We start from the raw sequence: 117,160 nt of genomic DNA on the forward strand, positions 1-117,160 counted from the left end.
AGAATTAACATCTATGGAGATTCAAAGTTGGTCGTCAACCAAGTGATGGATCTGTACGAAGTGAGGAAAGCAGAGTTAATCCCGTACAACAACTACGCAAAGATACTCATACAATGGTTGGGGGACGTCACGATTGAACATGTACCAAGGAAAGAGAACAAGCAAGCTGACGCCTTAGCCGCATTGGCTTCAACTATTGCTCATCCTACAGCTCGAGTACTGTTAGGAACATCATGTAATAGGTTTTGATGATACCAACTGTTAAGTAAGAATCCCCAAGTCTCGATACATAGGCAAAACAATGTAAGTTCGATAAGTAAACTAAGAGCGAAAATACAACCGGGTAATTTGAGCTCAACTCGGGAAATATTTAAGCTTAAGGTAAACTTGTTTGAACAACTTAGAAGTTTTCGTGTTGTAAGCAAACAGATAGATCAGAAGCAGGCACGAGACAACTCTGGAGGAATAAGGGTCTACGAGACATCAACTAAGTCTCGAGACACAAGCCAAGTTCGAGAGGTACGGACCTCTCGATATACCTATCGAGTTCGAGACGTAAAGAATATTCGAGAGATAGACCTCTCGATACATGGGATTGAAACATCAAGTGGTCGAGACATCTTTTATGGTCTCGATAAACCGGCACTTCTCCAAGAGGCTGAATGTTAGTCAACATGTGCAGATAAAATACTCTAAGTTTGGAGAAGAAGAATATCATGGAGATAAAATATTGAAAAGGTGCTGAGCGGGAGGTTTCAAAATGGACGGAAGTGGATGACACGTCAGACCTCCACCACAAACGGTCAAGAAGTGCACCAATCCTGAAGTGGTCAGATTCCCCAAACAAGGAATGATGGGAACACAAAAAGAGTAACTTTATCCAAAAGAAGCAAGTGAAGCATGAACTCAAGAAAGTGGAATATGGAATATTCACTACAAAACAAAAGGCTCAAGTTACAAGACCACTACTCCATGAAAGATGCTGAAATTGTGCAAAGACCCATGTTCGGCATGGGAGACCAATTTCAAACGGAATAGTTTTCCCTCCAACGGAACTATTCTTCTACTCTCATATATAAGGACGTAAAGACACAGAAGAAAAAAAAAAGGGGTTTTTTGAAAGAGGTCAAGAGGTTAACAAGAGGTGTCTGATAAAAACGTTCCAGTGCAAAGTGCTTAACTTGGAATATCATCCTGATATTCAATACAGCGAGAGAACACATCTTAGTGTTCGAAGAGAGTTACAAAGCTAAACTGTCATACATCCAGAAGGTGACCAAAGCTGCTCTACATCAAAGTTGATTCAACGATAGCTTGTGGTCAGATTGGAGATTGTTACATTCAACTGTGACTATCAACAACGTCTTGCTTTGGATTAAGCAAGGGAGGTGGAGTATCCTGGCTGCTGTCCGAGCGAAAGAAACCTGAGGCTTGACGCGGGCTTGGTGATCAAAGGTCAAGTGCTCGAGAGACCATCTTTGGAGACAACAGCATGAGGCTAGGGGTCTTGAAGTGAGTATTGAAGTAAGCTGCTAGCCATCCATATACATAATGGATGGGGAAGGGGGTGCCGATTTGACCAGGAGAGAAAGACTCTGAAATCGAATTTAACCCATAGTAGATGCTGGCAAGGACTGGAGGTGCGAGGCATGCCTTAATCCCTCTCGCCATTTTGCACGCCATATTAAAAGTCTCCTTAATCCCTCTCGCCATTTTGCACGCCATATTAAAAGTCTCAGTAATCCCTCTCGCCATTTTGCACGCCATATTAAAAGTCTCAGGGCGAATAGTTGCCGTTGGGTCACCCGGTAGTGCGAACGTACAGAGCCAACACGCCAGAAATGCTGCTAAGTAGACTTCCTGTTCAAGATTTGGGGGGAGAAATGCTGCTAAGTAGACTTCCTGTTCAAGATTTGGGGGGATGTTTAGTTCGACGAAGGGTGCTTTACTCACATTCGACCATCTGTTTAGTTCGACGAAGGGTGCTTTACTCACATTCGACCATCTAGGAGCAGTTTCAAGGATCCCGCTTGGGTTGTGAGTAGCCTTTGGTCGAGATTTTCTTATTCTCTTTTCGAGGTGGAGGAGCTGGATATCTTCGGGTTTTCCTGCACCAGAAGTCGATCCATCGGGATGCTTGAATAAAATTGGTGTGATTTTCTTGTTGAGTCAAATGGAAAAACGCCTCGAATAAGTGCGCACAGCATGTGTATGAACCCTTGTTCAAGTCCAAGGCGTTTGGGATGCGCTCATCGTAGATATCCCCAAGCAGTGGCAACCCTCCAAGCATGTACAAATCTCGCAGCGATATGGACATCTCGCCAGAGGACGTAATTAATGTGTTGGTTCGTGGGCACCACGCTTCGCAAAAAGCTTGGACAATGTCAACGTTGCGGTCATATGTGAATAATGACGCGAACACGGCATCATATATCATGCCTTCCCTTAGAGGTTTTCTGAAGAGGTTAAGTACATCTTCAGCCCATTCCCAGTATCCTGGAGTGTAAATGAATTCGCCTCTAAAATCGATGTCGTTACCCCACTTGACCTCATCGTCAATTATGCGATTCCCTAGCGTGGGAAGGATGTCCGTGGAAGGTTTGTGCTTCAATCCCGGTTGCAAAGTCCACACTTTGGACGGTGGAATGTCGTACTCAGGAGTCCAGTTGCGTTCGTGATATGACACCGTGAGCTTTGGCGGTGAAGGGGATGCAAGGGGTTGATTGACGGCCAATGTGACTTTGTGGTCGCTCTTGGTGCTTGATATCACCAATTTCCTTTGTCCTTCGAACCATTGGTCTTGAAATTGCACCATCTTTGAGCCGCGTTGAGATTATGCCAAAATTGAGAAAAATTACTGCAAAAAAATAATGATGATAATGATTAAGGTTATCATTATTATTTTCATCATTATTAACAAAGTTGTTATTATTATTATTATTATTATTATTATTATTATCATGATCTAAGATATAATATAATAATAATAATTAACTTTGTTGTTAGAGTTATGAAAATTAAGAGAGCAAAACACAAAAGATTAAAAGAAAAGAAAAAACGTGAAAACAAGATGAAAAAAAAAATATACAAAAGAAATTAAAAAAACGCAACAGAAAGAAAAAAAAAAAGAAAACAAAAAGAAACAAAAGAAAAAGAAACGAAAGGTTGAAAAGAAAAAGAAAAGAAAAAAAACACAAAAATGAAAATGGATGAAAAAAACGAAGCATAAAAACATAATACACAAATGTATATATGATATTAGATATGCATGTATCTTTGGTCAGTGGTTTAGACGTGTGTACGTGGCTATCTATGTCAAGTCTCCATCAAACTTAAAGTATGTCCCAATTTGCAAGAGAAAGGGATACATGCGGAGGACAGGAGGCCACGTATCCAAATTGCTTTAGCTCATTTCCTCTAAAAAGTAAAAGCAGGAGTCCAGTCTTTTATCATAGAGCGCAGCTCTGATCAGCAGCAGCGATGACACTCTCGGAGCAATAAATTTTCGTTGAGTTTGGGAAACTTGGCGATGGTAACAGCGACACGGATACAAGCAAAGCAATATTATTATGGAGACTTCATACGGGAGACCCAACAGCATCGACTTCCAGCAAGGCCAATGAAGCAATGTAAACAACAGTTGGTGGTCGAACGACGATTTCTGCGGCCTCCAACGATTTCCCATTGCTCTTCCCTAATTTGTCCACTCCGATGGAAACCCACTCTCTGGCAGTATCATAGATATTGCACTCTGGTGGTTGTTCCATGGAGTGGTGAGCTTCTCGGTCGTCGGCGGCCTCTGGACTCAACAATGGCGATTCGCAATCATCGATTTCTGCCACTCCGATGGAAACCCACTCTCTGGCAGTATCATAGATATTGCACTCTGGCGGTTGTTCCATGGAGTGGTGAGCTTCTCGGTCGTCGGCGGCCTCTGGACTCAACACCGGCGATTCGCAATCATCGATTTCTGCGAAGAACTCTGGCAAGGGTTTCTCCTTCAACGAAGGTAATTCGCCAGCCATCTTGTTCTCGGATTCGTGCACTGTAGGTGGGAACCCACCCGCCGGCGGTACCGTTGGCACCACGCTCCGGTGGTTGTCCCACGATACGGGCAGTTACTCTTCTAAGTTGTATGGTTTTTTTTTTTTTCTGAATCCTCTCCTTGTTCTTACGGATGAGATACATATGGGGGAGACGAAAATAAAAAAATCGCAAGTAATTTACCTGATTGAGAAGCAGATCGCCAATGCCCTTTCTTGTTCTTTCTCGATTCTTTGTTTCGTCGATTGCTGTGGGTTTGGAGGTATTGAAGCGGTATTTATAGTGTACTGTCAGGAAGTGTTGGAGTTGGACTACACTCCTAATTGCTGAAATCACGTATGAGATACGCAGGAGCCTTAATTCCTTTATGTCATCCCACTGTTAGTGTTGAAGAAGAATTTAAATGTCACTAGACCCTAATTTCGTTTGGGGTTAGTTTAGCTCCAGTATGACTCAACTTGATCCAATGATTTTGGGCTCACAGAATGTCCAAGCACATAATTGGGCTTATAGAATTAAAAGCTACCATGCCAATTTAATCTTTTGGTTTTGGGTTCGTGAAATATCAAGTATACATTGGGCTCAAGGAGTTTAGATGCACAATAACAAACTTAAAATACTATCTGTTAAAAAAGGGGGCTATTTGTTAAGTTTCGAGACTTCCTCGCTCCAAGTACATCAAGCAGCATGTCTCGACGAGTCTCGAGGGGGCAATTTGTAGACACAGAAAATTTGAACTCAAAAATGGACCGATTAAATTATTGGGCCTAATGTTGAGATTGATTATTGGATCAATTTAATTAATTGGGTCATGATGATTAAATTGATTTAATTAGCCCAATTAAAATTGATGTTGGGTCATTGAATTAATTGATTAATGGGCCAAGCCCGATTCATATTTGAATTTAATAATAATTATAATTATAATTTAAATATAATTTTATTTTATTTGAATTTAATAATTATAATTAATTTGAATTTGAATTAGATGATAGAGTTTTGAACCTGGACTTGATTATGGCGATGTTCATTCCCTTAATTAATTAATTAATTAGGGAGTTTGTTGAGGGAAGTTGGTTGCACACTCCACTATAAATAGAGCCCCTCATTTCACATTTAAGACACACCTTGAAGATTGAAGACTTGAGAGCTTTTGAAGGCATTGAAGGCATTCTGAAGCAGTTAAAGACTTGAAGTACTTTGACGGTTCCAGTTGAATATCACGCCCTTGAATCCCGGAAGGCCACGCCGTTTGAATCCCGGAAAGCTACGCCATTTGAATCCCGGAAGCTACGTCAGTTGAATCCCGGAGGCTACGCTATTTGAATCCCGGAGGCTACGCCACTTGAAACCCGGAGGCACTTCAGTAGAACACGTCAGTGAAGAATCAGAGGACTATACAGAGATTTTGTACCTGCAACTTGAATTACACACACACTGTAACCCGATATTGTGAATATATACAATTTCGAATTTTTTGTGTTTACAGGGACATCGTCCTAGATTTAAGAATTCTCCTATCTTCTTCTGGTGCTCTTTTCTCCCTCAATAGCTTTCTTTTCTGGAGGTCTCCACCCTCGAAAATGGAAAACAACAGCAAGACAAAAACAACCAAAAAATAATTCCTAACACTAGACCGGAGCTCTGCACTGCCGTCGCGGTGGCGGAAGGGGAAAGCTTCCAGATTTTGAGAGGCCTGGAAGGGAGCTTAGTGGCCGGTGACACTTTTTGCTACGATGCATCGGTAATGGAAGTCGGAGAAACAGCGTCGACGGAGACAGTAACGTCTATTGTGGTTCGGTTTTGGGGTGAGATTCCTCTGTCATGGCTGATGCTAAGGAATCGACGGAATATACACTAAAGCATTAAAACACAATTGGTATTTCCTATACATAATAATGCACCGCCCCATAAATGATGCAAAGCTGCTTTTGAAATTAATGTTGGAGTAATAATTATTGCACCGCCCAACATTGATTGCAGAGACGCCAATGCAAACTTCAAGCTAAGGCTGTCAACCACGAGACAATCGGTCTCTGTTCAATGAACGGTCGTGAGATGCCAGAGACCAACCCAGTTCCATGCAAGTTACCACCGGAGAGTACATTCTGCCCAGCCAGACGCCAGAAAACAACTTCGGTAAATGGTGGGGCGGAGTTCATATTGTCATTCGCGGCGGCGTGCTGGTCGTTGAGCGAGTGGCGGAAGAAATGGTGGGGTGGAGACGTGGAGTTAATATTTCCTTTTCATATATGAAATTTAATGTTTTCAATATATATATATATATATATATATATATATATATATATATATATATATATATATATATATAATTATATATATATGAAATTTAATTATATTAATATTTTAGCATAATAATTGAAAAAAAAAAAACTCAAACATGGGGTTGAAATATACAATTTTTTAATTATTTATCTATTAAATTTTTAGAGTACTGATTTTATTAAATTGTAGTAATTATTCATCTTAAATATCAATTATAATTTTTATTGAAAATATCTATATTCATGATTTTATCATACCAAATCAATATAATTATAAAATAAAAAAAATTTCAAGTGAATACATATGAAATTTAATGACATTAATAGTTTTTAATTGCTTAGCCTATAATTTGGATAAAACTCAAATCTAATAAGCTCTGTTAAATATAAAAACAACTTCCTTCATTATTTATGAATTATAGAGCTAAGTCAATAAAGTATATACTTTGTATATGATCTATGATGTTTTTAATAATTTATAATTTTAAATACTTTGTATTAAACTTTTAATAAAATTGCAAAAAAAAAAAATTAATTAAACATTCATATTTAATTTACTTCAAAATGAATTTACATTTTCTTAGTGTCTCCACGATTTTCAATTTTTCATCGGTATCTCAAAAACGATTGACTCTGTTACAATGTAACCCACCCCCTCCTATGTGGGAGTGCAATCGGGTGCCACTAGACCACAAGATCTTTGACCGGACATAATAACAACATAATTATACTTTTAAAAATATTAAATATTACATTGAATAGATATACTGAACTTTTAATAAAACTAAATCTACTTAGTATCCTAACATTAAAATAATACTTCTAAAATTATGTAAATCTACTTAGCTTCGCACGGGAAAAATACTAGTTAGTATACTAAATAGATAGTAGATATGACAGGTGTATTATGTTTCGTGTCGCCATATCACCACGCCACCCAGTATCATTTGTGTGGTCAGGTTAATGTCTTAATGATGCCGAATGTGATTGTAAACTGATATGTTTTATAAGTTAAGTATTTGGGTTTTAAGACCAAAAGCAAATGTCGTTGTAGTATAGTGGTGAGTATTCCCGCCTGTCACGCGGGTGACCCGGGTTCGATCCTTGTCAACGGCGATCTTTTGTCTTATTTTGTTTCGAAGTTGTTTAGGATGAACGAAAATATACAGAAAGAAGGAAAATCCGATTTGTCTTATTTTGTTTCGAAGTTGTTTAGGATGAACGAAAATATACAGAAAGAAGGAAAATCCGACCTGCCGGATTCGAACCAGCGACCTAAGGATTACAGCACCAACTACAGTCCTCCGCTCTACCAACTGAGCTAAGGTCGGATACATATTTGAAGCTCGAACTGGTTTTTATGTATAGCAGTATCAAGTTTTAATGTGGCACGTGATTGAGTCAATTCGGCACTTGCACATATAGAATACATCAATAAGATATGCCAGAGGGATAAACCTCATTTCTTTACCATCAACTGTGAATACAACTTTCCTATGAAGTAAATGGACAACTCTATTCGCAAACTATTTAGCATTCACTTCTAATGACTAGTGAGAGAGAAAAAGCTCAAAGTTCAATATTCAGATCACAAGAGGCTTGTGCTGCTGATTAGTGAAGATCAAGATTCTCAAAGCCATGATCTTAGTTGGAGAAAGAAGAAACTTTTTCTTCAAACTTTGTAATCTCTACTTGGTAGAAGTAGAAAGAGGCGGAGTATACTGTGTTTGTCAAAAAACCTAGTGAAGTTCAAGGCCAACTTGGTGTTCAATGCTTGGACGTCCTTGTTATACATACTAAGGGATAGTGCAATCATCCTTAGGAGTTTCAAGGAGAAGAGTGGAGTAGGTTGCGTTAGTCGAACCACTATAAAATCTCTCTCTCTCTCCTTTATTTACTACTCGCATTGCATATCTTCAACGATCAAACCTAACTAATTTTACAAGGACAAATTACGTGTAAAATGTTTAAAGGGCTAACTTATATTTTCATTATGCATACTCTTGAGTAGTTAAATTTATCTTCCGGTTACTAGTGGGATCGGCGTGAAGGCCCTTTCAAAATAGAAGGTGAACCCAAAATTGGATTGCATGCTTGGTTAAATGGTGTGAAAAGGTTTTCCCGATGCTTAAACTTGATCATTATGGATTTTTGATTCCCGGTTGCTAGGCTTGATGTAGCTCCAATCAATTGTGATTTCCTATTTTAGACTTGAGAAGTATGAATAGGTAAGGTGATATAGGCAAAGTGTTTGTAAAAATGACTTCACGTCTCTTGGTTGCCTAAAAGCACTCCAAAGCTAGAGAGTTCCTAGTAGACCAACCGTGAAAGGTAATAGCAAGTCACCTAGGAATAACTAACCACACAAGCTAATTCTCCTATGCATTAGATACACAATGAGGCATCATGATTACTCACAATTCATTCCCTAGCTTTGTTCGATTTATTTCATATTTGTTCTTTGATTTGTTCAAAACTACAACTACAATTCTTTTATTGGTTGAATGTTCGTGATGAGGCGAATGAGGAAGCCGCAAGGCATTCCATAGACTAAGAGTTAAACGATACTTCCAATTTGACCTCCTTTGAGAATGATAACACTCGGGGGTAATGATGAACTAGATTGCAGTGGTGTGATGGAAGTGTAAAAATTTCCCGAGTGTCGTTCTCGAGAGGATGGCAAATTGAAAAGAACAAGCACCTTACTTAAGCACAAAGGCAATTGAAGCAAGGAGAGAAAGAATTCATGAGTAAGCCAAAGGCAATTGTAAGACACGATTCAAAGATTACAAGTAAAAGAACGGATTGGATTGCTGCTACCCCGATTCTTGCACTCATTTATCTATGATTTGGATTGAATTGACATTAGGATACCTAGGGAGGCTAAAGGCACATTATCGCTCTGTCTTCTAGCTAGCTCCTCATCCACTCTTGGGCCCGAGTCGCAATCCCGAACCTACTCAAATCCTTCTAAACATACCAATTGATAGAACTCTTGCAAGTGTTAGCACATTAGAGCATATATATCACGAATTGCTTCAGAAAAAGGCATTAAGTAACACAAAACATCCCCCGAATAATAGACCCTTTTCCTTAGGTATCTTTGACACCTATCAAGTAACGCCAACAAATCTTTTGATAACACTCTGCACACGCAAAGCCGAGTATCAACACGGTTTCAAATCACAATTACACACCATCGACCATCCAATTATCCAAGCACACTGGATATACATATATAAATGTCAGGTCACCCTATTTTCTTCGGGTGACTTCGTTTCGGAAGGAAGCGGTCCAATGTTGGTCGAGGCCACCTCGGCCACAATCGGCCGAGGCGGGGCCTCTGCCACGTTTGGCCGAGGCGGTGCCTTGGCCACGGCTGGCTAAGGCTTAAAAAATAAATAATTTTTATTATTAAAACAAAAAACAAAAAACAAAACTTATTCGTCTCGCTTCTCTACGCCTGAAGCATATGATACTCGATAAATGACAAATTTGCACTATCATTAATCCTTAGTTGACTCTACTACGCTCTCAACTTGGAGCGCGGGGGGCTGGTGACAGGATAATTGGGGAAGCACTCAAACCGGAACCACTAGAGGCAAAGCAAGCTGTCACGAGGAAGTCAAACAATCACATAACAGTGCATTACTCCGACACATTGAAGAGAGGAATTACTCAGTACCTCCCCATCATTACTCCTCCCACCATTATTACCCGAGTCCGTTACACTCACAAGAAGAAGAGTCGTTGCACCTTCAGTATAAAGAATGAACCTTGTAATGGAGATGGGGGTCTCTAATTTTCTTACACACAAACACTATTATACTCAACTATTGTACTTTACTTATCAATATTATCCGGTAACCATTTTTACCGTCACATATAATGGGAATAAAGGTTTTAAAAATACAAAAAATTAAAAAAATCACGGTAATTGATCCTAATATAATAACATCCAAACACCAATATAAACAAAAAAAAAATCTAAACAAAAAACTAAAAACACTAATCCAACCTTAAAAATCATATTACCAATAAGAGACAATAATCTTGTGGTCTAGTAACTTGAAGTGACTTTCCCAAATGAGTGGTCATGAGTTTGAGTCTTGGTGGGCGCGGTAATAGAAGCAATAGTACAATATGGAATGATACTTGTTTTTAATAAATTTGTAACCAAACACTAACTATGATTTTAACTCTCATTCCTGATATGCAAACCATGAACCAAACACACCCTAACTATACTACTTGGCCAAGCCTGAATTGCATTAAAACATCTAAAATGCATATAATACACTACAAAATTTTAAAAATTCCGTTGAAATATCTAATGACGCATTCGCTAAAAGTAGAATAACATATTCAACCCAGCCATTTTTTTAATAGTCAATACTTTATTACAAATCCACAACCGTTGCAGTAGTGGGTTTATTTCACGCCAACAGGCCACAAGCGATTAAGCAAATTCATAATTATCAATGGAACATAACAGAACTGAACTGAAGTGCACAAAACTATGAGGAACATATATATATATATAGCCCTCTAGCTACGAGGCTTCTTCTGGAGCATTTTGTTTTGAAAGAGGATGACGAGGGGCATATTATGCCACTTTTGGAGATTTGTTCGAGTACAAGCAACTCAGCTTCCATGTCACTGCCATTCACAGAAACCATAATCAAGTAATTAATAAAAATGTTTTTTAAAAAAAAAAGTAATTAATAAAAATGTTTGGCAGCGGTCCATGAACGGGCAAATCCAACACCAAGTGGCTAAGAAATTGTTGGACAGAATCACAGACATTTGTAGGGCTAAGTTCATCACCAAGACTCTAAAAAATGTGACAATATCAAGAAATAAAGTTGTGCCTATAATTTTTTGTGTACTGGTAAGCGTTTGATCTAACTATTAGTATCAAAGTCAAGTCACTAAAACTGCACAGTTATGACCGACAATTCCAGCACCCGATGGCTAGGAAGAATTGAAGGGAATTGTTGAGGGAGGTCGATGAAAGGTCAAGTCCAACACCAGGTGGCTAAGGGATTGAAAGGCCAACACGTGCACCTTGCTTCTTTAGAATGTGATAAAGCTAGGGAAACATTTATTTTTGGGTTCGGTCAAAAATTATTTATATGAGAAACTTACTCATAGCCTGTGTGACTCTTCTCCCATCTGGGGTCACGAATCTTGTAGGCCTCACGATTTTGGCGGCTCCACAAGCATATCCTCCGCCACTCCCCGGCGCTTCAAAGGTGAAATTCTTGGGCAGCCTCATTGTTTTATTGGTGGTTCCGGCTTCCCCAACAGAGAGTTGGAATTCACTCACGGCGGCTCTAGATCCCCACGAGCTAAGCACCCCTCCTTTGCAGCAATTTGCTACCTGTTGGTTGTAGGGAGTACCGGGCAGCAAGTCCACAACTTCCGGAGCCCTCCGACAGGAATGTGGGATGTTTCCTTTGAATCTGGAACAATCTCCTTGCTCTGTTGTTTGAGCTCCCATCATGCTCCATATCACCTCGTACTTTGCCCATCTCCATCCCAATGTCCAACCTGGTTCTCGGATCTTCCTCAACCTCTGATAGTTATATATGGTCACAACGGCCTGTCAAATTTCACAATTGCAATGTTAGTTAGGCGCCTAGGGTGCCTAGCGCCAAGATGGGCCAGTAATAATATTAAGAAAAGCACAACAGTGTACACTCAAAAAAATATAAAACATTCGGTTGAGTTGGGCGCCGAGTTAGCTGACTCAAGCGCTTAGGGCGCCTAGTCGGGGGCTGAGTTTGGCCGACTCAAACGTCAAGTTATCCCACTTGGGCACATAACTAGACTGCCTAGTGGGCCGACAAATTGGCTGGCCAACTAATGCCTGCCTAAGAGTAAGATCCCATTAGCCTAGGGGTGCCTAGCGCCGGCCGGCGCCTAGGCAGATTTTACAACAGTGATTGAAATACAAGATGATGAGCTAACAAACATGAGGATGAAAACAAATCTTTAGATTTATTTGAAAAAATTGAAAATATGTTTAACTAAAAGATTAAACTGATGGGATATACTTAAGTTGACAGAAAAAATGTAGATGAGCTTACAACGTAGCCATCAGGTGTCCAGGAGATGACATCCCAGTTTATGGTGATGTTTCCACCATGGTTAAGATCATGACTGGCAGCATCTGGGAGAGATGCAAAAATGGAAAAATGTCAAAAGGGAAATAAAATTGGAAGTACACAAAGAAGATGATAGTGCATTGCACATTACAGTAGAAATAAAGTAATTACAATTACCAGCAGATGAGAAGCTGAAGCAGCAAATGAAGAAGGCCAACACTAGTAATAGTAGTATAGACCTGGAAAAGCCCATCTCCAAAATTAGAAGAAGGAATTGAAATACAGTACTCCATTATTGGCAAATGGAGACACATTCTTTAAAGACTTGATCAAGTTGACTTAGAACACGAAGCTGTCATGTTTGAATTTATGAGATTGTAGAATTCCAGGTCCCAGGCATGTGCTGTAATTTTAGAATTGGGCAAATATTAATTTTTTTTTTTGAAAAAGGGCAAATATTAATTTAATTAATCATTATTGCGGCATTATTATATTTAGTTATATATATTTTTTAATTTATAAAATATTACATTCTTAATTTTCATTTGTTTGCGACAATTAATCTTACATTTAAAATTTTAATTAAAATGTAATTTATGAGATTGTAGAATTTCAAGTCCCGGCGTGAGCTGTAATTTTAGAATTTCTGTTATTGTTGCTCGTTCGGACTTAATTAATTCACTAGTATAGTATGCAGTATTTGGGAGAAGAGATCAAGCTAAAGTTCGAACAAACTTCGGTAGCGGCAGTGTGAGGATTATAATAAGTAGTGGAAAGTCAAACATGAGGGCGGACATGGTTGACGTGACGAAGATGCAAGAAAGCAAGATATCCGGCCAGCAAGGGTTAACATTAGTTTAATTAAGAATGCACCTTCAGACTTTTTGGTTTATTTCTGCCACCCTTTCTTGGTTGTCTTTGTTGTTTGAGGAATAAGCTTCTTTTCTTTTGTTTTTTTTTTCATTGTCTTTTAGTCTTCTTTTTCCCAACTAGAATTTTGTGGATTTTTGTCCATCAAAAGTTTATGAGAATCCGTCTTATTTTTTCTCAATTTAAAAAATACTCCATCGGTTCCATTTTATGTATTTGGTTCGATTAACGAGGTTTGACTGAAATTATTTTTAGTTTAATTTTTCATAATATCAAGTTTAGTATTAATATACAAAATTCATATATTTAGAAACTATATTAAAAGTATTATTAAACACAAAAAGTCAAATTTAAAATTAAGTAAAAAAAACTACTAAATAAAATAAACAAAGAATAAAGAATTGGTTTGACCAATAAATATTAATTAGGACACATAAAATGAGACATAGGGAGTAAAATTTTGTCTACTTTCTATCCACCAAAATTTGATTCTATTCACTTTGAATGAACTGAAATAGGAATGAACATGCATATTGTTGGATATGGGGGGTTGAGCTCAGAAAAGGGTTGATGGGTAGCGCGTAATTATTAAAAATAATAATTACAATAATTTTAATATATAATTTGACATTATGACATCATATTCAAGGAAAACTTAGAAGTAACTTGTAAAAAAATGTTATTTGCACAATTTTTAAGTTTTTAATAGTCCAATTGCACACGTTTTATATTCGATAGTTCAATTACACAATGTGTAAAAGTTCAATGGTCTATTTGACACTTTTTCCTATATTTCTTTTCTTTGAGTAGCCCTAACAGCACCCGAGTGGGGTCGTTATCTCTTCTGATTGGTCAAACCTTGAAAGTTGGTGTTTAGTGGTGATGAAAGTAGAATATCGTCCTCAAGGACATGCTATAAGAAGAGTTTAGTAGAGAGGGGTTAAACCCAAGTGCATTGAGTGTTTGAAAGCTAACTCAAAGGAAACAAAAGGATTGCATAGTTGACAAATAAATGAAAGAGCAAGTATATAATAAAAGCAGTGACTAACGAAGAGGGAGTTGGATTAAACAATCTTTGCATATATGCTCTTGGTGTTTTAGGTCTAAGCTATGTAATGCCCAACGACAAACTTGTGGAAATGGTATAAATGCCAACGCCACTACTCTCGTGGCTAATTGGACTATCAAACTAATCCAAAGTTCCATTCTCATGGTAACTAGGCTAGATGAGGCAATTAAACAACACTTTGTGTGCTCATTTCTTCCAACCCCCTTTTCTCAAATGTGAGATGGAAATGCGAGATGTGAGGCTATGGTGAGACCCTATTCTCATAGGAGAAACACTGAATCCTTCCACCTCTTGCATAACTAGGCCCTAATTAAACAAGAGTCTATGCAATTCGTCAATATCACAATCAAATTCAACATCAATGCATTACACAACTTAGTTTTCAGAACCTCAATTAACATAGCATCCATACAATGAAAGTCAATCCAAATACCTAGAGATGTTTAACTACTCATGATTGAATTGTAAATCAAAGAAACAATTGAAGTAATAAACATTGAAATCAAGTCACAATTAAATAACGTTACAAAAACTGAAATTGAAGAACTTAGCTTGATGAGTAGAATTGAAAGACAAATTTGAAATTTGATGTTTACTTGCAAATACAAAGTGAAATCTTCCTCTAGATCACCCAAATGTTAATGGATTACAATGTAGAAAATGTTTGGGAGAGTTTCTATGGAGAAAAATCTAGACAGAAGTAAAAACTAGAAGAAGAAAGAAAATAACCGCCAGTTGCTATATATATATATATATATATATATATATATGGTTTGTATATGGTTTGAAAATCGTGCCAAATCGTAGTTCACTAGACGAAGAGTCACGATGTGAGTCCCACCGTGAGTCTCAGTGATCAGATTTTGATCATTGAAAGTCACGTTGACACTCACAGTGTGAGTGCCAACGTAAGGCTCAGGGATCAGAGTTTGATTAGCACAATTAAGCTAGCACTCACACCGAGTCTCCTGATCAGAGACCCAGTCGCGAACTCACACTAGCACTCACGGTGTGAGTGCCAATGTGAGCTCCTCAAGGCACCTTCACGCTACCATTTTGCTCCTTCGTTCCCCCGTGCCTTCGGGTCCTTGCCTCGTTCCTTAATGCCTCGCTTTCTCCCAAGATTAACCTCATTTAATGCTTGTTTGTACCATCACTCGGTCTTTTCTTCCTTCAATAAATAAAAAAAAACACACCAAATTAAACATTGTTCCACCATCTTTTACCTAACATTTGAGCAAAAACAAGCATATAGGAAGCATAAATACAAGTCATTCATGGCTTATCAAACCCGCATATAGGAAGCATATATATATAAGTCATTCGTGGCTTATCAAAACCTCACTTTGCGGGAGTCTTCATTTTCTCTAATTGACAAAATCTCACTTCATAGGAGTTTTCATCACCTCTAATCAGTTGAATCTCACTTTGCGCACAAGAAAGTCTTCCATCTCCTCTAAAACCAACTAAAACACTAATGAATTTCAATGGAACCAATAAAATCTTGTTAAAACTTATTGAAAATGTTAATTTTTTCTAAAAATCTTATAAGAATTTTCAAGAAAATAGCTTGCCTTTTATTTGTGTTCTGAGAATGGAAAGATGTGTTCCATCTCACTAAAAAGCTTACTTAAGCTGACATTTGGTAATTGAACTACACATTATCCAAAAAGATTTAGTGCCGTAGAGAATTGTAAAATAAAAATTAAGGGGCCATATTAGTTTATTATCATGGTAACAGCCAAAAAGATATCATTGTTATACACAAATACAATTAGGCTGAGAAAGAAAAGCAAGGATGATTGTTTGACCATTTCACAACATTGCAGCAAGCCTACATGACACTGCAATAAACTGTTTAGGTTGAAAATTTCCACAAAACAAGCATGCTGAAATGGGGATGTTCTGAAGCAATGAAGATAGTACACTCCAGAGCACTTAATCCTCAAGAATTACACCCCTTTGAAGGATCATCTTCTTGACTGTCAGAGTTACCCAAGACCAAGACTAAGCAAAGAGTATCTGCAATGGCAATCACTACTTTTTCTCTTCTGCTTTCCGTGGCTGAAGATATAAGCATTTAAAAAAAAAAAAAAAAAAAAAANTTTAAAAAAAAAAAAAAAAAAAAAAGAAGGTATTAGTGCTATGAAAGCATTGAAAATTTTAACATGTTATCTGTAATGGACAGAAAATTTGTGTAATGCATGAATGCATGATATAACATCCTTGAAACACCCAGTGGATTGCTTTAGATTCATTCATAAGGTCACAACTAGCCACCTCATGGTTCTTTCGAAGTCCATTTTAATATCTGAGGAACCAAGTGTATTCATCAATTATATTGCTAAATGAAAGATCAGATATCAAGATAGATGCAATTCAAGATCAGATATCAAGATAGATGCAATTCTACTCAAACGGGAAAATTGCTTGCATATGTAAGTATGTTCAGTGTAATCCATGCAGGCCGTGTATGATGGTGTGATGGATTACCATAATTGATTATCCAAACCACACAGGAAAAAAAAAAAAAAGAAACCTTGTGATGAAAAAGTACGGTTTTTAATGAAGTATTGGAGATTTTGCAGAACACATTTTATAATCCTAAGGAATTAGATCAAGAAACCAGCATGAGTAACTGAACAAGCAACAAAAACCAAAAATGGAAGCCAAGCTCAAAAAACATGCAACCTGCAAAATAAAAGCTTCCAGAACTTTACATTGTTTACAACTTAAATCCTCATCAGACTTCAAAACACTTTCATGTGTCTTATCAATTTATCAACATGCAGGTCTAATATGGACATATATAAACAAAGGACCAGTTACAAGTAGAAAAACACAGTAGACAAAGGGGATTAGTCTACCAGGAGCCCTTAACCTTACAATAATAGGCTATACCATTAAATGTGCCATGATAGCTATGGCTTAAGTATATAGTTACTTCAACAAAGAATGATACTTCTTATACTTTTGCAGACCATGAAGCAGACCTCTGAACTGTCAAGAGTTCTAACTCTATATTGAATGATCTTTGACAAAACGATGATAAACTGATATACATCCACTAATTTTTTTTTGTAAATTTGTAATAAAGGAGCAATATTTGCCTTAGTCACTACGCATACTACCTATTCGACGATTTGCCTCGTTCAAAAACAAGCAGCAGTCCAGTCCCGTTAAAAGCAATAGAATAGAAAATAAATAAAAACAATAGAAAGGAGTAAAAGCAAAGAGAAAATAACCTTGATTCCAAGGAATGGTTGGTTGAGCTCTTCTACAGGAATAACAACGGGCCACTTCTCGCCAGCTTCACGGAACATCTGCTCTGTCTCGAGATACTGCCCCTTCTCGAGAATCATGGTGCGGATGTTTTGGGCGGGGGTAGAAGTGGCATCATACGTTTGCTCGATGCCGTTGACGAAGGTGACAGTGATCTGTGGCAGGTGGTCATCGGTGCGGCGCTTCACCTGGATTTGACAAGCCGGGTTGGACTCCTTTGCCTTTGGGGCGTTGCATTGGGCTAAGAACTCCATACATGACGCGATGCGCGGGTCGATCGCATTGAACTCAATTTTCACCTTTGATAGAAATTTCAACATTTCTTTTTGCCGCCTTCTCTTTGCTCTCTCTCTCTCCTCAAGACTGGGAGGAACACTGTCGGATTTTATTTGAGGGGGGCAAAGAAATGAAGTTAAGGCTCGGTTTGAGAAGCAGAAAAATGACTTCAACTGGAAAATGAGTTATTTTTCGAAAAATAGTTTCATTTTCAGTGTTTGGATGTATTAAAGAAAACTGTCATTGTGTGTTTGGTTCATTTTCTAGAAAATGGATAGAATTGTATAATTAAACATTGTAATTGTTTTATTTAAAATATAAAAAATTATAATAGTTATTAAAATAATGGTATTTAATAAAAAATAGAATTTATAAAAAAATAAAAATAATTAAAAAGGAATGTAGCAAAGGTTTTCGGCGGTTTCCCCACCTACTTGGTCCATGGTCCTTGGTCCATGGTCATGGGTGATATGACTTGGTTTTGGTCGAAAACATACGAAACAACTATTCTGGCGATTCCGTAAAATGACTTACGGAAAAAAATTCCGTAAGTCATTTTCTGGAAAAATGAACTGATTTTCCTTGGTCAACGGAAAACATTTTCTGTTGACCACATTTTCCGGATGTTGCCAAACACAGAAAACTCGGAAAATATTTTCCAGAAGTCATTTTACGGGTTACCAAACACACCCTAAGATCGTTTTAAAAATGTCTGTGACAAAATATCAAACACCAATAAGATTAGCAGTCACAGTCTTTAATTAATAGAGAAAAAAAATTAGTAGTCTGTCAGACTCTAAAATTAGCACTAATACACAGATTAGAGACAATATACTGATTACAGGGAAAATATGTCAATATACACAGTAACACCACCCCATTGTTCATACACCATCAAGCTGGCTTTTAGGACTTCTCAAAGAGAGCATTCATCACGCCACTCTGAGTGAGAAAGGTCATGATTTACTGTTGTTGGCATTATGCAATTGAGTGTATAGTTGTATACAACAAGCTTTGAAGTAAAAAATGCCAAGTAGGGATGAAAATAGGCCTGGGCGGCTGGGCATGCTATAGAACCGGATGATGCCAGGCCGCGGCCACCGCCGCACCACGCACCTTCCGGAGTCCGGACACAGCCACAAGCTGCAGGCAGCAGCAGTCGCCTGATGCCAGGCCGTAGCCACCACCGCACCACGCACCCTGTAGCAACCGGCCCACCGCCGCACCCCGCAGCCACAGCCTCCACTCACGCACTCACACTCACGATAGTTTACATATATATACCACTAACCGTACAATAACTAGGGAGTCAGAGTGAATAATACCTGTTGTTGTTGTCGCCGTCGCCAGACTACCAGAGATTCAGACTGACGCCGCCTCGCTGTCCCGCGTCCCTGCGTCAGACTGCTGCGACTTGCGTTGGTGACTCGGTGCGTTGAAGTGAATTTTGGAATTTAGGGGCTAGGGTTTACGTGTATATTTAGGGAGCGTTTGGTTCACGAAATCTTGTATTACTCAGGTATAATCACGAAGGTAATGTCAGATTTTAAGAACATAAGATTACCTTATGTGTTACCAAGACCTTGTAGTCTAGTTGCACTCGCATATGGAAGGGATGGATTCTGATCTAGCCTCACTGCATTACCTTGTTTGGTTTACGGTTATATGGATCAATTTACTATAATGTCCTCAATATATAAATAAATATCTATATATATACTAGTATTTTGTACGCGCGAAAATTTATGCACAATATTAACATTAATAAATACAAATAATTAAAATTTATAATTCGAATTGTATATACACAAATAATATATGCATTTTATACACACATATATATATGATTTACCATTAATAGAAATTTAATTAAAATATAATCAACCATTAAATTAATTTCAAAAAATCATTAAATTAATTATATAATGATTGAGTTAAAAAGTAACGGTATTATAATGGTGTAAGGATAGTTTTGTATAACAAGAATGTAGTAGGGACAATTTTGTCTAAAAAGTAATAACATTGAAGTGTACAACATTTAAAGCAAAATGTATACATTTATTAGCATACAAAAAGAGGGACATAAATCAAGGATATAACATTGATTGAGACTTATTATGTTTTTAGATATTTTATATATATATATATATATATATATATATATATATATATATATATATATATTTATTTATTTATTTATTTATTTATTTATTTATATGTATGAATGTATATCAATGCTTAAATATTAAAAATATATTTATATTTATTTTCAAAAAAAAAATATACACATGTATATTTGATTATATAAACATATATTAATTATTATTATTATTATTATTATTATTATTATTATTATTATTAGTTAACAATGACAAAGTTGGAATGATTTAAGGTAATTTAAGATTATATTACCTAAGAAAATGGGGTAATCATATTACCTTGAAACATTACTGTCACATCAGCTTTGAGATAATATAACATTATCAGGTAATCTCATAACTTGAACCAAAAAAGGTAATATAGCATTACCATATTCAAATTACTTAGTTAATCTCAGATGACTCGAAGTCTCGAACCAAACACCCTCTTAGGAATTTATTTTAATATAACTAGTTTTTTCTATGCGCAATGCGCTAAAAAATATACCCAATAATTTATATGAAATCAAATTTATTTATTATTAGTACTTTCACCCGTGCGTTGAACATAATAGATTTGTTATAATAATTTAAGAATATTTGGATTGATATACAATTATATAAATTAAAACAACAAATATTATATAGTGTAATTGATGAAATTGGTTGGATTGATTGTGTTTTCTAGTTTATCCTGATACACACCCAAAATCAGGCAAATCAGAATACATAAGGAAAGGCTTAAGGAAAGGCTTAACGCAAGGGATTTGACAAGAATAAAATCAAAGGCAGAATCATATCAACAATATCTCCTTTTCCATAATTATTTATTTCCTAGCACTATAAATTAGAACCTCTAGATGAGAGTAAATCATCCAATCTTTATCCTTAGTCTTCAAGCTTTAGAAGCTGGGCAAGAGCCTAAAACTCTTGTGGGGCAAGAGCCTAAAACTCTTGTTGGGGAAAGTCTTCTGACTTCCTGTTTCTCTTCTCTTTTTTTTTTTTTTTAATTTCCAGTCAATAAAATTGCGTCCTTGTTCTTATCTCTAACAAATTGGTCCGACCTACCACTGAATGACGACCACAAGGATAGAGAATCAAATGGAGACGTTAGAGAAGAACCAGGAGACATTACAAACGAACCAAGAGGTGATCCGTGCTGAATTAGCCACTTTGAACGATCAAATGGCTAAGATTTCTGACCTCCTCGCTCTCTCCCTCCAAAGCAAAGGGCACGGCGATGCCAGTGCATCATCAATAGCAGTCCCAACAGAAGATTCCACTCCCCCATCCGTTCCAAGAGTGGATTCCAATCCGCCATCAGAACGCCGGTCTCAACCAGACAACACTATATTTCCTACAAGTAGTATGGAACTTCCTACCTTTGATGGTGTAGACCCGATTGGATGGTTGGCCAGAGTTGAGCAATACTTCGCCATACATCACACCCGGGAGGATCTGAAGGTTCCGATAGCCTTTATCAGTATGCAAGGACCGGCTCTACATTGGCTCCGGTGGCTACAACAACAAAATCCTACTCTAACATGGTCTCAGTTTACTCGGGACATGTTAGAAGAGTTTGGTGAAGACCTACCTGGTCCACTGTTTGAGCAGCTTGCGGCTCTTCGCCAGATGGGAACGGTTGATGACTATATCGCTAGGTTTCGTACTCGGATTGCCCAAACCACGGGACTTGCGACTCACATTCAGCTAGGACTGTTTCTGAATGGCTTGAAGCCTGCCATTCGGGTGCGGCTCCGACCGAATGATGTGACAGACCTCCGAACAACGATGCGTGTCGCTCGCGCTACAGAACGAGAAATTGAATTTCTCTCCACAGGCCGGCTCCTTGGACGCAATCTGCAAGAAGAAAATGCAGCGCTCCAAATAATTCCTTCACATAATGGGTCTACTTGGTCTAACGGGCCTGGGAAGAATTACCAAACCGATTCTTTTTCAAAAATTTCACAGCCCAAACCCATTCCAACCCAGTCTCAATTCTCTGGTAGCAATCAAACATCTTCCTTCTCTTCCCAAACACAATCTGCATTTCCTGCTACCCAGTCTTCAGTACGCAATTCCGGCACGTCAACGTCACGAGCTCTGGCACGACATTATTCTAACAAAGAGTACCTGGACATGCGCGCCAAAGGACTTTGTTTCCGTTGTCAGCAACTGTACAATCCACTTCATGTGTGCCCGAATAAATCCTTGCAAACTCTAATTGCAGTAGAGGATGACGAGGATGAAACAAGCTACGAGCCTGGTGTAATTGACCAAATCGACACCGGACAACATAAGGCAGTCTTTCCACTCTAGCCTTGGGGACAAGGCTGTTTCTTTGGTGGGTGGCAATGATACACACCCAAAATCAGGCAAATCAGAATACATAAGGAAAGACTTAACGCAAGGGATTTGACAAGAATAAAATCAAAAGCAGAATCATATCAACAATATCTCCTTTTCCATAATTATTTATTTCCTAGCACTATAAATTAGAACCTCTAGATGAGAGTAAATCATCCAATCTTTATCCTTAGTCTTTAAGCTTTAGAAGCTGGGCAAGAGCCTAAAACTCTTGTGGGGCAAGAGCCTAAAACTCTTGTTTGGGAAAGTCTTGTGACTTCCTGTTTCTCTTCTCTTTTTTTTTTTTTTTTTAATTTCCAGTCAATAAAATTGCGTCCTTGTTCTTATCTCTAACATATCCTTGCTTGAATTCGAGCAAATAATTGTCCAATTACCCGTGCATTGTTTGGATAAAAAATTTTATTATATATTTACATAATATAATTAAAGATGAAATTATAAACAATTTTTTTTTGAACAAAATTATAAACAATTCTAATATTTGAAAGTGTGCATTTATTTGATTATAAGTTTAGTGCAAAAGTATAACTCAATTAATTCAATAACATATGACTCGTTTGTCTACAAGTATCCTAAAAAAATATGTGACGATTATAGCTTCTGTCTCCTAGTTCTCTGAATTTGTTATTGATTATTTGTGTCATGTTGCTCCCTTTCTTGACCCCTTGGAGCAGTTGAGGATCAATGCTATTACTCAAGGTAACAGTATTGAAACTCCAAAAGCTTTATTTAGATATTCTGCACCTAAAAAGATATACTTTTTCTGCAGTCTTTCATTAATTAGTTGTTTATTCATTGCATTCAAATATTTTTACTCGCCTTTGGTTGATATGTGATAAGCACTATTTTTATATTTAATTTAGATTAATTTTTATAATAAATTAATTTTATTTATTTAACATTATATTTATTTTACACTTTATTTTTATGTTTTGCAATTATATAATAATTATTTAATAATTAAGGTTAATGACTATTTTAACTAAAATTATATTACCATTATTAAATAAGAGTTGGGCTAGTGGAATTAAAGTGGGCTTATTCCTTTCTTTATTCTAATTTGTTTAATTTGGCCCAAACTTAAGCTTTTTGCTTTATGAATCGGCATGGTTGAAAAAATCGCTAGGCCCTCCCAAGGTGCTAGGGGAGCGCCTAGTGCTTAGGACGCCTAGCCGGAGATTAATCGGCGCCTAGGCGTCCGTGTATTTTTTATTTTATTTTTTATTTTTTTAAAATTTGTTTAAGTATTTTTAATTTTTTAAAGACTAATAATTATAAATCATATAATACTTTAATAGTTAATAGTAAAATATTAAATATTAACTTAAAAAACATCTAAAGTTTGTACAATTTAGAATTATTTTGCTCAAAATGATGTTGTTTTGAGTGAAATAACCCATTAAAAAAAGAACAATAGTTAATCGACCAACTAGAAGGCCTAGTCGGTGCCTAGTCGGTTTAGTCGACGCCTAGGCGGTCAACGCCTAAGCGGCCTAGGCGGTGCTTTGGCGGCCTAGGCGGTGCTTTGGCAGCTTAGGCGGAGCTTAGGCGGCCTAGACGGTCGCCTAGCCGGCCAGCCGCCTAGACCACTATTTATTGTGATACGCTAGGCGGTCAACCAGCGCCTAGCGCCTAGGCGGGGATTAATCAGCGCCTAGACGTGATTTTTGCAACACTGTGAATCGGCAGCCCAAACCTAGAATTAACTTTATTATGCTCTTAGTTTTATTTGCTTTTGTTTTTAGTACGTAGAATAACAACAAATCTTGCGCCAACTCCACGACTGCAGCGACGAATTCGGACAGATGCTGCGACGTGCGAAGGCTTCAACGGAAACTTAGTCCACGATCCGCAAACTTCTTCCGTGAATTGCTGCCAACAAATATTTCATCCGCAACCTATGCCTCTCTTTAGAGTATAAATAGTGTGATTTGTAATGTCTGGACACACCCCTCATCATTAGCTAGTTATTTTCTTGTCTTTGCTTTGTCACGTTCCAACACATAAATACATATATACATTTTGTTTTTCTCTTTTATGAGATTAATATAAATGTATATTGTAAACACTCGTACGATGTACTGTTGAGTTCTTATTTTTCCAATTCGAGGATTATTGAAGTTTGATTCTACAAGACCAGTAAGCTTTATTTAGCTTAAATTATTCTTTGCACTTTATTATCTATGTATCTTCTGTTATATTCATATATATGAATTATTGCTTGATTAATTGTTGCAATAGGGCCCATTGTTCAATTGTCAAGTCATTAAATTGCTAGTTAGAACCTTGAATCCGTAATTGTTTAAGTGTTCTGATGTTGGTAGCAAATAGCACAATTTGATTATAACTGACTTTCAGTTTGTGTTATGAAGATATATAGTCTAGCTTAAATGAACCGAGCTTATGAGTTTGTTGGCTAGGATTGGTAGTCTTTCTAATTCGATCATGTTGTTAGTAAATTAAATCCTAAGAGCTTGTTTAGGGTTGTTTATTAGCTAGGGAAGTAATCAAAGAGCTTGTTTTGATTACTGATGAAGTAAGGAAAGACAGGTTGTTAGAACTTGTTAATAACCATAACCAATCTAGTAAAGAGTAAAGTTAGTTTGGCTTGCATATCAATATATGTCTTGTTAGAATTGAACTGATATTATGCTTTGGGTTGGATACTAGTTGTCATTGACGTTTATTTGATATTTGATTTTATTTATTATTATCTATTTTATTGTTACTATTCAAGTTTCTATACCCATTTCATTATTTATTAAATCCATTGCTAAAAATAAGTCTAACCAATCTCTGTGGATACGACCTTACTCATCGCTATTACAGTTCATAAGTGTAAGTATTTATTATTTGTTGGTTTCGACACCCACCAAATTTTTGGCGCCGTTGCCGGGGATTGGTGTCAATTAGATTTATTTTTATGCCACGTTCTTCTCGTACAGGTCAATTGCAATACGATCCCGAGATTGACAAGACTGCAAAAAAGTTAAGGAAGGAGACTAGAGTGCGTAAAAACAAAGTGGTTTCTTCAACATCTGTTCAATCAACTACCACAACTGAATCAATTGCATCTTGTTTTGATTCTGAAAAAGAGCAAACAATGGCCAAAAATCAAGTAGTGGCTGAAGAACAAAGAACTTTAAGGGAGCTTTCTACACCGAATTTGAATCAACAACCTCTTTGTATTCAACATCCTGCCTTAGAGGTTTGTTTTGAATTAAGGTCAGGTTTGATTCAACTACTCCCAACATTTCGTGGTCTTGAAAATGAAGATCCACATAAGCACCTAAAGGAGTTCCACGTGGTGTGTTCGAGCTTCAAACCGCAAAGAGTGACGGAAGATCAAATCAAACTACGTGCTTTCCCATTCTCATTAGTCGATCGAGCAAAGGACTGGTTATTTTACATTCCTTCAGGCTCAATAAACACATGGGATGAAATGGTAAGATTATTTCTTGAAAAGTTTTTCCCAACATCACGAGCTGCCAGCATTAGAAGGGAAATATGTGGCATCAAGCAAAGAGACACAGAGACTCTCCACGAGTACTGGGAACGCTTCAAGCAACTGTGTGCAAGTTGCCCACAACATGGAGTTTCTGAACAGCTCCTCATTCAATACTTTTATGAGGGACTGCTTCCCATAGAAAGAAAGATGATGGATGCAGCTAGTGGAGGTGCTATAGTGAACAAAACTCCTCGTGAAGCTAGAGATTTGATATCCATAATGGCTGCCAATTCACAACAATTTGGATGCAGACAGGACATACCTTCTAGAAGAGTGAATGAGGTGAACATTTCTTCCCTCGAGAATAAAGTATCTCACTTAACCACTCTTGTTCAACAGTTAGCACTAGGAGATACACATCAGGTTAAAGCTTGTGGGATATGTGCTGCTACTAGACACCAAACAAACATGTGTCCGACACTTCAATATGATTATTGTGAGCAAGCTAATGCAATTGGAGGGTTTCCAGGCCAACCACAACGAAATTAGGCTAAAGTGTCATCTAGCACCATGAACTATATCCAATTATTCATGCCGCACCCTAAACTTTAATATCGTATATATCGAGCCGCAAACCAAAATAAAAAATTCACCTAGAACTTTTAGCAGGTTTCCAAGTCTTCCTGCTGACATGGCGCAGGATTTCAAGTGATATGGCATTTACTTTAACCATGTAAGCATTTACATATTAAAAATATTAAAAAAAAACACAAAAAATACAAACAAAAAAAATTAGCATTTCTATAAATTTGGAAAATTGCAAAAAATACTACACAATAAATTAGCCAAAAAAATATAAATTCTGAAAAAAAAAATTGAAACATTGGAATTGCAAAATTGAAAAGTATACATTATGAAAATAAAGAGAATAAAATTATGGTTATTTTAATATAATAATTTTGTTTTTTTTAATTAAATTTTAAATATGTAAACGCTTACATGGACACCATATGGTAAGGGGAAATGCCACATCAGACGCCATGTCAGCAAGAAGACCTGGAAACCTGCTAAAAGTTCTAGGTGAACTTTTTATTTTGGTTTGCGGCTCGATATATACGATATGAAAGTTCATGGTGCGGCATGAATAATTGGATATAGTTCATGGTGCTAGATGACACTTTAGCCACGAAATTATGATCCCTATTCAAATACATATAACCCAGGATGGAGGGATCATCCAAATTTCAGCTACAAGCCACGTCCACAAATTCCACAATTTCAACCTAGACAACCCATTCAAGAACAACATTCATCTTCACAACAACCATCTTCTAATTCAAGTATGTCATTGGAAGATATCGTTAAGTCACTTGCCACTAACACACAACAATTTCAACAACAAACACAACAATTTCAGCAAGAAACAAGAACAAGTATTCAACACTTAGAAAGTCAGATGAGCCAGCTAGCATCTACCGTAAGTAGATTGGAGTCTCAAGGTAAGTTGCCCTCACAAACTGTTGTAAACCCAAAGCAAAATGTGAGTGCAATTACCATGAGAAGTGGAAAAGAGCTGCCAAAACATACTCAAGTGAGAAAAACACCCAACCAAGATGAGGAAACTGAAAAAGAGGTCCATCAACCTCAAAATGATCATAAGCCTGACAAAGAACATCCAAAGTCTTGGGTAATTCCTACTCCTTTTCCTAGTAGGTTCGCCAAATCCAAGAACGCTGAAGACGAAAAAGAAATACTTGAGACATTTCGAAAGGTTGAGGTAAATATTCCTTTACTTGATGCTATTAAACAAATCCCTCAATATGCTAAGTTTCTCAAGGAGTTGTGCACAAACAAAAGAAAATTGAAAGGCAATGAAATGGTAAGCATGGGGGAAAATGTTTCAGCTATTTTACAAAAAAAATTGCCTCCTAAATGCAAAGATCCTGGTATGTTTACTATCCCTTGCAAAATTGGAAATGTTAATGTTGACAGCGCAATGCTAGATCTTGGAGCTTCAATTAATGTCATGCCTCTATCTGTTTATTCATCTTTGAATGTTGGCTCCTTAAAAGAAACTAGTGTAATTGTTCAACTTGCTGATAGATCGAATGTTTATCCTGTGGGGGTTTTAGAAAATGTTTTAGTACAAGTTGATGGATTGATTTTTCCTGCTGATTTTTATGTGTTAGATATGGAAGAAGACAATTCTCCCAATTCCTCATTGATCTTATTAGGGAGGCCATTTTTGAAAACATCTAAAACTAAAATTGATGTGCATGATGGTATATTGACAATGGAGTTTGATGGTGACATTGTTAAATTTGATATATTTAATACTACCATGAAACATCTGAATGGCATGTCATCTATTTTTGTTGTGGATATTTTATTGCAAGAAGATAATTGTCATTTGATTGCTGGTGATAAACCGAATGTTGCGTTGAATAGAAATCCTAACTTTGAGGATGTGTTAGGAAGAAAATGGCGTCTAGCTAAAGACGTTAAAGAAAGACGCTACTTGGGAGGCAACCCAAAGGGAGTTTATTCTACTCTTTCATTTATTTGTTTTGCATTTTTATTAATTTTTCTCTTATCTTTACATTCTATTTAACATTGGGGACAATGTTGAGAATAAGTGTGGGGAGGGGATATGATTATTTTCTTCTCTTCAAAATGAAAAAAAAAATCTTTCTTTTTCTACTAATATTTTTTCAAAAAAATAATATTTTTACGAAAATTCATAACATAATTGAATAATTGATCTTGCATATTATGAATATTTAATTAGTGTTTTGTTTGATATGGTGGTGGCTAAACTAACCAAGCATGAACCTGTGAGATATTTGAGCCTTTGACTAACACTTCAGTCCGATTATTTTCCTGTGTGATATCTTCCATAGACTTGTCTCTCTAGAACTTGCCTTGATTCTCTTTAAAGCTAAGTTGATTCATGCATGATTTTTAATATGATTAAGGCTATCTTTGATTTTTAGCCTCACTAGCCAAATAGCCTGTTCATACCCTAATTATTTTCCTTTGTCAGCCACTTTGAGCCTGTCAACCGTATTTTTGTTCATATTGAACCACACATTATAATAAGCCTCATACCTGAAATTAATTTCCTTAACCTTGCCTAGAGGACTAGGGGAGCTTTGATTGGGTAAATGATAAGGATTGAGTGTGTGGAAAGATGTTGGCAAAGTGTTTATATGAGTGAGAATAATGCAAGTGTCATTGGAGTTCTAAAAGATTTTTGGTTGGTATTTTCAAAAGAAAAAAAAAAGTAGATAATGGGAAATGAGTTGATGTAGTTGTTTCCATTTGAGGTTGTTCCTAAACTAAAGAGGGTGAAATGTATGATGGAAAGTGTCTCTCTTCTTCTACCAAAAAAAAAAAAAAAAAAACGAAAAATAGCAGTACAAAAAAAAAAAGAGAAAAAAGAGAAAATGAAATTATCATTTTGGTTGTTATTAGTATGTCTCATGTTGAATAAAGTATGAATAGTTTATGGTCTTATGGGATGTGATAGTTTATTTGGTTGGAGTTGAACTATCAAAATAACAAGAGAGATTGGGTTCGTTTGATCTTTATGTTTGAGTTAGTTCATTCAATCATGCTTCTCTAGTTTTGAAGGCCTTTTGAACTACTTTTCCAAATAATTCCTATCCTTTTGTCCTAAGCCCCATTACAACCCTGGAGAAAGTCCTTATGATTTAGTCATGCATGTTATCTTGTAGTGGAGAATGAGAAGATATGCAAGCCTATGGTAGAGCATTTCTATAGGAATTGATTTGAGTGAAATTTACAAACCCTTCAAACACTTTTGAGTGATGAGTGATATACCCGTGAGGGCTTAGTTATTTAGTTCACTCCATTTTTCAAATAAATTGCTAGCTGAGCATTTATAATGCGTTTGAGACCAATGTTCATGAAGTGTTATGAGTTTTTATATATTTATGTTTTCTTAACTAATGTTTTTGCTTGAGGACAAGCAAATGATTAGTGTGGGGAATTTTGATAAGCACTATTTTTATATTCAATTTAGATTAATTTTTATAATAAATTAATTTTATTTATTTAACATTATATTTATTTTACACTTTATTTTTATGTTTTGCAATAATATAATAATTATTTAATAATTAAGGTTAATGACTATTTTAACTAAAATTATATTACCATTATTAAATAAGAGTTGGGCTAGTGGAATTAAAGTGGGCTTATTCCTTTCTTTATTCTAATTTGTTTAATTTGGCCCAAACTTAAGCTTTTTGTTTTATGAATCGGCAGCCCAAACCTAGAATTAACTTTATTGGCAAATTATACCGTGCACCACGGTACACATAGCAATGTGCACTACGTACGTAAACGACGTCGTTTTGAGCATTGTAAACTAATCGTTCCTTTTTTTTTTTTTAAATCACATTTCCCGTTTTGGTCGGTCTCTGTATTTATGTTAATATTCTGTGTATTCAAGGTAATCGTTCTGTGTATTTCAGACAATCATTATGTGTATTCTAAGCAACCGTTCTGTGTATTCATGTTAGTAACACATGTTGTGATGTGTTTGTGCATTCGAATGTTTATGAGGATGAATTCTGTGTATTTTGTGTCAATATTCTGTGTATTCATGTTATTAACACAGGTTGTGATGTGTTTGTGCATTCGAATGTTAGGAGGATCAGTTATGTGTATTTTGTGTCAATATTCTGTGTATTCTAGGCAAATATTATGTGTATTCTAGGCAAACATTCTGTGTATTTTAGATAATGATTATGTGTATTTTAGATAATGAATTCCCTGGAGTCATTCGCGTCGGCGTCCGCGTCCACTAACATCGAAACGACGTCGTTTCGGACCAGGGTCCACGGTGCTATGTGCACCGTGGTCCACGATATAACGATTGAACTTTATTATGCTCTTAGTTTTATTTGCTTTTGTTTTTAGTACGTAGAATAACAACAAATCTTGCGCCAACTCCACGACTGCAGCGACGAATTCGGACAGATGCTGCGACGTGCGAAGGCTTCAACGGCAACTTAGTCCACGATCCGCAAACTTCGTCCGTGAATTGCTGCCAACAAATATTTCATCCGCAACCTATGCCTCTCTTTAGAGTATAAATAGTGTGATTTGTAATGTCTGGACACACCCCTCATCATTAGCTATGTTATTTTCTTGTCTTTGTTTTGTCACGTTCCAACACAAAAATACATATATACATTTTGTTTTTCTCTTTTATGAGATTAATATAAATGTATATTGTAAACACTCGTACGATGTACTGCTGAGTTCTTATTTTTCCAATTCGAGGATTATTGAAGTTTGATTCTACAAGACCAGTAAGCTTTATTTAGCCTAAATTATTCTTTGCACTTTATTATCTATGTATCTTCTGTTATATTCATATATATGAATTATTGCTTGATTAATTGTTGCAATAGGGCCCATTGTTCAATTGTCAAATCATTAAATTGCTAGTTAGAACCTTGAATCCGTAATTGTTTAAGTGTTCTGATGTTGGTAGCAAATAGCACAATTTGATTATAACTGATTTTCAGTTTGTGTTATGAAGATATATAGTCTAGCTTAAATGAACCGAGCTTATGAGTTTGTTGGCTAGGATTGGTAGTCTTTCTAATTCGATAATGCTGTTAGTAAATTAAATCCTAAGAGCTTATTTAGGATGTTTATTAGCTAGGGAAGTAAATCAAAGAGCTTGTTTTGATTACCGACGAAGTAAGGAAAGACAGGTTGTTAGAGCTTGTTAATAACCATAACCAATCTAGTAAAGAGTAAAGTTAGTTTGGCTTGCATATCAATATATGTCTTGTTAGAATTGAACTGATATTATGCCTTGGGTTGGATACTAGTTGCCATTGACGTTTATTTGATATTTATTTGATATTTGATTTTATTTATTATTATCTATTTTATTGTTACTATTCAAGTTTCTATTCCCATTTCATTATTTATTAAATCCATTGCTAAAAATAAGTCTAACCAATCTCTGTGGATACGACCTTACTCATCGCTATTACAGTTCATAAGAGTAAGTATTTATTATTTGTTGGTTTCGACACCCACCAATAGGTTATGGTGTTTCCATCAACTTGTGGAGCTTGTGCTGCAAGGTGTGAATGTCGAATGTTTGTTGTCCATCTTTCCAATCATAGGGGCATGTAAGTAACATAATTACATGTCCCATGCTTGATTTCCTTTATGGCATTTGCTGTTTTGTTGGAAAACTGGTGATAACAATGTTTATCATGTTGTTTCTAATCTTTCAGGTTCGTGGTTTGGAGTTTAATGTATTTACTTCAAATCTCCTTGCTTTCGGTGTTGATGAAGGCAAGCAAAATTTTCATATGGGATATTGCAAATACAGTAGAACGTACCCATTATCCTCCTTTGAATGTATATAGCAACTTTAGATGTATGTAAAAAAAATAGTTTGCAAGCCTTTGTGGTAACAACTTTTATTAGAACCATGATTATATCACCCCCTGCTTCCAACATTCTGAGGACCAAAACAACTAAAAGAAAATTAAATTTAGAAAAAAAAAATATTTTTGAAACAAAGCATTCAATTGTGCTTTAGAAATCTTTGCTAACTTATCTCCTGAACTGCTATAAATCTTTGCTAGAGGGAATCAAGTTTTCTTTTCAACTATTAAAAAAAATCAATTTAACAAGAGTTTGTTACCGAAATGGTCCCTCGACTATTGCAAAATTACCAATTTGGTTTTCGACAATTTTTCTTGCTCAATTAAGTCATCGACTTTGAAAAATTTAACCAGTTTGGTCCTCCGTTTATTTTGGTGTTAAACGTTCGTTAAATCGGGACTAAATTGGTAACTTTGCTATAGTCAAGGGACGATTTCGATAATTAATTTTTGGCTGAAATGGTCCCTTGACTATAGTGAAATTATCAATTTGGTCCCGATTTAACGGATATCAAACGGTAAAATAAATGGAGGACCAAAATGGTTAAATTTTTCAAAGTTGATGACTTAATTGTGCAAGAAAATTTGTCGAGAACCAAATTGGTAATTTCGCAATAGTCGATGGACCATTTCGGTAATAAATTCATTTAACAATGTCAAGCTTAGGAGGCAAACATAATAAACCATTTATTAAGTCTGAATGACATAATACAAAGACAAATAGAGTCACAGTGTAAAAGTTAAACAAGCTACTACACTCAAATGGCAACATTGGCATTTTGTCCTAATCAACAAAACAAAATATTGCCAACAAAATCGTCTCTTCACCTGCAGATTTATAACACAGAAATAGGTATGAAAAACCAAGTAGAGTGACGAAATAAACTCTTTGTTAGGGTATATGAGCTAAAAACAATGCTAAAGTTTAAAGCCTAACAGAATAAACTATCTGTTAAGCATTTAGTTCAGTTAAACAAAGAAAAACATAAACACAAATATATATTGTTTGTGGTCAATCAAAAACCAATCAACCAAGGTTATCATATATTTGGTTCGATAAGCCGAGGTGGAGAAAATTACGTAGGCGGATGGATGAGCTCCAGCAAAGGATAGAAATGTGAGATGGGTCGCTGGAACCCCGAAAGGTGTTGACCACCCCATTCACGGAAGAAATCATGGTCGAGCCCTTGCCTAGGGATTTTTCGCTTTCCAACCATCAAGCCCTACACGGGATCAGCTGACCCCCGAGCTCATCTCAACAGGTATCGAGCTACTATCATGATAACGGGGCCAAGCAATGTCGTCATGTGTCGGGGTTTCTTCGCAACCCTCGATGGCCAAGCTTAAGATTGCTTCGCATCTTTACCCGAGGGGTCCGTCTCCACCTTTGCTGACCTCTCAAAGAAGTTCATGTCATATTTTGTGGGCAGCATCCCGAAGAAGAAGCAATTCGCCAACTTGTGCAAATTGAATCAGTGGAGCTCAGAGACCTTAACCAAGTATCTAGCCAGATGAAAGAAGGAAGTGCAGTCGGTCGCAAATTTTGATGATAAGTCGGCCATACCAGTCTTCACTAACAATGTCCAGTCTGGACCATTCCACCGTGACCTCGTTCAATATCCCCCCCCCCTCAAAACTTATGCTGCATTGATGGATCGCGCAGCGAGGTTCGCCGAGGCAGAAGAGGTGGAGAGGAAGAAGGAGGATGAGGCCGGCGAGACAAAGCACTTCAAGAGGATTGCCATGCGCCGAGATTAGCGACCCTGGCTGGCTCTGTTACGTTGCTTGACTCCATTGACACAACCAGTAAGCACCATCTTAAACCATGCCGAAGCCATGGGCATCGTGGAGTTCCCGGGTGAATGCATAAAGATATCACCCAAAGCATATCCAAACAAGTAGTGCCGATTCCACAGGCAATCGGGGCATGACACCGATGAGTGCATGGTCCTCAAGTGGTAGATAGAAAAACTCATCCAAAGGGGCTACCTTGGTCAATTTGTCAGGAGACCCGCGCAAGTGAAAAGACCAAGCAACTTGTGGAAGAAGAAGGGTAGATGACGCAAGAGGGATCTCGATCAGCTCACTGAAGAGGAAGAGAAAGAGCTAGATGACCTCGACCCCCACCTCTTCGACATCAAGCGCGGTCCAAGATCGTTGCAACCACCCACCTCCTTTCGGTGGGAGGTTAGGGCCGAAAAAGGGTATACAAACACTCCTCTATGTCTCATTAAGACACATCTTGTCCTAAGAACACACTTTGTTTTGTTATTACATAAGTTTCTCCTTGTAATAGCATTATATTGACTTTAATACAAGAATTATCTCCGTGGTTATCCATATTGTCTTATTATTACACATTTCTTGTTTAATTCTAACCTTGTCTAATCCTTTAACATAATCGGGTTTACTAACTCGAGTCACCCCGGGTTAATTAAATCGATCACTTGGCAATACTTAAGAGGCACTATGGGACATGGTATTGTATTTGAGAGTCAACAAAGTGAGCATGTATTTATGGTATATGTCGATTCTGATTATGTTGGTGATATGGATAACATACATTTTACAACGAGGTATGTCTTTACTCTTTTGTTGTGGTCTTAGTTATTGGAGGTCATCAATTTAGTCTGTTGTAGGCACATTGGTTTGGTAAAATCTTGCATTCTTTTCTTTCTACAATTGTTATTGCTTCTTGTTCTTGTTAATCTCAATAGACAATGAATTAAAAATTAATTTTTTTTGTGTGATGTGAGCGGGGTCAAGATTTATATCATTTGGCTCTGCCTGTCCTAACTTATATTTAATTAGGCATTTATAAATCTAAGAACTCTAAACTATAAAGAAATTGAATTTAAAAAAAAAGTATTTTTTAAACAAATTTTTGTGTGGGTAGGGTTAGGGGTGGAAATAGGCTAGGCCGAGCTTTAGAAAATTAGGCCTGGGCCTACTATAGAAATCGAAAGCTTGAGCCTGGACTTGAGCCTGTATGTAGGCTTTTTTTTAGGCTCAAGCCTGAAACTACAGTTGGCCTGGCCTGGCTTAAAGCCTTTTTAAAAGCCTATTTAATATATAGGCCTTTAAAAAGGCTTCAAAATAGATCCTGAATAGGCTTTGCGCCTATTTAAATCATTTGGCTCTGCCTATTGAGTAAAATTTGTACCCAATTGGCGCCACTTAGAGGGGGGAGAGAAGGAGAATTGAGCGTACAATTGGTATCCGAAAAATGTCTTTAGCTTAAAAATCTCATCGACCTTTTATGCCAAAATGAGTATTTTTCCTTGATAATCAAACACTGAAAAATTCAGTAATTCACATTTGGATCATTTTACGAGTTTCCAAATCAATTTTACTTAATTAAATATATATTTTCAAAAAATTTAAAATTCCTATAACTCCTTTAATTTCTATTAATATTAATATTTTTATTTTATTTAATTAAACATTTGGAATCAAATTTATGATCCAGAAGCCATTTTCCTGCTTTATTTTATTTAATTCATGACACATTTTTCAAAAAACATTTTCCAGCAGTAATTTTCCTGCTTTCCAAACACACCCTAAATCCCTTTAATCACATACATCCAACCTATTAATTTTATTGGCCAAGATTTGTGCTAACATTCTCATTTTAGATGTGTCCTCATGTGAACAAGAGTTACACACACATAATTATTTAATACTCTATTAAATATTAAATATATAGCTAAATAGGTTATACTTCTTCTCCCAAAATAGGTCATACTTGTAGGCTTGAAGGTTAGTCCTATGGCAAATTATTGTGTGGGCTATGATGCTCCACATAGTTCTGTGGACCATGAATGTAATATACATTTTAATATACTAAAAGTACACTATTTGTGTATTGAGGCTTTGTTTGGCAGAGCTTATTTAGGAGCTTATAGCTTATTTTAAGCTACTAATAAACTATAAGCTCTGTTTGGTAATGTTCATAAAATAAGCTAGTAGCTTCCTAACTTTTTTTCCATCTTTAACCTTATTATTTTAAAGAAATGACATCATTTACCATTCCCAATTAAAACTTTTTTAGCTAAACCTTTTTGACTTTTTCTTTTCAATATGTTTGGTTGTAATTTCAATTTGACATTTGTGTTTGAAAATTGAATTTTGTATGAACTAATCTTATGAATTATAAACATTTTGTTTTACTTTATATGTTTTCAAATATATGTCCTTACTTTATATTTTATTAAAATATATTGATTTCACTATTTTATATTTTAATATAGAGTAAATATCCAAAATGGTCCCTCGACTATAGCATAATTCACAAATTGGTCCTCGACTATTAATTGAGCCCAATTAAATCCTCAACTATTCAATTTTTACCTAATTTAGTCCTCCGTCAATTCATCAGTCTAAAACATGTTAACTCTAAGGTCATATGCGTAATTTCACCATGTCAACCTCCAAAATCACCCACTGCCTCACTGTTCTCCCACTCTGACTGCTTCGCTGCTCCTCTTCTCTTCTTCACTATTGCCTCCGTCCTCTCATACTTCACCTCCCACCCTCCCAGTGCACCAAAAACTTCCCCGTGACCCTGCATTTGGCCGGTGTATAACACACCCCCACCGCAGGTGTAGTAAATACCCTCGCAGAGATTGGTGATTTCAACGGGGAAGCTCGGGTCCTGGCCGGCATACCACACGTTCACCAGCGGGTTCGTCGAGAGCTCAACAATCTTGTCAGCGATCACACTTATCATCCCGTCAACCTGATGTTTCCGTTAGGGGATTTTAGGGGTTTCAGATTCGGAATGTAGTCGGGTATGGAGAAAAGTATGTGCAGATTCCTAGGCATAATTTAGCGGAGTTTCTTACCTTGGCGTACGACAGCGTGTAGTCGACGATGGACGGGAAGGTGAAGTAATGGGAGCCGCAAACGGATAGCGTGCCTCCTTGACGATAAGGCACCGCGACAATAGATTTAATCGCAGATTGGACCTTAGCTTAGTGAGGGACTTGCAGTGGGAGTAAAACCCGTCGTTCTTCTCAGTGTCGAGGATCACATTCTGGGAAATATTGGCGTCGATCTGAGCTCTGTTTTCCACAACCATGGTTCTCTCTAGCGGCGGCGATGGCTGCCTTAGCTGACCAGGCGATCACTGTTCTCCCTGGCGGCGATGGAGTCAAAAATGCAAAGGGAGATAATAGACAATAGAAAGATGACGTATCAGGTCTTAATGTCAATGAAATTACGGATATGACCTTAGAGTTAACAGGTTTTAGACGGATGAATTGACGAATGACTAAATTAGGTAAAAATTGAATAGTTGAGGGTTTAATTGGGCTCAATCAATAGTCGAGGACCAATTTGTGAATTATGCTATAGTCGAGGGACCATTTTGGGTATTTACTCTTTAATATATAAACAAACCTATTTAAATTTAAAACTATTTAAATTGTATGAAGATGTCTTTTTTAGTCTTTTTACATTTATCAGCTTATCAAAAAACTAATTTTACCAAACATTTCTAAGCATAACAACTAGCTTAATAGATTTTCAGATTTCAACTTCATGCTTATAACTTTTCAGTTTTCAGCTACTTTTCAGCTTTCAGCTACCTTTTCAGCTAGGTTTGCCAAACATAGCCTGAATGTACATTATTTAATAATATTTAAAAATCATGTACTTTTAGAAAATATACTTTATGTATACAAATAATGTATTTTTTTTAAGGAAAGAAGGAAAAGTACTTTTAGTATATTAAAAATGTACTTTTTATTTATGCTCCACACAAATATTTGGTCCATGGTCCATGGAATAATGATTGTAGGCAAATTATTGTGTGGACCATGGTCCACATAGTGCTGTGTAGACAATAACAAAAAGTACATTTTTAATATACTAAATGTACATTATTTTTGTACTGGATGTACATTATTTTTAATATACTAAATGTACATTATTTTTGTACTGAATGTACATTATACAATATAATGTACATTCAGTACACAAATAATGTACATCCTCTGATTACAATGTACATTATATTTTGAAAATCAATACATTTTTAATATACTAAAAGTACATTATTTTATACTGAATATATATTATTTGATAATATGGTTCACACAATAATGATTTATGATTGTATGTCTAGGCCTATTCAGATAAAAAGGCTTTAAAATTGGCTTAAGCCTAGCATTTTTACTAAATAAGTAAAACTATGCTAGGCCCAAATCAAACTAGACCTTTACAAAGGGACCTGCCCTATTTTCATCCCTATTCAACGCTGACAACACACATCACCTTTGAGGAGTGACACTAAGGCCTTCCTCAATAGTTAAACTTGGGTGTATTTTTGATGAGTTTTTGTAAGTGTATTATGAAAGAGAAAATGAAGTGGAGGAAAAAAAAATAAAAGGAAAAAACAAAACAAAAAACTAAAAAAAAAATAAAAAAAAAATAAAGGAATTACGGTGAAGTGCAATTCTTTCTGACAGGGGACCCACCATTCTCTGCCAAAAACTCCAATTAGCAGGAGAAAAGAACACCATAAAACAACCAATTCCCATTTGTTAAAATCCCAGGCTCAAGTTTTGAGGATTGAAAAATCTCAACAAAACTTGCTAATGGGGTTGGCCTAATTAAAATGTTATCAACCCATTAATTGTTTATTATCAACTTTTTGTACTAAATTCGTTAAACTATACATGTTTTTGGTTGTATGGCACAATTGCATTGTTGATACAAGTAGAGAAGCATATTTGACCCTTGTCTTTAAAAAACATAAATCAAGTGAAGCCCACTATTTTTTTTTCCTTTAAGAATAGGAATGTAGTATTAGAGAATGGAAAATAAAGGAGGAAAAATGAAAAATGAAATTCATTTTGCAAACTAAACAGCTAAATATCCAGTTCAGTAAATTGTGTTTGTACGAAGAAGCATCACAACAAATTGCACACACAACCAAGAATAAAACCTCATTCTTGATGAGCTTGAATCTGTATATTGAAGCCAAAAGAACCTTAAATATAGAACCATGGAAAATATTAAGCTCTGTCGTTAACAAGGGAGGTGGATATTTCCAGAGACATTAAATCAAGCACTGAATGAATCTCACCTAAATGTGGATGCGAAACATCTCCTGAAACAAATTCATTAACTTCCCCATCAACCTCAATTGCACTGATTCCTGGTGTTTTCTTGAGACCTTTATCACCTATCATTGTTCTGATCCTACGAGCATCACTGGATTGATGTGTAGCGAGATATATGTTGGATAACTGAACATAAGCACAACCTTTTTCAGCTTCATTCCCGTCCTCTAACAACAAAAGCTCCCTCACAGCAAGTTCGGCAAGGGTAACATTATTATGAACCCGACAACCACTCAACAGTGCCCCCCACACAGAGGCAAGCGGTTTCATAGGCATCATCCTAATAAATTTAATGGCCTCGTCTAGTTTACCTGCCTTGCAAAGTAAGTCCACCACGCAGCTGAAGTGTTCGTGTTGAGGAACGACACTGTATAGGGGTTCCATCCTATCCAACAAAAGTCGGCCTTCTTTTTGAAGCCCCGAATGTGTACAAGCTACTAAGACTCCGAGAAGGACAATGCTATCGGGCTTAAGTCCATCTTCCACTTGCATTCTGTCCAGACATTCAATTGCTTTCTTGGCAAAGCCATGTATCCCAAACCCTCGAATCATTGCTGCCCATGAATGCTTAGTCCTTTTAGGCATGGCCTCAAACACTTCCACAGCTGTGTGAATACACCCACACTTAGCATACATATCAACAAGGGCAGTCCCAACGAATGCGTCGGACTCTAGCCAGTTTTTCTGCTTCTTGATGTACTCGTGGATCCATTTCCCTTGATCAAGAGCCCCTATATTAGCACAAGCTGCAAGTCCCGAAGTCACACAAAACTCATCAGGCTCAACTCCATGCACAAACATCCCTTGTAATACACTCAGCGCCTTAGAGGCCAAACCATTTCTAATGTATCCACTAATAAGAACATTAGCTTGAAAAACATCTATGCTAGCAATTTCGTCAAACACTTGCTGAGCATCATCTAAAACCTTACATCCTGCATAAAACCTTATCAACGCGGTCTGCACGTGAGGATCAGAGAAAGACAGAGAATTTTTTACTACCAAACTGTGTATTTGCTTACCCTCAGGCACTAGAAAGCCATTTGAACAAGCAATGAGAACAAACGGAAAGGTATAGTTATCAGGCGAGAGAGGCTCATTATTGCGTACCAATAGGTTGAAGTAGTGCAAGGTCAAATGGGGTTGCAAGCTATCAGAGTAGGCCCTGATGAGTGTGTTGTAGATAAACAAATTGGGCATTTGGGTTTGGGTGAAGAGCTGAGAGGCATAGGAAAGGTCACGAAAATTAGACAGGGCACAAAAGTCCAGGAGTTTGCTAACGGCATAGGTGTTGCGGTGGAGACCACATGTGATGAAAATGGCGTGAACAACTTTGAATTGGTGCATGTTCCCGCACCGCTGTGCAAGTGACATGCACCAGTTCCATACCCTGAAGCTCTGGCTCATCACCTCGTGGCGGAGTTTGATCAAGCGAGTCATATGCATGCTTATCTAGTGTCCACATCTATATATACACATAAAAACAAAATAGTTTGTCAAAAATAGAAAGTGCTATTTTCCTGACAAAAAATAAAGCAATCATAAGCAGATTCAAGCCATGCTTCAGCTTTCATCAAGATGAAGTCACACATACCCTTCCTTCAATGGATGCTTGAGTTCCAATGCTGACCAAAGCACATTAAGTTGCCTGTGCAGAATTGATGCTTAGAGTAAGATTCTCATTCCTTTCCTCAGGCTTGAGTTTTTTCTTCATATTTATTGGTTCTTCATCAATTGTTCCAAGTATAGTAAGCGTTTTAAATTCCCTGCATCAAGTAAAGGGAAAAAAGTAGTGATATTAAATTACAAATTTTGATTAAACAAAGGGAGTAACAAAAAATTAAGAATACACTGAGGATCACAAAATAAGAACTCCATCATTGGCAACCTCAAATAGATTATATGTACTTTATTAGTTCAACTTGAGTAAAAAAAAGAATTTCTTATTTTCAAATTTCAATATATATTATAATGTTTGAGTTTTGATTATACATTTATAGTTTGCATTAAAAAACCATGATATCTTTTGTTTAAAATTAAAATTAAAATTTAAAAAAATAATAATAATAATAATAAAATTCTAGCACTAATACTTATTTGATTGCAGCAAGACAATACTTGAATGTTCATTGCAAAATCTCTCTCTCTCTCTCTCTATATATATATATAAATACACACATACATACATACACACACATGTAGATGTATAGAGTGCAAACTAATTGCTTATGTTGATAATTGATATCTATTCAATATTATGGGCAATAGGTATAAATGCTTCTTGGGCTGCCAATAAATAATTACAAAAACAGCTAAATTTTGCCTTCAACTCCCAAGGTTCTGTTATTGGAAGAGGCAGCTGTTTAAAAAATTTGTTGGGCAGAGCAGAAAATTAATATTTTTGGGTTGCCAAGCTATACTTTCCACAACTTTAATTAGAAATTTCAGAAACAGTCCATTTTCTAGAAACCTGCTAAAGCACTATAAATTACATGAGAAGATTTGTGACTGCTAACTTTGACTTCAATGGCTTCCTCAAGCAAATCCATCATCACAGGTGGGTTCTATGGCTCATGATATAGGATTGGTTCCTGACGGTCAAAGGTCGTAGGATATCTAGTTCTAAATACACATCAGTTTCAATTTCTTTTAACTACAAAAGTGGCCTTCCTTTACTTTGTCTATAATTCTAAATGTGTTGGATTGGTTCCTAGCATGTCAAAGGTAGTCTATTCAAGGTTTTAAAAGGCGAATGCGTGCCTTGAGGCATTTTGTAATTTGAGGCGAGGCGTAAGCCTCGAGGCATATTGAGACGTAAGCCTCAACTTTTACACAGAATATATTAATAAGCTGTAACCAGTATTCATAAGTCTAAAGCAAAGAAGCACATAACAATCCAATATTAAAGTTTCAAGAAAACACACCACATAACACCAAACATAATATAAGTCTAAAGTAAACAAACACATAACAATTCAATATTAAAGTCATAAACAATCAAACATATCATAAATCACAATGAAACTTCATCTGAAAAATCATTGTAGTCTATAGGCTCATCATCCTTATTTCCACTTCCACCATCATAATCAATATCTTCCCATTCATCTTCATCAATTAGCATCAACTTTTCATTCCCCTTACTTGACCCTTTTGCACTAGCACTAGCCTTCTTGCTTGAGGATGAAATTGGTTGAGTTTGAGTTGCTTGTGATGGCTCTCCCTCAAAAACATCAACATTAAAGTCATCTACACATAGATGGGGAGCATCTTCATCATTTTCACCCACAAGCCCTTCATCATCCGACGGCAACTCATCAATCAACAAGCTATCTTCATCATTTCTTAAGGATTTCAACTTCAAGCGTCTATCCTTCAACTTCTTGTTGTATAGAATATAAACCAAAGCATTCATCCTTGTAGTGGTCAAACGATTTCTTCTTTTGGTGTGCACTTGATTGAATGAACTCCAATTGCGCTCACATCCTGATGAAGAACAAGTGAGGCCTAGCACTTTAACAGCAAACTTTTGAAGCTCGGGAGTCTCATCTCCATATTGAGTCCACCATTTAACTAAAAAAATAATAATATTAACTATTAAGTATTTGAATTGACTATAATTAATTAACATTCATATTTAACTATTTAAGTAAGGATTTAAACTTTAACTTACCAGGAGTTCTTTTGTAGACAGTGTTCTTAGCTTGAGCTAACCCAAAAAATCCTTCTCGACTGTGGAAAGCACTACATTGTAGGTCAGCTTTCTCCATGTCATCTCGATTGGGTATGAGCTTGTCTAGACAATGGAATAAGCCAAGCTTGATCTCTGGATGTGTAGAAAAATCAGGAGAATAATGGCAGCGGGGATTTAGATAGTAGGCAGCTGCATGCAAATGTCGGTGCATCTGAAAATTCCATTTTTCATCAATGATCTCCCATATCTCCTTGTAATCTTTTTCTTCTCCACCCAAGTTTTTTGCTATCTTTTCTTTGGCTTCATCCATAGCATTATAAAGAAAACCCATAGCAGGCTCTTTGCCTCCATCTACTAGCCTCAACACTTTAACCAATGGTCTTGTGGTCTTGATAGCATAAATCAAACTAGGCCAAAAGTTGTTATCCTTCAAAATTATTTTTCTAACTTCCTTCCCATCAGCTTTGCTTGCATAATTACTCTTTGTCCACTTTTCAGAAGTGACCATAGCTTCCAATGATTGCCTCAACTGATAAATGCTTTGCAACGTCAAATATGCAGTGGCAAATCTAGTGGCAGCCGGCCTAATAAGCTCTCTATTCGTGAATTGTCTCATCAAGCTCAAGACCCAAGAGTGATTATAAATGTAATTGCTCACTTTCTTTGCCTTGATCAAAGCATTTTTGTGTTGTGGCAATTCTCCAATCTTCTCTAGCATTAGATCAAGACAATGTGCAGCACATGGAGTCCAATATAAATGCTTTCTTTTCTCCATAAGCATTAACCCCGCTGCTCGATAGTTGCTTGTATTATCAGTTATCACTTGAACCACAAGTTCTTCTCCAACTTCCTCAACAACTTCATCAAGCAACCGAAACAACAATTTAGCATCCTTAACATGTTCAGAAGCATCAACACATTTTAGAAAAACTGTGCCACTAGAATTATTAACAAGGAAATTAATTAGACTCCTATGTCTAACATCTTGCCAACCATCAGACATGATTGAAACTCCAGTTAATGACCAATGTACTCTTAATGTCATTAACTAATTCTTCGGTTGTCTTTAATTCTTCCTTCAAAATCCACGTCTTAAGATCATACATGCTAGGAGGCTTAAATCCCCGACCATATGCACCAACTGACCGAAGCATGTTAACAAACGAAGGACTCCTTGCCACATTGAAAGGTATTGCATTTTCATAGAAAAACCTCCCAATATCTAAACAAACTTGTTGGTGTAGTTCTTTTGCATTTTGAGGTTTAAGCCTTGACAACCCTCCTTTGATAACTTTTTGACAAATATTACATGTGACACATTTGTAAGGCTTCCTTTCTCCACCTTCATGAATTAATTCAACACAATGATTCCAAGCCGGATCTCTTCTTGCACCCATATTCACTCCAAGATTTCCTACACCACTCCTTGCACTACTCTTCTTTGAACGATTTACCATTGTTATAAACAATCAACCTACAAATAATTAATACTAATTTAATATTCAAACAATTAAAAAAATGAATATTGAAAAAAATCAATTAATCAAAGTGTGGCAGTGTTGGCAGTGTAGCACAATGCCACAATATATATTATACACACACACAATTAAACAGATGAATATCATCTGTAGACTGTAATAGGCTAACAACAACATCATCATCATCATAATAATAATAATAAGGGTTAGTCATTGCCTACGTCAGTGACATTGTCACTTGGCAGTGTGGTGGCACACTGCCACACTATATATATACACACACAATAAACACTATATATCTATATAGTTAATCTGTACAAGGCTACAAGCTAACAACATACACACACACACACACAAAAGAAAAAAAAAAACAATAAGTAAAAAACAACAACTGAACAACGCATTACGTGGAAGGCTTGAAGTCGCCAGAGAGTCCAGGTCGTCGGAGGTTGCAGGTCGCCGGAGGGTGGAGGTTGCCGGTGGGTGGAGGTCGCCGAAGTCGGACTTGCTGATTTCGTTGGTTTTGCAGAGACGCAGAGACGCACAGAAGATTGAGAAGAGTGAAGGCTAGTTTGGCTTATTCTTTTTAATTTTTTTTAGACTACTATTTTGAATCAAATTAGGGTTGAGTATTGAGTATATTTTCTATTGGGATTGGGTCATTTTTATTAGGCTTTAAAAAAATTTTGGACTATGAAAAGGGTTTGGGCTATAGCCTGATCGCCTCAAAATTGCGCCTCAAACACGCCCTGAGGCGTACGCCTTAGGGCCAAGTTCGTGCACCTCGGCCTAAGGCGATCCTCAAAGCAAACTTAGTTTTTACCAAAACAAACAGGTTACTTTTGCACAAATTTGACAAGCAGAAAAGAGCATTAAGATGATGGAATCAATAATAAAAGCAATGACCCTAGTTTGTCATTCTCTCAACCTAAAGCTTCTGTTTATGTTCTAGGCAAATGCTATAATTTAATTATAAAACTGTATCTGACAATATGATTTATCTAAATTACATTTTGACAAAGTCGAGACAGAGAAAGCAGAGTTTTGTATAACTTTATTGCATTTAGAACTTTGTCTATAATTCTAAATACACCTTATGATTCTGGAAGAACTGTGCAACAGGTAAATACTGTGTTCCTCTATTTCTTTCTAAGCATTTCTATGGATGCACTCATTGATTAACTTTATTTAAATAGGAGTTGCTAGATGAAATTCTTGGAGAGTAACAAACATGAAGAAGCTGGATAGATTAATTCGTTCGCAGTTGGCCCCCTATCTCATGAGAGCCACCTCAATACTCAACTTCCTCCTCGCACCACTCAGTTGTTGTACCTTTCTACATAATCCGCTCAATTCAGATTGTCATCCATCATCCAAACTTAAAATAAAGCCGATCTATAGCGTTAAATTCCACTAAATACAGCACTAAAAGCTAGGAGCTTGCAAGCCTAAACAGTGCTTTCCACGTAGTACTGTCAATGCAAGCTAGCACGGCCCACCGCGGAGGCCTAATGTCTTGCGTGCTTTTGCAGGCCGGCCTGCAAGGCCCTCAGAGTAGGGTTCAGGTGAGCCTAACCTGCCCCAAGCGGGTTGGCAGGCCCTGCACTCCTGCAGGCCAGCCCTCGGTCTTTTTGTTTTTTTTTTTACAACTAAATAAACTAATAAGTACTCACTAGACAGTAGACAATTTATTTAACAGTACGCAATTTGCCGTAGAAATCAACATTCAACAACATAATCAACACCAAAATTACACAAACCTCACAAAAATCTTTACTGCAAATTTCAAACAATTAAGAATTAACAATAAAAAGATTAAAACTGTAATTCATAATAAAATAATTATAATTCAAAGTTCAAACAATTAAGAATTAACAATAAAAAAAATCAAAACTGTAATTCATAATTAAATAAATGGAAGGGACGAAGGGTTATGCGGCTTACTTGAGGATAAGAGGATGTCGGACTGTCGGAGAGGCGGAGAGGAGTCAGCGACGTCGCGCCGAGCTGAAGTCGCGACGGAGTGAACGGACGGAGTTGCGGTGCTGCTGCTTGCTGGAGTATGGACGCTGGTCCGCTGGTCGATGCAAGTCTTCGTCTCTTTGACGCTGGTCGACTTCAAAAGTTCAAATCAGAGGAGAATCAGGAGATGATGGCTGCGGGCTGCGGGCTGCGGGCTGCGTGAATTAAAGTTTAGGGTTAAGACAAAAGACTTTGGGGCTTGGGGCTTGGCAATTGTTATGCTATGGATCCATCTTTCGGGTCCAAGTTTACGATCATAATTCCATGTTCATAATCTCATTACTCATAACTGTTTACAATTTCATAATTTTACAATTTTATAGCTTTACATTCACAATTTCATAGTCCTATAGTGACACCCGGTGTCCCGGAAAACACTCTCACATGAATGATGGGAGTGGGTTCGAGTCTCAATGGAGTCAACTGTTGACTGCGTAGTACTCAAAAAAAAAAGTATCAAAACTATATATTCAACAGTATAACACAATTTTTGAATATTGAGTAATGTAATTTTGTATTGATGGGTAAATACGCATAAAAGACTGATCCGTATAGCTGGTTTGTCAAGAAGTCACCCGATCGGTCCGTCATAGCCATCAACCCGACCAAAATAAATCACTTGTGATCAACCATAACGCTCATGCCGACAGGCCTGGTGACAAAATGCTCTTGGATTACCCTTGGAATCGCCCCGACAGAAAGCCACCCGACCAGTCTACCGTAGGATGACCAGTCGGTCAAAAGAGTAACGCAACTTGCAAGCCGAAAAACCTAACTTATACAACAAGTAAGGCAATCCAACTTGCGCCTGCAGGGCGGTGATTGACAACTTGCGTAGGGCTGGGCAACACGGTTCTGGTTACCCGAATCGAACCGAACCAAACCGAAAAACCGATCGGTTTATGTTTTAGAAGAACCGAATGGTTCGGTTAAAAACCGAACCGAACTGAAAAAGAACGATTTTTTAATTAAATATAAATATATATTATATATAATTAATAATATATATATATATATATATATATATATATATATATATATATATATATATATATATATATATATATTATTTCTAAACTAGAATGAATTTGGAATTCAATTCCAAATTCATTTCCAATTTACTAAACTGGATTCCAGTTACTGGAATGAAATTTCAGTTTTTATTTTTTATTTTTAAATTTGTTTGAATTGTTAATTTGTTATGTTCGTATTTAATATTTGGATATTAGACTTTGGATTTGGATGATGTGATGTTTTATGCATAGTTATTACAACACCCCGTTACGTAGCGGTGCCCCCAGACCGCCTTGTCGCCTAGAAAATGTTAAAATTCGGGGGTCGTAAACCGAACCGAACTAAATCCGAACCGAAACCGAACCGCTTCAAACTGAACTGAAACCGAACCGTACTCTAATGTTAAACCGAATGGTTAACTTTTTTTAAAATCGAAACTGAAACCGAAACCAAAAAAAAACCGAAATGCCCACCCCTAAACTTGCGGCTCTACAACCTCGACCAGTCAACGTACGTATAGCCTGCAGAGTGACCGCCTGACCAAGCCAACAAGAAGACACCACGTCAAGCCACTTGCAACTGGTGCATTAAATGCGTAGACTGACTTGATTAGTATACATAGGAGGGTCTCCCACTCACTTCTCAGATCCATCTGATTATAACAACTACTCACTAATTGTAATCTCCACCTTGCAACATCAATCTACATCGCGGTCTACACCCTGTGTAACTGTTCAATTACAACCTGCGCTTCGTAATAGCAACATGCTCACCCCGCAATTACAACCTGCACTATTCTAGCAACCTGCTTGTAACCACTTGCCACTTGGAATACCACTCAGCCTCGGACTGCCCGGTCGCCCTACGGTAAACCGACTGGCTGACCTACGAGCGCTCTCCCACTTGTTCACAAACATATATATTCATAGTGTAACCGTAACCCCCGGTTCCATTTACGCTATCATTGGCGCCATCTGTGGGGACCCGAGCGAGACACTATGTCTGTCCCGTTATTTTTTCACCTTGCTTGTTCAAGATGGCAACCAACAAGAGGAGTCGGAGCCAAGGCTACGTGCAGAGGGAAGGCTCAACCCGTCAGGTTGGACATCACCCCGACAATATGGCCAAGATGCTCCTCGATGATGATCTACGTTAACAGTTTGACCGGTCGAGAGGCTTGATGAATGAACTCACCTCCAACCACGCAAGGCAAGACACACAACCTACCTAACTAGTCGGTCAGAATCCTGACCAGCTGGCTGTACACACAAATTTCCACCCTGCCATTCCGATGCCAATAAATGGTGCAGCCAACCCGAATCTTCATATGTCAATGGCGTACGCTATGCTACACCCGACGAGTCAGATGGTGCCCCCAACACCTAGAGCGCTTGGGGGAAACCCCATTCAAGGTACACCACCGCAGGGATTTGCTCAGTTGTACCAACCGTGGCCTGGGACTCCTTGGTACTATGTCGTGGCACCAACCCCCTGGTGATGGTAACCCCACAAATTCTTGTTGTAGAACAGTAACAACCGGTAACCCAACCTTCCCAAAGACTCTGGCGAACAAGTAGTAAAGCAGTAGGTTTATTTTATTTTGAAATTATTTCATTTATATTTCGAAAAACACTTAATATTTTCCAATTTTATTTTGGATAAATTATATATATATATATATATATATATATATATATATATATATATGTGTGTGTGTGTGTGTGTGTGTGTGTGTGTGTGTGTGTGTATACATATATGAAACCAAATATATATGTACATACTTGACGAATGGCAAAGCATAGATATATGAATGCACTCAACAGAATAATAATATTCAAATTACATTCATAATCAAATCAATCAACTAGGTAGAGATTATATGCCAAAGACCATGTGGTCTAGTGGCACCCGGTTTACACTCCCACATGGAAGGTAGTGGGTTCGAACCTCAGTGGAGACGACTGACTCTTTGTACTTCATTAGGTTGAAAAAGTAGTTATGCTTTGTGCTTCATTAGGTTGAAAATTGTAACAGAGTCAGTGGAGACTGTTGACTCTTTGTGCCATCATTAGATTGAAAAAGTAGTTATGAATAGATACTACATTGTAACAGAGTCAGTGGAAGAAAATGTGAAGAACGTAGCCATCATTATAGGCTAAGTACTTTCGTTTCAAACCACAACATAATGACCATAAATTGTCTATTAAACTTGCACCACTTAATAGTGCCATAATGGAAAATGTTATTCAGTTTCATTTTATACATACTGTAGTTTTATTTCAACACAACTAAAGTATTATTTCAATTCAATTACAGTTTCATTTGATAATATAAACACAATATGTGACACAGTTTCTTTTTTATGAACACACAAAAAATACGGGATTTGTTAAAATATAACGCTAACGCTTCATTACTTAAAGAAACAACGTTGTTTTTGGACCATGGTTCACAAAGCTCTGTGGACCATGATCCACGGTATAACAACCATTCTCATTGTGGGCGGGTGCAAACTGACCCGTGGGCTTCGCCCCACTTTGATCGCCCTAGTTGCACATAAAAGGGCATGGTGCCCTATTTTGCTACATTTAACATCACTACTACACAGACGGCTTTTTACGTCGGCTAAATAGACCCTTTAACGTCGGCTAAAAGCCGACGTTATAAGTGTACACATACAACGTCGGCTAAAAGTTAGCCGACGTTGTAAGGTACACATATAACGTCGGCTACATGTTAACCGACGTTGTAAGGTACACATACAACGTCGGCTATTTACAAATATCCGACGTTGTAGGTAACTTAAAAACAAATAAAATACCCTACAACGTCGGCTATTTACAAATAGCCGACGTTGTAGGTAACTTAAAAACAAAAGAAATACCCTACAACGTCGGCTATTTACAAATAGCCGACGTTGTAGGTAATTTGAAAACTTCTAAAATACCCTACAACGTCGGCTCTTTACAAATAGCCGACGTTGTAGGTAACTTAAAAACAAATAAAATACCCTACAACGTCGGTTCTTTATAAATAGCCGACGTTGTAGGTAACTTAAAAACAAATAAAATACTCTACAACGTCGGCTATTTACAAATAGTCGACGTTGTAGGTAATTTGAAAACTACTAAAATACCCTACAACGTCGGCTCATTACAACTAGCCGACGTTGTAGGTAATTTGAAAACTACTAAAATACCCTACAACGTCGGCTCTTTACAAATAGCTGACGTTGTAGGTAATTTGAAAACTACTAAAATACCCTACAACGTCGGCTCTTTACAAATAGCCGACGTTGTAGGGTAATTTTTTTTTTAAATATTCATTTTATTTTTCTATATACACCCAAAACCTGCTCAAATATATATAGCTATCACAATCACATTCAAAACCTGTACAATTTATATTTATAATATCAAAATTAATAAAAGCAATAAATCTCACAATTGATAATAATTAATAATACAAGTTAATTAAAAATTATCTATATTAATTAATACAAGCCATAATCTTCTCCCAAACTTTGTACCAAAAGCAATAAAAGCAATACATACATCTCACATTACTATTCACTGTTGGAAATCGTGAAATTTCCGACCACCCAAAAGTGGTCGGAAATACCCTAAACTATCTTTGAACTTTTAAGTTGACAAATCTAGCACAACTAAATGAACCATACAAGTTGAGAAAATATCACTCCGTTGTAGTCATCTCCATGGGCACTACTTTCTATCATCTGCAGAAAAAACAGCAATTTTCAAAGAAAGCAAAGTTGGGAAATGACAAAGTACTGCACTAAGAATAATGTAATAAAATCCACAGTGCACTACTACAGAAATGGTCTATTACGACACAGCATAGACGGTGGTTATTTAAATAACCGTCGTCTAATATATTTTGGGTCTACTACGTCACATATAGACATCGGTCTTTCTTAAAACCGCCGTCTATTATTTACAACGTCACTTAATAGACGGCGGTTTTTAAATAACCGCCGTCTAATATATACCACATCACTTAATAGACGATGGTTGTTAAATAACCGCCGTCTAATATATACCACGTCACTTAATAGACGACGGTTTTTAAGTAACCGTCGTCTAATATATACCATGTCACAGAATAGACGACGATTTGTAAATAACCGTCGTCTAATACGTACTTAATACACAGCGGTTATTTATACAACCGCCGTATATATATATATATATTTTAATTTATTTTTCTATTTTTATAAAATATTTTTAAAGAATAAAATATATTTTTCAATCCTAAATATTTTAACCCAAATACTTTCAAAAACAAATAATTCTTGCTTCAAATTTCAAATAAATTATTTTATACCTTCTAATATTATTATTCAAAATCATTTCTCTAAACTCCTCTTTTATTTAGATTTTTTAATAAAACTATATATGTAATTTAATTTCCTACAAAAAATTTTCGTCAAATAAGAGTATAATTAAATATTTTAAAATTTTTATTTTAAATGATTTGGTACGATATATTTATATATTTATTGATGGTTTTAAAATTCCTATTTCGGGAATAAATTTATTTATCAAATTTTTTACCCAAAAATTTATCTGAGACAAACCTGTGATCATTATATAATTGTTTTGAGCCTAAGTTTGAACCCAAACTAAACCTAAGCCCAAATAATTCATAAATAGTTCTTTTCAAGCCTAATTATTTTGAGCCCTAAACTCCTTGCTCTCTCCCGTCACTCTACTTCTCGCCCCTCTCTTCTCTCGCGCCGGCGACCAAACAGCATCACAGCTCACACGGAGGTAGCAGAACCGGCGGTGGACAGCAGGCGACGGTGGTGGCGCTTTGGACCTCCGTCTCTCTTCCTTTCTCCCTCTCGACATATAGATCAGCAGCAGGCATGACAGTAGGCGACGACGGTGGCTGGGCAGAGCAACGACGACCTCTGGTTTCTCTCCCTCTGTCTGCTATTTTAGGTGATGGGCAGCAACGGCGGCATGGTGATGGGTGGTTCTGGCAAGGCTGTGGCGGTACGTGGTGGCCGACGGTGTGGTCGGGCGGCAGTTTGGTTATAACAGAGAAGGAGGTGGATTATTTGAGGATTAAGCACATTAAGAGGTAATTAAGGATTAATGACTTATTAAATTTATTAAGTGTGGTGTTTATAGTTAATGTTGAATGAATTAGGTAATGAATATTGCTATTGATGGATTTATGGATTTATCGTCAGAGATGCTCATGAAATTACGGTTTTAATGATGAGGATGATGTGGTTGTGATCATGTTGATAGTGGTTGGTGTTAATGGGGCTATTAGATTATGATGATGGATTAATTAATGAATAGATGACTAAGATTATGGGGAAGAAGATAATATGAGTGTGTTGTTGATCACTAAGATGTTAGAATATGATAATTTGGGTGGCTCAAATTTGCTTGGACCATTTTTCCGTTTTTGTCGAGCGCTTGTACGCATTCCTACACTATGTTCCGTGTTCATCTCTCCACCATCAAATGCCGTTTTTGTCTCCTATTTTGATTGTATAAATAGGTATAGGCATTTGCTTTGTAATTTGCATCAATACAATTCATTATCAATTTAATTTGAATTCATTTCCTTTCTTTTGTCAGCTTCACGTACGTATATATATATATTTCCTTGTTATTCTCTATTAAGAGATTAATATATATATATATATATATTATAATTTCCCAATTTAGCAATTTCCTTATTTGTCATTATTATATTGTCCCTATTATTTAACTTCTATAATTCTCAATTTTCGATTATTCGCTTCCGCATTATTCCGCTATATTCCTAACAAGTGGTATCAGAGCGGTTTAATTGAGAATTATTTTCAAAGATGTCGACTGTTACCAAGTTCGATATCGAGAAGTTCGACGGGAAAATTAGCTTTTCTATCTGGAAGGTTCAGATGGAAGCCGTTCTAACCCAGAACGGTTTGAAAAAAACGCTAGCTGGGAAGAAGAAGAAACCAGCTACAATGACAGATGAAGATTGGGAAGATTTGGATGACAAGGCACGTTCAACCATTCAGTTGTGCCTGTCTAAATCGGTTCTACGTGAGGTGATAGGTGAGACGACTACGTCAGGTTTATGGTCCGAGCTGGATTCGCGCTACATGGACAAATCTCTGGCGAACAAGCTGCGCCTGAAGGAGCGGCTGTACACAATCCGTATGACGGAAGGTACTTCAATTCAGTCTCATTTGGATGAATTCAATTCTATTTTATTGGACTTGGAAAATATTGATGTCATAATTGACGATGAGGATCGTGCTATTTTATTGCTTGTTTCTCTCCCTACATCATACAAGCATTTCAAAGAAATTATGCTGTATGGTAATTCTCTTGGAGCCCTAACTTTCGACAGTGTTAAGTCGAACCTATTGTCTAAAGAAAAATTTGACTTAGAAACTAAGTCTGAGGACAAAGGTGAAGGCTTGACTGTTAGGGGTCGTTCAGTTGAAACGGAGAGTAGCAATAAAAAATCTAGATCCAAGTCCAAAGGGCGTAAGTCCAACAAATCCTGTAAGTACTACAAGAAGCATGGTCATGATGTGACTGAATGCTTCAAACTGAAGAACAAGCAAGAGAGAGAGAAGAAGTCCGCTGAAGCTAGTGTTGTTGAAAGTGATTCAGAAGGCGATGTGATGTTATCTGTTAGCTCCGGTGACAAACGAAGCGAAACTGAGTGGATTCTGGACTCTGGTTGTACATTTCACATGTGTCCACACAAAGACTGGTTCATCTCTCTGGAACTAGTTGATGGTGGAGTTGTCTTGTTGGGTAATGATACCCAATGCAAGGTTAGTGGAATTGGAAGTGTTCATATCAAAACTCATGATAACGTTATCAGGACTCTTACCAATGTTCGGTATATTCCTGATTTGAAACGCAATCTGATTTCATTAGGCACCTTGGAATCTCTGGGGTGCAAGTACACAGCTGAAGGTGGAATTCTGAAAGTTATTAAAGGCTCTCTTGTTCTTATGAAAGCTTCTCGTTCTGGAAGCTTGTACGTGTTGCATGGCAGTACAGTGACAGGTTCAGTTGCGGTATCCTCATCGGTGTCTGATGCTGATTTCACTCAATTATGGCATATGCGTCTGGGGCATATGAGTGAGAAAGGCATGCATATCCTGAGCAAGAAAGGCCTCCTCGGTTCAGGTACGGGTAAATTACAATTTTGTGAGCATTGTGTTTTTGGGAAACAAAAGAAGGTTAGTTTCTCTACTGCTACACACCGTACCAAAGATGTATTGGAATATATACATTTTGATTTATGGGGACCGACTAAAGTCCAGTCTATGGGAGGCTGTAGATATTTTATGTCTATTATTGATGACTTTTCTCGTAAAGTCTGGGTCTATTTCCTGAAACATAAAAATCAGGCATTTTCTATTTTCAAAAAGTGGAAAATTCTCGTTGAGACTCAGATAGGGAAAAAGGTCAAGAAGCTCAGGACAGACAATGGCTTGGAGTTCTGTGAGAGAGATTTCACTGAGTTCTGTGCAGCACAAGGAATTGCCAAGCACAAGACCTTGCCTGGAAAACCCCAGCAGAATGGTGTTGCCGAACGTATGAACAGGACTCTGTTAGAGAGAGCTCGTTGTATGCTCTCTAATGTTGGGTTATGGAAACGGCGTGATTTTTGGGCCGAGGCCGTTTCTACTGCATCCTATTTGGTAAATAGGTCTCCACATTCATCCCTCGATTTCAAAATTCCAGAAGAAGTTTGGTTATGTAATCCTGTTGACTACTCTATGTTACGAGTTTTTGGATGTCCTGCTTATGCTCATTCTAGTACGGGTAAATTAAACCCTAGAGCTGTCAAATGCATTTTTCTTGGTTATGCCTCTGAGTCAAAAGGGTATCGTCTATGGTCTCCTGATTCTCATAAGATCATTTTAAGTCGAGATATCACTTTTGATGAAAATGCACTACGTTCTTCTGGAAAGGATCGTGTTATTCCCAGTACAGGTGATACGCAGAGTACTGGTGAGAAGGTGGAGTTTGAGTTCAGGCCTATGAATAGTATTACTACCACTGATGGTAATACTAAAGATGATGCATCTACTAGCACCGCGCCTCTCGTTCAGCCACAGCGAGAGCACTCTATTGCCCAAGACCGGCCTAGGAGGACAATTAAAAAACCTGCTAGATATGCTAGTGATGATGAAACCCACTTGGTTGCTTATGCTCTTTCAGTTGCACAGGAGTTTGATGGTGATCCATCTTGTTATTCTGAGGCTCTTTCCTGTGTCAACTCGTGCAAGTGGTTGGTTGCTTACCAAGCCTCTTCCAATTGTTAAGTTCAAACAATGTTTGAATTTAGTTAGCTGTTCCAGCTGTTAATTCTCACAGTGAGATTGTTAGAATATGATAATTTGGGTGGCTCAAATTTGCTTCGACCATTTCTCCGTTTTTGTCGAGCGCCTGTATGCATTCCTACACTATGTTCCGTGTTCATCTCTCCACCATGAAATGCCGTTTTTGTCTCCTATTTTGATTGTATAAATAGGTATAGGCATTTGCTTTGTAATTTGCATCAATACAATTCATTATCAATTTAATTTGAATTCATTTCCTTTCTTTTGTCAGCTTCACGTACGTATATATATATATATTTCCTTGTTATTCTCTATTAAGAGATTAATATATATATATATATATATTTTATAATTTCCCAATTTAGCAATTTCCTTATTTGTCATTATTATATTGTCCCTATTATTTAACTTCTATAATTCTCAATTTTTGATTATTCGCTTCCGCATTATTCCGCTATATTCCTAACATAAGAGAATTGGCGGACGTGTATTCATCTTGTATGACTCATACAGGAGACTAATTCGTTTTGCAGATGATCTTGTTATCACTTCGATGGCCATCCTTGGTGCATTGTTCAGCATACAACCATTTGGGTGAAGTAAAGTTGGCTTCACATTTGCTCCGGCTCGTGCTATCTGATTCTTTAGTTTTCGATTAGAAACAATGTTTGCTGATTTAGTATGTAAATAAGATTTCTTTCAAACTTATGTATATGGAATATTGAATGTTTTTAATTTGATTAATTTTAATTATGTGTTCAAAGTTATATGTGTTGAATTGTTGATAAAGTTTGGAGCTATTGTGCACCCTTTAATTGAATGTTTAAGCGCATGTAAGGAAAATTGTAATTTTAATAAATTAATGATATTTTTAAGATTTAAAAAAATTAATACTTTAAAAAAATATATACATATATTTTTATTCTTAATAAATACTTACGACGGAAGTTATTACTCGAAACTGTCGTATACAGTACACTTTAGATGGCGGTCATTATTTGGAACCGCCTTATAAAGTATATATGTAATGTGTAAATTTGTTTTATACGGCAATTATTACTTCGAGCCGCCGTCTAAAGTACACTTTAAAGAGCTGTGATTATTCAGAACCGTCTTATAAAGTAAATATGTAATGCGTAAATTTGTTATAGACGGCGGTTATTACTCGGAATCGCCGTATAAAGTACATTGTACACGACGGTTATTATTCAGAACCGCCTTATAAAGTATATATGTAATGCGTGAATTTGTTATAGATGGCGTGTATGTTTATGATTATATGGCGGTTATTAACCNTATGTAATGCGTGAATTTGTTATAGATGGCGTGTATGTTTATGATTATATGGCGGTTATTAACCGCCGTATATAGGTAATATACACGGTGGTTCTAAAGAACCGCCGTAAAATGTAATTATTTACCAAGGCGGCCACCTACACGGCGCTTCAAAAACCGCCGTGTATGTGTAAAAATAACCGCCGTGGTAGCTATGTTTTGTAGTAGTGGTGCCATCTGAGCCCCATAGCAAGGAAGAGGAGAGTAAATTAAGAAGACATCAAATAAATGAGCAAAAATTACAGAAACATGCAAAAGAAATGAAAGGCCAAATATGATGAAATCATGAAAATAATCAGTTGTCAGTCGAGACAAACCATTTCAAATCCAATCAAGCAAGGTAGACCTATACACCAAGGATCCAGAGAAAAACACTTACTAATGAAAATATCGTGTGACTACGGCTACTAAACAGATTAAAATTATTTGAACCAACATGACGATGCTCTGCAATTATAAGAAAGTAGCAATGTTAAAAACAAGAAGCTGCAAGTCAACATTATTTTAAAAATAGCTAATATATCAAGTAATACCTTCCCCAGCAGCAATAAATGACAGTGCATGACCTGGAGACAAAACAACTTCCTCCTTTATACCTTCAACATAAGTGCCCTATATATATATGGAAATCACAACGAATAAAACATTAAAAATAGAAGCGTTAGGCTCCCATATAGTGAATCTCAAAGCTGTACCAACATAAGAAATCAATCACAACTTCATTCCATCATCATTTACTAAGGAATTTAAAATGTGTGTGTATCACAGAAATGGAATTCAAATCTCAAACTCTTTAAAAATATATAGGCAAAGGAATGAAAAGAAGATTGAAATAAAATACTGGAAAATGCTCCAAAAAGAAATACAATAGGTTACAGCAAAAACCTGTGCATCTTCTCTAACACGCAAATTATGGCCAGTGGGGTCAAGCAAGTCATTGATCACCTAATACAATGACACCGACGATCAGATGCAACCATTAAAATACATGTGTGGAATATTATGTAGTAAATCACAAGAAATCCTGTTTTAGTCTTCAGGCATACATGAGAAGTTTCCAGCGACCTCATAAACAGACTAAATTGCTTTATATGCTAAAAGTTTTAAAAGCTATTACAGATCATATATGACAAACAAGTATGTACATATATAAATATGGAGGATAAATGACACCTGTATTTTTTGTTTTAAAACCAAAATATTATAAAATGGAGAAAGTAATTCCAGCTATCATAAACTGACCTCATTGTAGATCTCAAGATAGGAAACTCGAAGCAAAAACTCAAGTCCAGGAGTCTGAAGGCAAATTATTTTCACTCAGTTAAGGAAAAGAAAAACAAAACAAATTAAACTCAACTTGAAACAACATCATTTTGTATCCACAATTATCAGGGTATATTGCAACGGGAATTTGTGGTTAAACTCAACCTGGCAGCGTCGGCGTCTTCGCAGGAAGAGCGGTGGCAGCGTCGGCACAGGAACTCAGATTTCATTATTTCAATATTTTATATCTGTGGTTTACTAGTCTGTAGCTTAGGTATTATGACATCATGCAATTGTTTAATACAACAACTATCAAGAGCTGAAGAGGTCGACACCAGCATATGATTTAATTTAAAAAAAAAAACTAAATCGGGCGCCTAGGCGCTGAAAATCGACGCCTAGGTGCCCTAGGAGGGGCGCCTAACGTTTTTTTTTTTTTTCAAAATTGGGTGCAATATGTTTTGTAAGGTTCATCTTAACAAACCTACTATTTGCTTGTGCAACACAAACCATATATAATAACCAGTTTGGAACATAGCATTATATGGATCAAACAAAATAGCTAGTGTGTCCAAGTAGCCAACCACAAACCATATATAGGTTTCTTACATAAAATATGCCAAAATCTTTTGCATGTCAAAGATATCAGCGGATATGTTCAACATTTTTCTAATGTTTCATCGTAGAAGAAGCACTAAATGTTGCTAGCATGTTTATCACAAAAATCATATTAGGCCTTACGCGATTATAGAACTATTGGTCCTACCATAGTGGTTGAGGGTTGTTGTTGATGGACTCTAATGGAACAGAGGTTTGGTCCACAGACGCTAATGGGAATCCTGCCTTGGGTTTGAATTTGACGGAGAATGAAAACCTTGCCATTTTTGGCAAAAGTAATGAAACCATTTAGCAGTCTTTTGATCATCCTACAGACACCTTACTACCTGGCCAACTAATGCCTGGACAGACGCTCAATGCCAGCATATCTAAATCAAACTTTGAAGAAGGTTCGTATTCAGTCAAAGTTGATGATAACTATTTTGCTTCTACTTATTTTCGGTCTTCTATCTACTGGTATGAGTATGCTAGGGGAGAAAATCTTTCGGAATATTTGCAAACCGATGAATTCCTCAAGTTTGAGCCTGATGGGTATTTGAGAACGTACGGATGGTTATCAACAAATGAGCCTTATCGTTTGGGGGCTATTTCTGATGTTTTTGCAGCTTCATTTGGTTTTTTTGCATACCCATTGACTTGCGGAAGATACGGTGTTTGTGATGATGAGGATGATCATTCTTGTAATTGTCCTCCTCAACTCAGCTTTTTCACGCAAATAAACAGTAGTGATCCAAAGCAAGGATGTTCTTTAATTACTCCCATTTCGTGTGAACATTCCCAACTCCATATTCTACTGAAGATGAAGGATACTACTAATATTGGTCAATATTTATTCACTGGCTTTAGGTTGTACACGGCTTTAGAAAGTTGTAAAAAACCATGCTTAAGGAACTGCTCCTGCAAAGCAGCTCATTTTAATAGTAATGATTCACTAGGAATCTGTTTATTGCTGAATGAAGTTCACTCCCTTGTGACCACGACAAGCTACACTAATGCTGTTTATCTAAAGGTTCAAAATTCGTCCACCCTACATATGCATAGCCATCCATGGATTCTGCAGAGGCATGCCAAGACAACTTTGGGGATTACTGGTGCTTTTATAGCTGTTGTCTTAACAATCATTGCTATTTATTTATCCTTGGTTAGAAACAAAAAAGTTCAGCTCAAAGATGAGGAGGAGGAGTTTTTGGATGGTCTGCCAGGGTTGCCTACTCGATTCTCTTATGAAAACTTGAGTGTTATGACTGAAAATTTCAGCAGGAAACTAGGTGAAGGAGGATTTGGTTATGTTTTTGAAGGTGCACTATTTCAGGGCACTAAAATTGCAGTTAAGCGCCTCAAGGAAGTTGATCAAATAAAGAGTTCATTCCTGGCTAAAGTGGCAACACTAGGAAATATCCACCATGTCAATCTACTAAAATTAATTGGATTTTGTGCTGCAAAATCAAAGAGGCTTCTGGTCTATGAACACATGTCCAATGACTCTTTGGATAAATGGATTTTTAATGGGAAGCAGCAGCAACAACAGGAACATGGTCTCACTTGGCAAAGAAAGTTGCCAAAGGGTTAGCATATCTTCACGAAGATTGCAACCATAAGATCTATCACTTGGACATCAAACCTCAGAACATCTTCTTATATCAAAATTTAAACGCAAAAGTGGCAGACTTTGGTTTGTCAAAGCTGGTAGCAAAAGACCAGAGCAAAGTTTTCACCACACCGAGAGGAACTCCAGGCTACATAGCCCCAGAATGCACGAGCTTGATTATAACGAAGAAAGTAGATGTGTACAGCTTTGGGATCGTGATGTTAGAAATTGTTTATGGACGGAAGAATGTGGATTGGGATCAGGCCGAGGAAGAAGTACACTTGCTGAGCGTGTTCAAGAGAAAAGTAGAAGAAGATAAAGTTGGCGAGATGTTTGATATGTACAACAAAAATATTGAAGTGCAGAAAGAAGAAGGAATAGAAATGATGAGGATTGCTGGTTGGTGCTTACAGAGTGAATATACAAAGAAGTCGTCCATGTCAGAGGTGGTGAAGGCATTACAAGGTTTGGCAACTGTTGATAATAACTTAAACTTGGATTACAATTTCATTAATCAGGAGAGGGAAGCAGCTCCTGATGCTACCAACAATACATTATTAATTCCATCAATTTTATCTGGGCCAAGGTGAATTGTCTGCTTAATCCATTATTCTGTCACAACATAATCAAGCAAAGTAGATAGTGGGTATCAATTTCCTGTTAATGTTTTTTCTACAATTTACACCTTTTTGGTTTGTATAATTATACTTGTGTATGATGGACCTAAGTCAAACTGATGCAATTTTGCAAGATACTAGTTATGTATTTGGTTATACTGATATGTGTCAGTTCATGGTAGGTTTTAGGAGGCACACAAAATTTACCCAAAACGACCACAAAATTAAGTTAAATGTTAACGAGAGAAATTCGTAGTCACTATTCTAAGGGTATGCATCGAGTAAAACTCACTTCTATGTAATACCTCAAAAACTACACAAGAGAAGTAAACCACGCTAGAGCATTGGGAGAAGAAGAAAAAAGACTTGTAGACTTGACTATCATACATGCACAAAGTCAATGCGTAAGTTTCCTTGGAAGAAGCTAAAGTTTGAAATTTGAATTAATTGTTATCTGCAGATTTGGGAAAAAAATGACACCATTATTAAAAAAAAAATCCTTCCATAAAACTACCCTATTATATTAAGGGATGAATATTATGTAGTGATTTTAGAAAAATAACATTAAATTTTTTTATTTATTTTTTAAAAAAAATCATACCATACACAGCTAAGTTAATTCATTTTAGAATAAGAAGAGTATAAAAATATTACACATATTATTATACATGACTCGTCTCGTTTTAATAAAGATTAACTCATCAAGTTATTTAATCCTAACAAATACTCCCTCTGTCACATTTTACCTGTCTTACTTTCCTTTTTAGTTTGTCCCAAAATGTTGTCCTCTTTTCAAAATTGAACATCATCATCATTCTACTTTACCAATTTACCCTTATGACTTTTGTTTTCTTTTATTGCTTTTATTTCCAAAAGTGAAAAAGTTGGGGGCATAATTGGAAAGCACATCACATTTACTTTAATTTCTTAAAAAGTGTGCAAAAAGCAAATGAGACATCCAATTCGGGACGGAGGGAGTAGTAGAAAAGTAAAGAAGGCAAGATGCAATGTGCTTATGCTCATGAGAATGAAACTATTCTTTTATTTATCCATTGTACATGGATTAGATGCTGGTGAATTGTTGGACAAGGCTGGTAAAGAGGTCATGTCTGGGTGGTTGGAGGGTTGTTGGGCGGAGACCGATAGAGTCCATAAGGGTTAAGTCCAGCACTCAACTTGTCTTGAACAATGTGATGTGGTCTATAAGTAAGGCTGTCAAAATGGGCCAAAGCCCGCGGGCTGGCCCGCACCCACCCTGCGGTGGGACGGGGTTAGGGTCATGAAAAAATAGGCACTCGAAAATGCGGGTCTAATGGGGCGGGCCAAAATTGACCCACGGCTCGCGGGCTAAGTAAAAAAAATGTAAAAACAAATTTTATATATATATATATATATATATATATATATATATATATATATATATACTAGTATTTTGTTAGCGCAATGCCCGAAAACTTATGCCCAATATTAAAATATTAATAAATAAAAATAATTAAAATGTATAATTCAAATTATATATACAGAAATAATATATGTTTTTTATACACACATATATGATTTACCATTCATAAAAATTTAATTAAAATATAATAAACCATTAAATAGAAATTAATAATTTAAATAAATTGACAATTAAATAATAGGAAAAAGATATGATAGATATAGGTGTAGGGTAATAATGATGGAGTTAAAACTAACGGTGTTATAACGGTGTAAGGGTAGTTTTGTATAACAAGAATGTAGTAGGGGCAATTTTGTCTAATAACATTGAAGTGTACAACATTTAAAGTAAAATGTACACATTTATTAGCATCCAAAAAGAGGGACATAAATCAAGGATATAACCTTGATTGAGACTTATTATGTGTTTAGATATATATATATATATATATATATATATATATATATATATATATATATATATATATATATATATATATATATATATATTAAATACTCCTAATCCTAAACTTAATCCACCCAACCTATTTAATAATCTTTAAAAATGAAATATTGTTTTGTGGCTTGCAAATTCACCATATTTTTTAAATATATATATTATTTTATATATATATATATATATATATATATATATATATTCACAGTTTGTGAATATATATATTCACACACTGTGAATGTATATATTAAAAAAAAAAGATGAAAAAGCCCGCGGGGCCCGCGAACCAACGCGGGGCGGGTTAAGGTTACACAAATTCTGGCCCGCGGGCTTAACGGGCCGACCCGCAAAAGCCCGCCAGAAATTTGGCCCGCGGTGGGGCAGGCCTAATGGAACGGGTCATCCCGCTTTGACAGTACTATCTATAAGTAAGGAAATAAGTTATGCCTTCTCTACTAGCTATAGCTTTTAGCGTGAGTGATAAGCACTTGATCCTAACAATTAGAATCAGAATCAGGTCATAAAAACATTTTAATTTTTATACCATTTCTTTCTTTCTCAATCCCAATAATTCAATTCCTCCTTAACAAACAACGTAATTATTTGAATTCATACTTTATTCTCACATTATTATTGTTTTCCCTCCTAATTCATTCCTTCCAAGCCCGTTATTTGTCAACGAGAGTGTTTTTTGGTTACCAGTACAGTGTACGTGTGGGGACGAGTATAGTGTATACCAATTACATTCCAATATTTATTCCACTTGCAAGGTACCAGTGGACCCCATCTCTAACGAATTTCAGTAAACTTACCCATGCCTAATTGGTGTATGATACTCAAGTAGTCAAGTCTACCAAGTCTTCTTCTGGTAGAGATACATTTCTGCACTGATTGGACAACAGGATTGCTTTATTTGTTGTTATAATTGACAAGCAAATTTTGTAAATTTGACAACTTGGATTTAACAGAATTGTTAATATAGTATTAGTATTAAGTATATAACTTTTACTCCGTATTATTATTGTTTCTTATTGTTGTTAATCTCAACACACACTACATCCCGTCATCGTATACCACACTTTTGCTTGCAACTCTTCCATCTGGTATAACCGATAGACTAAGTTGTCACTTAGACGAGGTTTGGTAATTTAGGGATCAAACTATAATATTTTCTTTTGCTACTTTCCTCCTATTTTTTTGTGGTTAACCGAGCTTCATTCTCCTTTGATTAAAGAATAATGGTTTCTCATTTCACTCCATCATCATGTACCACACTTTTGGTTGCAGCCCTCTTACTTATCCTTTGCTCACATCAATCTGTCGTTATATGCGGCGGGCAACTTGCAAAGTATACTATTTCCAATTCTTCTAGTGTTAATAGCCACTCATATACAGTAGATTCTCCAGACGGAGTTCAATTATCAACAGTTATCCTGCTCAGTCAAAGCAACCATAATCTGTGATGACTTTGGAACTACCTGCCTATTGGGTATCTTCATAATCCCCCCATTCACAACTCACGGCTTATACTGGGAGCAGTCCCGCCTAGTTTGGTCTGCTAACACAAACCGTCTTGTCACAGTTAATAATGTTGGTCAAAACTATGGCTTTTCAACAAATTTTGAGTGGGAATCCTTTAATTACATCTATGCATCTGTGGATTTAATGAATACCCACGATTATACTGCTAATGAGATGCCAAAGACCTCGAGGTCTAGTGGCACCCGATGTCCCGATTTACTCTTTGTGCTTCAATAGATTGAGAAAATAGTTATATTCTGACACCACACTCGGTTTGTGATGCCAGTCATTGTAGTTGCCCTGAACCAAGCTTTTTCTCGCAAATAAATGGCAGGCAACCAAGCTTTGGATGTACTTTGATGACACATCTATCTTGTGAAAATTCCAATTCCCAGCTCCATAGCCTTAAGGAGATCAACCATCTATCCATTCATTGGGTTGATTTTCGTCAAGGTTTTCAGTCCATGGAGTTAGAAGATTGTAAGAAGGCCTGCCTAAGGAACTGCACATGTACAGCACGCAGCTATATTTCAGTATGCAGAGAATGAAAATTCTTCAAAAGGAAGCTGCGTATTGCTAAGTGAAGTTCTTACCCTTGTGAGTGATGGGGGAAGTAAAACCTCTGTTTTCCTAAAGGTACAAGAGTCTTCTATGCTCCAGAATTCTACTCCAGAAAAGAACCCAAGGACGAACCTCAAATTGGTATTGCTGGATCCGCAGGGGTGCTCTTAATCGCAGCTTTTTTCTTCGCCTGGATTGCCCACATGATTAAGAGAATGCAAGTAGAAGATGAGGAGGAGTTCCCGGATGAGGTGCCTGGATTGCCGATTTTCATATCAGAACCTCAGTGCCATGACAGAGAATTTCAGTCTGAAGCTAGGGGAGGGAGGATTTGGTTCTGTATTTGAAGGAGCATTGCCAGATGGAACTAAAGTTGCAGTAAAAGCGCCTCCGGAGATTAGATCAAGTGAGGGGCTCATTTTGGACGGAAGTGGCAGCAATTGGAAGCATCGAGCATGCCAATCTGGTAAAATTAATAGGATTTTGTGCTGCAAAGCCACAGAGACTTCTGGTCTACGAATACATGTCGAATGGCTCTTTGGATAGGTGGATTTTTTATGGGAAGGAACATGGTCTCTCGTGGCATACCAAAAAGAAAATTATGTTAGACGTTGCCAAAGGGTTAGCATATCTTCATGAATTGAAGATTGCAACCATAAGATCATTCACTTGGACATCAAACCTCAGAACATCCTTTTAGATCAAAATTTCAATGCAAAAATTGCAGACTTTGGATTGTCAAAGCTGGTAGCAAAGTTGTCACGAAAATGAAAGGAACTCCGGGTTACATAGCCCCGGAGTGGATGAGCTTGGTTATAACGGAGAAAATAGATGTGTATAGTTTCGGAATTGTGATGTTAGAAATTGTGTGTGGGCAAAAGAATGTGGACTGGAATCAGGAGGAAGAAGAAGTGCATTTGTTGAGTGTGTTCAAGAAAAAACTAGAAGAAGATAAAATTGGTGAGATGTCTGATATGTACAATAAAGATTTGGAAGTAGAGAAAGACGAAGCAATAGAAATGATGAGGGTTGCTGCTTGGTGCTTACAGAGTGATTATATAAAGAGGCCATCCATGTCAATGGTGGTGAAGGCATACAAGGTTCGGCGACTATTGAAACGAATTTGGAGTACAACTTTAGTTATCCACCGATTCAAAGAAACATCATAGCAGTTGTTGCAACCAGCAGCATAATATTAATTCCATCAATTTTATCTGGGCCGAGGTAAAGGGCTAGCTGATGAACCCACTATTTGTATACATAAAGATCATTATGTAAGTTTCCAAAAAAAAAAAAAATCATTAGGTAAAAGTATTACATTTTTTCATATAAATAATAAACATTTTATTTCTGATTTAGTATTACATTTGCTAGTATAAGTATTCTATTTCATCTTGACCCGACATGTTTCATGGACAAAGATCTGTAAGAACGGTCTCATACAAGCTTTTGTCACTAAACAAATAATTAAAGTATCATACTTAAAAAAAAAAAAAAAAAAAAAAAAAAAGAGAGTGATGAGATTTATAATTGTGAAACAATTGAGAGACTATTATGAAAATGTCACACTACAATCCCTCTACCGATAATGATGGTCCCAGTCTCCCAGATGTATAATACATAAGCTGGTAAGCAGAGTAGTCTGAGATAAAACACACACTCAATATTCAAGATTTTCACTGTTAATTTTATCTTTATGAATTTCTGTTAATTTTTATGCCACAATTTGCGCCTTTAGCTTTTACAAGTTGCCAGATTTTCACTGTTGTGTGGGGGTGGATGAGTGGATCTGATTCAAACTAATTAACGCAAGTACTAGTTTTTGCTCATAGGCATAGGCTTCAACAATTTTGCAAGAAACTTATCTTGTTTTGGAGTTTTTTTATTTTATTTTATTTTATTTATTTTTTTATAGAAAAAATTAAGGTGCTGATCAGTATCATGTCTCTTTGTAATTGATGCAAGCCTCAAAACTTTGACATTGTACCAGGTAATAATTAGTACCCCGTATAAACTTAATACTTTTACCATTAACTTCATAATAGTATCCAAGAGATATGTCAATCAATATGATAAAATTTTCTCTTGTAGTATTTTATGCATAAACTGATAGGCAAGTTGTAATATCTATTCATATTTCATAATTACTTTTTCAACCTAGTGGAGCATAAAGAGTGAGAGTCACTTAGTGTGATTAGACTATAAGTCCAAAAGAATGGATTGTGTTTTCAAAAAAGCAAAAACTGGATTGGTAGACTAACTTTTTTTTTATTTTTTTTTTTATAATAGATTGGTAGACTTGACTTTTTTTTTTCTTTTTTTTTGAAAATATTGGTAGACTTGACTTAATTACGCGTTATGATGTGTGGACTTGTGTGACTTGTGAGCTTGGTTTGATTAGGTTTCCTACCCATTAAATTGTTGCTCCTCAGCTCCTCCCATCCGATCCTTTGATTACACACACACAGAGACAATAATGGCTTCGCATTACTACACCCAAACCCAATCATCATTACATATCCTTGCAGCTCTCCTAGTACTACTACTTATCCTTTGTTCGCAATCCAGCCTTATATGTGGCCAACCGCTTTCGGAGTATAATATTGACAACTCCTCCTCTATTATATCCTGGACCAACATTAGCTCCTATGTCCCAGATTATTCAGATGGAGTTGGATCATCCCGGGCTATCCTGTTCAGACAAATCACTTCTTCTACGACCTTTGCATGTGGCCTAATCTGTGATGACTTGGGCACTACCTGCCTCTTCGGTGTCCTCTATTCTTATTACAACTGGCGTTACAACCAGTATCTAATCTGGTCTGCTATCCAGAAGCGAACTGTGACAGTAAATGCAAGCATGGAACTGAGGCGAGATGGAGGGTTGTTTCTGATGGACTCTGATGGATCCCTGGTTTGGTCCACGCACACCAATAGCAATGGGAGTCGTCGTGTCTCCGGTTTGAAATTGAGGGAGAATGGAAATCTTGTCATTTTTGGACAAAATAATGAAACCATTTGGCAGTCTTTTGATTATCCAGTGGACGTTATACCATCTTGGAAAGGGCAAGTAAAACGTAGGTCAATGGAGCTTATAAGAGGCAGCATATCAACTACAAACTATGGAGAAGGTTAGCTAGCTAGTGTTCATTTTTTTTGTAGCTTTTCATTGTGACTACAAATATATATATATATATTTTATTTATAATGGAAGAACAGAAAGCAAAAATTAATTCAATCTATCTTTGAATATATAAATATATATTTATATGTGCTACAAAGTGATTCTACTATATGAGAGATTATGAGTTTGAGTCCAGATGAACCTTACTAGGTGCTTAGTAGTATGTGGTGTGCTTAATTAACTTGCACCCTATTTAACATCTCTCTTGTTGAGTAAATATCACTTTTGGTCCCTTGACTATCATACCTGAATCAAATTTAGTCCTTAACTATTGGATTTTTCTAATTAGGTGCATGACTTTCAAATAAGTATCGCATTTACCTCCAGTCTAACTTTCCGGCCACATGTTGCCTGAATTCTTACCTGAGAAATAATGGGTTATAATTAGAAAGGTATTCTTGTCCTTTCAAATTTAATATATTTCCCTATTTTATTTTTCTTTTTATTTTTCTTTTTCTTTTCCCTTCCTTCCTGGCTCTCCGTTTCTCCTTCTTGTCACTGTCTTCATCTCGCATTCTTCTTCTCCAGTAGGCAAACTTAAACACTAGTAGTAGAGACATATATTATGTAACAAGTTTGCTAGCAGAGGCCGAAGGGAGATGAAAACTGATTGTTCATAAGAATCAAGAGCACTATAATATATCGCAAACTTTTACACACAGTCAACTTTTGGTTGGGGAACCAAATATTTATACTCACCCAAAGAGTTGAAATAGAGTCCATACCTACAATATCAGGAATGCTCTTCTTTTCCATAACAGCATGAGCCAATTCTTCAACACTGCTATTTGACCTCTACAAAGCAGCAAATAGATATTGGCACTGGAGAAGAAGAATGCGAGATGAAGACATGCAGTGACTAGAAGGAGAAACATAGAAGAACAGGAGAGCCAGGAAGAAAGGGGAAAGAAAAATAAAAATAAAATAGGAAAATAAATTAAATTTGAAAGGACAAGAATACCCTTCTAATTATAACCCATTATTTCTCCAGTAGGAATTCAGGCAACAAGTGGCCGAAAAGTTCGACCGGAAGACCAAATGCGATACTTATTTGAAAGTCATGCACCTAATTAGAAAAATCCAATAGTCAAGGACTAAATTTGATTCAGGTATGATAGTCAAGGGACCAAAAGTGATATTTACTCTCTTTTGTTTCACTCATTAAGAATTGAAGCGGAACATCTCAACTAAAAGGCTAAACTGATGGTTGGATTGCACATTTACGTTTATATATTATATATGCTCAACATTAAGAACACTATCCACTATGAGGATACCATATCAATATATCACACAAACCTTACCCTGACAATTACACTTCAATTATGTATATTTTGAAAAAAGATTTTATAGTTTAATTTTTAAAAATAATTTGTGTGCCAATTATATTTAGCAAAGTTAGCTTACAAAGTACCAAAATTTAATGGTGTAAACATACATATTTAAGTATAAATATTTGAATTTTATTCACCAATAATTATATAATAAAGAGTTAGTACCGAAAATTAATCCGGCTTTCAAATATTGCATTAAGTTTAGAATAATATTTCTTTTAAATTAGGTACTTTGACTATCCAATTGATACCAAGATTGGTCCTAGGTCAGAATTTCGGTGAAATCAAGGAAATGATCTTCTAATTTTTATGTGTACATCATCACTTTATACCCTCTCGCATACTTTAATGATAACCAGCAGCGTTTTTGTGGTAAATTCCTCAGGTTGGGTTCCATTGTCTCTAGTTCTCCTGTTCCGTCAAAGCAGCATTTATAATGATGCGATGTTTGCGTGTGGCTTAATCTGTGACGACTTAGGCACTACCTGCCTCTTCGGTGTCCTCTTATTACGTCATGACCGTCAACAGGATATGGATATACCCAATGAATTAACGTTGGATTACCAGAGTCTAGTTTGGTCTGCTAACAGGAACCATCCTGTTACAGTAAATGCAAGCGTGGAACTGAGGCGAGATGGAGGGTTGTTGTTGATGGACTCTAATGGAACAGTGGTTTGGTCCACACACACTAATGGGAATCCTACCTTGGGTTTGAATTTGACGGAAAATGGAAACCTTGTCATTTTTGGCCAAAGTAATGAAACCATTTGGCAATCTTTTGATCATCCTACAGACACCTTACTACCTGGCCAACTAATGCCCGGACAGACGCTCAAGGCTAGCATATCTAAATCAAACTTTGAAGAAGGTTCGTATTCAGTCAGCATTGGTGATGGCTATTCGGTTCGTGCTTATTTACGCTCCTCTAATGCCTACTGGTATGAGTATACCCCGGTTATGGGAGTATATGTAAATTTTTCGAAATATTGGCAAAACTATGAATTCCTCAAGTTTGAGCCTGATGGGCATTTGACAGCGTACGGATGGTCATCACCATATGAGTCTGATGTTTTTGCAATTGGTTTTTGTGGATACCCATTGGTTTGCGGAAGATACGGTGTTTGTGAGTATGATCAATACTGTAATTGTCCTCCTGGACTCAGCCTTTTCACGCAAATAAACACTAGTCAACCGAGCCAAGGATGTTCTTTAATTACTCCCATTTCGTGTGAACATTCCCAACTGCATACTCTTCTGGAGATAAAGGATACTACTTATATTGGTCAATATTTGTTGAATGAATTTGGTGAGTACAGGGATTTAGAAAGTTGTAAAAAGGCATGCTTAAGGAACTGCTCCTGCAAAGCAGCTCATTTTAATGGTCATTATTCAAAAGGATACTATTTATTGCTAAATGAAGTTCTCTCCCTTGTGACCACGGACGTGGGAAACAACATATCTGTTTATCTAAAGCTGCAAAATTCGTCGACAATCCTACAGAGTCATCCATGGATTCTGCAGAGGCATGCCAAGACAACTTTGGGGATTACTGGTGCTTTTATAGCTGTTGTCTTAACAATCATTGCTATTTATTTATCCTTGGTTAGAAACAAAAAAGTTCAGCTCAAAGATGAGGAGGAGGAGTTTTTGGATGGTCTGCCAGGGTTGCCTACTCGATTCTCTTATGAAAACTTGAGTGTTATGACTGAAAATTTCAGCAGGAAACTAGGTGAAGGAGGATTTGGTTATGTTTTTGAAGGTGCACTATTTCAGGGCACTAAAATTGCAGTTAAGCGCCTCAAGGAAGTTGATCAAATAAAGAGTTCATTCCTGGCTAAAGTGGCAACACTAGGAAGCATGGATCATGCCAATCTAGTCAAATTAATAGGGTTTTGTGCTGCAAAATCACAGAGACTTCTGGTGTATGAACACATGGCCAATGGTTCTTTGGATAAATGGATTTTTAATGGGAAGCAGCAGCAGCAGGAGGAACATGGTCTCACTTGGCAAACCAAAAAGAAAATCATGTCAGATGTTGCCAAAGGGTTAGCATATCTTCATGAAGATTGCAATCATAAGATCATTCACTTGGACATCAAACCTCAGAACATCCTCTTAGATCAAAATTTCAATGCAAAAGTTGCAGACTTTGGATTGTCAAAGCTGGTAGCAAAAGACCAAAGCAAAGTTATCACAACAATGAGAGGAACTCCTGGCTACATAGCCCCAGAATGCACGAGCTTGATTATAACGGAGAAAGTAGATGTGTACAGCTTTGGGATCGTGATGTTAGAAACTGTTTGCAGGCGGAAGAATGTGGACTGGGATCAAGCCGAGGAAGAAGTGCACTTGTTGAGCGTGTTCAAGAGAAAAATAGAAGAAGATAAACTTGGTGAGATGTTTGATATGTACAACAAAGATATGGAAGTGCAGAAAGAAGAAGGAATAGAAATGATGAGGATTGCTGGTTGGTGCTTACAGAGTGAATATACAAAGAGACCGTCCATGTCAGAGGTGGTGAAAGCATTACAAGGTTTGGCAACTGTTGATAATAACTTAAACTTGGATTACAATTTCAGTAATCAGGAGGGGGAAACAACTACTGATGCTACCAGCAATACAATATTAATTCCATCAATTTTATCTAGGCCAAGGTGAACTGTCTGCTTAATCCTTTATTCTGTCACAATATAAGAAAGCAAATTAGATAGTGGTTATCAATTTCATGTTATTGTTTTTGCTACAAATTACACCCTTAGCTTTGTATAATTCTACTTGTGTATGATGGACCTAAGAGCATCCTTAGTAGTAGAGTTTGTTTTGTGATTTTTGAGAAGTTTTTGTAAGTGTGATTAGGAAAAAGAAAATGGGTAGAGAGAAAAACAATAAAACAAATATGATTTTAAAAAGAAAATAAAATTAAAAAAAAAAAAGAAGTTGTGGACGCGGCTGACGTGCCTAGCAGGCGCATGTAGTACACGCTATCACGCACGCTTGACTAGGCTGGTCCATTGTGTCAGTGGGTTTCATTTACCTGCAATAAACTCCTCCCTTGCATATGAACTCCATTCTTTTCTCTCTTCCTTTCTCTTTCATCCAATTCATTATTTACTATTCTAAAATCCCTCAAAAAACCTCTATAATGGATGCACTAAGTCAAACTGATGCAATTTTGCAAGATATATACTAGTTATAATAATCTATCCTTGCGACTAGTTGAGCTGCCCATGTCGGCTTAGAAATTCAAGCAAAATGCGTGCTGCAATTCAAGTAATGATATTTAAATTGGCAGTCCCAAAATATGAACTCCTGGTCTTACAATAATAGTGCTAATGAGTAATGGACTTGCAGTCTCAAAATATGAACTCCTTATCCTCTCTAAATCCAAAATGGTTCCTTATTTACTTCAAGAGATTGGGAAACTATTAGTGTGATAAGTAAATTATATTTATCCATATATATAAAAACATCTCTAAGATGTTTTCATGATAAGCTAATTGGTGTATAAAATTCCTTCAAGGAGATACTCGATATACAAGTCTATACAATACTTGGTTTTCCAAGTCTTTCATCTCAAACTCAGTCTTTTAGGAATGACTCAATATCATCAAGCTCATTATGTTCTTCAATAATATTCGTACCAACAACATAAACTGAGATAATAAATAAATCCATTAGCAATTCATTAATGAACACATAATGACATATATTATTTGCATATTCCTTTTTCGGGGAGGAAAAACACTCATCAATTCAATCATTCAATACTCAAGTCTTATAAAGACTTCTGTAATTTAATGATACACGTTGTGATTTTCACTTTCATCGTTTCGAGAGTTTTTAATCCATCGGGGATTTTCAAATAAATTTTAGTGTCTAATGACTCATAAGTCTGTGGTCATGACGTTTATCAATTGCATATCTAAATCTACTATTCACCGCTAATGACGTTAATTAGCGGAACATAATACCATCTATTTTGGGAGGGTACATTTGATAAAAATCAATTCAGGGTCCATGTGTTAACCCTTAAGCTACTAGTCTCGCTTTATATCATACCACTAGATTATACTTATTCCTCTTTCATACACACACTCATTTGTAACCTACAAGGTTAACATTCAATGGTGTATATGTCATAAAGAGAATACATTTATTGAATGAGCGAAGATATGTCTTAATTGCTTCTTTATATATTGAATAGTCAAGGCACTTCTGGTGCTTAGTTTTGGATCCAAGTTATCATATAACAAGTGCAATTTGTAAAGGCAATTGTGTTGTCAACAACAATAATAGTTTTAATAAATTCGTCCCTCATAAAAATTCATGGCAATTTCCAAAATCAATAAGGTTCTAACCATTTCCCAAAAATGTTCAAATTTGATTGTTTTGCATCACTGTATTATGATTATTTGTAGACCTGGAAATTATGGACACGACCCGTTAACACGACACGAAATCGAACACAAAAATAACAGGTTAGTGTTTAGCCTTAACGTGTCCCGGGTCGTTAACGGGTTGACCCGTTAAGATCCCGTTATATTTCATTTCTTAACGGGTCAACCCGTTAAACCTATTAAGAACCCGTTTAACCCGTTAACATTATCGTGTTAACCCGTTTACACGAACCCGTTTACACAAACCCGTTTACAACACGCTAAGAACTAAGGATGGATTTACTAAATTAGGTCAAGATCTTACACCAATTATTGATATTTAACAATCTGAAATTTGAATTTTTATTATTTTTAATTTTATTCTAAAAACTAGTATGAACTTTCTTTAATTATGAGTTTTGGATGCTATTTTATCATTGTATGTTATAAATTGAATATTTTTTTAGTTTATTTGATGGATTGAATTATAGATTTTATTTCTTTTTTTATATAACTTAACTTTGAATTTTAGTTTTTTAAATATATTAGTAGGTTTAGCGGGTTTAAACGGGTTTCGTGTCATATCGTGTTAACACGAATCGAAACCTGTTAACAAAACTGTCTATCATGTCAACTCGCTTAACTCGTTAACAAATCGTGTTCGTGTTCATGTTAAAAATTTGAACCCGTTAACTTTACGTGTCGTGTCCGTGTTTAGCCTTATCGTGTTCGTGTCGTTATCGTGTCGACACGTTAACGAACCCGTATACACGAATTAGCAGGTCTAATTATTTGGTGCACCGCACCTATAAATTTACTGGGATTTTCGTCTTCTGGGCGAACGTCTTCTAGACATACATCTTTAAGAGATCTTAAGAGTGACGAAATTTTCTACTAGATTTAGCTTTCCACAAATTTTTATTATCTTTTACTCCGATATATCTCTCATGCTTCTAGCGTCAAGGAATATCAGTAGATACATACGATCCATGTTAGGGAAGGTATATGGGACCTAGTGACTCTTTTTATTATCAATATATATATTAGCAGAGTATTTACTAAATGACACAAATTAACTATCTTATGAACTTCCAATTCAGTCTACCTAGTACATGGATTTAAATATTGAAGATATTTTTTTATCAACCATTCCATGAAATTTCTTAACATTTTATTAAATATGAGTTTTTATCTCTCTAATGCCGTGAAAAGATCTTCATCAAGTGTGCAGTCAGCGTACCTAATTATATATTGATCTCCTATCATGGGCTCTATGTATTTAAACAACAAACAGAGGTTTTGATAGCTTTTGGAGGTACACAATGGTGATAATATAGGAAAATACACTGCACACTATGAACAAAACACAGACAGGGAAATGTTTGCTCTTATACCACGTACTAAGTGTTAGAGAATAATTATGATATGTAATAGGTCAGATTTAGATTAAAAAATATTATGTAATTGATTGTTCCCAACAAGAAAACAACTTTCAAACCTGCATCATAAAATATGCACTTGAATAAAGAAGGCTACTATGTGACACATAGTAAAAATCTGGCTCACCAAATTTTGCCCAAGGTGACACATTAGCTCATGTCATACTATAATGTAATTTGGGTCCTTAATTTGTTTTATTTTAAAAAAAAGTATCGCAACAAATGAAGTAAAGTATCCAAAATCATACGCATATATAATCATATCATATATGAAAGCATACATATCAAACAAAATTATAAAGGTACACAAGGGTCCACCATTGCCAATGCCCAATCATATCTGACCTTATGATGAACCTAACTCTAGCAACCAGTTCAACATAGCACAAAAAATGTTATGTTTTAAGCATTCTTACTTATAATTAATTTATAAAGAGACTGCAAGTAGACCTGGTGAAATGACAAAGCATGACAAATGGTCTCTGAAGTCAACTAAGTCACCACAACAGCAAGTAATTTTCAAGCACTGATTTGTCAAGAAATGCAAAGCGTGTAATATGATGCGCTTTGAAAATTTTTCTTTTGCCCTCACAGATCTAGGGCCAACAGATCATTCACCCTCCCAACCACCAAGTCTCATCCCTGGGTCATAGTTGGTGAACAATCTGAATTCGTTACCAAGTTTGCTACTGTGCTGAGGTCTAAACCTGCATGGACGCAAATCCAAGAGCTCTGCCGCCCTATCCTTTTGCACATCACCTAAGCGTGTAAAGGAGGTAGGAAATAAACACAACGTAATCAACCAAAAGCAAGTTCAGAGTGGGAGATCCAGCACTGTACCAGTGAGTAGAAGCAGATATGATTTTCCTGATCTCAAAAGAAAAGATATAGTTTCACTAACTTTCTCCAAGCACTCCTGACTCTGTCCAACAAAACCACAAGATCATAACACCACAGATGTTTAGCCACTGTATAATCTATCAGCTAATTCAAAATTGCAAAAAAAAAAAAAAAACGAAAGAGAAGAGACATCGAGTTATTTTTATTTTTTTTTTTGAAAATAAACGAAGCATTTCATTCATTCAAATTGTCAGAAACAACAACATCAAACAGGGAGCCAAAAGGAATGGAAAACCATTCCAAACAATCTGACTTTGAAATAGCATCCCTAGCTAACAAATGGGCTACCATATTCGCAGATTGTTTAGCAAACAAAAAGCTAACGTTAGAGATATGTTTAGCTATTTCTTTGATGTCAATAACAAGAGATCCTAAAATTGAAGAAGTATCATTTGACTGCAGACATCAAGTTATTAAACACGAAAATGTTTCAAGTGTCTTCATGTGACAAGCAGAAGGCAATATCAATTCTCTCCTTCCTCAATCTTGGCATGATTTGACTAGGCACAGATATAAAGACACAAATTTAACTAACTTTATATAAATATGCACGACAAATAAAAGATGGGAATAACATCATTTGTCATTGTTTTTGCCTTTTTTGTATGAGTAGAAGTTCAGCCAATTTACTATCTAAAGCATAATGTATAACCCGATTAATCATAATATATGGCACATATATTGCGAAAGAGATTGGGTATATTTTTAAAAGAAAGCATGCTTTTCCAATATAGAATAAATCAAGGTTACAAGGAAAATTCATTTCAAGAATGATACCAAGGGCAAAAGCAAGTTGAAAGATGAGAGATCTCATCACAGTGAGTACATCACTTTTCATATAAATTTAGTCTGCCATTCATAATTTCCCTCCATTTATGTGATCTAAAGACCTATAAACCAAAAATTTAAAAATAAATAAATAAAAAAAGAAGAGTAATAACTTAATGATTTGTTTGGGTTAAACTCTATTTTTAATTCTTTTTTCTTACATTTTTTTTTTGTAATAATATTGTATTTCTTCATTTTTCTAATTGAAAGTTGCTTTAGCGCCTAGTTTTAATGAATTTAAAAACCTAAGAGTTCTTAAAGCCAAGTCACATACAAGTATTGTGCTAGCTAAGCTTGTAACCAATTAGGGGATAAAAACTACTACATAACAAATAGCTCAAATGAATGGATCTTACCAAATAAGGAGGATCTGCAACAATAACTGAATATGAATGTTTCAATGATGAGGGGAGATCTTCTGGCTTATTGTAGTCATAGAATGTGAACTCAGTTCCATATGAACTGAACCTGTGGTCATATTCAAGAAGCTGCGCTTGGACATTTGGATCAATTTTCTGAGTCATGAGCAAAAAACAATTGAATACCAATTAGGCAAATGTTGATACTATAATCTATAAATTAGCAAACATTAAAGAAAATAAATGGATCCATGATCTGAAGCAAGTGCAACATATAGAAACAAGATAACTCATCTTCTTTACTCTTCCTTTACAGAAACCAGCAATAGAAGTGACTCAACAGCTTCCCTTGCTCCTTCAAACATGTAGGGAAGAGCACATATGTTCCTTTTAGAAATAATACTCCGTAATACATCATTCAAAATTCCCTGTTTACTTCAGAAAACTATTCTCTGTTTTCTAATTTTTTAGTTTTCATTCTCTGTTTTCTATTTAGAAAACTTGTTTACTAACACTAAATTTTTTGAAATTTACTTTTTTAGACTAACATTATAAAATTAACACATTTAATTTCGAATGATTTTAAAACCTTATATTTAAAATATTTTTGTATATGTTTTGTTTAAATTGAATAAATATAATTTTTACTTTTAGTCTAATATATATAAGATTTTTACATTTGATATTCGAACCAAATTCATATCCTTATATAACATAACTAAAAACATATCCAAACCAATAATCTATTAAATTCACCTAAAAGTTATTAATATTTTTTTAGCTAATATTTAAAATATTTTTGGATATATTCATTTAAATAACTTGTATACATATCATTTTTAATTTGATATCTAATATATGTGAAATTTCAATAGCCAAATAAATGATAGATGATTCTATTTTTCATTTAGAAAACAATTTTTAAATGGAAAATGCTTTCAGTTTTCAAAATGAAAAAAATGTGCTAGTACACATTTTTCTGTTTTCTATTCTTGAATTCTCCAGTTTTCTAAATTTTCAGTTTAAACGGGCCCTAACTCAACTCTATCTTGAGTATCTTCTATAGATATATTCTACTTTTTTTTCGAAATTGTGAAAACGGTTTTCTACCCTTCCACATCGGAAATGTATCGCGAAATTCATATCAAAGGATGGTTAGCATCTGGAAGAAGCAGGAATTCAATCTTTTAGAACCTATACAGATGTGAGCATGAATTCATATGCTGATTACGATTACCAGAATTAAGCCTTTCATGCTCTCCCAGAAAACAAACAAATCAAAATATACACTAATAATGATTCCTTTAGAAGCATAGATTGCACGTCGTGCTTCAATTGATGCATCAGAAGTATTGAAAGACGAACCTTGAGGTAGGCGTATAGCGTTGGGCAAGCAATGCAAGCAACTGATGGGAACTCGAGAGTCTCACAAAGCGCGAGCACTTCTCGGGCCACGGTCTCGGCAGTTTCCCGGTCGTACCAGAACTGGCTGAGCCGCCAATCCTCCGCCAACAACGCCACCTCTTCCTCCGGCTGCTCCCCCGAAGAAGCTTCAACTACTGTTCGGTTCTGCTCAGCGATGAACTCTCTGAGAGCTTCGAGAGCGTGAGAGCTCAGCTGCGGAATATCGTCGTCGAAGACTGCGCCGTCGTTTTGCTGTAAAGGGTTAGTTGCTCCCGCCGATTCCATTTTTTGCTTTCTTGCCCGTTCGGAGAAAATGTTGATTAGAGACACTCCAATCTTTTAAATGGGTCGAAAAAATTGGGTTTGGGTTCAATTTTATGATCCGATTTTCGTAACCTATCGTTTCTTTAGGCCTGTAGGCAATTTATATCATGGAATAGGTTTCTAGTGTTATGATTCCGAATTGAAAAAACTTATACATAATTCATACTTGTATGGTATAAAATTTCATAACACACAAATACAAAAAATCACAATATAAGAGTATAGCATTATAGACCTAACTGGATTAAAAAGACGATGCACAAAATTCATATTCGTAGGGCACATAATTTCATAATACAAGATACAAAAAATCACAACACAAAACACATACACATGTTACATATTTACTTATTTTTCAAATCTTATTTAGGTACATAATTTGTGTTTATAGGCACAGAATTTCATAACACAAGACCCAGAAATTCATAACATAAGATGCAATTACTAGTTTGTTCCAAGTACAGAGTTCATACTCTTAAGATACAAAATTTCATAACGCAAGACATAAAAAATCACAATATAAAACACATACAAAAAGTCACCATAGCGTTAGTTAGACTTCAAATTAAGGCGTAAGTTCATCTTTTCATTACGTGAGTTTATTCTTCTAGGAAAGACTACACATACCATTTTGAGGGTGATACAAAGGAGCTTTGCAGTTTACCTGTGGTACATAAAAGGGAATCTGAGTACTCCAGTGATAACTAGTAGGCCTGATGATCATGGGAAGAAGAAAAATAAGATGAGGAAGTACCAAAAGAAGAGATCGAGTTCTGGTAGAGTTCGAACTAAAACCAGATCCATACTAGTTGGGTTTGCGCCTAAAGAAGCTGAAAAACATCCTTCATGGGGGTCACTATGATATATTCAATCCACTTTTGGCTAACACTGTTTGTCCTAATGAATTAGACATATGAAGGGAAAGTAAGAGCAAGAAATTTTATCGACCTTCAAAGAGTGATGTCATCTGGAATAGCCCAGAAGGGGAATTGAAGTCGAACATCAAGGAAATACTTCATGACCAAAATTCGTTCTTACAAGTGGGCCAGAGAAAACTAGGAAAATGGACTATATTCGTTTTGGTGGTCACATTCTGATTGGAGTAAGCGGTCATCCTAGCACATATGCATCAATACTGATAAGGCAATTGATTGAGTTATGTGATCAGAAGCATATGCTTAAGCTTGGTAATGAGAGCCTTCCTATTGAACACATAACTAAAGGTAGTATTATGTTTCTTGATCATGTCTTGTGCCGTAGAGTTGTGTATCCCACGCTTCAATATACTACTATTGGTGGCAAAATGATTAGTGGCAAAAATGTTTTTCACTTTTGCCACAACTAGCTTGAAGTAGTGCTTTAAATAGTTTTACAAATTAAACTTTCTTAAGGGAGATAAAGACCCAGACCCACAAGGCCACAACAATGCTTTAGAATGTTTCATGCTACTCAAATCCATACAAATGCCCAAATGAATACGTTATTGGCTACAATGGTTGAGTGGTATAGATATGCTGACAATAGAAAGAAGGTCATCAATTTATGTGCTTATACCATAAGGGGTTCCCTTGCAAATATCAATGCTACAAAATATAAACTTCGCTCACGAGCTAAAGTTTTCAAGATTGGTGTTAGAGATCTTGAAGGAGAAAAAATGACAGTCTCTAAAGTGCCAACAATTACTTAGAAGTTAGAATGGGATTGGTGGAGTCAATACCCGTATGTCCCTTGTGCCAGAAACTGATTGCACCCATTTTCCTGTTGGGTGCAACACCATTGCTTTAAAGAACAAGGCCTCATTTCACCTCAAGATTACATTTCAATGTTTTTTTTTTGGGGGAAATACAAATGAAATGTTAGGATTTGCCCTCAACTATAAATGATAAAAATATGACATAAGGGAAACATTTGCAATTAGGCGCATGTAATGAGGATGACATCAAAGTGATGGAAGGGAGAGAAGATGACAATGAAAAAGATTTTCATTTTACACAAATGTAACATGATCTAATTTTTTAAAAGATGTTATATCCAAACTATTTTGTTAAATTAAACATTATCTGCAAATACAGATAACAATAGTGAGGAAGAAGACAATCAGACTATGAAAAGACGAAGTTATCCCTTAATTTGACGTCTAACTAACTCTGGGTGATGGAATAATCGATGATGGAAATATTTTAATAGTCAAGTGTCACATTTGTTCAACTTAAAAGACGAAGACTAAATTTAAAAATTACTATAATTAGAGGACTTTTATTAGAATTAACTCAAAAATTAATACTCAAGAACAAAATGTGCATTAAATCTCCAAGCACAGTACACACAGCTAGGGTTGTTAACGAACCGAACATAAACAAACAGAGATTGTTCGTGTTCGTTTGTTAAGGATTTGGGAGTGTTCGTGTTCGTTTGTTAAGGTTTTTTAAAGAGTTAATACCTATTTTGGTCCTCCGACTATAGCGTAATACTTGATTTATTCCCGAACAATTAAAAGTACCTAATTTAGTCCTCTAACTTTTAAAACGGTACGCAAATAACACAACCCTAGCTCTCCTATTGAATCTGGGGCTTCACGAAATACCAAGCTACCACCTACAGGCTAACCTTCAGTATCCACAATAACACAAACATTATCCATCATTAGCATAACCTTCCATTCCTTACACAATATTTTCATCAGCGGTGGCACGGACAAATTAGGCAGCAAAAATAACAACCCACTCTGCCCACTTGAACAAGAATATAAATAATATCCATTTCTCTCGTGCCAAAAATTATCGAATCATCCACCCAAGCTAAACTAATAATTCCCTCAGAAACACCCAGAAATTCCTTCAGGATCACTAAAGATCCACTGAAAACCAACTCAGCTAGTACTAATTTCTTCCCAACAGCAACCGCAAAGAAACACCCATCTTCTTTCAGTTTCATCCCATTTAACAGCTGTACAACATTGTCGCTACCAGTACTGATCTTACTACTTCGAAATCTCCGAGTTAGAGCAATAACCCCTTTGATCAGACTGAGTTTCTCAATGGGGTCAAGCAAAAGTAAATCAACTAAGTAAAGAAATCCATCCGACATTACAATTATTTTACCGATATCATCGAGGACGTGAATTGAATTTACAGGGCCGCCACCGACAATGACTTGGCTGTGACAAACTAGAGCCGATGAGATGCTGGGAGAGTTAGGGTTTAAAGGTAGCGACTTGCAGCAATCTTAGGATAAAAACAGGAATTGAAAAGGGAAAAAGGGAAAATTAGGGTTGAAGAAGAGAAGAAGAAGAAGAAGGAGAGAAGAAGAAGATTGTTGATATATTTCAGCATAAACATTCCATTACATTTTGTGAGCTAAATACATGGAAATTGCATTGAACTGCCTCCTGAATTCTAGGGACCGTAACAACAGGAGGGGCTGAGCTGGTAGTGAGGAGCCAAAACGACGACGTCTGATTATCGCAACAACTGAATTAACGGGGACTGTGAAACGGCGTCGTCTGAGGTAATTTAGCTGTTTTAACCTCCTCCGTCATACGGTGTCGTTTCGTGTATGTTTATCTTCTGGGCTATTTTCCCTTTCCCCTGCCTTCTTCTGCTGATCAAACAACCCTCCAAGGCCGTTACACGAGAGTAGAGAGCCCGAAGTCGTGCCAAGATAGATTAAGGCTGGGGAATCGGAAAACGTGGAAATTGCATGCGAGAGATCGAATTTGAGAGGAATTGGAATCTAATGGGTTGAACTCTGCAAGGAGCTTGAGAACAGTACGAGAGTGAGACTTGGATTCCGGCTCGGGTTTGGTGCTGGGTTTCGGATTCGCCATCGGAGGAATCCAGTGGGCAGCAACAAGAACTCAAGAAGCATTTAAAGAGAGTGAAGAGCACTAGTTGGGGGTAGGCTGCTAGCCGGTAGACGGTGGTGCCCTTCTACAACTCTGTTGCCGACACCAAATCCCACGGCTCTGCAATCTGAATCAAAGATCTGGAACATGAACGACCCGTCGTTTCTGTGATCTAGTTCGAAGATCCCAAACAGAGACGTCAATAAACGGGTTTGGAGGAGTAAATGACTTATTTGCCCTCAAAATAATGGTGAGTAGATTGAAATTGTAACGAAGGACCTAATTGGGTGTGATTTTAAAAGTTAGAGGACTAAATTAGGTACTTTTAATTGTTCGGGACAAAATCAAGTATTACGCTATAGTCGAAGGACTAAAATGGGTATTAACTCTTATTTAAAATCCTGTTCGTGTTCGTTTGTTAAGCGTTTATTAGTGTTTGTTAATGTTAACGAACACGTTCACGAACGTGTTGGTGAACGTGTAACGTTAGCGAACACGTTCACAAACATGTTCGTGTACGTTCATGAAGAGGTTCGTGAACACTTAGGGTGTGTTTGGAAGCTCAAAAAATGATTTCTGGAAATCATTTTCCGGGCTTTGTGTGTTTGGCAACCATGGGAAAACCCAGTCAACGAAAAATAATTTCAGTTGACTGGGGAAAACAAAGCCATTTTGGCGGAAAATGGCTTGTTCACTTGTTTGAGAGACGGACGGGCTCCCTCTCTCAGTCCGGCACACTGGTTTCCGGCAGCCTGCCGGAAACTAGAGCAGCGACGATTTACATTTTTGTTTTGTTTTGTTTTGTTTTTTTTTAAATTTAAATTAATTAATTTATTTATTTTATTTATAATAAATATTATTAGTTTATATATTTTATATTTTAAATACAATAATAAAAATATAAAAATATACATTTCTACTCATTTTCGGGAAAATGAACCAAACACACAAAAGACAGTTTTCCAAAATGCAACCAAACACTGGAAATCAAACTATTTTCCGGAAAATGACTCATTTTTCAGAAAATATTTTCCAGCTTTCCAAACACACCCTTAATTACCAAACATTTGCACATGTTCATAAACACAATTCGTTCGTGAACAAGACATAATCTACGTTCACGAACAATAACCAAACAAACAACACAATTATATATGTTTGTGAACATGTTCGTGAACATTATTAAACAAACACTTTTTTTTTTGAAAACCACCAACTAGGTGAATAGATTAAATCAACTCAGAAATAGAGTTCGGGGGGATAGAATCCCAAAACAAAGAACCAAGCTGTGAGTAAGCCAACGTAGCCAAAACGTGAGCCCCTCTGTTTGCAGCTCTAGGAATAAAATTAACTGAGCAACTAGTAAAAGTAGACATAATAGCCCTAATGGCATCAACAGAATAACGAACATAAGAAAAAAGACTAGTATTATCCATGGTGAGCAAATTCTTGAGCGTGAAGCAATCAGTGTAGATGCATACAGAGTGTAGATTCCGACCCTTTAGCCATGAGAGGGCTTCTTTGCAGGCCAAGGCTTCCGCCATAAGTGGCGAGTCACACGAAGGTAAGTGACCATTGAATGCAGCCACGAAACCTCCGTGCTGCGAGAGTAGTACTGCGCCCACTGTGGCCGTGCCAGAGTGTGGATCGAAGCCGGCATCGATGAAACATTGCGGAACTCCAGGCTGGGAGATCACGGCTGCCGGCTGCTGCTGCGGATGTGGCGAAACGTGGACCTCCTTCCAGGCCTGAGCTGCTGCGTGTGCGGTGAACCAGACACGGGATGGGCGTGGTAAGCAAGCATCCCAAACCGCTGAGTTCCTGGCTTTCCAAATGTGATATAACAGAGCTACAACATAGATAATGTTGTCATCAGTCAGCATAGCAATCACATTATCAAACCACCCCCCAAAATCACTACCACTCATATTAGAAACATGCAAGGAGGATTCATTCCATACAAGCTTTGAATAATCACATAAAACAAGTGAGTGCATTATATTTTCATGCAAAGTACCACACATTGGGCATGATGGATCAATCTCAACTCTCTTTATAATCAAATTCGTAGTGGTAGGAAGAGAATTAGTTAGGGCTCTCCAAATAAAAGTTTTCCATTTTGTAGGGCACTTAATTTTCCAAAGATGTAGCCAGTTATCAAAAGTACCCGGGGTATGTTCAAAGTTTCCAATAACACGCCTATACCCCTCTTTTACCGTGTAGCAGCCTTTTGGGTCTCCCGCCCAGAACCAAGAATCCTAATACTGTAGTGAGACAGGGATCCTCAGTATGCGGTCCACATCACTTGGGAGAAAAATATCCTGAAGAATAGAGAGGTCCCAAGAACCAGAACCTGGGTCAACCAGTCCAGAGACCAGGGAACCACTGAGTTGGTGGGGCATTGGTGTATGCACCACCGGGGTTGGATCATCATTCAACCATGGGTGGCCCAGATCAGTGTTTCATTCCCGTTCCCTACTCTTCGGCGAACCCCACTGCAAACCATATCATGCGCAGCCATAATACTCCTCCAACAGAAGCTCGGGCAACTACCCAGAGTAGCATCAATAAAAGAAGATTTGGGGTAATACCTGGATTTGTAAATTCTTGCTACTAACGAATTAGGCCTTATCAGAAATCGCCAGGCCTGCTTGCCTAACATGGCCAGATTGAAAGCCTTCAAATCCTTGAACCCCAAGCCTTCATACTTCTTAGGGATACACAAGCGATCCCACGCCTTTCAGTGAATACCCCTACTATTCCCAGATCCCCACCAGTAACGGTTCATGGCCCTTTCAATAGACATACAAACAGAATCAGGGAGTAGGAAAACACTCATAGAAAAAGTAGGCATAGACTGGGCCACACTTTTAAGCAGCACCTCCTTGCCCGCCTGTGAAATCAATCTCTTATTCCATGAACCAATTCTGTGTTTGATTCTGTCTTCAATATATGAGAAAACCGCCTTCTTTTCCCTCCCTATAAAAGATGGTAGCCCCAAATATTTACCAAAGCTTGGTGCTTGGGTAACATCCAGGACTTCCATAACGCCATGCCTGTCAGCATCTGATGTGTTCCTATTGAAGCACACACTGGATTTGTAGTAGTTTACTGTCTGACCTGACATGTGTTCATAATCTTGTTCGCGAACATTATTAAACGAACACTTAATGAGCTTGTTCGCGAACATTATTAAACGAACCTAAACGAGCTTGTTTGCGAGCATTACTAAACGAATACAAACAAGCTTGTTCATGATCTCATAGCAAACGAGGTTATCACTATTCAGACTATGTTCCTTTATTAATCGAGCTCTAAATTTTGTTTGCTAATATTAATAAATGAACATAAAGGAACACTTACCCAACACAAAAACTAGTAATTTGTGGAAAACTCCGTTAGCTAAATCCACTCTACACAGCTCTGCCGGCTTCCGCTTGTATGAATATTTTGGAGTGTGGACTAAACCGGTAGGCGGCAGCAAGAAACCTCATCAATGGTGACTCAGGTGTTGATAATGCTCAACATCCTCACTCCTCGCCGCGATTCCTATTCTCCCAGAGCCTTTCTCTTCTTCTTCTTGCCCACCACCTTAGCTCTCCTCACCTCTCTCTTCGTTCTCATCTACATCTCCTTCACCTCTTCTTTCTTCTTCACTCCTCCCCACCATTTCTCCCACTTTTCTAATGGACCCTCTTTACAGCTACTCTCCGATTCTCCTAACAATTCCCTTCCTGGGTCTCCAATAGCGGATGCTAAAGAGAGAGTTGCTAATGATCAGATTATTGAGAGATCAATTCAGGGGGCACTGGGATTTTTCTCCAATTCGAATGGTATGTATGTTTTCGTTTGTGCAGAAGCTTGTATCTTGTGCTTAATTTACGCTATTGGGCGTCCTATTGTTTAGATTCTTAAATTTAGATCATACTGAAACTGGATGCTCTGCAAATAGCAACTTGCTTTATTGTGCGATGAATCAGAATAAAAACTATTGTGAATTATGAGAGATTATGACTCTCTTTGGTACGCTTAAAGCTAGCAGCTGAAAACTGAAAAGTCAGTAGTTAATAAGCTAACAAATTGAAATTAAAGTGTTTTGTAAAATTAATTATTAAATTAGTTGGTAAGTGTAAAAATACATAAAATGATAAATTAATATATTAAGATTTCATGAATTGATAGTCATAGGGCTAGATGCCTGTACCTAGAATCCGGGGATTGGGTTAGGTGAATTGGTTGCCAATGCTTTGTTAATCTATTAAGACATTGGTTTGAAGAGGAATTGTGGGGTGGAAGAATTATATGAGCTCAAATTGTTCTAAAATCATTATTGGAGATAAGTTTTCACCATTAAGCTATTTGCTTTCTGAATGTCAAGAGTTTTTCTATTTTACTTAAAGTTGGGAAATGCTAAATATGTCTGGCCATCTGGGAAAAGCTTGAGGGATTCTCAAGAATTTTAAAGTGAAAGAAAAGATTAACTATTTGTAAAGGAACTTCATTTTCATTATAATTTGGAACTCAATATAGCTTATTTGTTCACTTCTCTTATTATTATTGTTGATTGTTGTTGTTTTTGGGTCCAAATACTCAAATAGTCGGAACTTTAAGATATTGATTGCTATGCTTGGGAACTTTATTTAGTAATATGTGGTTTTTTAATAATTTATTTTACTAATATTGTTCTTTTTATTTGATCATTTCCTTCTTGCAAATAAGAGAACTTGATAGTAACTTAGACTAAAGTTGAAAGTGGTGATCATAGAAAATTTTTGCGAGTTTATTGACACATATAGATCCTCATTGGGTATAAAATTTGTCTATTCAAGGGGTAGTCATTGCCACTATGTCGAATCCCCGATAATATGTTCTGTGTGGCTCAATTTCACTGGGTTTCCTGCCCCGGTTATTATCTTTCCTGAGTTGTCACTTATATATATCATGAATCTGGAAATGATTTGGTTTTACTTTCAGGAAGCTCTGTGAATGACAATGAGGTGTTCTATGATAGAGATATCTTTATGGAGAACTATAAGGAAATGAATAGGAGCTTGAAGATTTATGTGTATCCTCACCAACAAGATGAACCCTTTGCCAATGTGCTCTTGCCAGTTGATTTTGAGCCAGGGGGAAACTATGCTAGTGAAAGTTACTTCAAGAAAGTGCTTATGAAAAGCCATTTCATAACAAAAGACCCTCTCGGTGCGGATCTCTTCTTTCTTCCTTTTTCAGTTGCTCGTTTGCGGCACGACCCCAGAGTGGGGGTCAATGGAATTCAAGACTTCACCAGAAGCTATATATCCAACATTAGTCGTGAGTACCCTTACTGGAATAGATCTGGTGGGTCCGATCATTTTTATGTTGCTTGCCATTCCATCGGTCGTTCTGCCATGGAGAAGGCAGTTGAAATTAGAATTAACGCCATCCAAGTTGTCTGCTCCTCAAGTTATTACCTGTCGGCTTATGTTCCACATAAAGATGCATCCTTACCACAGATTTGGCCGAGGCAAGATAGGAATCTGGATCCGACGTTATATAAAAGGCAAGTCAAAGCTAATGTGTTGAATTGCATACACGAGAATTAAAGCATGTGCTCCATCTCAACTAAAAGCTATAGTTGGACTGCACATATTATATTTATGCGCAACCTTTTGCATGGCTCTGATACTAAATTAAAGCATGTGCTCCATCTCAACTAAAAGCCTAAGCTGATAGTTAGACTGCACATATTGTATTTATGCTCACAACGAGTATTAAGTGAAGATGAAAAGTTTTATATTCATTTGGATGAATTTCAGGAACAAGTTGGCATTTTTCTCGGGAACAAACAATTCTCCAGTACGCGAAAGGCTTCTACAGTGTTGGGGAAATGATTCTCAGATCTCTGTGCACTTTGGTCGCCTTGACAGAAGAGCTTATGCCGAGGAACTTTTGGCTAGCAAATTCTGCCTGCACGTCAAAGGATTCGAAATAAACACAGCTCGGATTGGTGATGCGCTGTATTATGGATGTGTCCCTGTTATCATTGCCAATCATTACGATCTTCCATTTGCAGACATATTAAACTGGAAAAGCTTCTCAATTGTTGTTGCTACATTAGATATCCCTCTATTGAAGAAAATCCTTGTAGGTATAAGTGATGATAGATATACAAAACTTCAAAGCAACGTGATGAAGGTGAGAAAACACTTTCAATGGCAGATTTGCCCTGTTGATTATGATGCATTTTATATGGTCATGTATGAATTATGGTTAAGACGAAGTTCTGTGAGGCTGCAATAGATTATAGATGTTATTCTCCTCTTTTTATTCTTTCCTTTCCATTCCATTCCATTTTATTCTACTGCTCAGATTTTTCAAATATACTATGTGATTGATTATATAGGGACTAGCTCTGGTGCAAAGGAGCTCCCAAGGTGAAAAATGATGTGAGATCTGAGTTGTTGATCTAATCCAATTAATCGTTCAAAAAGGAAAAAAAAAAAAAAAAAAAAAACGCTAGAGAGAGATTCCTTCTGAATCGTATCATATTTTTGATTTAGGTGGCTTTTAGCATTTCATTATATTGGTTTGAATTTGGAATGAAACAAATTAGAATGCAAAAATCAATTGATCTTCCCTGGGTTTATACAACATACAAGTGTCTGTATGTATACAAGTTTCTTTCTCTGCTTTTTACTTGAGTGTTAATCACAAAATTAAGGTGAGGATCACTTCTGCAACCAAATTCAACCATTACTAATACTAAATTGAATAATTTGCATGTACTTAAAAAAAAATTGAATAACTCGCATCAAAAGATTAACCAAAGTTATGCACCATAAGTATTAAAGTTATGCACCATAAGTATTAAAGTTATGCACCATAAAGTTTAAAGTTATGCACTTCAATGTTCAAAGTTATATATCTGTAGGTTCATAGTTATGCATCTCAACGTTTAAAGTTAGGCATGCACCGTAAATATTTTGAGAAGCTAATAAAGAATATGCACTCGAAGAGAAACTATGCAGTTGCAGAAGAAAAAATATGCACTTGAAGAAGGAAAATAATGCACTCATCTTTTGAAAAGTTAATAAAATAAATATGCATTCGAAGAAACAAACATATGCACTCGAAGAAGGCAAAATATGCACTTGAAGAAGAAAAAGTAATGTACCCATCTTTTGAGAAGCTAATAAAATAAATATACATTCAAAGAGAAACTATGCACTCGAAAAGACAAACATATGCACTCAAAGAAGACAAAATATGCACTTGAAGAAGGAAAATAATGCACCTATCGTTTGAGAAGCTAATAAAATAAATATGCATTCGAAGAGACTCGAAGAAGGGAAAATAATGCACCCAAAGACGGAACATTTGGAGTTCCTTACACAAACTTACCATAATGCCATCGCATTTTTCTTTTAAAATTTTTCATCATTTTGCACTATTGATTTGAATTAGATTAATGACTGAGATTTAACCATTTGATCCGTATATATATATATATATATATATATATATATATATATATATATAAAGTTCACATAAGAACAACTTCCCAGGTGAGAACTGCGGACAAATTTGATCCGTCCATCAAGGATGATCACATGCTGAAAATCAATGATAAAGGAAAAAACAAATGTGGTTGCATTTATGTAATATTTTGTAATTATGATTGTTCATTTAAAAATGCTTGACAATACATTTTTCCTTCTCTGTGTCATCACAAGAGCTTCTAAATGCACTTTCAGTTATCCGCGAATACACTATCAAGCATTTTTAAATGCACAATCTTAATAACTGTTGACTCTTTGTGCTTCAGTAGGTTGAGAAAGTAGATATGAACAGATACTACATTGTAACAGAGTCAGTAGTACTCAACAAAAAATGCACAATCTTAATTAATAGGGGTGTCAATGGGGGCTGACCCGCCCCACACGAACTTCAAAAATTAAATAAAATAAAAGCACAAAAAGACAACATCACCTCCACTGAGGCTTGAACCCATCCCCTCTCACATGAGGTGCAACCAAGTGCCACTAGACCACAAGGTTATTGGCTAATGCTACCGAATCTATTACAACAATTTAACCTAAATAATATTAGATTTTATAACTTTGCTATTTATTTATTTATTACTCTGGGGTATTATTTTTTGTAATGTTTTAAATTGGACATTTATTCTCGCACATAACCAACTCAACAAAATCAAGTTACTCAAGTCAATTAGAGCCTTTTTATAAAAATAAAAAAAAAATTTATAAATCGAATAGCATAATTATCATAAAGCATAAACATTGAGTAATGAAGGCCAAGTTTAAAGGTTATGATATAAATTGTTATACTTGATATAAAGGTTTAAATTTCACCAAAATGCCTTTAATGTCTTAGGCTAAAATACCAATATATTATGCTTTGAGGAGATAAGTAAACAATGACATTGGATAGAGAGCTTTAGAAATGAGATTAATTGCTGTGCAAAGCAATCCATTCATCATAAAAGCCTTTACAGATTTGGTGACAACTTTTACATTTGACTTGTAGATCAGAGACATTGCTATTTGAAAACTTCCAGGAGAAATAGGTTTCACTTTATAGACTTAGGGCGCATTTGGTTCACCGAATGTTGGATTACCCCTCCAGGAAGGTAATGTGGTAATGTGAAATTTTGGGAATGTAAGATTACCTGATGTTTTTGGTTTGGATTGTGAAATATAATATTACTTTGTTTGGTTAAGGTTATATTTTAGGTTACATGGATCAATTTACCATAATGTCCTTTATATATATATATATGTGTGTGTGTGTGTGTGTGTGTGTGTATTTATTTATATGTATGAATGTATCGATGCTTAATATTAAAAAAATAAATATATAAATATACACACATGTATATTTGATTATATAAACATGTATTTATTTTATATATGTTATTGCGTTGTTGTTGTTGTTATTATTATTATTATTATTATTATATAAGGATTAGTTAACAAGGGCAAAGTTGAAACAATTCAAGGTAATCTAAGATTACCTAAAAAAAACGGAGGTAATCACATTACCGCCACATCAGCTTTGAGGTAATATAACATTACCAGGTAATCTCATAACTTGAACCAAACAAGGTAATATAACATTACCAAACTGAGATTACCTAGGTAATCTCAGATGACCTGAACCAAACGGCCCCTTATTATAGTTGATAGGGTAATGCAAACAGTACTGTAAATCATATGGCTTTAAGCGCGCACACACACAAAGAACTGCCTTCATTGAATATTGCTTTAATAGTACTCTATAGATTTTCTGAAACTGTAGAAAATGGTTTAGATATAAAGTGCAACCAACCAGAATACAACATTTATAGACAGTAGCCAACATCGTATTACTCGAGTAAACATTTCAATCAAAGTTTAGTCAAACCTTCAGAGGAACAGGCAAGCCCAAGCAGCAGAGAAATCAATGGAAAAATTTTGACAGTAGTAATGGAATTACACTAAAAACTGTGTTAAATTTATACATTGCGTACATAATGGTAGAAGATACTACGCGCCCTTGTTGCTGTTCCACGGCTTGAGGACGCCAACAACAACGATTGCAACGATTAAAAGGAGGATAATGATAGCTATGCACATCCATTTTCTGGAATTTCTTTGTAATTTCTTGGCCTTCTGTAACGCAACATTCCCTGACTGCACGTGATCAACCGCAGTAGAAACCTAATATTGGGGCAGCACAAGTCATGAGACTTAATTCAATTCAACAAATAACTCTCTCTTTCTCTCTCACACACACACACAAATTGTTATGATGCCAGGACTTTGGGAGGAGAATTAATGAGTTGCGACTACCTGTGATTCTATATTGTCAAGCATGTCCCCTTGAGCATCAACCAACACTGCCATGTCCATGAATATCTGTATAACAGAATGTTATGATTAGAGTAAAAAAAAAAAAACATGAAACCGTTTTCTTCAAATTCACAAGTATTCTATTAAACTCTAGCATTCCATGCCAAGAAACATGTAAAAAGTTTTAAATTCGATTTCCGAGGTTAAAGATACCTGTTGCAACTCTAATAGCTTCCTTTCTAATTCTCTCACTGCATCATGCCGTTCTTGAATTTCTGCAAGGGTGTCCATAACCTAAAAAACACAACACAAAGAAGATAGATACAAGTTAACCGGATTATCATAAATTCTAGTGTCATTCAACTTATGTTATTATAGTGCAGGGTAAGTATACCTGTCCTCGTCCTTGTTCCCGAATTGCTTTCTGGAATATTTGTTCACTGTCCCCAGTCTCTATCAGCCTATCAATTGTCTAAGTAGAATAGGGGGGGTGTGGTGAATCAGACAATGTGGACAAAAGAGATCAGTCATAGAAAATCACAGGAACTACTACTCACCTCTTCATCAGCTCTAGCCCCAGTAACTGTCAAGTAGTAAAAGGTTAGACAGACACCAAGAGGTCATTACTATTGGTTACAACTTACGAACACATAAAAAACTGACGCAGAAGGAACAAATAAGGAAATTCTTAAACCTGTGAATACACGCCTCTCAACAACCTCACGATATTCTTGGTGGATGCTTTCCCTTAAAGTCTGCAATGTTGATCAATTACAACTAAGAAAAGCATAAGAAAGCAGGAAAATCCCATTTCAGTTCACGGGAAGTACCTGAAATTCAGCCATCTTGTCTTTCAACTTCTTTTTCAAGGCACTGCAATAAAAAATATTAATATAAACACCTTTAGATTAATTAGATCAAAAGCCTGCAAAGATTAGAAGAGAAGGATAAAGCTTGCATCCAGATTGAAGTGGCCAGGTCCCTTTGCAAAGCCCATTAACAGAACTAGGGGCAGCTAAATGCCTAAATCTGGTTATAGTCTAGCTCCTCTTCAGACACTTGAAGAATTAATGGCATTTACAGCTCTCAGACTTCCATGCAATCTTATACATGCCACTAATTAGCAGAACTTAATCATTACAGACTACAGTTGCACCAAAAGCAAACACATGCATGTATGATAAAAAATTCAATATTCCCACAAAAAGAAAAGTCATCTCTATGCAAATTAGGAAGAAGCAACAGTTTTCCATTGTCTTCACATTGCTGGCATATCCTAGACTGTATATACATATGAATATGCAAAATTAAACAAGGAAATGATAAGCCTCAGCCAACCTCCTCATTGCCTCAAAAATTGGTGAGCCTATATTTCCCAGATTAGCATGATTTCCCAAGCAATGTAACAATTCAATGACATAGGCTGCTCCAAAACAAAATTCCAACAAGGAAGCTATTTGGCAATATACAATTATACACCACGGAAAATAAGTTTGATTATAGAGAACCCACAAACAATAGCTACCAACAAGTTTTAAAAACTAAACTTTAAAAATAAAATAAAAATTTAAAAAAAAAATGAACAGAGTAAATTACACTGTTGTTGCAGTTCGTGATCTGTCAGCAGCTGATCCTTTGCCACATCCAGGTTTATTTCTGTTGGCTAAATTCTGGAGAGATATAAATACAAACAATCACAACATAGGAAATCAAAGGACTAAAATAAAGTTAGATATCAGCAACTGCTTGCTTACATCTTTGTCAAGCTCCTCAATTTTTGATTTTATGAGCCTAGCAATTTTTCCAACTTCATCTACATCTTTTTCCATTCGCTGCTTTATTCCTGCAGATTATGCCAGTATGATTCATGAATGACTAAGTAAAACAATAACAAACAAATTTCAAAATACAAAAAACATTAGACTTTTACATGGCAAGGAAATAAATTTAACCAGTGTGACCTATAATGTTTAGCATTTTCTGGAAAGAGATGCAGTTGCCAATAAAACCTTTTTTTCATTCAGAAGCTTAAGGGTATTACTTTATACACATAATCCTACAAAAGTCTGCTGAGATTTATTGGGAGAGTGATGTGGACCAAATTAGGAACAGGGGCAAATCTTAAAAAATTTTCTGGTTTTTGAAATAATGGTCTCGGACTATTCTTATTCTTCATGATAATAAGCAAACACTGTCCAGTCTATTGCACATTAAAAATACTTAATAAAATCACAGAAAACTCAATGTTTACAGCACTTCTTAGATCATTAAAGAACAAGCAGTGCGAGTACCTTTCATAGAGGAAGCCTTTGTTACTGCCTTTGATTCCTCATGAGCATCCTGACAGTAGCATTTCAGAGAGAATTTGAAATTTTATTTTCAATGATCAAGTCATATCTTGTTTGAATTCTATTGTGTATATTAAAAGAACTATTCTCTATAATCGTTATCAGTACTAGGGGTGAGTATGGATCCGCCAAATCTGCTCCCATCCAATCTACATCTGCCAAAAGTGGATGGGATGCAAACCTCTGCCACTGGAGGATTGGATGCAGATTTGGCTTCCTAAAATCCATTACATCCAATCCACTACTAAAACTATTTCAAATGCAACAATATAACGGACTATGTCAATTGTCAAGTAGCTAAATTTCAATTTATAGCTTCTCAGAAGTACCATTTTGTGACCAAGGGAAACATGGGCACATGGCACATATAAACTTAGTATAGTAAAAGGAGATCAGCAGATGTAAAAACATAATCATACCTGAAGCTTTTTGAGGAGCTTGTTCAACTTATCATATTGTTTCTCAATGTCTTGAACCTTGCAAAAAAAGAAAAGAGAAGAAAGGTTGTTGAAAGAGGAATGCTTGAAAAGTTCAACTCAAAACAATTACTAATTCTTAGTTCTCTACAACACAAGAAACTAGTGAAAAAAAAAAAAAAAAAAAAAAAAAAAAAAAAAAAAAAAAAAAAAAAAAAAAAAAAAAAAAAAAAAAAAAAAAAAAAAAAAAAAACCCGGCCCTGCCAATAAGATAGATAGAATGATACCCGTTTTTAATTAGGGAATGAGGTTTTTAATTGAAGGGATAATCAAATCTCATAGTTATGTTCTAAAAAGTTGTTAACCAAACACTGATTTTGATTCCCAGTCCTAGTGTGTAAACCCATGAACTAAACATACCCTTAGTTTTAGCCATCATGAATGAAATCAACATACCCTTAGTTTTAGCCATCATGAATGAAATCAAAGTCATTGTTATTGTTTGGTTGACAGGTTTCTAAAACACTACTATGGGATTTGATTACCTTCTTAATTAGAAAACACATTTCTTTGTTATTGTTTGGTTGACAGGTTTCTAGAACACTACTATGGGATTTGATTACCTTCTTAATTAGAAAACACATTTCTTAATAAAATAAGGGTTCATAGCTACTTCACTCCCATCATCCATGTGGGAGTGTTAATCGGGACATCGGGTGCCACTAGACTACAAGGTCTTTAGCATTATTTTCCTTCCTAATTAATTGGTACTTTGATTTTTAAGTTTGGATTAGTGCTTTTAGATTTCTGTTTTTATTTTTTTTGTTCATGCATATTGGTGCTTTGGATGTCTTTCTATTAGAATAAATTGTCTTGATTTTTTGTTCTTGTATTTTTAAAACATTTATTCCCATTATAGGATCATACATAACCAAACAACAATATTATTGGTAATCATTTCAATTCCACCATACTACTAAACATACAAAATATTTTCACCAAAACTTATTAACATTACCAAGTATTTGATTCTCATTCTGATTCCGATTCCCATGTGCAAACTAAAAAAAAACCATTACAAATTCAACAACAAAAAAATTGTCATGCCACCTTTTTTTTTTCTAAATAAAAGAAGGAAACTAACACAAATAGCAATTGTAATAGCAAGAACAAACTATACTCTTTGATNAAAAAAAAAAAAAAAAAAAAAAAAAAAAAAAAAAAAAAAAAAAAAAAAGAAAAAGAAAAAAGAATGACACAAGCAATAAGCAAGGAACATCAAATTATATACCCTGTGCATTTAAGAAGAGTAACAAGAGTCTGTAGCTACCTGCTTAAAAAATTGATCCAGGCCAAGTTCAGAATTCATTGGCCTCTGATTTCCCATTTCAATATCTCCATTTCTAGAATTCTGATCCCTGGGGATCTCAAAAGAATCCTGGAAAAATCACAACAGCAATTACTAAAGAGAGGAGAGTGCCTTAGATTAAAATTACCAGAATAATATTCAGCCATCACAAGTAGACTTTTAAGGCCCAAAAAGCAGCTATTTAGACTAGTGTTCTGGTGCAATATTGATTACAATGATTTGCACTCATCAATGAGCAGCTATTTAGACTAGTGTTCTAGTGCAACATTGGCTATTTAGAGTAGAGTTCATTCTACATTCTATGATTTTGAATAGATATGTGAAGTCTGCTATTAATTTTCAAAGAACTTGTGGAGTAATGTTGGGGATACAACACAAGCTACCCTCAGAATGGATGTATAAACAGAAGTAGTTAATAAAACTTTGAAAATGTAAGAGGACTTGGGATTTCATGATTTCATGCCACATATTAAAGTTACATTCCATGCACTTTTACATTTAGGACTCTAGAGGGGCAAATGCTAAGGGCACAAACACTAAAATCTCAATTCCTTCTGCTGGTCCAGCCCAGACAAAATACATAAATTACTGAAAAGAGAGAAGAATAAGATAAAACAAAGATTATATGCAGCAATGAGGAGGAAATTGCAGCTGACAAACAATAGTTATGGACCCTTTGCAATAATGTAAGATCAACACTATTGCTTTTAGGATTTTAAAATGGTCTTTATGCATTTTAAGGCGGGAAAAGTTTTCAAAAAAAAAATCCGGAAATTAGCTCCACTGCTTATGTAATACCTATACTTTTTTCTGTTCTAAAGTTGGCTGATAGACAATCAATTATGCAACTTCCAAAGATCAGAAGTTATTGAGGATACCTAGGACTGGATTGTAAACATGTAAGAATTTAAGCAATGTAGATTATGCTGAGATTCTCAAGAAGATAAATGTAAGATGCATTTCGATTTGAAAAATTCAAGTGAGCATGTGTAAAATAAAATGTGCACCCTGTTGGACAGAGATTATGGTACTACAAGGATAAAAGAATGAAATCAAGCCAGTAACCTTTTTATATTCTTACTGAAAATTTTACTTCACAAACAACTACCTAAAAGCTAAAAAAGAAACAAAGGACTGTACTCAGAACAGGCCATAGTGGAAACACAGATTAAGGAAATGTGCATCACCACACCACCTAAAAGGGAAAACTAGCATACAAGTGATACAATGTTACAAGACGTCTTACTATTGCTATTTGGCAAGGTGTTTGAATAATCAAGAACTGTATTACTCCGTATTATAAAAGGTCACAGAGGTCAAGCTCTCAAAGTAACAATTTCTTCAGAACTTTTACCCTAACACTGTAAAGACTAACTTCATTTCAAATCATTGCTCAAGAGCATAAATACATGGAAAATCAGCAAAGCAGCTAGAAGTATTGCTCATATCAGTTCTACAAATCATCTTGCTGCTTCTTTCATGTGTCCACTCCCTAACCCTCCTCTCCATACTTGCAATTGTAGAATTTTAAATTTATGAACTCAAAAAGAAAGCAAGAGAGCTATATATGTACTTTAAGAAGAAACATAAACTCTATTGCATACATACAAACAAAACTAAATTCTGATTGCCAACTTATCAATGAACTAGATGTTGAGATCAAAAGCTAATAATAAGTCTCCGACAAGGATCGATCTGATACACAATAAAACTTCGCATATTGAATCAAACAGATAAAAAATTGCCCATAAATCCTACCACTGCCATACAACTACAAATATCGATATGATACACTGCTATGAGATTTCGAAATTGTCAGGAATTCATTAGTTGTCAGTTGAGTTATTGGCAATTTTCCCGGTGCCAACAAAGAAAAATAAGCTAAAAAGTGATGAAATTTAGAAGATAGAGAAGCTGAGAAAAAGTACCGATAGAAGGTCGTTCATGGTGAGGAAGAATGAGAGAGATCTCCTTCAGCTTTGAGGCAGCTAGCGCTATCACTAGGGCTCTTTGAGCTTTAGGGGTTTGGGATTTTACAGATCGAGAGAGAGAAGAGAATGTGGTTTTCCTGTTGGAACTACAGGGGAGAGAGAGAGAGAGAGAGAGAGATATTCCACCGGAAGAGTGTGATACAGGTGACAGACAGGGTCTCTCCTTTTCAATTTCTTTATTTCAAACGTTTTTCCTTCATTAGCTCCGTAATTTTGTTCTGCTCTTAACTGTTCCTACTTCCTAAGTCCTAATGCCCTATTCAAAACATTCTACTCCTTATTTTGTTTTCATAATCACCTAGTAAATATTAAAAAGTTAAAAAGTTAATTTAAAAAGAAATGAGTTACGGTTGACTTGGTAACGATAATGTTTAAGTTCGATTTCTTATAGAACTGAACTGTTGTTCTTGGTTTGAGCAAGGTAAAGGCATCTTCATAGTGGAGTTTTTTTCCCTGTTTTTATGAGCCCAACATCCAGTTTATCATTTACTATCTCACTCGATCACAAAAATTATCAGTTTTGTGTGGACTAACCTTAATTATTCTATCTTTTCAAAAACCTTTTTTTTTTTAGTTCATCTTTTCAAAAACCTTAATCATTCTATATTTGAATTATTTCTTTATTTATTTGAATTATAAATTTATAATTGTAATGAAAATTAATTTAAATAAACATAACTATATTTAATTAAAATCATAACTACAAGTATTTAAATTAATTTTCGTTGTTGCTATATTTATTTTAAATTTTAATTGTAATTAAATTATTACTTAAAATTTAATTCTAAAAAATATATTACATATTTGAATTTTGTGAAAAATTTAAAACAAAAATAATAAAACAATAGAAAAAAAAAACTTAAAAAAAAAAAAAAACCTAAACTGTCACGGAAAAAAGAAAGAAAAAACATTTTTAAAAAATAAATAAATAAACAAGGAGTCTACACGCGACTGCTTGGGTGAGCAGTGAGACGCACTTGCGTGTCTCACTGCCCCCTTTAAAAAAATTTAAAAAAAAAATACAAAGGTTTTGTTTTTGCAAGAGAACAAACCCACAAAAAAAACCATATCCTACTTTAGTTAAAAATCAACACACAAATTTTTTTACTATTTTAAAAATGAAGAAAAAACTTATAATGTAGATGCTCTAACTTAGGCTTATTTACCTCTTTGATCATTTGTAACTAGAGTTACAAGGTGAAATTTACCTGGCATATACTCTCAGATAATGACTGTGAATTTGTCATGTCACTCAAAGAAAATTAAAAAAGAATGTAGCATTACTATTTTTAACAGAATATTTTTTTTTTTCCATAATTTCACCCCGTTCATCAATAATAAAACGTTTTTTTTGTTCATTAATGGGCCGACATACCCTAACTAGACTTATCAATTTATTAAGATTGTGCAATTGAGCCACTAAATTGACAAATTATTGTGTGGAGCATGGTTAACCGGTCGTCGTTTATTTAAGTAAAAAAAAATGGTTACCGGTACATCTTAACGGAACCCGTATTTTATGTGTTTATTACCAAATGAAACTATTTCACATATTATTTTTATATTATCAAACAAAACTGTAATTGAATTGAAATGAAACTGTAGTTGTGTTGAAATGAAACTACAGTGTATATAAAATGAAACTGAATAACAGCTTTCACATATTTGAGTGTATATTGTCCAATGAAACTGTAGTTATATCGAAATGATATTGTATTTGTGTTGTAATGAAATTGAATAACAATTTTACATATTTGAGTGTATAATGTCAAATGAAACTGTAGTTATATTGAAATGAAACTGTAGTTTTGCTAAAATTAAACTACAATGTATATAAAATGTAACTGAATAACAGTTTCACATATTTGAGTGCATATTGTCCAATGAAACCTTGTAGTTATATCGAAATGATACTGTAGTTGTGTTGTAATTAAACTACAGTGTATATTAAATCAAACCGAATACAGTTTCACATATTTGAGTGTATAATGTCGAATGAAACTGTAGTTATATCGAAATGAAACTGTAGTGGTGTTGAAATGAAATTGCAGCGTATATAAAAAGAAACTGAATATGTTATACAATATGAGCTATTTTACGTGGAATGACCCGAAACGGCGCGGAATGGGTGTTGTTTCTTTTCATTAAAAGAACGACACTATTTTGGACTATGGTCCACAGAAAATTTGCGATGGTTCACATAGTTGTGTGGACCATGAATGCAATATACATTTTTAATATACTAAAAGTACATTATTTGTGTATTGAATGTACATTATTTGATAATATATGAAATATCATGTACTTTCAAATAATATACTTTTTTTTTTTTTTGAGAATAAGGGAGGAGTACATCCATGATCAGTAACTGATCCTCACACTATGGGAGGTACCTAGGAGACCAAGCTCGTCCTCGCGAAGGAGTCTCTCTATACCTCTGGGCACCTCATCTACCCATATGAAGCTCTCTTCCTGCCTGCAAGCACCTTTTGCCATAGCATCTGCTACTTTGTTTTGCTCTCTCGGGATATGTTTGAACATGATTTCCCAATTCTGGCTTTTCCAGGCTCTGCATTTGGCGAGCTGTCGTAGGCTCCCAAATTAAACCTTAAAAACGTAGTAGTGAGAGTAAGGATCGTTCCCACGAGGAGTAACTAGTTTGATTTATGAGTTCTAATTAAAGAGGGGGGTTTGGTATGAAATTAACATTCAAAATAAGTAAATAAATAAATAAATAAGAATAGAAAAGATGATAATCAAGCCAAAGTTTACGAAAGAAATCAATTGAACTTTTAATACTTGGTCTAAGAAAACATTCACCACTGGATTTAAGTAACTGATCATAGATTCACGGTTAACTCATACCAATTGAACATTCGTTGTGGGATTAATTCCCGATTTTCCTTAGTTAGGTAATCAAACACAAGCGGTATCAACTACCCCTAACTATCAAATAACACAAGACAAGCACTTATATTTAATTTGATAGCAGCATTAAAATAAGAAAATCAACAAAACTAAATAACATAAACACATGCGGTTATGTTTAATTTAGATTAATATTCTTCCTATAATTAAATTAACACTAAGCCGCGATAAAATTAATCATAGTTGCTACACAGATTAGAAAACAAATTAAACGAACCGTTAACTAATCTAGCAATAAACTATTCAAGAAATTAAACTAGTAGGCCTCCTAGCAATTAACTGGAAGAGTCATATAAAATAAAACAAATGAAAGCACAGGAGAATATCAATTACTCAAATGTATATGAATTCAACATTAAGAACAAGTTCAATCTCACAGTACAGAATGATCCAGGGTTCATGTAATCTTTTGACCAAGTTTTAGAGAATTAGCCTCGCAGGGCCATGAACCAGAAAATTTTAACAGAAAAATAAAAACTTGTAAACTGGAGAAACTATCAAATTATGCACCGCTAGTCTCATTTTTCAAACAACAGGAACTCACCCCTATTTATACACTTCTAATCCCAACCAAAACTCTTAAATTGAGGAAAATAATTAATCTAAAAATTAATATGAACCTCTCAAAAATAGACCAAATGGTAGAAATTATCTTTGCCGTTCGTTCCCTGCTGACCGGCGAAATCTTCAAATTTTGCCGTCGACATTTGTGCTGCAGTTGCCGAAGAAGTCTTCCGCTGCGGTTTCGTACGTACGTTGAGCTGCTGCGCAAGAAACATTTGAATTCCTTTTAATTTCTTTTGTTTAGTTTATTTAGTAATTAGGTTATATAGTTTGGGTCAATTTTATTAAACAAATAAAAATGGGCTAATTAAAGGATGACAACTAAAATGTAACTCTTGGGCCTAAAATTAAAACTAAATTCTATACCTTAATCATGCCCAATAATTATTATAAAATATTTATTATAACTAATCAACTATTTATTTTAAAAATGTTAAAATAAAGTAAAATGGCAATTAATAAATATAAATATACTAAAAAAACCTACTTAAATTAAAGTGCAAAAATATTCTTGTCAGCATTGTTCTATAATGTTGCCGGCGGGCCCCTCATAATCATCCGTTCCATTAATGAGGTTAATTGCCTTGACGCAATCAGACTCAAACTCTACTTTTCGATAGCCCAGTTCCCATGCTTTCCTTAATGCCGTGTGAATACCCCAGATTTCCGCTTCTAGAGGGTTACACGTCCCAATTCTTTTGGAGAACGCACCTAGGAATTCAGCTTCAGTGTTTCGGAAGACACCTCCGCTTGTTGCATGCTTGTTTTTATCTACGTGTCCGTCAGTGTTGGCCTTGATCCAGTCTGTATCCGGGGGTTTCCATGGTTGGCTCCTCCTTTGGTCCCTCATTCGCCTACCGTTAGGGCCTGCATTCCTTTCCAAGATTGCTTCAGTTTCTTTAAATCGATTGTGTAGCCAATCGACTTTTTCCCCGACGGTCTTCTCTTCTCCTTTGAAAATGAAGTTGTTTCGCCACTTCCAAATCCACCATGCTGTCATCGCGAATCTGGCACTCCTCCGCTTCCTACTCTGATTTCCTTTTGTACCTGCTAAGTTTGAAGTCAACCAGTCATTAAAGCTTAAGTTTTGGTTCATACCTGAGTCAACAACAATGTTGGTATTCTTCCAGATAGCGTCTGCTGCCGGGCAACGTCTTATGGTGTGTTCGACGTCTTCCCTTTCTGCGCCACAAATGGTGCATCGTTCATCCGGGGTGAAGCCTCGCTTTTTCCTCTCACTGTTGCACATAATCCGACCATGCTTGGTCAGCCATAGGAAAGTTCGAATTCTGTTAGGAACCCGGAGCTTCCAGATATCCTTCCACGTCTCGCAGTCCACTTCCTGAGTCCTTTGCATCGTCATATTATATGCTGATCTGGTGGAGAAGCGGTTGTCGTCTGCATGCCCCCAACCCAAAGTATCTTTCTTATCTTCCTCGTTCAGTAGGATTTTTGCAGTCAGCTCATTTCGTTTTTCAGGGTGGAGCCCAATATCTATACTGCTCCAGTTCCACATACCCCTTCCTGTCCAGAAATCAGCTACTTTCTTGAATTCGTCATTTCTATTGAGTGGTCCTATCAACCATTTCCGAAGGGGTTCGTTGCCCACCCAGCAATCCATCCAAAACGAAGTGTCCCTGCCGTTTCTTACTACTTTTTTTGTTCCACTTTCTAGGAGCGGTGCCGCCGCACAGATTCCTTTCCAAACGTTGGAATCATTTCTCTTTCTTTTGATGTTTGCAATGGTGACTCCGGTTTTCATATATTTGCTGGTCAGGACTTTTGCCCAAGTTTTATTCCCTTCTTTCATCATGCGCCATCCAAGCTTAGTGAGGAGTGTTGTGTTCATGTTGCGCATGGATTTGATTCCTAGACCACCTTCTTCTTTAGAAGAAGTTACTGTGTACCAATTAACTAGGCTTGTCCTGCGTTTCGTGCCATCTCCTCCCCAAATGAAGTTTCTTGTGCTTTTATCAATAGCATCACAAACTCCTTTTGGAATTAGCATGGTCTGCATGGCGTAGGAGGGTATGGTGTTGATCACTGACTGGGTAAGTACCTGTCTCCCTGCCAAGCTTAAAAATCTTGTCTCCCACCCTTCTAATCTGCCCTGAACACGATCCATGATGCTTTTGCAATGATCTTTAGTGATTCTCCCGTGTAGCGATGGAACCCCAAGGTATCGTCCAAGGTCCAGCGTCCTCGGGATGCCTGCTAAGTTTGCCAAAGTGTCTCCTTTTTCCCTACATACGTTATTAGAGAAAAAGATATTAGACTTCATCTTATTAATGTTTTGCCCGGAATACTTACAGAAGGTGTCAAGACAGTCCATGATCGTGCGGATTTGAGTATCTTCTGCTTCTGCGAAGAGAACCATATCGTCCGCGAAGAAAAGGTGGGAAATGCTCGGGCCATTCTTGGACGCCTTGATTCCTTTCCATCGGCCTTGCGAGACTGCTTTGGAAATAATATGCCCAAGGCGTTCAATGCATAGAACAAAAAGATATGGGGAAATGGGGTCTCCTTGTCTGATTCCTCTCTCCGGTTTGAACCTATCAAGTTTTTGCCCTTCCCAGAGAATAGACATTCCAGCAGTTTCAACGCAATGCATGATATTTCTAACCCAATTCTCATTCAGACCCGTTTCCTGGAGGGTGTCGCGAATAAACTTCCAATCCAGCCTATCATATGCTTTTTCTAGGTCAATTTTCAAAACCATGTAACCGGTTCTGCTCCTGTCTGTTCGAATGGTATGTAGGATTTCCTGGTAAATCACTATATTATCAGTGATTTGTCTTTCCGCCACAAAGCTACTCTGGTTGGGACAGACCAGCTCCGGCATTATGCATTTGAGTCTATTGGTCATTACTTTTGTCACCAACTTGTAGGCTACATTGCACAAGCTTATAGGCCGTAATTGCGAGACCCTTTCCGGGTGTTGCACCTTGGGGATGAGTACGATGTTAGTTTCATTAAGACCATTCGGGAGATTGCCCTCTGCAAAGAATCTTTCTATCGTTTTGTACATGCAATCTCCCACGATGTTCCAGGACTTTTGATAGAACATGGCATGGAATCCATCCGGACCCGGGGCTTTAAGCGGGGCCATCTCGTTAAGGGCTTTCTTAACCTCCTCTTTAGTAATCTCCCTGTTCATAAAATTCCATTTGCCTTCATCAATTCTAGGGAAAAGTCCAGTTAGCTCAACTGTATTTTCTACCCCATTGTCTTTTGTATACAACTTCCTAAAGTAATCATGAACCAATCTCTCGATTTGCATTCTATCATGGATCCATTCCTCGTTATTGTCTTTGATGCTATTAATTTTTCCTCTCATGCGGCGCACCATAGTTGCGGCGTGGTAGAATTTGGTGTTCCGGTCACCCGATTGGATCCATTCTTCTTTGGATTTCTGGAACCACTTAAGCTCTTCTTGGTGTAGGACTTCATCGAGGCTCATTCTTAGTTTCTTTTCCAGTTTAATAAGGCCATTGTGCTGATGGTTACCCATCTGCTTTTGGATACCTCCAATTCTCATTATCAATCTTTGTTTTCTTCTTTCAATGTTACCAAACTCATCCTTACTCCAGGCCATGCAGCGTGACTGCATGTTCGAAATATTATCCGTGATAGTTCTGTTCGCCTCCCAGCTTCGTTCGATCATTCCCTGAAAGTCCGGATGTGTGCTCCAGGCGGCTTGAAACTGGAAGTTGAAATTCCTAGGAGGCTCATCCCCGTTCCCAATCTCAATAAGAATGGGAGAGTGGTCTGAGCAAATCCTCGCCAAATGGGTAACTTTCGTTCCTGGAAAGCGGGTAATCCAAGCCGTGTTGCAGAGCGCTCGATCGAGTCTAGCTCCAGTGAACGTCGAGCTCTCCCTACCTCTCGTCCATGTGTACCTGGCACCAGAGAATCCAATATCAATTAATCCCTCTTTGAAAATCCATTGTCTCATACCTGTGCATCTGTGGTCATGGAAGTTGTCCGGGTTGCTCACGTCTTCCATGCACGTCACCGCGTTGTAGTCTCCAACCGTAATCCATTCCTCATTGAGCGAAAAGTGATCAGTCGATAGGTTATCCCAAAGGTTGTTTCTAAACATGTGAGACGGGCTTCCATATATGAAGGACACATATCCCATATTAACAGATCCCTCACTGACTTTTGTTAAGATGAATTGCGGGTTAGTGGCGACAACTTCCACCGAGATGTTATTTCGCTAAAGGAGCCAGATACCCCCGCTAAAACCCACCGCTTCAACTCTCACCCAATTTTCGAAGCCAAAACTCTTGCATGCCTTGTCAGCGACATACCCTGAGATCCTTGGCTCCATCAGACCAACCAAGTCAGCCCTGACCTTATTGGTTAACAGAAGGAGAGCTCGTCTAAAACTCCTAGACGCAGCTCCCTGACAATTCCAGCTAATGATCTTCATAAGGGAACAAAGAAAAAGACGCAAAAACGAGAGGACACTCTGAACCAAGAAACAAATCACAACACCTCATCGCAACCAGTCTGAGTCTGGTCCTGGTTATAATCCACATCCCTCATAGGATCATCCAATTCCGTTAGAGGGTCCGTTTTCTCCATGTCCGGCGGATCCTGGTGATGGTCCTCTGTGACATCTTGTGAGTAGACTGTTTCTGTCAAGGGCCCCTCTTCAGTTATCATAGTCCTCTCCACCCTATTCCCATTATCATAGCCTCTGACCATTGTATGGCTGTCGGATTCTGCTGCTTGATTAGTTTGTTTTTTGTTCCTCATCGTGCTCTTACTTCCTTCCCCTGAATTATCCGCAGTCTTCCTACCTGTGTTACTGTTCTTTTTTTGTGTTGACTTATCATTAAGAATTTGAGCTTCCGTGATTTGAACTTGAGGTCTTCTCCCTTTTCCAGATAGTATTGCTCCTGTTGGTCCAGCCGGCCTGTCTTCCATATTAAATTCCTCTTGGGCCTCCTCTTCCGATTCCTCTTCCAAGTTTTCCAAAGCGCCAAATCTTGAGTTATCCCATATTTTGAAACCTTCCTTATTGAACTTCTTGTTATTGCTTCCCTGATTCCCTCCATGCTTACCTTTTGAGTTATTCGTTCTCCCCCCCGTAATTTTCTCGTTATTCCTTCCAGTTTCCCCTCTGTTTTGGTAGGATCCTGATTTTCTTTGCGCTATCATCCAACTGCCATATTTATCCCCCAACGGCCGTTCACCGCCTGATTTTCCGCTCTCTCAGACCCAGCTTTCCATGTAGGTCCTTTGTTGGTCTCCGTCGTGGGCCTATCACCCGCCTCCGGCGTTCCGCCACCTTGTGCCGGCGTCTGCTCCGGTGTCTGCTCCTCTGTTGTAATTTCTGTCAGTTTGCATCCTTCTCGTCGATGTCCCACCATTCCACATTTAAAACACACTAGATGTAGCCCTTCATATTCAATGGTTCGCATTTTGTTTCTCAGCGTAAACCTTGCAAGGAGCGGTTTTGTTATATCAACTTCGACGCAGACTCTGGCGAACAGACCTCGGGATGCCATACTCGTTGCACGATCAACCTTCATAGCCTTCCCGATCTTGTCGCCAACTCTCATTAAAAACTCGTAATCATAGTACTCTATAGGCAGACACGGGAATCTTACCCACACTAGGAGTCTCTGAGTTTGATCTCGCATGGGATCGAAGTCTGGTTCCCAGTCCTTTACTGCAAGGCAATGATCCAACACCGTCCATGGTCCTTCAAGTCTAGCATGCTCGTAGTCAGCGACAGAGGCAAAACGTGCCAAGAAATACCCATTCTGTATTGCTATGAGGTCCATCCCGGATTTGGGGTTCCATATTGTTCTTAATCTCCTAAGGAGATAATTGTACCCGACAGTTTTTCCCAAAACTTTGATTATCAATGTGTTATCCCAGCGTTTTCTCATTCGTTTCTTTTCTTCCTTTGTAAGTTTAATCACCGGGCATTCCGGATCATCGTCTTCTTGTTCGCCAGCTTCGTCGTTTGAAACGTCCTCGGTGAATTCTTCTCGATCTTTCAATCCAGTCAGCGCTCTTTTGAAGGATATTGCCGGATTCTGCATAGGTTGGCTAGGTTGGCTGTTCTGTGTTACGCCCGGATCCCCCATGGCTGTTGTCACCATTTCCTGACTCTGAGTTTCCATCTCCATGGGGTCATCTCTTTCAGAGAATCCTCTCTTCGTCTTCTTATTGCTGCGTCTGAGGAGGTCGGCCTCCTCCGTCGATATCCCGGCCGGTTGCTGGTTCTCTGTAGAGCTAGAGAGCATTTTTAAGAAAGGTAATATACTTTATGTATATAAATAATGTACTTTTAATATATTAAAAATGTACTTTTTATTTATGATTCATACAAATATGTGCACCATTGTTCATGGAATAATGATTGCAGTAAATCCACGCTCCCTTTTGAAATGTTCAAAAAAAATTATAAATATTTGTTTTCTTTACCACGGGTAGTATCTAGCTAGTCAAATTGCTTATTTGACATATTATATTGTAGAGTTTGTAATGCTGACACTTGCATAGTTGCATGGATAAGATGTACAAATCATGAATTATCTTCCATTTGGAAAGTAGGAAAATAACTTCTGAAAAATGAATTATTTTCCAGAAAATATTTTCCTTTATAGTGTTTGGTTGCATTCTAGAAAATTATTTGATGTGTTTGGATCATTTTTCTGAAAAATGAGTATAATTGTATAATTAAACATTTTAATGTTATTTATTAAATAATATTAAAACCCCAACTCATTCGGCTACCCGATTTTCCTCTGGCAAAATTTAGCGATTTTCTTCCCCGACTATTTTCGATCGATTTTCCAGTATCGGTGCTTTTAATCCCATCCATATGCTCCAGCGACTGACTTCATCTCATTGAGATGCTCATAGAGGTGGGTGACCCACCTCTGGAACCTCCCAAACCGGCGATAGATATTGTCGTGAAATGCCTTGAAGACTTGCGTCACTTGGGTTTCTCTGCTCCTATGCTGACGATTACAAGAATGGAGATTGGCGATGGTCTCCCTGAGTTCCGACAATTTCCTGTTGCGACCCATAGCGTCAATAATCAATCTGGACAACTCCCAGGCGTTAATCAATCCCAGGCTTCTTCGTCACAGTTTCTTTCCTCGTCACAATTTCTTCCAGCGGCGACGCGAACTTAGGAGGAATCGCAGCAGAGACCTCCACCGTCGGTCGCCAGTGGTTCAAACGGTGATGCTGCGACCTTTGTTGGGGCGGTTGGTTATGTGGGAAATAGAATGTAGCGTCTCTGGTGGTAGTCTAGAGCATATCCGGTGGTGGTCTGGTGGAGCGAGGCGGAGAAGGCTAGAAACATAATGGAAAATGACTTCCCAAAAAAAAAGGGAAGTCATTTTCTGAAAATTAGGGTGTATTTTCAATTGAGTTCTCTTTATTTTTTTCATTAGCCAAACACTGGAAACCTGAAAAGTGGTTTCTGAAATCATTTTTGGGGTTTCCAAGCGGACCCTAAATCTGAAATACGCAAAACACCTAATTTATAAATTACTTCACGTTTATAGAATCGAAGAGTTAGAGAGAAATTTTTTAAAAGCACACATTGTATTTAACCTAATTTAATGAAACCTCAATAAAACATACCCAATTCTCTTTTTTTTGTTTTTGTTTTTTTTTTAATACAATCACTATGTGTGTTTGTGGTAAACTTGCTATCAGGGGGCAGAGCTACAATGGGGGCAATGAGGGAAACTGTCCCCTCCCCCCACCCCACCACATATATAGACCTTGTTAATATATATGTATATATACTTAAATAGAACATGGTTTAGAGTATAATTACAAGAAAAAAGATAAATATAAATAAAATATGAGTTAGACTAATTTGTAAGTTATGTGTTTCACTCTAGGACTAGGAAAGGTTAGGGGTTTGAATCCTATTGCTTCAACAATGTTTCTTTATAGTTTTTTAAATATTAATAGTGAGATTTACACATATAATGTGTTTTCTATTCGAATTATTTTATCAAATTAATTATATTTCATATTCTGTTATGAATATTTTATAAATTTTTTATGCGTTTTATTTTTCGCCCATATCCAACAATATTTATGGCTATACTTCTTAAGTGTTTCATTTTTTTTTTCAAATTATTTCTTTTGTTTTAATATTTCGCCCCACTGGAAAAAATTTCTGAATCCGCCCATACTTGCTACGTGGTGGAAGTACAAATCTATATTTGGGGAAATAAATTTAAAAAGTTGAAGCAGTAGCAAATTATGTTGCAAAAATTTCTTCCTGAAATGTGAACAATACTTGAAATCTATACTATATATAAAAACATTATCCTCCTCCCAATTTTTCCCGCCCAAAGTCAGGGACATTTTAGTAAAATCATTGATTTTATTAATTATCAATATATATATATATATATATATATATATATATATATAAATTCATAAAAATTAGCCATTTATATGTATTAATTATAATTGGTTATTATGATAATTAGTTATCTAAATCAGCCATGTATTAATTATAATTGTATGCTAAGAATTAAAATAAATTACACTTTCCTTTAGAAATTAAAATTAATTATACTTTCCTTTTGAAAATTTAAATAAATTTATAACACTCACATTTTCTACTAATAAATACAATGGATTGGTGACTTGAAAATCACAATTGATACTAGCTAATCCATTATATTGTTTCGATGTGTTTCGATAGATATGCTTTTATAAATTTATTCTGTTGATTTAGTTTCGGATCCATTGGGGAGTGGAAGATCTTAAGCCAAGGTACGATTAATACGTTTTATTTTGTTGATGAAGGAATTATTTTAACTTTATATTGTTGTTGATGAAAGTGCTCATGGGATTTTTTAGCCGAGGTACGATTAATACGTTTTATTTTGTTGATGAAGGAATTATTTTAACTTTATATTGTTGTTGATGAAAGTGCTCATGGGATTTTTTACGAATTGATTTTAACATTAGGTATAATTTTATATAGCTGCTTTATTTGTTGCATAGCTTTTTGTTTTGGTTGACTTTAATTCTTTTTTCTTTAGCACTTACACAAGCATTCAATTGTCTCTGTTTTAATATCAAGTTACAACAAATCTTCTCCTTGACAATCATTCATGAAAATGCTACAGTGTTATTGTTAGTTCACACTTTAGTTGTAAATTGGTTGTAGGTTTTTCTCAATTCGCACACGGTTAAAAATGGGTAATTATTTTTTAAACTGTTGCAATGTAATTTATCCCTAAACACGACAAAAGTGAGAATGATATTCACAACCTGAGGATGGTTTGAAGGCATACAGTAATGATGTTGTAATTCATAGTTTAATGTATATACAGAATTTTTATTTTCTTCTTACAATATTTATTTGCTTTTTTTTAGATGTACTGAAAAGTATTTTTACAATATTATTTTCATGAATTTGTGATTAGCTTCTATTTTCTCAATCCTCAACTTCAATTTTTCTAAGAAATATGATCCTTTTAAAAGTGTAAATTTTACTTTCAACCTTTAATTAATTATTGTGGCATGATTACTTTTAGTCAATAGTTGTACTTTAAAAAAAAGTCACATGCCTAACATCCATAATTTTTATTTTTGTCACAATAGTCACATGCCTAACATCCATAATTTTTATTTTTGTCACAATAATTCAACTATAAGAGTTTATGATTTTTATTTTTGTCACAATAATTCAACTATAAGAGTTTATGAGATAATGAAAGAAATTACATGTTAGGACAAGATACTTGAATGAAAAATATTACATGGTTTTTTTGTGCGTGATAATATTATGATTAGGCAATCTCTTCATTGTCCAAACTATATCCGGTTGGTTTGTAGCCTCAATTTAAAATCTATTCTTATTAAGATAACAACAACAACAACAATAACAATAATAATTATAATAATATAATACTCTGAATAATAATAATAATCCAAAATTCTTAATATAATTTCCTAAAATAATTTTCATAATATTAATAATTAATATAATAATAATAATAATAATAATAATAATAATAATAATCCAAAACTCTTAATAAAAGTTCCTAATTAAATTTTCTTATTAAATTCATTTATAACATTAATTACAAATATAAAATTAGAAAAATTAGCATAATTGATACTCCGTACTAGCTAGTCCTAATATAATTTTTCTATCATATTTTAATTAATTGATATTTTTCCTAATATATCTTTCCTAAAAAGCTTTCTCCCTTTTTCCTATAATACTGATCCATATGTTAATCTGTTTATTATGGTAATCTATATATAGGTAATAACCATATAGTATTTACCATTTAAATAATCCGTGGTAATTACCAATCGTATTTAACATATAAATAAATTTATTATGGTAATTAAACATAGAGAATACCTTCTTACGACGATTTTATTTATTTTTCTTTAAATAATATCAATTATCCGTGCACTTCCTTTGACTACTATACTTTTAATAAAATCTTAAAAATTATAACAATTAAAGAATTAATACTTTCCGTAATATAAATTTTATCTAATAAATTAAGGAAATTGGTAATACACATATTACATCCCTAATTAAAGGAGATTAAAAAAATTATGATAATTATTCCAATTCACGTATTATTATGCTTGTGAATTACGTCCATATAATTATGCAAATTATTACACATATAAAAATATGCCAATGGTTATTTTTTAATACAATTTTAATAATTATGATAATTAAGAATTAATTCACACATTATACTTTTATTAATCTATTTTTTTTATATTTGACGTAATATGGATTTTATCTAATGAATTAAGGAAATATATCGTACACATATTACGGACATAATTAAAGGAAATTAAACATACAAATATTACGGACATAATTACAGGAATTAAAATTAAACATACACATATTACGTTCATAATTAAACGAACATCATAATTAGCAGAATATTAATTAAGAATAATGTATACTCCTTAATTAGCATATAGTAATCATAATAAAATGACCTCATTTTTATTGGAATTAATGATAAATTTTTAAACATCATTATCTTACTCTAAGAACTCTAACTATAACACCTACATTAAAAGAAAAAAAAAACAATTTAATTACACAAATAAAACCCTAAGGATAAAGATAAAGTATACCCTAAAGAGCCAAATTAAGTTTGACATGTTTCGGTAGAATTATAGCTCTTAATACAATAGATACAATATATTATACAGCCCAACTGTTAGACAAAAATACACACCAAATAAAACATGCTCATAAATCAAACATAACATTCATGAAATAAGGTTAATCTATACCCTTAAAAGAAAGCATAGCTAATCTATACATACATGCTTTACAAATATCTTATACTCAATGAAGTACTAAAGTTCTGGATAATTCAAAACAGTTATGTTATGTTTTCTTTTTATACAAAGATGACAAAATTGTTATATATCCACATAGAAAATATATCATTTGTACAAATAATTTTTATAACTGAGTTGCTAGACAACGAGATAATTAGCCTAATTAATACAAATCATAAACATTGATATATAAAATGTCTAATGTTTCAGCACTGGATGCATATATATTTATACACGTTGGCTATTAATTGGACAATTATTTGCTCAAATTCAACCAATGATAACATCAGAAAACATAATCGATCAAACTCAATTCTTCAATTGCACTATATAATATTCGACGTTATAATTTACATAATTGTATATCAATCTAAATATTCTTAACATATTATAGTAAATATATTCCGTGCAATGCATGGGCGAAAATACTAGTATTAACTAAAAGAAGTCGTTTCAAAAAAAAAAAAACTAAAAGAAGTCCAATAATTAAACTGTACAACTTTTTTAGAAAGTTTCTAAACCAAAAAAAAATGTTAGAATTTGTAAGACATTGCTGGATATTAGCTAAGCACAGGGCCAATCATGCATCTAACAACTTTATGTTGTGTTGTATGCGCCACACTACATATATTATTATTATTATTAGTATTATTATATAGATATATTATAACCATTTCCGGTGGAGGTTTGTTGGATAACAGTTTGCTTGTCCTCAAATATGTGTTGCCAATTTTATGTACTTATTTTTTTAAAATATTATTTTATTAAATAAATATTTGATAGGATGATCCTGCGTATAAGTCAATACATTTTCACTGATAAATCGCATTTTAAAATTGAGTTTTTTAGGACGTAAACTTACAATTTTAGAATGCGTGTTAGGTATATATCGTTTGTGTAATAGTCCACAAACATACAAGATATGTAAACTAGATTAGAAAAACTATGTACGACAGACTCGCCTGAGAGAGTGTTGACAATAATCAAATTTGTAACCTTTCATATTTCATTAATTTTGACTTAACATTTTTAATAAAGCTGCAATTATAGCTGCAAACGAGTCAAGTTGTGATGGTGAACTCTCGTCCACTAAGATTGGTAATTGATTTCCTCAAAGTTGGATGGTAGGTTCTCTAATTGTACATTGAAAGACCCTTGAGCGAACTATTTAGGGTGTGTTTGGAAACTCAGAAATAATTTTTGGGAAAATCATTTTCCTCTTTTGCCAAACACTGAAAATCTGGAAAATGATTTCTGGTCTTTAAGTTGGGGGTGTTACACATAGACTACTTGGGTACTGGCTATTTTGTCTCATTCTCATGATGCCAAGTCCCAAACTTGTTTTGTTTTGTTTTGTTTTACCCTCATTGTTCTATAGGAGGACAATAAAGCAACAAATGATAAATAGGTATGTTAAGGAATTTTTGACAGAGCATATATGTTAGGCGTTAGTCGGTTTGGCCGAGTTCAGCCCCTACTCGATTCGAAACGTGGCAATGTGGCTTACCATGGAGGGACGTGGTTAAATAGTTAATGTTCATCTACTTATTAACAATTGATTTAAGTAAGATATGACAACCAGATAGCCAAAAAACTGCGTAGTTAAGCGTGTTTGACTTACCCAAATGATGGGTGATCCTTGGGAAGTAAGCATAGTGCAGCGTTGAGATCCATCAATATATAACATCGAAATTCAATGCACGTGAGCTCTAGAAGAGTCACGAGATTATTATATAAAATGTTTACTCTAGTGACAATCTTGAAGATTATACCATATTCATTTTCTACACTTATCTCGGTGTTGGTCCCAAGGGGATGGGGTACAAGTCTAGACGGGGGGGTGAATAGACTTGTATAAGATTTTGCAAATCTTTTTCGACCTCTCGTGTGTATTGGACTTAGGATGTTTAGGTCCGATACCTCACAAGATGAAGACAAAGTTTTATGCGCAGCGGAAAAGTTATCCCCTTTTTAATTAGCACGAGTTTTAGTTAGTTCGAGAGATGTGATTATATGCAGTGCAGATCGAGAGATAGTTAGCGAGAAATAAAGGCAGAAAGTAAATGCGAGAGATTTTTATGTGGTTCGGCCAACCCGCCTACGTCCACTCTTCTTCTAGAAACTCCCTAGAAGGATTGCACTAAAACTTCCCTGTTTAGTACAATATCGAGCGCTTGAGCTTTGATCACGAAGCCCGCCTCAAGCCTCAGGTTTTTCGCCCCGCTTCTTGTTACTCCACCTCTCGAGCACTTGAGCTTTGATCACCAAGCCCGCCTCAAGCCTCAGGATCTTCACAAGACAGCTCCCAGGTTACTCCGCCTCTTCTTGCCTTCTCCAAAGCAAGGTTGTTCCGGTTGTCACAGGTTGTGTGTAACAATCTCCAATCTGACCAAAAGCTTTCGTTGAATGATCTTCCTTGTAGAGCAACTTTGGTCACCTTCTAGATTTGTTGTAGTTAAAGCTTTGTAACTCTCTCAAACACTAAAATGTGTTTTCTCGCAGTTGTGAATATCAAGGATGATATTCCAAATTAAGCACTTGCACTTTGAACGTTTGAATTAGACACCTCTTATGATAGCTTAAAATTCTCGAACCTCTTTTCTGACTTGTGTCTTCACGTCCTTATATATGAGAGTTGAGGAATAATTCCGTTGGAGGGAAAATTATTCCGTTTGAAATCTGTCTCCCATGCCGATCATGGGACTTGCATATTTTTAGCATGTTTCATGGAGTGGTGGTCTAGTAACTTGAGCCTTTTGTCTTGTAGTGTATATCCCATATTCCACTATCTTGAGTCCATGCTCTACTTACTCCTTTTGGCAACAATTACTCTTTTTATATTCCCATTGCTCCTCGTTTTAGGGAATAAGACCGACCTTGGATTAGAAAAACTATGTACGACAGACTCGCCTGAGAGTGTTGACAATAATCAAATTTGTAACCTTTCATATTTCATTAA

At 36.1% G+C, this 117,160-nt stretch overlaps 9 protein-coding genes, 1 long non-coding RNA gene, 1 other non-coding gene and 3 pseudogenes across 12 annotated transcripts; 7 read left to right on the forward strand and 7 right to left on the reverse strand.

Moving 5' to 3' along the window:
• Positions 1 to 7,576: 7,576 nt before the first annotated feature.
• Positions 7,577 to 7,660, reverse strand: TRNAY-GUA. The gene is given in 2 exon segments: positions 7,577 to 7,612; positions 7,624 to 7,660. It is a non-coding gene; the product is annotated as a tRNA-Tyr (tRNA).
• Positions 7,661 to 10,636: 2,976 nt separating this feature from the next.
• Positions 10,637 to 12,752, reverse strand: LOC116000147 (protein COBRA-like). Its single transcript, XM_031240181.1, has 4 exons — positions 12,617 to 12,752; positions 12,422 to 12,504; positions 11,478 to 11,934; positions 10,637 to 10,988 (listed from the first exon to the last, which is right to left on the reverse strand). Exons 1-4 carry the CDS (start codon positions 12,690 to 12,692, stop codon positions 10,936 to 10,938), a joined length of 669 nt encoding a protein of 222 aa, XP_031096041.1. The 5' UTR covers positions 12,693 to 12,752; the 3' UTR covers positions 10,637 to 10,935.
• A 3,320-nt stretch (positions 12,753 to 16,072) lies between these two features.
• LOC116000042 lies at positions 16,073 to 18,030 on the reverse strand. The gene is made up of 2 exons (XM_031240046.1): positions 17,624 to 18,030; positions 16,073 to 16,442 (listed from the first exon to the last, which is right to left on the reverse strand). Exons 1-2 carry the CDS (start codon positions 17,978 to 17,980, stop codon positions 16,416 to 16,418), a joined length of 384 nt encoding a protein of 127 aa, XP_031095906.1. The 5' UTR covers positions 17,981 to 18,030; the 3' UTR covers positions 16,073 to 16,415.
• A 9,414-nt stretch (positions 18,031 to 27,444) lies between these two features.
• Positions 27,445 to 32,199, forward strand: LOC115999352. The gene is made up of 2 exons (XM_031239210.1): positions 27,445 to 28,414; positions 32,180 to 32,199. Exons 1-2 carry the CDS (start codon positions 27,445 to 27,447, stop codon positions 32,197 to 32,199), a joined length of 990 nt encoding a protein of 329 aa, XP_031095070.1.
• Positions 32,200 to 39,160: 6,961 nt separating this feature from the next.
• LOC115999046 (putative pentatricopeptide repeat-containing protein At3g28640) lies at positions 39,161 to 46,869 on the reverse strand. Of its 2 annotated transcripts, none has more exons than XM_031238781.1 (3): positions 46,579 to 46,850; positions 41,057 to 41,228; positions 39,161 to 40,927 (listed from the first exon to the last, which is right to left on the reverse strand). In XM_031238781.1, the coding sequence occupies exon 3, from the start codon at positions 40,906 to 40,908 to the stop codon at positions 39,355 to 39,357; it is 1,554 nt and encodes a 517-aa protein (XP_031094641.1). In that variant the 5' UTR covers positions 40,909 to 40,927; positions 41,057 to 41,228; positions 46,579 to 46,850; the 3' UTR covers positions 39,161 to 39,354. The 2 variants fall into 2 exon arrangements, with proteins under 2 accessions (XP_031094641.1, XP_031094640.1); XM_031238780.1 differs by lacking the exons at positions 39,161 to 40,927; positions 41,057 to 41,228 and adding exons at positions 42,335 to 43,035; positions 43,136 to 44,630 and having other exon boundaries at positions 46,579 to 46,869.
• A 4,244-nt stretch (positions 46,870 to 51,113) lies between these two features.
• LOC116000221 lies at positions 51,114 to 58,373 on the reverse strand. Its single transcript, XR_004094079.1, has 4 exons — positions 58,232 to 58,373; positions 57,880 to 57,958; positions 57,726 to 57,793; positions 51,114 to 51,406 (listed from the first exon to the last, which is right to left on the reverse strand). It is a non-coding gene; the product is annotated as an uncharacterized LOC116000221 (long non-coding RNA).
• A 1,191-nt stretch (positions 58,374 to 59,564) lies between these two features.
• Positions 59,565 to 61,405, forward strand: LOC115999354 (annotated as a pseudogene).
• A 4,060-nt stretch (positions 61,406 to 65,465) lies between these two features.
• Positions 65,466 to 66,708, forward strand: LOC116000388 (annotated as a pseudogene).
• Positions 66,709 to 67,887: 1,179 nt separating this feature from the next.
• LOC115999355 (G-type lectin S-receptor-like serine/threonine-protein kinase At5g35370) lies at positions 67,888 to 71,625 on the forward strand. The gene is made up of 3 exons (XM_031239211.1): positions 67,888 to 68,542; positions 70,315 to 71,481; positions 71,537 to 71,625. Exons 1-3 carry the CDS (start codon positions 67,888 to 67,890, stop codon positions 71,623 to 71,625), a joined length of 1,911 nt encoding a protein of 636 aa, XP_031095071.1.
• Positions 70,923 to 72,600, forward strand: LOC116000383 (G-type lectin S-receptor-like serine/threonine-protein kinase SD2-5). The gene has a single exon (XM_031240462.1). It carries the CDS (start codon positions 71,631 to 71,633, stop codon positions 72,585 to 72,587), a length of 957 nt encoding a protein of 318 aa, XP_031096322.1. The 5' UTR covers positions 70,923 to 71,630; the 3' UTR covers positions 72,588 to 72,600.
• Positions 72,601 to 75,972: 3,372 nt separating this feature from the next.
• On the reverse strand, positions 75,973 to 79,600 carry LOC115999952 (EEF1A lysine methyltransferase 1). Its single transcript, XM_031239927.1, has 4 exons — positions 79,197 to 79,600; positions 77,829 to 77,987; positions 76,585 to 76,666; positions 75,973 to 76,503 (listed from the first exon to the last, which is right to left on the reverse strand). The coding sequence occupies exons 1-4, from the start codon at positions 79,518 to 79,520 to the stop codon at positions 76,355 to 76,357; spliced, it is 714 nt and encodes a 237-aa protein (XP_031095787.1). The 5' UTR covers positions 79,521 to 79,600; the 3' UTR covers positions 75,973 to 76,354.
• On the forward strand, positions 79,579 to 81,442 carry LOC115999356 (annotated as a pseudogene).
• Positions 81,443 to 86,809: 5,367 nt separating this feature from the next.
• LOC115999951 (probable glycosyltransferase At3g07620) lies at positions 86,810 to 89,725 on the forward strand. The gene is made up of 3 exons (XM_031239926.1): positions 86,810 to 87,236; positions 88,378 to 88,945; positions 89,202 to 89,725. Exons 1-3 carry the CDS (start codon positions 86,900 to 86,902, stop codon positions 89,683 to 89,685), a joined length of 1,389 nt encoding a protein of 462 aa, XP_031095786.1. The 5' UTR covers positions 86,810 to 86,899; the 3' UTR covers positions 89,686 to 89,725.
• Positions 89,726 to 92,687: 2,962 nt separating this feature from the next.
• LOC115997921 (syntaxin-132) lies at positions 92,688 to 99,513 on the reverse strand. The gene is made up of 13 exons (XM_031237342.1): positions 99,298 to 99,513; positions 97,331 to 97,438; positions 96,004 to 96,060; positions 95,528 to 95,576; positions 94,991 to 95,079; positions 94,833 to 94,906; positions 94,067 to 94,109; positions 93,931 to 93,991; positions 93,794 to 93,819; positions 93,631 to 93,708; positions 93,450 to 93,530; positions 93,237 to 93,302; positions 92,688 to 93,104 (listed from the first exon to the last, which is right to left on the reverse strand). Exons 1-13 carry the CDS (start codon positions 99,313 to 99,315, stop codon positions 92,931 to 92,933), a joined length of 924 nt encoding a protein of 307 aa, XP_031093202.1. The 5' UTR covers positions 99,316 to 99,513; the 3' UTR covers positions 92,688 to 92,930.
• Between the last annotated feature and the right edge of the window lie 17,647 nt (positions 99,514 to 117,160).

The sequence above is a fragment of the Ipomoea triloba genome, chromosome 12 (genome assembly GCF_003576645.1).
Source record: "Ipomoea triloba cultivar NCNSP0323 chromosome 12, ASM357664v1".
Classification (NCBI taxonomy): domain Eukaryota; kingdom Viridiplantae; phylum Streptophyta; class Magnoliopsida; order Solanales; family Convolvulaceae; genus Ipomoea; species Ipomoea triloba.

What these genes read in the sequence shown, in the direction of transcription:
- LOC116000383 (XM_031240462.1), top strand. Translation starts at nt 71,631, where the DNA reads ATGACTGAAAATTTCAGCAGGAAACTAGGTGAAGGAGGATTTGGTTAT.
- LOC116000147 (XM_031240181.1), bottom strand. Translation starts at nt 12,692, where the DNA reads ATGGGCTTTTCCAGGTCTATACTACTATTACTAGTGTTGGCCTTCTTC. An exon ending in CTTCAGCTTCTCATCTGCTG is followed by an intron (nt 12,505 to 12,616) that starts GTAATTGTAATT and finishes CATCTCTCCCAG; the next exon opens with ATGCTGCCAGTCATGATCTT. An exon ending in GGACACCTGATGGCTACGTT is followed by an intron (nt 11,935 to 12,421) that starts GTAAGCTCATCT and finishes GAAATTTGACAG; the next exon opens with GCCGTTGTGACCATATATAA.
- LOC115999046 (XM_031238780.1), bottom strand. Translation starts at nt 44,201, where the DNA reads ATGACATTAAGAGTACATTGGTCATTAACTGGAGTTTCAATCATGTCT. An exon ending in TGTCTACAAAAGAACTCCTG is followed by an intron (nt 43,036 to 43,135) that starts GTAAGTTAAAGT and finishes TTATTTTTTTAG; the next exon opens with TTAAATGGTGGACTCAATAT.
- LOC115999951 (XM_031239926.1), top strand. Translation starts at nt 86,900, where the DNA reads ATGGTGACTCAGGTGTTGATAATGCTCAACATCCTCACTCCTCGCCGC. An exon ending in ATTTTTCTCCAATTCGAATG is followed by an intron (nt 87,237 to 88,377) that starts GTATGTATGTTT and finishes TTTTACTTTCAG; the next exon opens with GAAGCTCTGTGAATGACAAT. An exon ending in GATCCGACGTTATATAAAAG is followed by an intron (nt 88,946 to 89,201) that starts GCAAGTCAAAGC and finishes GATGAATTTCAG; the next exon opens with GAACAAGTTGGCATTTTTCT.
- LOC115999352 (XM_031239210.1), top strand. Translation starts at nt 27,445, where the DNA reads ATGAGAAGTGGAAAAGAGCTGCCAAAACATACTCAAGTGAGAAAAACA. An exon ending in AGAAAGACGCTACTTGGGAG is followed by an intron (nt 28,415 to 32,179) that starts GCAACCCAAAGG and finishes CTAATCTTTCAG; the next exon opens with GTTCGTGGTTTGGAGTTTAA.
- LOC115999952 (XM_031239927.1), bottom strand. Translation starts at nt 79,520, where the DNA reads ATGGAATCGGCGGGAGCAACTAACCCTTTACAGCAAAACGACGGCGCA. An exon ending in CGCTATACGCCTACCTCAAG is followed by an intron (nt 77,988 to 79,196) that starts GTTCGTCTTTCA and finishes CTCATGACTCAG; the next exon opens with AAAATTGATCCAAATGTCCA. An exon ending in TTGCAGATCCTCCTTATTTG is followed by an intron (nt 76,667 to 77,828) that starts GTAAGATCCATT and finishes TTTGTTGGACAG; the next exon opens with AGTCAGGAGTGCTTGGAGAA.
- LOC116000042 (XM_031240046.1), bottom strand. Translation starts at nt 17,980, where the DNA reads ATGTTGAAATTTCTATCAAAGGTGAAAATTGAGTTCAATGCGATCGAC. An exon ending in AACCATTCCTTGGAATCAAG is followed by an intron (nt 16,443 to 17,623) that starts GTTATTTTCTCT and finishes TTATATCTTCAG; the next exon opens with CCACGGAAAGCAGAAGAGAA.
- LOC115997921 (XM_031237342.1), bottom strand. An exon ending in TGGATCAATTTTTTAAGCAG is followed by an intron (nt 96,061 to 97,330) that starts GTAGCTACAGAC and finishes TTTTTTTGCAAG; the next exon opens with GTTCAAGACATTGAGAAACA. An exon ending in GGGCTAGAGCTGATGAAGAG is followed by an intron (nt 93,709 to 93,793) that starts GTGAGTAGTAGT and finishes TATTCTACTTAG; the next exon opens with ACAATTGATAGGCTGATAGA.
- LOC115999355 (XM_031239211.1), top strand. Translation starts at nt 67,888, where the DNA reads ATGGCTTCGCATTACTACACCCAAACCCAATCATCATTACATATCCTT. An exon ending in AACTACAAACTATGGAGAAG is followed by an intron (nt 68,543 to 70,314) that starts GTTAGCTAGCTA and finishes TAAATTCCTCAG; the next exon opens with GTTGGGTTCCATTGTCTCTA. An exon ending in GACAACTTTGGGGATTACTG is followed by an intron (nt 71,482 to 71,536) that starts GTGCTTTTATAG and finishes ATCCTTGGTTAG; the next exon opens with AAACAAAAAAGTTCAGCTCA.